This window comes from Scyliorhinus torazame, chromosome 22 (genome assembly GCF_047496885.1).
Source record: "Scyliorhinus torazame isolate Kashiwa2021f chromosome 22, sScyTor2.1, whole genome shotgun sequence".
Classification (NCBI taxonomy): Eukaryota; Metazoa; Chordata; class Chondrichthyes; order Carcharhiniformes; family Scyliorhinidae; genus Scyliorhinus; species Scyliorhinus torazame.
In genome coordinates, this window is record NC_092728.1 from 85,198,206 (window position 1) to 85,342,384 (window position 144,179).

The 144,179-nt window shown below is 49.0% G+C and overlaps 1 long non-coding RNA gene across 1 annotated transcript; it reads right to left on the reverse strand.

Moving 5' to 3' along the window:
* Positions 1–19,804: 19,804 nt before the first annotated feature.
* LOC140398842 (uncharacterized) lies at positions 19,805–99,052 on the reverse strand. The gene is made up of 3 exons (XR_011937590.1): positions 98,999–99,052; positions 20,139–20,270; positions 19,805–20,046 (listed from the first exon to the last, which is right to left on the reverse strand). It is a non-coding gene; the product is annotated as an uncharacterized lncRNA (long non-coding RNA).
* Between the last annotated feature and the right edge of the window lie 45,127 nt (positions 99,053–144,179).

The window sequence follows — 144,179 nt, forward strand, 5'->3', positions numbered from 1 at the left end:
CCTGCCCTGCACCCTCCACCATTAGGGAACCCGCCTTGGTGGGGTGGGGGGGAACTACATTGGCGGGACCTAAAGATCCGATGACGTGAAGGGCAATAAGATTTAGCCGACAGTATCTCCTGGGAAAAGATAATGGCCAGAATTCTTCCCTGCCCCCATTGGCAGGTTCACTGGTGGGGGGAGAGAAAAGGGGAGCGGGATTTGGTGGTGGTCCAAAAATTGGTTTCATGCTGGCGTGAAATGGCAGCGAGATCTTTCAGTCCTGCCTGCCATGGCGACTCTCAAATCCCACCAGAGACTGGCGGGAAACTGATTTGCAGATGAAGACCCAACCGGAATTGCATCCCTCACAGCGCCTGATTGAATGACACACCAGCATGAAAATAATATGCCGGTCCGGAATATGCCGGGACCAATGCGGCATGTTAAAGTCAGGATTTACTTTAAGAAGAACTTGGGCAGCTCCCACAGATCAGAAGAGAAGATGGAGGCCTCCAGTGACCAAACCCTGGATTAGCCAGTGCAGCACCAGCTGGGTCGATCCTCAACCACGTGGATCGTCTCCCCGAACCTGCATTTAGAAAGTTCCTGGAGCAGAACATCGCCCAGAGTGCTGACCTTCACCTAGCGGCTTTATCAAAGGATCAGATCCTCATCCAGGGACTTCACCAAAGGATGGGATCGTCATCCAGAAACTTCAAGGATCAAACGATGTGTCCGGAGGAGGTGTGAATGGCAGGCCGATGGGCAGCCATCACCCGAAAGCAAAAAGAGGAGAACAGAGTAAAATAAAAATCAGCAAAGAAAAGGGAAGCTGACTGAAGGCAGGGGTTATGGTCTGGAACTACTGCACTCAGTGCTGGGTCCGCGAGGCAGGAAGGAGCCTAATCGCAAGGGAAGGTGCTGCTCCTTGACCTCAGGGGGCAGGGACAGACAGTGCAGGGGGGCAGGGACAGACAGGTGGGGACGGCAGCAAGGTGGGAAATTCAAATGACAGGCTTGAGGTCGAACAAAGTGGTTATCCAGTCTCTGTTTGGTCTCCCCAAGGTGGGGGAAAGCACACCATGAACAACAAATACCATATACTTGCTTGAAAGAAGTACACCTAAATCAGTTGGAAGGAGTGTTTGGGTCCTTGACAGTGAGAAGGGAGGTGGTAAATGCATCACCTGCGCTTGCATGGGAAGGTGTTGTGGGAAGGGTAGGGGTAATTTAGGAGTGGTTCATAAGTTCAGAAGATATAGGAGCAGTATTAGGCCATTCTCCCATTCTCCCCCATTCTATCGTGGCTGATATGTTCCCCATCTGCTTCTGACAATGTTACAGGCCAAGAGCTGGATTGCAAAATCAGCCAGAGCATCTCTTCCCTAGAACACATGACCTCGGAGCGGGAATAGGCAAGTTAGCCTCCCGAGCCTAACACCCTCAATGTGATAATGGCTGATCCCATCCTAGCCTCAACTCCACCGTCCTGCCCGTTCTCCACAACCCTTCAACCCATTTCCAATTAAAACTCTGTCTAACTCCTCCTTAAATTTACTCACTGTCCCAGCATCCACCACACTCTGGGGTAGCGAATTCCACAGGTTCACAACCATTTGGGAGAAGTAGTTTCCCCTCAGATCTGTATTAAATTTGCGACCTCTTATTCTAAGATTATGCCCCACAAGAGGATGCATCAGCTCCACATCTACTTTATCCAGACCTTTTATCACCTTGTGTACCTCAATTAGTTCTCCCCTCATTTTTCTAAACTCTAGAGATTATAGGCCTAAACTGTTCAATCTCTCCTCGTCCAACAGTGGGCCAGGGTGTCAGTGAGGATCACCATCAGCCCTTCAGAATATCATAAGGGGAAGATGTGTTTGTTTGTGGCGGTGGTGGAAATGGAGGAGAACGACCCACCGCACACGGAAGCTGATGGGGTGGAATGCAAAAAAGATGGGAACCCATCAGAATATTGGGAGGGAGGGGGAAGTGCAAGAGCAGGAGTCCATGGACCGGAATGGACAAGATTGAGGATCCTGTCAATCACAGTGGAGGGAGTAATTCCTCAGTTGAGCAAAAATGAAAGCATATCGGAAGCACTAGTATGGGAATTTGCATGATCAGAACAGATGCAAAGGAGATAGCGATACTGGGAGAATGGAACAAAATTCTTAAAGGAAGCAAGGTTGACGAAGTGTAGTCAAGGTAACTGTGGGAGTCAATGGACATTTTGGTGGACAACCAATCTCCTGAAATGGAGGTAGAGAAGTCGAGGGAGGGAAAGGAAGTGTCATCCCATTGCTTGCGGGACCTTACTGGCTACACGCTGGCTACATAGCCACAGTGAATGCACCACAAACATAATTAATTGGCTTTGAATTTATGTGGGACATTCTGGAGATGCAGAAGAGGCTTTATAAATTCAAGTCTTCCTTCAGATATTTAGGGTGCTTATTTTGTCCTACATGTGTGCTTCCTGGGCTGTAACACACTTTAGGAAGTTCTGAGGTTAGGAAGGCTACTGGGATAAATGCAAACAAGTCTTTCTTTTTGCAGCATCTAAAAGGATCTCAGTAATTTAGGGGAGAAAATGCTCAAATATGTAGCACTCCGGAGTTTGGACACTGACTTTCCAGGTGGAATCTGATTGTCAGTGACCAATGCAGCGATGCTAGGAACTGGAATCACAGCACTCTGCCTCTGACTGTGTGGCCCTGAAATCAATGGTCAAACCAGTATTTAAATATTTCAAGATCCAGGGAACTTTGAAACACATCAGCCATGATCTGATTGAATGGCGGAACAGGCTCGAAGGGTTGCATTGCCTCCTTCTGCCCCTAACTCCTATGGTCCTATTGACGATGAAATGCTGAACAGTGCGCCAAAGTTTGAATCTCTCTCCCAAGTTAACTTCTCCAGCTCCAGAAAATGTTTCACTCTGCCAGGGTTTTAAGGTGTGTGTAAATTCACAAAGCCTATTGTTTCTGTGACATTGATGGATCAGTTCAATGTGTAAAAGCTCTTGCATGACCTGCTGCTGCATCTGGGACCTGGAGAGCAGAAATAGGCTGCCCTCCTGGCCGATGCAAGAGTAACCTGCCTGACATGGAGACTGGCACTTTGCAGACTCTGTACATTACCGGTTAGTTTCTGAAGAGCGGCAGAATGGTAAAATAGGAGTGCAACAATTAGTTTGACTTCTATACCGGCTCCGGGCTCTCTTCCCGCACGCAAGTTGCCTATTGTCTGCTCGTTAAGCCGGTATTCAGGCAAACGGTATTCAGTCTTGCGCTGCTCTTGTTACTCTCTGGTGATGAATCTTGTCCTCAGGGTATTCCTTTCTGCTCTTTTCTATTATTCTAACAAATTATAGACTGGCAGGCAGTCTGTGCAGAAACTGTCCTCTGTACAGTTTGTACTTTCCACTACAGATGTGGATGATTCAGGAGATTGAAACAGTTGTAAAGCATTTCACTTTTAGTTTGTGACCTGCGCGATAATGAACTTCTGAAAATAGCAGAAGGTGGAGGAGATGGTGACAAAATACCTTTCATCTTGCCAAGGAGGTTGCATATGTATTTCTTAATGTTTTTGGAGGATTCATTTCCATGAGCTGTTCTGAAATTTACAAGTAATATAAGAGGGAAAAGATAGGATTAATCTGCCATGGTACTTGTTACATAGAATCATAGAATTTGCAGTGCAGAAGGAGGCCATTCGGCCCATCGAGTCTGCACCGGCCCTTAAAAAGAGCATCCTACTGAAGCCCACGTATCTACCCTATCCCCGTAACCCAGTAACCCCCACTTAATATTTTCTGGACACTAAGGGCAATTTAGCATGGCCAATCCACCTAACCCGCACATCTTTGGACTGTGGGAGGAAAGCGGAGCACCCGGAGGAAACCCACACACACACGGGGAGAACGTGCAGACCCCGCACAGACAGTGACCCAAGCCGGGAATCGAACCTGGGACCCTGGAGGTGTGAAGCAACGGTGCTAACCACTGTGCTACTGTGCTGCCCCGCAACTTCCACTTAATCTTTAGAATTTAAAATGGATGCAATCGATAACATAACACTAAAGTAGTGGATAAAAGCAGGTTTTTCCAATGGGATTGCAAGTTGTGATTACAATGGGATACCGAGAAGATTTTTTTTTCCATCAGGAATATTGGCCGGGACACTGCTTCTACTTTACAACTAGTACAACGGATTGGTTGTCATCTGCGAGGTTAATCAGACAAAAGCTCAGCTTTTATTTTTGGTCTGATTTCCAGTATCTCAACAACATGGATAATTCATGTTGGGGAATTGGGAGAAGACAGTCGCAGCATTCAGTTATTACTTCAGCTGGAGCGTTGGCCCAAGCAATGGACTAAAATATATCATTGATCAGAAAGAGCAGTAATTGGTGTTTCAGTATGTTGCCATCATTTAAAGGAATGTCTTTCCTCAACTTCAATTGCATTTTATCATTGTTTACATGGAAATTTAAATTCGCGAATCATTTCATAATGTATCACCTATGTATTTAATACTGACAATTACCAAAGTGTGATCTGGCTACCTACTGCACTTTCAATAAAGGATTTAAAATTGTTTTCTCAATTTATAACAATAGGAGAAGCCATGGGCGAAATTCCCTGTCTGGGGACGAGGTGTTGACCCCACGACTGAATTGTGTACGGATTGTGTTCCCGTTAGGGGCGCTATTTGTGGAGCAATCCAGGACATGCTAATGGACCAGCACTCTGCTGGCGCGAATCCTGAGGAATTCCCGACCCAATGGGTGTTCTAACCGCTGGGTTTGGAGTTGGCGCCAAAGAGCCTGGCGGTTGGAGCTGTTTTAAAGCGCTCCACACACTCCACCAAGATGGCTCAGAGAAGACCTGCCTCCGAAGTCGGGGGTCCGAGGTGGACCCACAGCTCCATGCCAGAGAGCAGTGGAGGGACACCGTCTTCCCCAGCGTGGGCTACAGACTCAAGCCTGCCCTCCTGAACAATGCCTAGGGGGTGGTGGCAGAGGCAGTCAGTGCTGCCAGCCTCACCAGGAGGAGATAGCTGGTGATCCAGAGGGGTGGGAGTCACTGATGAGGCCTCTGCCCTGAGAGGGGAGAGAACCAGGGAGGGTTCCGTAGGCCGTGGTGCAGGTGTCCTCTGGTTGGGGTCGGCTCTGCTGATCCCCTCCTTTCTCTGCAATGGGGCAGCGCTTCTGAGGAATGTCAACACCTGATGGGCTCCTGATTGAGTTTGGCCCTTGATGATACAGCTGGGTATGAGAGTGTCCAGAGGGGAGACCTGGGTGGGCTCCTAGATGGCCAGAGGCCTTCTGAGCATTTAAAGGCAGCACTCAGCAGTGTTAGCAGGCCGGAGCCTGTAAGTAGCACCTAAGGCGTGCGTTTAAAAGACAGACTGCAGCAATGGCGGTCTGAGTCAGACCACCCTGATCCCGAGGAGGACACCCCAAGTCTATGGGCTTGGCACCAAGTCACTACCCGCTACTGCCCCCTCGCCAGAGCGCCATTTAGTCCACACAAATGTGGACCAGGTGTAACAGCACCTGGGGGGCATCTCCCAGGCCATTGGAAGCCCCCAGGTGGTTGGGGACAGGGCAGGCTGGCACCCTGGCTCTCCATCTGCACCCAGGCACCTTGGCACTGCCACCTGGCACCCTGACAGTGCCACGTAGGCATTGCCAAGCAGCCAGGTGGCACTTCCTAGCTGCCATAGTGCCAGACTGACAGTGTTGAGATGCCCAGGTGCTAGGTTGGCGCTGCCAGGGATTGGACCCGGGGGGCCTTACCAGGTAAAGGGGGGGGGGGATGAGGGAGGGTTCCCAGGGGCCTTCCCAAGATTAGGGGTTGAGGGCGGGGTAAACAAGGAGGGAGAGCCACTGAAAGGAGTGGGGAAGGATTGGGGGAGCCTTCCAAAGTGGCACCCCGATCTGCAAAGAACCTTTGGAAATTGTGGCCTCGGTGGAAAAAATCTCCCTCAGGTAAGAAAAAAAGCGAAATGCTGTTGAATAGCAAGATGTTTCTCGGTGCTGCCCCCAAAAGTAGACATCGCGATTTTCTGGGTGAATTGCGCCCAGTGAGTTTAGAGGGCAGCTTTTGGGTGTCTCAGGGAGAGATACACGTTGGGTGAAAAGCAGCCAGTGAATGCTCAAGAACCCACCAAATTTGCAACTGTGCCAGTCCCAAATGTGAAACCTGTGTGTGAAGCTAGTGGTAGCTTCACACTGGTTCATGTGGCTGTAAAGATATTGCTGGGGTAAAGGAATAATGGGAATTTGAATTGTCTCAACTGTATTGAGATCTTTCCAACCTTTCTGTCTGGTGTAACATAGTACCGTTTCTTGTTTTAATCAATATTTTATTCTTCATATTAAAAGTTTGGCAGCAGACTCCTGTGGATTTGTTCAGTAACCTTCCTCCATGGATTCCAAAATAAAAATTTAAGGTCCATCAAGCCAGTTTTCACTCTGGGATCTGACTTGTCCAGTATTAACATCAGCTGGGATCCGAACACTATGTCCTGCCCAAAGAAGGCATGGTTTATTCGTAGCTTCAAACATGTTCTTGTGGAAGCCTCGGGAATTGTCTTTTGTATTTCAAAATGAACGCTCTCAAGCTTGCTAAGATGGCCGCCAAGGGGTTCAGGTGTCCTTTACTTATTCAAAGAGGAGTATCTCAAGCTTCCGGAATAACCTGGTTGGGGACCTACCCCTTGAATGGATATGTTTGACAGCACCCCTTTGTGGAATTCACACCTACCATTTTTGGAAGTTCAGTCCAAATGAAGTACCAATGGACTTCTGGACTCGAATTCTTCAAGATTACAATTTAACAAAAGAGATCAGGGGTGGGATTCTCCGAGCCCCCGCCGGGCCGGAGAATCGCCGGGGGGCTGGGTGAATCCCGCCCCGCCCCCGGCTGCCGGATTCTCCGGCGACCTTTTTTTGGCGGGTGATGGTTTCGTGGCGGTCTGGGGCCGTTGGCAGCAGCGCCACCGGCGATTCTCCAGCCTGTGATGGGCCGAGTAGCCACCCGTTTTCGGCGGGTCCCGCCGGTGTATGTTACACCAGGTCCGTATCGGCAGGACCTGGTTCTGCCGGCAGCCTGAGGAGTCCTCGGGAGGGCGTGGGGAGATCTGGCCCTGGTGGGAGGGGGGGGGGCCTCGGTGGTCTGGCCCGCGATCGGGGCCCAGCGATGCGCGGGCGGGCCTGTGCCATGGGGGCACTCTTTCCCTCCGCGCCGGCCGGTATAATGGTCCGCCATGGCCGGCTAGGAGAAGAACCCCCCTGCGCATGCGCTGGGATGACGCCTGCACATGCTGGCGCTCCCGCGCATGCGCCAACTCGGCTGGCCAGCGGAGGCCCCTTGGCGCCAGTTGGTGCGGCGCCAACCCCTCCGCCACTGGCCTAGCCCCTGAAGGTGCGGAGGATTCCACACCTTCCGGGCGGCCCGACGCTGCAGTGGTTCACTCCTCGCACCGGGACAGCCCGCCCCGCCGGTTAGCGGAGAATCCCGCTGCAGTTATCCACAAGTTTAGTGTGAAAGATCACCATCAATCTTCTATTATGTATTGCTCCCTATGCACTTCCAAACTATTCAGGTGCGACAATTCCAGTATTGGTCATGTGAACAACACAGCTGGAGATAGCAAGTTTTGATCTGTCAACCTAAAAAAGACATGGGCTGCCTACAAAAAAAACTCTGCAAGCCACAGCAACTGCAGAACGTTCAGTGTCAACTTTGCCTTATAAGAACTGGGAGGCTGCAGGTCTTTAAAAAGACTCCCAGCCGGATTCCAAAACTCCATGACCACCTCAAAAGAAATTTGACCTGATACGAAAGCGACAAATGTCCAGCTCTGCGACCTGCTGAACATTCAACACTTCAAGGGAAAATCCTGCAACAATCTGGATGTGTGCCCTCAGCTATTTTCACCCATCTCAACTACAATTCAATGGTGGAGAAAGACTCCTTTCTGTATTGGTCCCACAATGACTGATCGCCGACAACAAGCCAAATACATGGGGCGGGATTCTCCCCTACCCGGCGGGGCGGGGGGTCCCGGCGGGATGGAGTGGGGCGTGAACCACTCCGGCGTCAGGCCGCCCCAAAGGTGCAGATTTCTCCGCACCTTTAGGGGCCAAGCACTCACCTTTAGGGGCTAGGCCCGGCGCCGGAGTGGTTGCCGTCCCGCCGGCTGGCATGGAAGGCCTTTGGCATCATGCCAGCGGGGATCGAAGGGCCTCCGCCAGCCGGCGGAAGTCCACGCATGCGCAGGGGGGGTCACCTCCGCGTCGGCCATCGCAGAGGCTATGGCAGATGCGGAGAGGAAAGAGTGCCCCCACGGCACAGGCCCGCCCGCGGATCGGTGGGCCCCGATCACGGGCCAGGCCACCGTGGGGGCACCCCCCGGGACCAGATCGCCCCGCGCCCCCCCAGGACCCCGGAGCCTGCCCGTGCCGCCTGGTCCCGCCGGTAAGGGAGGCGGGACCGGCATTACAGCAGCGGGACTTTGGCCCATCGCAGGCTGGAGAATCGCCGGGGGGGGGGGGGGGGGGGGGCACCGACCGGCGCGGTGCGATTCCCGCTCTCGGCGAATCTCCGGTGCCAGAGAATTCGGCGGCCGGCGGGGGCGGGATTCACGCCGCCCCCCAGCGATTCTCCGACCGGCGGGGGGGTCAAAGAATCCCGCCCATGGAGTTGAATTTTCCAGCCCCGTCGTGGTGGGGATGGGGCTATAAAATGCGGCGAGCCATTCAAAAGTCCATTGGCTTCAGCAGTACCGAAAATCCAGCCAACGTCAAATGTGGCCCATGCACTGTTTACTAAGCTTTTCGTTCAACATTTGTAGAAGTGGGTGGTGTTTAACAGACATAACATTTGCACGTTTGGGGTGAGAGTGCAAATAAATTATCTTCTTTATTTAAACCCACAAAAGCCTGCCACTGGTTTTTGTATTGACTGCACGCCAAAGGGGCTTTGAAACGCACATTCAGTTTCCCCCCCAAAAAAACACACTGATTACGGCTGTAAGGGAAGGGAATCAGGTGCTTCAATTTAACTCTCCTCCCCTGTCTGTGACACCTGAAACATTTATTTGGTATTCATCTTCACAGATGCTGACTAATCTGGTGTGTAAATCTGACAAGTTCATTTTTTAAATACGCATATACACACGCGCACAAATATTGACAAGCATACATTGAGTCATAGAGTTACAGATGTTTACAGCATGGAAACAGGCCCTTCGGCCCAGCTTGTCCATGTCGCCCAGTTTCTATCACTAAGCTAGTCCCACTTGCCCACATTTGGCCCATATCCCTCTATACCCACCCTGCCCATGTAATTCTCTTACTGCTTTTTAAAGGACAAATTTGTACCCACCTCTTCCACTGCCTCTGGCAGCCCGCTCCAGATGCTCACCTCTGTGTGAAGGAATTTCCCCTCTGTTCTCTTTTGTATCTCTCCCTCTCACCTTAATCCTATGCCCTTTAGTTCTAGGCTCCTCTGCCTTTGAGAAAAGATGTCGACTCTCTATCTTATCGATGCTCCTCATTATTTTATAGACCTCTATAAGATCACCCCTCAGCCTCCTATGCTTCAGGGAAAAAAGTCCCAGCCTATCCAGCCTCTCCTTATAACTCAGGCCATCAAGTCCTGGTAGCATCCTCGTAAATCTCTCCTGCACTCTTTCTAGTAAATTGCTGTCTTTGAAAGCAGACCAAGGCAGGCCAGCAGCACGGTTCTTGGCCCGGGATGGCCATCGCAAAAAACCCGAGTCCTGCCGCCGTTCTAACCTGCTCTCAGCCGGCGTGGAAGGGTCTGGGGCCGGCCTGAGAGGGAGGAGGGGGGGATCGACCCCTCCGTTGTGGTCTGTCCCGCGACCGTGGCCCACCGACCGGCGGGCCGGCCTCTCGGGCTGGGGGCCTCCTTTCTTCCGCACCGGCTCCTTTAGCCCTACGCCATGTTGCGTCGGGGCCGACGCGGAGAAGGGAGCCACTGCGCATGCACGCGTTGGCGCCGGTGCCACTGCGCATGCGTGGACCCCGCGACGCCCAGTTGACGCCTGGATCAGCAGCTGGTGTGGCTTGGTCTGTAGGGGCCAGAATTGCTGATCCTGAGGCCATGTTGACGCCGTCGAGAAACGCAACGGCGTTTCCGACGGCGTCAACACTAAGCCTCAGGATCAGAGAATCCCGCAGAATGTGCAATTGTAGGCTTTTTCCTGACAAAGATATCTCAAATTCTGTACTGCTGCAGTACTGAGGCAACAAAGACCATTGAACAGATATCTGATTATACCGGTAATACTGCGAGGCAAGAAAATAAATAGACCGAGGATGTTGAGTTCAGATAACTTTAGTGATGATTAAGGAAGAGGGGGGCAAGGCAGAGAATGTCATCTAGTCCTCACTGCAGGCAGAAATCGAGCCGAAGATGTGAAAACTCACAAAGCCAACCTGCACCAGACTAGCAATTTGGAATGTAATTAAGTAGCAAAGATTGCAGCGATGCATGAACAAAACATATCAGTTTTATCTGTTTTAATTTGCAAAGGATCTCAGCGCAGAGCCTTCCATTTCTAAGGGAAATACGATCCAAGAAGGTGTTGTCTGTGGTTATACACAGAAAATGCTGCTTATGCATCTGGAACTTGATGTTATGTGAAATGTTTTCGCTGATGCTAATGTCTTCTCCACTTCTAAAGTTTGCAATTTCATATTGAAACGTTTCAACTGCCGAGCAAATTTAAAGAAGCTGAACAAGTGCTTTTTTTCCCAGAGACCTTTCACAATCGGACAGTTGTAAATATTTTATTCAGCCACTTTTATCTCCATATGTTGTGGTGACATTTCACTATTTCCGTTATTCTGTGCTCCACCTCTGTTTCAAGTTTCAAGGGTCATTATGATTATCAATCACAAGTGAGACCCCACTGTAAAATGGCCATTAATAAGTTAAATTAAGATATTGCACTGTTATGTCTTGCAAAGAACAAAGAACAAAGAAAAGTACAGCACAGGAACAGGCCCTTCGGCCCTCCAAGCCCGTGCCGACCATGCTGCCCGTCTAAACTAAAATCTTCTACACTTCCGGGGTCCGTATCCCTCTCATCCTATTCATGTATTTGTCAAGATGCCCCTTAAACGTCCCTGCTTCCGCCACCTCCTCCGTCAGCGAGTTCCAGGCACCCACTACCCTCTGTGTAAAACACTTGCCTCGTACATCTCCTCTAAACCTTGCCCCTCGCGCCTTAAACCTATGCCCCCTAGTAATTGACCCCTCTACCCTGGAAAAGCCTCTGACTATCCACTCTATCTATGCCCCTCATAATTTTGTAGACCTCTATCAGGTCGCCCCTCAACCTCCGTCGTTCCAGTGAGAACAAACCGAGTTTATTCAATCGCTCCTCATAGCTAATGCCCTCCATACCAGGCAACATCCTGGTAAATCTCTTCTGCACCCTCTGTAAAGCCTCCACATCCTTCTGGTAGTGTGGCGACCAGAATTGAACACTATACGCCAAGTGTGGCCTAAGTAAGGTTCTATACAGCTGCAACATGACTTGCCAATTCTTATACTCAAATGCAGCATTGTGTAGTCATAAAATCATAGAATTCCTGCAGTGCAGAAGGAGGCCATTTGGTCCATTGAGTCTGCACCATCCCTCCAAAAGAGCACCCTACCCAGGTCCATTCCCCCACCCTTCCCTGTAACCCCGTAACCACACCTAACCGCTGGACACTGAGGGGCAATTTAGCATGGGCAATCCACCTAATCTGTGCATCTTTGGACTTGGGAGAAAAACGGAGCACCCGGAGGAAACCCACAAAGACACAGGTAGAACATGCAAACTCCACGCAGTCACCCAAGGCCGGAATTGAACTTAGGGTCTCTTGGACTGGGAGGCAGCCATGCTAATTGCTGCATCACCGTGTCACATGATCACATGGGGACATAATCAGAGGCATTCGGGGGACTTTGCCCCCCCCCTCTCAAAAAGCCTGACGATCTGGTTAAGTAACTTACGGTGTGGCAACCTTTACATCCTTTGTTTCCACTGCAAAGAAACAGAGAACAACTAAAACATGTAGATATTAAATATGAAAAATAAATTTCACTCAACTTAGCTGCAAGCATTTGTAGAATGACCTCTTACAAGTGGGAAAATAGAGATTTGTATTTTAGACCAATAATTTTACATGTTCCTTTTTAAAGCTGTAACGAAGAATATGAGATAAATTAAAAACAGAAAATGCTGCAAATGCTCAGCGGATCAGGCAGGATCTGTGGAGAGAGAACAGGAGTATTCAGCCGGGATTCTCCTACCTCCCTCGTGGCTGGGATTCTGAGGTCCCGCTGAAAGTGAATGGAATTTTGACTGGGATGCCAAATTTTCCATAATCATTCCCAGCGGTGCAGGGGCGGGCAAAATCAGAGAATCCCGTCGTAGGTTTCAGATCGATGCGCTTTCTTCAATAGTCTGAAAAAGTTTGAAACAAATCTTAGCCACTTACCTTAGTTACAGGGAGGTAGCCACACCCAAGAAGCAGGACAAGGATGGCTGGGTTACAGTCAGGGGAAAGAAAACGAATGGGCAGACAGTGCAGGGATCCCTCGTGGCCGTTCCCCTTCAAAACAAGTATACGATTTGGATGCTATTGGGGGGGATGACCTGCCGGGGGAAGGCCCTAGCGGCCAGGTCTCTGGCACTGAGTCTGACTCTGTGGCTCAGGAGGGAAGGGGGGAGAATAGAAAAGCAAAAGTGATAGGAGACTCAATGGTTAGGGGAATAGATAGGAGATTCTGTGGTCGAGACTCCCGGAAGGCATGTTGCCAGTGCCAGGGATGTCTCGGATTGAGTCTACAGGATTCTTAAGGGGGAGGCACCAACGACATAGCTAAGAAAAGGGATGAGGATCTAAAAAGTGATTTTAAGTTTTTAGGTTGGGAGCTAAAGAGCAGGACCAGCAGAGTAGTGATCTCAGGATTGCTACCGGTGCCACGTGCAAGTCAGGCAAGGAACAGAGAGCGAGTGCAGCTGAGCACGTGGCTACAGGGCTGGTGCAGGAGGGAAGGCTTCAGATATGTGGATCATTTGGATATCTTCTGGGGAAGGTGGGACCTGTACATGAAAGACGGATTGCACCTAAACTGGAAGGGCACCAATACCCTGGGTGGGAGGTTTGCTAGAGCTCTTCGGGAGGGTTTAAACTAGTTTGGCAGGGTGATGGGAACCAGAGCTATGGATCAGAGGATTGGGTAGCTGTTGAACAGGCAGAAATAGTATGCAGCAAGTCTTTGAGGAAGGATAGACAGTTGATAGGGCAAAGTTGCACTCAGTGGAATGGGTTAAAGTGTGTCTGTTTCAATGCAAGGAGTGTCAGGAATAAGGGAGGTGAACTTAGAGCATGGGTCAGTACTTGGAACTACAATGTTGTGGCCATTACGGAGACATGGATTTCACAGGGGCAGGAATGGTTGTTAGATGTTCCGGGGTTTAGATGTTGTCAGAAGAATAGGGAGTGAGGTAAAAGAGGAGGGGGAGTGGCACTGTTAATACAGCCACAGCTGCAGAAAAGGAGGTAGTTGAGGAGGGTTTGTCTACTGAGTCAATATGGGTGGAAGTCAGAAACAAGAAAGGAGCAGTCACTTTATTGGGAGTTTTCTATAGACCCCCCCAATAGCAGCAGAGAGATAGAGGAACAGATTGGGCGGCAATCTTGGAAAAGTGTAGAAGTAATATAGTTGTTGTCATGGGTGATTTCAACTTCCCTAATATTGACTGGAACCTCCTTAGTGCAAATGGTTTGGATGGAGCAGATTTTGTCAGGTGTGTACTGGAAGGATTCCTGACTCAATATGTAGATAGGCCGACGAGGGGGGAGGCCATATTGGACTTGGTGCTCGGCAACGAACCAGGCCAGGTGTCAGATGTCTCGGTGGGAGAGCATTTCGGTGACAGTGACCACAACTCCTTGACCTTTACCAGAGTCATGGAGAGGGATAGGAACAGACAGTATGGGAAGGTATTTAATTGGGGGAGGGGAAATTATACTGCTATTAGACAGGAGCTGAGGAGCATAAAGTGGGAACAATTGTTCTTGGGGAAATGCACAACAGTAATGTGGGGGTTGTTTGAGGAGCACTTGCTGCGAGTGCTAGATAGTTTTGTCCCACTGAGACGAGGAAGGAATGGTAAGGTGAAGGAGCCTTGGATGACAAGAGAAGTGGAGCTTCTCGTCAAGAGGAAGAAGGAAGCTTACGTAAGGTTGAGGAAGCAAGGATCTGACTCGGCTCTAGGGGGTTACAAGGTAGCCAAGAAGGAACTCAAAAATGGACTGAGGAGAACTAGAAGGGAGCATGAAAAAGCCCTGGCGGGAAGGATCAGGGAATACCCCAAGGCATTCTACACTTATGTGAGAAATAAGAGGATGAACAGAATGAGAGTAGGGCAATCAGGGATAGTGAAGGGAACTTGTGCCTAGAGTCTGAGGAGATGGGGGAGGCCCTAAATGAATACTTTGCTTCAGTATTCACTAGAGAGAGGGACCTTGTTGCTCATGAGAACAGTGTGAACCAGGTTAATAGACTCGAATAGGTTGATATTAAGAAGGAGAATGTGCTGGAAATTTTGAAAAGCATCAGGATAGATAAGTCCCCTGAGCGTTACGGGATATACCCAAGGTTACTACTGGTGGCGAGGGAGGAGATTGCTGCGCCATTGGTCTTTGCATCCTCACTCTCCATTGGAGTAGTACTGGATGATTGGAGGGAGGCGAATGTGGTTCCCCTGTTCAAGAAAGGGAATAGGGAAATCCCTGGGAATTACAGACCAGTCAGTCTTACGTCTGTGGTGAGAAAATTATTGGAAAGGATTCTGAAAGATAGGATTTATGATTATTTAGAAAAATATAGTTTGATTAAAGATAGTCAGCATGGCTTTATGAGGGGCAGGTCATGCCTCACAAGCCTCATTGAAGTCTTTGAGGATGTGAAGAGTCACATTGATGAAGGTCGGGCAGTGGATGTGGTGTATATGGATTTCAGTAAGGCATTTGATAAGGTTCCCCATGGTAGGCTCATTCATAAAGTTAGGGGGCATGGGATACAGGGAAATTTGGCTGTCTGGATACAGAATTGGCTGGCCGAAAGAAGACAGCGAGTGGTAGTGGATGGAAAGTATTCCACCTGGAGGTCGGTGACCAGTGGTGTCCTGCAGGGATCTGTTCTGAGCCGTCTGCTCTTTGTGATTTTTTATAAATGACTTGGATGAGGAAGTGGAAGGGTGGGTGAGTAAGTTTGCCGATGACACGAAGGTTGGTGGAGTTGAGGGTTGTTGCAGGTTACAACAGGACATTGACAGGAGCTGGTCTGAGAAGTGGCAGATGGAGTTCAACCTTGATAAATATGAAGTGATTCATTTTGGAAGGTCGAATTTGAATGCTGAATACAGGATTAAAGCAGGATACTTGGAAGTCTGGAGGAACAGAGGGATCTTGGGGTCAACTTACATAGATCCGTCAATGTTGCCACCCAGGTTGATAGGGTTGTTAAGAAGGAAAATGGTGTGTTGGCTTTCAGTAACAGGGGGATTGAGTTTAAGAGCCTCGAGGTTTTGCTGCAGCTTTATAAAACTCTAGTTAGACCACACTTGGAATATTGTGTCCAGTTCTGGTCGCCTCACTGGGGCTGGTTTAGCACACTGGGCTAAATCGCTGGCTTTTAAAGCAGACCAAGGTAGGCCAGCAGCACGGTTCAATTCCCGTACCAGCCTCCCCGAACAGGCGCCAGAATGTGGCGACTCCGGGCTTTTCACAGTAACTTCATTTGAAGCCTACTTGTGACAATAAGCGATTTTCATTTCATTTCATTATAGGAAGGATGTGGATGCTTTGGAGAGGGTGCAGAGGAGATTTACCAGGAATGCTGCCTGGACTGGAGGGCATGTCTTATGAAGAACGGTTGAGGAAGCTTGGGCTTTTCTCTCTGGAGCGAAGAAGGAAGAGGTGACTTGATAGAGGTGTACAAGGTGATGTGAGGCATGGATAGAGTGGATAGCCAGAGACTTTTCCCCAGGGTGGAAATGGCTGTCACGAGGGGACATAATTTTAAGGTGATTGGAGGAAGGTATAGGGGAGATGTCAGAGGTAGGGTCTTTACACAGAGAGTGGTGGGTGTGTGGAATGCACTGCCAGCAGAGGTGGTGGAGTCAGAGTCATTAGGGACATTTAAGCGACTCTTGGACAGGCACATGGACAGCAATAAATTGAAGGGGTGTAGGTTAGGTTGATCTTAGATTAGGATAAATGGTCGGCACAACATTGTGGGCTGAAGGGTCTGTACCGTGCTGTACTGTTCTATGTTCTATGTTCTTACCTCTCTCTCAAGCAGTTCAGATATTGTCCAGTGAAATTGGTTTAGTCTTTGGAATAATGAAGGCCTCGTCCATTTTCAATATAATTCCATTTTCAATATCCTCGCTTGTTCGTGGCTTCTGGAAGGAGTTGGGGTGGGTCCCTGTCTTTAGTGTTCCAGTTGTTATTGGGCGATCTCCTGCCCTGATGGTGGGGTGTGCATCGATAGATGATGGCTGCCCACGAAGATGCTGTTCTGCCATTACCCCCCTCCCCACTTCATCCGGCTGGGACGTAGGTTGTTAACCGCCTGGGTTCTGGTGAGACGGCATGGTGGAAATAATAATGGCGTCTCGTGCTTTGTTCGTCGAAATCCTTGAGAGATTCTGAAGAGTGTTTATTGACCCTGATCCTGGCTTATCCTTGATTTGACCTTCTTCATGCGCCATTCGCGAAGTCTTTCGCCTAAGGTCGGCCTTGCATTTCAGCATCCCGATTATCCTGGACTTTGCTCCCTGTTGATCATGTTGTTGTCTGCTTGATGTTGTCATTTCTTTTTCCATTTGCGGGGCAGTGAAGAATGTGGGGGTTATGGCCTGTACAGTTGATTATTCTCACTTAACAAGTTCACATCATTTTCAGCCGAATCTCAGATACAGGATTTGTGCAATCTTTTTTTTTAATCCCAAATGTATTTGGGACTCATATGGTCTGACAATTCTTATGGCTGGGGGAGAGGGGTTATTTTTTGTGACTTCTCCCATCCTGGCTTGCCGGGAAGGAAGGTGAGTAGAGCAAGAGTGGGGTGAGGGCAGGTGGGTGGGAGTTGGTTTGGTTAATTTGTCCTCGCTAAGTTCGAGGAAGATCTCCCTCAGTTAGAGCTAACCAGGTTCGGGTTGCTTTCCTTATTCTCTTTGTTCTAACTCCAACCCAAAGCATTTGCATTTTTGGGTGGGGCTCTCAGGCATCTCCGCAGCTTCTTTCTCGTGGCAGGGGGTGGCGCACCGTTCGCCGGTGGTGTGGTCTTCTGGTCCTGTCACTGAGGTTTCCCTTTGGCTGCACTGTTGTGCCATCGGCGGAGGTGGGGATCCGCCGGCATGGGCGGCCAGGAATTCTCTGGCTGTTCACATCAGCGGGGTTTTCCCGATCCCACTGGTGGCCTGGCCCTGCCGTGGGTTTCCCAGCAACGTGGGGTGTGGTTGGTGGAGGATCCCATTGGCGGCAGGGCCGGGGTGTTTCGCCCACTAGCGGGCGGCGGGCTGCCTCCAGCCACGAGGAGAATCCCGGCCTTTATCTTTCCAGACCCGGGTGGATTTTTTGTTATTGCTGTGTGATCTGCCCTAGACCTGGAAGGGAGTTTGATTGCATTGTAGATGCCAGTGTAATCCCCTCAGAGGTCTCTGCTGTTCTCCGGGTGGCAGAGGGGAGGGGAGGGGTTCCTCTATTATTTATATTTTAAAGCTGTTTGTGTGATGGAATCCTATGTTGTTTCCTACTTGGTGGGGACGAATCCGTGGGAGAAACGCGCTGCGGATGTTCTCCCCAACTCACCCAATCTGATGTGTTCCTATGTTTGCAATGACTTCTGTTACGTGCTGTACCTATTCTGCATTGATACCTATTATCTTCCTTTCCTTTCTTTTGATGCCACTACTGTAGAAAAAAACAAGAAAACTTCAATAAAAATACATTAAAAAAAAGAACAAGTATGGATTTCGCCATCACCAGAACAGCCTTCGCAACTCTTAGTTCACATTTCCTCTGTCCGCGTCTCACAAACGCAGCTGGACTCACAACCTGCATATCCATTGTATGCAAGAGTTAACACTGAGGCAAGCACCGTAGCTGCAAAGTACCACACATACCTGCACATGGGTGAATGGTTAATAGTTGCTCATTGTGTCGAGTATGTGCTGCCTCGTGTGCGGCTGTCACGCTCATCCTTTATCTCTCTGTCATTAATACAGTAATTTGTTACCCACCTGCTTTCTAATGGTGCATCCCAAGCCAGACATTTCTGCTGTGCGTTAACTCTTTGCTATTGCGCACAAGAGAATGTGAGAGATCCGTTTCAGTTCCACAATGTTATCCCAATGCCAACAAAGATTGCCTGGGAAACAGTGACACAGCAAGGGAGTCGATGAGTAGATAACCGACTTCGCAGGTGGCCCACTGCACCTCCTGACGGGTTGTAATTCTGCGGTCAAAAAGGGCACATCAATGGTGCTTAGAGGTTACAGGGCAGAGTGGACCGGGTTATAAGAATGCGAGCAACATTGAGCTCATGTGACTCTGAACTCAGGATTGTATGTGCTATCATTTTCTGGTGGAGCAACTGAAACAATTATGCACTAAGAGCTCATGCGATCTAAACAGATGCATCCATTCTGCTTATGCCTATCACGACATTACCTAGTTGGCTTACAGCGATCTCCATACTGATAACTGAGTGCCACTTTTGACTGGGGTGTTTGTTATTGCGTTTGTTTCATGGTTTTGCGTCTCAATTTTGTGTTTGACCATTTGCATCCTGGGTGGGTGCAAACATACAATTGAATGAAAGGCCACATTGGTATCAGATATCCTAACTGAATCTATCAGCTTCAGCCGCAACTAATGAACTGTAACTGTCACATTGAATCAGCACGTCCACTGATGTCAAGTGGTTATTACAGAATCATAGAATCGTATAGCCATTGTACCCATCGTGACTGCGGCAGCTCTCTGACAGAGATATCCAGTTAGCTCCACGCCCCTTCTCTCTCCCCTACAGCTCTTCAATCTTTTTTTCCCCCTTTTCAGGTATTTATTCAATTCTCTTTTCAAAGCTACTATTAAATCTACTTCCACCGCCCTTTGAGGCAGTGCATTTTCAGACCATAACAAATTGCTGTGTCTTAAAAAAAAAAAATCACCCTACCACCAGTTCTTTATGCCACTTATTCAAAATCTGCGTCCTCAAATTGTGGACTCTCCTTCCAATCGAAACAGCTCCTCCCCAATATACCCTTACCGAAACCCCTTCGAATTTTACGTACTTTCGTTAAATCGGTAAATTGCTGTCCCTGTTTTGGAAACACGTTTTAAATATTGCACATGTGCATGACAGCATTGTTAGGTGGAGGAAAGCTCTCGCTTTGTCCCCATTCTCACCAGAAATATTATGTTCTAATAGCTTTAGCGAAGGATTAAATATGATTAGAGACCGTGTTTGCACCCTCACCTCCACTGACATTTACACTCCTCTGGAGGGGAGTACCACCCCTGGCTGGTTGACCAGGCACAGCACCAAGCACAGGCAAACGTGCCCATTTCTTAAGTGCATGCTAATTTATTTAATGTCCCCCTAATTTAGAGATTGAAAGCCGTGTCTTGTTAAAAAAAAACACTGCGGCAGCGGCCTGAAAAAAAACTCATTAAAAATGGTTTGTTTTCCACATTTATTCCAGTGCTGCAGTTCTGTCATTTTTTTCATACAGTTTTAAGGATTTTTATGTTTTGCTTTGAAACATCGCAGCCACAAAACCCATATTATTTATAATTTAAGGATGCCCCATATATGGATTATTTATTTCGATGTTAACATGATCCATGTTAAATCAAGGAACTCAGAATACTGCGAGGGGAAATCTCCAGGCAGATATTGCCATTCTGCACGGCCTTGTTTTTATTCCTAGCAGCTCCTGTAAATCAAAACAAAAATTAATAATAAATAACACAGACTCATATTCCTAATATCATTCTCATCTCTTATTAAACTAATATTTCAACAAACCTTTGCCTTTAGTCGTAGGTCACCAACAAAAATCCTGACTCTCAAAACAGCAGCCCAAAGACTCGCTCTAGATGCTATCATGAATGATTATTCTAATTGCCTGTGGATGCCTTTGGAGAGAGCTTTTCTCTGCTGTGGAATAATTAAACAGTGTAAGTGATTGAGACTTCCCCTGACTTACTACCCGCAAGGTAGGCACAAAAAAACATAGATTTCTCTACAGCAACAATATCTTCACGCAACGAGGTGCAATATTTTCTGGAGAATTTTCTGTTTATTGCTCTTCAAAAAATGTGTTAAATTGTGACAATGGTGCAAAGAAACATTGCGGACTCGTTTTTTTTTGTTAAATTTGATTATGCTGCGATTTTATGTGTCAGTTTGTTAAAGCAGCAAGGTATTTTCAGGTTGCCTCCTCAGACAGATGATAGTTCTTCTCTTTGTTTATTTTCTAAAACTCATTTTCCCCTTTCTACATTGCCTCCATTTCATGTAGCTCACATTCATATCGCACATCTTCAGCCAGGACCACGGGGTAAAACTGGTAGTTGGGCCCATTCATTGAGCTGAATGTGTTCTATTCCCCCTTCCCCCATTCTTATCCCGGACGCGGTGCTAAATGACAACTGCCAATGCAGTTGCAACGCCAGTACTGGCGCACGGTTAAAAGTGCCGTCCTCTTTGAGACTGAAACCTGCAATCTGGGAGAATGAACCAAGTGCCTTTGGGGGTACTCAATTAAATGGTTTTCAAAGCTTTCCCTAGTCTACAGGATGTGCTGGAAGTCCAGGGCAACTCCACCTGTCTGGGAATGTCAGGTAAATAAAAGCTCCTGCAGCATTCGTTGTAAATGTCAGAAAGCCGTGTCATAAAAATTGAACAGCAATATCTGTGCGATGATTGGAACCTACGTGGCCTTTTTGCAGCCTTTCTACAAGGGATTTTAATCAGCATTACTCCGACGTGTGATTGCGATGTAAAAAAAGCAAAGCCTTCCTTTAGCTTCTGAACAGTTCACAGGTTTTCTATCAGCCAATGCTTCACAAATGGCATTCTGAGAGGAAAGATCTGAATATTAGCGAACATAGCGAACAGAGCCTGTGATGTGAAACACATTGCTATTTATAGGACACTTTGAAGACAACGAAAGTTCTGATTCTATATTATTTGTGAGATGTAGTGAAAAGTACCACTGCTGTCAGTCAAGATGCACCATTAGAAAGTGTATAAAACGTTAAAAGCCAACAGCTGTAATATAGGCATCAAAATAAAATACACTTGAAATGAGAGGAAATGATTCTATAAGAAGAAAGTTTTAAAATAAAAGGAGCAAAGCGCATTTTCTTTTTCTTGTTTTACATTAAAGTATGGGAAAGAACACGAAGAGAGAGGGAGAAATAGAACAGAAGCAATGAAGGGAGCGATCACAATATAGTGAGAAAGGACAAATAAGAGTGTATTGCGAAACAGCTATATTCCAGGAGAACAATTGAAGAGATTACCGATGTACGTCCTTTTCAATTTTGGAACAAATATAAAGAACTGAAAAATCAATGTTTCCAAAAGATTGTCACGTAACATTAAGACAAAATGCAATAATTTTACAGTTTGTTACTAGCGGTTCAGTGTAGCATCAATTAGCTAAAAGATTTGTAATCAGTCAATAAATCTTTGCGTGATTGCGGCCTATACTTCATCTCTTTAAGTGCAGGTGTAGAGTTAATTCAGTTCCACATCATAAATTCAAGATGTGACTTCATTTGTCACACGATGCTTTAGTAAGGACCTTTTATTACAGTTAGACAACAGAGAAAGTATAACCTTTCAAATGGCCTTAGCAACATGTCTGAGCCACATTGCCAAATTCAGAGTGACAGCATTAGTTTATTACAAAGTTAGCACTGTGGCATATTGAGTTTGTGATACATTTCTTGTTTAACATCGGTTGGAGTTTAACGCGCCCCTACTATATTCCCATTCAACATCAGCTCTGTATTGCAGATGCGGAAATATAAATGTTTGCGGAGTTATAATTTTATTTCAAATGGGCCACCTGAAGAAAAGGACAATATTGTATCATTTCCCTTTCACTGTGCACACAATCTTTCTAAACAATGAGGACGGAAGGGTGATGTTAGCACTGTGAATGCTTAATGTGCACATCTCCTCTTTACTGTGTTAAAGCCATTCATCCCTGGGTTTTAAACAAGTTACTGTGCCTTCAGCTACTTGGGAACTGAACTCAAGAATTCCTTCTCAAAACCTCTTTTCCTCTCCACTCCTCTCTCTCTCCTCATTTAAGACTCTGCTTAAAATGTATTCCATTGACCATATGAATTCTCACCTAGAATCCAGGGAATTTCTACAGTGCAGAAGGAGGCCATTCAGCCCATCGAGTCTGCCCCAACCCTTGGAAAGAGCTCCTTACCTAGGCCCACGCCCCAACCCTATCCCCATAACTCAGTAACCCCACCTGCCCTTTTTGGACACGAAGCGGTAATTTATCATGGCCAATCCACCTAACCCGCACATCTTTGGACAGTGGGAGGAAACCGGAGCACCCGGAGGAAACCCACGCAGACACGGGAAGAAAGTGAAGACTCTGCACAAACAGTGACCCAGCAGGGAATCGAAGCTGGGACCCTGGAGCTGTGAAGCCACTTGTGCTACCATGCTGCCCACTATCCTGATGTTATAAAGAGCACAACAGAAGTGTAACTCTTCCTTTATGCAGCACCTGCGGATGTTATACTTGTATAATTGCAAATTGTTGTTAACACTTTCATTAAAGTTGCATAGAGATGAATTTGGCATGATTGTGCGAAATATTTATTCAAAACCAAAACAAACAGTAACTTTACCTTTGCCAACCCACCCCACTGTGTCCCCCGAATTCCCTCCACCGATTTTGGTGGTCGTCTGTGTCATGTTAGAAAACTAAAACAGGGACAGAAGTTTAATTTATGCTGAGCCGTGAAAGAGAAAAATCTTCATGATTACTTGAAATATGCCGGGGGAGGAAATTATTGTACACACTGTGGGAGGAAGTAACACAAATACTTGGAAGGAGCAGGTTTATGATTTTGTAACATTGGGGGCGATTTCCAGCCGTGTTTGGCGTCAGGGAGAACAGCGACGCGGGCGGAAAATGCGACATGAATCGGGAAACGTGATGCTCGCCCAGCGAGATCGCATTTCCCGATTTTCCACGCCCCTCGCCTGTGATGTCACGAGGTTAACGCCCACAAAGGGCAGGAACGACATGTTTATGTCATTAGCTGGCCCCCCCCCCCCCACCAAATATTACAATTTTTGCCAACATGATGATACATCTGCAAGGTGTACAACAGCAATTTAAAAATGTGATGCAGTCGAGAGGATCACCCCCCCTCCCCCAGACCCCCCCTCGCTCTCCCCCCCCCCCCCCTCCCCGGAAGTGCCCCAATATTGACATTGAGATGGAGGGGGGGGGGGCAGTGGGAGGAGAGCCACGTTGCTTGTGCCTTGATGGAGGGGGAAGAGGACTCTGATGCTTGTGAGGGAGGGTCCTAATGTCTATGTAGCGGGGTGAGGGGGTGGTTGGGGGGGTGCGGGGGGGGGGGGGGGGTGCAGGGGGCCGTTCAGTTTCTGTGATGATCGGGCTACTTTTATTAAAGGGCAGCTCGATCTCGATGATGCCGGCCTTCCCAGTTGTCTCAGGCCCCACCCCGCCCAGTCAGGGAGGCTGAAACCAGTCTGCACCACTGGAGAGCTACTCACCAGTTTTCAGCCAGAGCCCGGCACTGTGTAAAAATATGGTAAGGTTCCGCCCATCGTATAAACAGGGAATTTACACTATTAATAAAAATAATTTAAGTTCACACTAAATTTTTTAGATACAATGCAATTAGTGCAAAAAAATTATGTAGAAGCACTTATTGAGCAGTTGGAGTTTTAAATAATGTTAAATAGTTTTGCCAGTTACATAAGCCATTAGAATGGTTTACCATGTTTGAAATATGTCAAAAACTACTTTGAATAATGTAAGGAAGCTGGGTTATGTTTAGAGAAAGGATTTTTTTTTCTTTGATAGTTTTGAATTAGATCTACTTAGGGCAACAAAAAAAAAGATAATACCAGCATTAAATGTAAATACTTCGATCTATCCGCAAAGCACTTGGGAGAATCACTCCTATGTACATTGATGAATATGTATATATATGAATATTATTACAGAAAAACTGAGCGTTTCAGATTCTCATTGCTAGCATTAGCAATATTTAACTATTTAACTGTTTTGTCGCAGTTTGCTCCCACACATAAGCCACTGCACTTTATAAAACTAATTCATTGAGTAAAGCACTTTGAGACACTTCATACGGGAAAAGGAACCACATAAATCTAAGGATTATTAATAATTATTATTAGCTTGTTGAATAATGGGATATTTAAACATTCTGTCTTTCCCCTTCATTGGCTAGCAGAATAATCCAGCTGCTATGATCTGCCTTTATGACCAAGCACACACTCACACGCACACACACATACACACATGATCACGCACATACACATTCACACAAAGCAAACATATGCATGCGTACACTCACATGTGCACACACACATGCACATGCACACACACACACATGTGCACACACATGCGTGCACACATTCGCACATACACATTCACATGCATGCACACAAATGCACGAGCACATACGCGTGCACACACACATGCACACACACATATGCGCACACACACACGGGTAGCAAGGTGGTTAGCACGACTGCCTTACGGCATTGAGGACCCGGTTTCGATCCCGGCCCCGGGTCACTGTCTGTGTGGATTTTGCACATTCTCCTGCACTACCCCACAACCGAAAAAGATGTGCATGTATGTGGATTGGCCATGCTAAATTTCCCCTTAAATGGAAAAAAAATAATTTGGTACTCTAAATTTATGTTACAAAACACACACGCACGTGCACTCACCCGCACACAGATGCACACAGACATGCACAAGCACACACGCACACAGACACACATATGCACAGAAGCACACGTGCACACACATGCTACATGCACACACACTTTCACACAAGCGCACACACATGTACACACACGTACATATGCATTGCATTTTTTTAAAAAAGTAAGTGGGATTTTGTAGTTGGAGTACAGATAGGGGCTCTGATGATAATGAGAAACAAGTCTGAATGGTTTATGCAGCGACGAGATGCTCAAGATGGTGTTACATCTCTCAAATTCAGTCACCTTTAAATTCAAAATCAGTTGAATTGAGTATCGCTGCTATGTTGTTACTTACTGAAGGTATGCCTAATGCTTCAGTGAGCTGTGTGAGTAACCTTTCGTGACATTTTCATTGCAAATTTGTGAGACCATATTTTAAAATTCTTGGAATTAAAAATACAGATTAACTTGCTGATGGAAACCTACATTAATATAACATCCTAATTCACACTTTTTGGTTTTACTATAGTCCTACTTCATCTTGTGCCAAATGAACACAGTGTTGCACAGAATATTGGTGCCAAGTATCAGCAACAAGTTAACATAACATCAGCAGCATTCCACGGTACCTAAGATCAGCAATCTTTAGGTATCAGCATTGGCTCAGGAATAACACGATTACTTCCTAGCCTGAAGACTGAAGCTCACTCCAGGATTTGAGGCATAATCTTGGTTGACCCTGACGAGTGAGGTTCTACTGCACTCAGAGAGGTGCTGCTGTTCAGATTAAATGATAATCTGAGGTTCTGGACAAAATTCTCTGTTTGGGAGAATAAGGGCTGGATTCTTCAGCCGCACCCGTCGCAAGACCACCACGGACGGGACGGGGACCATGTAAAGGTTTTGACCTCAGGCGCAAATTTCCGGTTGCCGGGTGGGCACTGCCGAAGAATCCCGCCCTAAGTGTTGACACCGGGACTGAATTGCATACAGTTTCTGATCCTGTTGGGGATGCTATTTCCGGAGCACATCAGGACATGCCAATGGGTTGGTACTCTGCTGGCGCGAATTCCGAGCAATTTCCAGCCCAGCGGACATTCCAACCACTGGGGCCAGAGTTAGCACCAAAGAGCCTGGAAACTGGAGCTTTTTTTAAGCGCTCCACTTCGCACAAGCTCACTGCAGCCACCAAGATGGCTCAGAGAAGACCTGTCCCCCCGAGGTCGGGAGTGCAAGTGGGACCCAGAGCTCCTTGCCCGTGGGGAGCGGAGGGATATCCTCTTCATCAGCCTGGGCCGCAGATTCAAGCCCGCTCTCCTGAACACTGCCTTTGAGATGGTGGCAGAGGCAGTCAGTGCTGCCAGCCTCACCAGGTGGAGACAGCTGGTGATCCGGAGGGGTGAGGGGGTTACTGGTGAGTCCTCTGCCCTGAGTGGGGCAGAGAGCCAGGGAGAGTTCCAAAAGCTGTAGTGCAGGTGTCCTCCAGTTGGGGTGAGCTCCGATAGTCCCCTGCTTTCTCTGTAATGGGGCAGTGCTTCAGAGGAGTGCCAACACCTGGTGGGCTCCTGATTGAACTTGGCCCTTGATGATACAGCTGGGGTAAGTAGCAGTGAAGGGGTGCGTTTAAAAGACAGACTGCAGTAACGGTGATCTGAGCCAGGTCACCCCGATCCCGAGAGGGGCACCCCAAATCCATGGACCTGGCATCAGGTGACTACCTGCTAATACCCCGAGCCCAGGCAATCATTCCCCAGCAAGCCCAACAATTTTTAACTTTTTCAGTTTTGCGCCTCCTGGCAGGTCTGCAGCCATGGTGCCCAGTCAACGTTTATAAACACTTGTAGTAATTCACACCTGCCAGACCTCCACCTAAGAGGAGCGGAGGGAGCATCGCGGAGGGGAGGAGCACACCGTGCCCAACCCGCTAATCACATTTAAATGCATGTAGATGGCGGTTTTGCATGCCGCCTGTGCAGGGCAAGCCTCATTATCGCCACCAGCGAGGGACCAGAGCATGGCGCCCGGATTTTGGCCGGATGCCCAATTCTCCGCCTGACTGCGCGGGTTCACGTTTTCAGCGTCGCGAGGCGAAGAATTTCGCAACCCCCCCCCCCCAATTCCATCTGCCTTCTCAGGCAAACATATTTGAGGAAGAGCAGGGCAGGTGAGTTCTCCTGGTGTCCAGGTCAACATTTATCCCTCAGTCAACACCACTAAAACTGTTACGTCACACAACATTAAGACAAAATGCAATCATTTTACAGTTTGTTACGAGCGGTTCAGTGTAGCATCAATTAGCTAAAAGATTCGTAATCAGCCAATAAATCTTTGTGAGATTGCGGCCTATACTTCATCTCTTTAAGTGCAGGTGTAGAGTTAATTCAGTTCCACATCATAAATTCAAGATGTGACTTCATTTGTCACACGACGCTTTAGTAAGGACCTTTTATTACGGTTATTTTAATGCTGTTCGTGGGGCTTTGCTGCTCGCAAATGGGTTGCTGTGTTTCCCTCTTTATGACAGTGATCTCGCTTCAAAAGCAATTAGTTGGCTGTGAAGCACTTTGAGATGTTCTGAGGTCATAAACTGCTGAATAATTGTAACCTGTCTCTTCCTTACACTGTTTGCTCGATCTCAAAGTACCTATTTTGTTTCTGAGGCCCAAGACTTATTTATCTTTAAAAAAAAAACAAGTTGCAGACATCACTGAGTTCTTTCCTTTCCTTTTTATTTCTGCCATCTTACCCTGATGTGGTTAGAACAATGGAATACATGGAGGAGAAGGACGCATGTGGTTCATATAGATAGCAAGGAGCAAATACCGGGCTGTAACTCAATCGAGAGATTTCATTAACTGCAATAGCCAGGGCTGTAAGTTAATTGAGAGGCTCAGGATCCCATCTATCTTCTATTACTAGTAAATATGGATGTATGAATTTAATGTTTTGTTAAATGGAAATCACATAACAGCTGAGATGTTTTGCAACCTGTAATTATCAGCAAACTCCACTGCTCGCTAAATACTGATTTTGTTTTTCTCAGCTTGTTTTTTTTTTGGGAGACGTTGAATGTTTCATGCCTCTAAGGTTCCTCAGGCCACACCAAATGGAACGTTGGGGGGTTCCTTTCATGTTGGCAGTCCGTGGCTTTTTTTTCCCAATCGTTCTGAATTTGTCCCGTCTCCGCTCCTGTGGATGGTGACCCATTCAGGGGTTTGGCTTCACTCTCAGCAGTACCTCTTCCACCACCTCATCCCAAATTTTGAATTCAACGTGAATCAGGAGTGTTTGATCCGAGCGTGCCTGAGTTTGAGCAACTTATGTAGGAGAAAACGTTCCTCCTTGTCAGCTACAGGGATAAAAGGAAAGGACATCTCAGGTAATTCTGTCGTTCACCTACAGTTTGAGATATTGCTACAGCCACCGGCCCCTTGTGTGCTTCTGTGTTAAACTAACGGCTGAGAGTGGGGCAGGAGGATGTTCACAGAAGGGTATTTGAGGACATTACTGCTGAAAGTTTTCGCAAATACAACCACAGCTGATTGCAAGGGACTTGTTCATTGAATGAATGGTTGTAATTAAATAAAAGGAAATTTATTCAATGTGTTTCTTCAACTGTTCGCTGTATATTATCTCTCTCTTTCACCCTCACTCTTTCCTTCCCTCGTACTCTGATTAATTCATGTAAGGGAATGCCCCATGTTTTTCAGCTGACATTTGGCTTTTCCTGCTGCAGCCTGTATTTCGGGCTGCGACGGGGTGATTGGTTGTAAATACTTCACTTTGTTTGCAACCATGCAAAGCTGCTTCTGCAAATTCAACATGCCTTTGTGAGGACAGCAGCTGGGTAAAGGACAAAAACGAGAACCAACTCAGGATTCTTTTCCTCACCCCTTTGTGCAGTCGTTCGTGCTCATTCCAGGAAGGGAGGGATGATCTAGCGGAAATGGGATCCACTGGAGTGACTGTCAGCAGTGCTCAGAACCTTCTTTGATCTCCTATCCCATCATATGAATCGTAGAGTGACACAGCAAGGGGGGAGGCCATTCTGCCCATTCTGCCTGATGATGGCACTTTAAAGGAGCCATCCAATTAGGCTCATTCCACACTCTTTCCTCATAGCCCAGAAAATGTTTCTCCTTCAGACATTCATCCAGTTTTCTCTCAAAAGCTAACATTGAATCTGCCTCCACCTCCTGATTAGGCCATGGGTTTCAGATCGTAGCAACCCGCTGTAATAATTTTTTTTTTGCTGTCACATTAGGCCCTTCTGTCGATTGCCTGAAATGTGTGTCTTCTGGTTACTGACCTTTCTGCTGCCAGTAAGTGTTCCTCTTATTCATTTCTATCAAAATATTTTGTGACTTCGAAAACCTTCATCAAGTCTTCCCTGAACCTTATTCCACTCTTTGGAGAACCATCCAGTCTCCCCACACTACTGTACCCCAGGTACTATTCTAATATAGCTCCAAAACCTTGACGTCAGCCCTAAAGCGGCGCCCAAAATTGGCTGCAGAACCGTAGCTGCGGTCTAACCAGCCATTCACACAGGTTTGGAAAATAGGAGCAGGAGGAAGCCATTCAGCCCTTCGAGCCTGCTCTGCAATTTTAACAAAGAGTTACATGTCAGTCTCACCCTTCACAACCTCAGGATGTTCCAAAGTGCCAATGTAGCATTTTTGATGTGTAATCACAGGTTGTAATGTAGGAAACACAGCAGCTAATTTGTACATAGCAGGATCCCACAATCGGGAATGTGATAATGATCAGATGATATGTTCTTTATGGGGAATGTTGATTGAGGGATTAAATATTATTAATAATAATAATAATCGCTTATTGTCACTAGTAGGCTTCAATGAAGTTACTGTGAAACGCCCCTAGCCCAAATATTGGGGACGATTTTGCAGCCGCATTGCGCTCGATTCAAATCCCGATATAGAATATAGAACATAATAAGAACATAAGAACGAGGAGCAGGAGTAGGCCATCTGTCCCCTCGAGCCTGCTCCGCCATTCAATGAGATCATGGCTGATCTTTTGTGGACTCAGCTCCACTTTCCGGCCCGAACACCATAACCCTTAATCCCTTTATTCTTCAAAAAACTATATCTTTATATTAAAAACATTTAATGAAGGAGCCTCAACTGCTTCACTGGGCAAGGAATTCGATAAATTCACAACCCTTTGGGTGAAGAAGTTCCTCCTAAGCTCAGTCCTAAATCTACTTCCCCTTATTTTAAGGCTATGCCCCCTAGTTCTGCTTTCACCCGCCAGTGGAAACAATCTGCCCGCATCTATCCTGTCTATTCCCTTCATAATTTTATAAGTTTCTATAAGATCCCCTCGCATCCTTCTAAATTCTAACGAGTACAGTCCCAGTCTACTCAACCTCTACTCACAATCCAACCCCCTCAGCTCTGGGATTAACCTAGTGAATCTCCTCTGCACACCCTCCAGGACCAGTACGTCCTTTCTCAGGTAAGGAGGCCAAAATCCAGGTGTGGCCTCACTAACACCTTATACAATTGCAGCATAACCTCACTAGTCTTAAACTACATCCCTCTAGCAATGAAGGACAAAACTCCATTTGCCTTCTTAATCACCTGTTGCACCTGTAAACCAACTTTTTGCGACTCCTGCACTAGCACACCCAGGTCTCTGCACAGCAGCATGTTTTAATATTTTATCATTTAAATAATAATCCCTTTTACTGTTATTCCGACCAAAATGGATAACCTCACATTTGTCAACATTGTATTCCGTCTGCCAGACCCTAGCCCATTCGCTTAACCTATCTAAATCCCTCTGCAGACTTCCGGTATCCTCTGCACTTTTTGCTTTACCACTCATCTTAGTGTCGTCTGCAAACTTGGACACATTGCACATGGTCCCCAACTCCAAATCATCTATGTAAATTGTGAACAATTGTGGGCCCAACACTGATCCCTGAGGGACACCACTAGCTACTGATTGCCAACCAGAGAAACATAGAACAGTACAGCACAGTACAGGCCCTTCAGCCCACAACGTTGTGCCCACCATTTATCCTAATCTAAGATCAACCTAACCTACACCCCTTCAATTTACTGCTGTCCATGTGCCTGTCTAAGAGTCGCTTAAATGTCCCTAAAGACTCTGACTCCACCACCTCTGCTGACAGTGCATTCCACATACCCACCGCTCTACCCTTGACATCTTCCCTATACCTTCCTCCAATCCCCTCATGACAGCCATTTCCACCCTGGGGAAAAGCCTCTGGCTATCCACTCTATCCATGCCTCTCATCACCTTGTACACCTCTATCAAGTCACCTCTCTGCCTTCTTCACTCCAGTGATAAAAGCTCTAGCTCCCTCAACCTTTCTTCATAAGACATGCCCTCCAATCCTGGCAGCATCCTGGTAAATCTCCTCTGTACCCTCTCCAAAGCATCCACATCTTTCCTATAATGAGGCGACCACAACTGGACACAATATTCCAAGTGTGACCTAACTAGAGTTTTATAAAGCTGCAGCAAAACCTCGCGGCTCTTAAACTCAATCCCCCTGTTAATGAAAGCCAACACATCATACGCCTTATTAACAACCCTATCAACCTGGGTGGCAACTTTGAGGGATCTATGTACGTGGACCCCACGATCCCTCTGTTCCTCCACACTTCCAAGAATCCTGCCTTTAACCCTGTATTCAGCATTCAAATTCGACCTTCCAAAATGAATCACTTCACATTTACCAAGGTTGATCTCCATCTGCCACTTCTCAGCCCAGCTCTGCATCCTGTCAATGTCCTGTTGTAACCTGCAGCAACCCTCCACACTATCTACAACTCCCCCAACCTTCATGCCATCGGCAAACTTACGAACCCACCCTTCCACTTCCTCATCCAAGTCATTTATAAAAACCACAAAGGGCAGAGGTCCCAGAACAGATCCTTGCGGGGCACACTGGTGACTGACCTCCAGGCGGAATATTTTCCATCCACTACCACTCGCTGTCTTCGTCGGCCAGCCAATTCTGTATCCAGACAGCCAGATTTCCCTGTATTCCATGCCCCCTAACTTTTTGAATAAGCCTACCATGGGGAACCTTATCAAATGTCTTACTGAAATCCATATACACCACATCCACTGCCTGACCTTCATCAATGTGTCTCGTCACATTCTCAAAGAATTCAATGAGGCTTGTGAGGCATGACCTGCCCCTCACAAAGCCATGCTGACTATATCGTTAATCAAACTATGTTTTTCTAAATAATCATGAATCCTATGTCTCAGAATCCTTTCCAATATTTTGCTCACCACAGACGTAAGACTGATGGGTCTGTAATTCCCAGGGATTTCCCTATTCCCTTTCTTGAACAGGGAACAACATTCGCCTCCCTCCAATCATCCGGTGCTACTCCAGTGGAGAGTGAGGATGCAAAGATCATCGCCAACGGCACAGCAATCTCTTCTCTTGCTTCCCGTATTAACCTTGGATATATCCTATCAGGCCCAAGGGACTTATCTATCCTGATACTTTTCACAATTTCCAGCACATCCTTCTTCTTAATATCAACCTGTTTGAGTCGATTAACCTGGTTCACACTGTTCTCATGAGCAACAAGGTCCCTCTCTCTAGTGAATACTGGAGCAAAGTATTCATTTAGGGCCTCCCCCATCTCTTCAGACTTTGGCACATGTTCCCTCCACTATCCCTGATCGGCCCTACTCTCACTCTCCATCCTCTTATTTCTCACATGTGTAGAACGCCTTGGGGTTTTCCCTGATCCTTCCCGCCAGGGCTTTTTCATGCCATCTTCTAGCTCTCCTCAGTCCATTTTTGAGTTCCTTCCTGGCTACCTTGTAACCCTATAGAGCTGAGTCAGATCCTTGCTTCCTCAACCTTACGTAAGCTTCCTTCTTCCTCTTGACGAGAAGCTCCACTTCTCTTGTCATCCAAGGCTCCTTCACCTTACCATTCCTTCCTCGTCTCAGTGGACAAAACTATCTAGCACTCGCAGCAAGTGCTCCTTAAACAATCCCCACATTACTGTTGTGCATTTCCCCAAGAACAATTGTTCCCACTTTATGTTCCTCAGATTCTGTCTAAAAACAGTATAATTTCCCCGCCCCCAATTAAATACCTTCCCATACTGTGTGTTCCTATCCCTCTCCATGACTATGGTAAAGGTCAAGGAGTTGTGGTCACTGTCACCGAAATGCTCTCCCAGCGAGACATCTGACACCTGGCCTGGTTCGTTGCCAAACTCCAAGAGACTGCGGTGTGCAGCCCGGGAGAAAAATCAGCGAAATATTTAAAAAATTTGGGCTGGACTCTCCGATTTACAGGTTATGTCCCCATGTTGGCGTGGGAACGGTGGTGTTTTAGGACCGTAAAATGGCCGACTTTGAAAATGCCTGATTTATCACTCAGCCAACACCACCTCTTTACTGTTTCTGGGACCGTCCTGTGTGCGAATTGAGTGCCATCGTTCCTTCCAATTACCCTTCAAAGGTACTTCATAAGCTGTGAAGCAATTGGAACAAAATTGCGTTATGAAATAGGCTGTAATAATGCAAATTCTTCATTCTTTATCTTTTCTTTTCAAACTTGGTAGTTCTCTGTACTTCGGATCTTCGCCTAGAAGTGGAAACCGAACCAAAAACATTCCTTGGCCATTTAGCACCGAAACCTTAATACAATGAAACTTACGTTGCCCTTTAATACTACGAGTTGGAGCAGATTCTGAAATTGGAGCAGGAGAGACACTTGAAGCCACAAATCTTTAAAGCAGAGTTGCGCAAAGATTGGAACTCGTTTAAAAATAGCGAACAATACTTGAAAATGGCAGCAGTGCCTTTATTGCACATTTGCCCTTGGGAACTGAACAGGAAGATCTCAAATCCTGTCTCAGGATAAAAATGCGGGAAGCTTGCTTTGAAAGGGTTAAACGGCAGCCCCTTTCCCTCTCGTGCCGTTGTTTCGTGCTTGAGATGTTGATGAAACAAGGCTCTTGGTTTCTACAGTCAGTGGGAATTTTCATGAGTGGCAGGAAACAAGTGCAGCATACTGAGCAGCACACTGATTTGACAAACGGTTACTAGGAAATAATAAACTGGCAAAATAATTCTGCATTGGACACACTTACCAGAGCATAAAGAGCTTGAAAAGAAGACAACATCTTGTATCATTTATCTTCCTTAAATACCCAAGCTGCACAAAAGTGTAAAGAAAAATTTTGATAAATGACCTTACATTTTTAGACTCTACCTGCGTCCTTCTGCAGTCTCACTCAAACAGGCACTAATAGAAAGAAGAAAAAAAATCCAAACAAGAAGTTTATTGACTGACAGTCTTCATTACAAATTGCCTCGTAATTTTCATAAATCATTCAGTCCGAAGGTGGAAGCTGTAATATAATTCAAAACCAGGTAACTGATAGGTCAGCAACACAGGCTTTCTGTGCAGACGGTCGAAGCAATGAACCCTCGCACACAGTGATTGCAGCCCATTTGGTGCGCTCCTGGGCTTTGTCCCCCTCCCCAAAAAATAGGTTGTTTTCATATCGTACAAGGGTGCAGGTTTGTTTTGTTCGCAAAGCAATGTGAAGCACACACATCATCATTTATTTTACTGCCTCATTTGAATATGATGAATACCACAGCCCTTTATTTGCTCACAACATCCAAATAATTGCAGAAACCGAGAGATTCGCAGCAATTAATCACTGTATTTCCCATAATCCACTCTAAACACAACATTGAACAATAAAGTGAATTAACCTTTGTTAACGAGATTTTTTTTCCTTGTTTGTGCGACAATAAGTGCATTTCTAAATGTGTTGGTGCGACTTATTTCACGTTGCACTTTGAAGAAGTCTTTAATTTAGTTGGCATTGTTTGAAATGAAGCCCAAACAAACAACGTTTGATAGAAAACAGTAGGTTTACTAATGCCGAACCCTGTTCTAAGGTTACTATTCATCTTACACAACCAAAGTTGGCACTCGCATCTGGTGCTAGGTACTTAGTGCAATTATTTATGATTTCCACCAAGATTTAGAAGCTCATCCCCGGCCTTGTAATGCAATAACTGATTGCACTGCTAATGTAATTAAGAAAAGATTATGATGTCCACGTGGCACAACAGATGGTGGCATTCACAGCACAACTGGCAAACAACTGCACAAGGGCAGCATTGCAAGGCAGCTGGAGCACAGCACCTACATTCTAGTGCATTAACTCTCAAAGTGTTTCACACGTTTCAGGCCTTTTGCTTTTGTGAGCTTTTTTTTTCTCTCTCTCTCCCGGTTTTGTTGCAAGTAATTAAGATTCATGAATCGGAGCGAGTTGCTAAAAATAAGCACTTTAATTTTCCTTGCCTATATGTTTACAAATTCTTGGCTTCTGAAGAGCACTAACTAAATGTGTTTGGAATAATAAACAGGTGAGCTCCATATGCAGCAATTGTTTTTTGCATCAAAGCAGAAGATAAGAATTTAATTACGTGCCCGTGTATCTTTTATGTTAATGGCCTGGAAAATTATTAAACTTTTCAAATAACGGAGAGTTTTGTACCTTTGTGACACGGTGCCAAAGAGAATTATTGCGATCATTTTCTCTGAACTCTTTTAGACATGAAAATGAGAGAAGCTTTCCTTACATCCGCAATATATCCCTGTTCCTTCATCGACGCTGGGTCAAAACCCTGGAATCCCCCCGCCACCCCCCCCTCCCTACCTGACAACACCGTGGGACTACCTTCACCACCTGGACTGCTGCAGTTCCAGAAGACAACTCACTCCCACCCTGGCAAGGGGAATTAGTGATGGACAATGAATCCCAGTGACACCTATGAATGAATAAAAATAGTGGCCTGGTGACATGGTCATAGAGTGTCTGCCTTCAGTACTTGAGGCCATTGCCATGATTTAGCCTATCCCTAATGGGCAAGTTGGAAAAGTAATGACAAAGTCACATGTCTAGCTACAGAAATAGTCAGAGGCTGCTTGGCGACATGATGGTGCCTCGCGTAGACTTCCAGTGTAGAATTTGTGGTTGTCTGCCTGCAAAGTCTCAGGCAAGCGACCATTCGGAAGCAATGTCTGTAGCAAAAGATTTGTTTTATTCATGTTATAATACACTCCTCCTACCCTCCGAGGGCCTCGAACTCGTGGGCCTCACCTGGGCCGGGGCATTTATATCCCAGCAGTACCTGCAACAGAGTGGTTGGCCCCACCCCCTCATCTCGGTAGATCATATTCAGCTGTAGGGTTATAACAGCACCATCCCCCCCAAAGTCTGAAACATCGTCCATGAAAATAGAACGGGGGGGTGGGGAAATCCTTTGCCTTCTTCGCTAAAGGCTGATTATCCGGCACCCACTGTTCCCCGCCCTGAGGGGTAGAACAGCCCAGGGAGCAGCATTTCCTGATTGATCGCCTGGGAGGTTCTGTTTCCATCACTAGGAGGTTCTGCTGCCTGTCATTAGACGGTCATCCCTGGACCTGCATCGATGTCCATCGGCACAAAACTCCATGTCCGACTCCTGGTCGGATTGGTTGATCTCCCGTTTTTCCGAGTCACCGGGCCCAGCCTCCTCACTGGGTACCACTGGCAACTGTTCCACCAATCTTGGGATCCATGGACGGTCCTCGGGTACCTGTTCCTCCCGGCTCCGAAGATGGTCCACGTGTCGATTTAAGACCTTCCCTTGCACCCGTACCATATACGAGACCAGCCCGGTGCATTGCATGACTGTTCCCGGAACCCAGAATGCCCCATCAGCAAAATTCCAGACGTAAAGGGAGTGGCCAGCGGTGAATTCTCTCATGGGCTTGGGTCGCTGTGCTCAGGTCCGTTGCTGCTGGTCACGGACTTTATCACCGATGGCTGGCAAAATGAGGCTCAACCGCGTGTGCACACAACGACCCACCGAGAGCTCCGCTGGCATCACCCCTGTGGTAGTGTGTGCCGCGGTCCTATAGTGGAATAGAAAACGGGCGAGACGGGTTTCTGGTGAGTCCGTGGCCTGTTTCCTCATCCCCAGTTTGAACATTTGCACGGCACGCTCTGCCAACCCATTTGAGGATGGGTGATAGGGCACGATGCGGACATGATAAACTCCATTTTTCTTCACTAATGAAGGCCATGCCATTGTCCGACATGAGGACCTCTGGGAGTCCGTGAACACTAAAGGTCTGTCGGAGTCATTCAGTGGTGGCACCTGACACGGTCGTCGTCATTCTGTGCACATCCATCCATTTAGAGGGTGCGTCCATTTTCAGGAGGTACATTGCCCCCTAGAAGGGGCCCGCATAATCCACATGGAGGCTGGACTGTGGCCGGCCCGGCCATTCCCATGGGTGAAGTGGAGCTGCCGGTGAGAGCTCCTGGTGCTCCTGGCAACGAGTACACTGTTTGGCAAACTTATCAATTGCCATGTCGATGCGGGGTCACCACACGTGGCTCAAGGCCAACATCTTCATTTTGGAGACATCTGGGTGTCCACAGTGGAGTTCCTGCAAAATGGCCGCATTCAGGGATGACCAGCTGGGAACCCCACAGGAGGATGCCATACACCAGACTGAGTTCCGCCACCTTCATGGTAGAAACCCGCAGGTCCTGTGGGAGGGCACGGTGCTGGGCCCCATATAGCACGATGTGTGCAGATCCTGGCCAACAGGTCCAAGCCTTTAGATGGGCCGCCGATACTGGCAGCGAGTCCATAAAATGCCAGGCTGCGAACTCCTCATCCGATGCCGCTGGCAGTGGGAGGCGGCCGAGAGCGTCCACGTGGGGAATCTTTGTTCCTGCGCGATGCTCCAACACATACTCGAACGCCGTCAGGAGGAGAGCCCAATGCTGAATGCGGGCGGGTGTCACCGGAGGAATTGTCTTGCTCTTTGAATAAACCAAAAAGTGGTTTATGGTTGTTATAAACCGTAGACTTATTGATGGAATCGCCGAACAATGAACACCAATGCCAACCCTTCCTTTTCTATTTGGACATAATTTCGCTCTGCCGCCGCCAATGTTCATGAAGCGAACGCAATGGGACACCCGGTACCATCATCGCCTGTGTGCCAAAACGGCCCCGATCCTGTAGGGCGAGGCGTCACAGGTGGGCAGCAAGGGCTTCGCCGGATCGAAGTGCGTCAGCAAGTGGGAAGACGACAACCGCTGCTTTACTTCGGCAAATGCTCCCCTGCTGCGGAGGATCACCAATCCACCGCTGGCCGTTCTTAGCAACAGGTGCAGCGGGACCAAAACCGTCGCCACGTTCGGGATGAACTTCCTGTAATAGTTGACCAGAACCAAAAATGAACAGAGCTCCGTGGGGTCCTGTGGTACGGGCGCCTGTCGGATGGCCCGAATGTTATACTCCACCAGGTGCAGTCCGTGCCTGTCAACCCTGTAGCCCAGATAGACCACTTCAGTTGCATGGAACACACATTTTTCGCAACACAGACGGACTCCGGCCTCCTCGAAATGGAGCAGAACGTCCTCTGGTTTTTTAGATGCTCTTATTCGGAGGAACGGGTGATTAGCACAGATGTCACTGCCCCATTGGAAATTTCACACAACCAGCAAATCAGGTTCAGTTCAGTTATGTTAACAAATTATGTTATCTCTAAAACCTCTGTATTTGGGTATAACATTCTTTTTTGATATCTATCTGTCAAAATGAATAAGTTGTCCTACACTCCTGATGGGTCCTGCGACATGACACACGTTCACTCATAACAAACGCTATCTGACAGATACCGTAATGACTTCGGCCAAGCCTTTGAGATTGGCCAATTAGAATACGAGTTCCCTGATTAGTGGCCCAATCAGGGAACTCCTTTCTCTGTATATAACAGGGAGTGTCAGATCCACTGCACTCCCAGCGAAGACAGCAAGCTGAATGCACCTGGTTGTCCTGTTTTGTAAATAAAAGGAATTCTGGAAAAGGGACTTCTACTTCCGTGGACTTATTACAGACACATAACTGGTATGCACCATGGTCGCAATTCTCCCATCGGGAGTCTAAGTGCCGACGCCGGAGTGAAAACCAGAGTGTTTCACTCCGACGTCGGAGCCCGCTCCCAGCCCCCTATTCTCCCGCCACCGGGGGGGGGGGGGGGCTAGGAGCGGCATCGTGTCATTTACGTGCGCCGGGCATTGGCGCCGTGTAAAAGCGGCGCTGCGTAAATGACGCAGCCGGCGCCGCGAAACTGGCGTCACCTGCGCATGCGCGGGTTGGCCGGCACCAACCCGCGCATGCGTGGTTGCCATCCTCCCCGAGACAGCCCCGCAAGAAGATGTCGGATGGATCTTGCGGGGCGGCGGAACAAATGAGGTCCTCCTTCAGAGAGGCCGGCCCGCCGATCGGTGGGCACCGATCACGGGCCAGACCCCATTTGAGGCCCCCCCCGGTGCAGGAAGCCCCCCACCCTCCCACAGGCTGCACCCCCCCACAGCGTTCCCGCGCTGTTCCCGCCGGCAGCGACCAGGTGTGCACGGCGCCGGCGGGAACCCGTCGTATTGGGCAGGCCGCTCAGCCCATCCGGGCTGGAAAATCGCCGCTTGCCCATTACAAACGGCGAACGGCGATTCTCCCAGCGGCCAGCCGTGATTCTTGCTGCACCGGGTTGGGGGGGGGGGGAAGAATCGCGTGTGGGCGTCGGGGCGGCGTGGCGGGACACGCGCGCGTCAGGGCGATTCTCCCACTCGGCGTAGGGCGGGGGGGGGGAGAATTCCGCCCCATGTACTCCCTCTTTAGCAAAGAAGCCAGATATTAAGCCATGCACAAGCCCCCCTTATCAAAATGGGAGCCTGCACAATTCCCTAAGTGTGCGCTCAAAGCTAGGACATTATTTTTGAGTCTGAGTTGGCTGTGTAGTGGCACGGTAGCATAATGGGCAGCATGGTAGCATAGTGGTTAGCACAATTGCTTCACAGCTCCAGGGTCCCAGGTTCGATTCCCAGTTTGGGTCACTGTCTGTGTGGAGTCTGCACGTTCTCCCCGTGTCTACACGTTCTCCTCCGGGTGCTCCGGTTTCCTCCCACAGTCAAAGATGTGCAGGTTAGGTGGATTGGCCATGATAAATTGCTCTTAGTGTCCAAAAAGGGTAGATAGAGTTACTGGGTTACGAGGATAGGATGGAGGACTGGGCTTAAGTAGGGTGCCCTATCCAAGTGCCGGTGCAGACTCGATGGGCCGAATGGCCTCCTTCTGCACTGTAAATTCTACGATTCAAATTATGGTGCTACTGCCCTAATTCAGCATTTTCTACATTACAACATAATTTGGGTTAGGCATGTGAATGTGCCAGGCTGATTTCAACCAGTTGCGCTCCTAGTTTCCGGAACCACAATATCACAGAACCTTATTGCGGTGACCAGCAGAATCACAAAATCCCAACTGCTGCCTACTTTTGTCATGTCGACCAAATCTGACCAGTGTTTCATTTTCTATTGGCTGTGAACCACAGCAGAATACTTTTATATTTTTGATCCAGTCATTCTATTCGAGAAAAATAAATCAGAATAGGTTAAGAGGAAGCATTCTAATCTTAATGACCTTCCCCTGAACAGACATTGAAGAAGACTTGCAAATGGCCCTCACACCGTCTCCCAACAGTGGCACAAGATGGTTTCCAGCAGTCACACTGGTTTTATTTTCTCATTTTATAACCAATTACAGGTACTTAGGATTTTGAACTGTACATCATTGTTAAGTACAGCTTTGCTGCCAGTTATTAAAATTAGCCATTTGGGGGGATTTTATTGACTGGATGTTGGCAGCGATCTGGTGCTCCACTAAGCTCATTGTGTATTGAAACAGGGAGTTTGTGCTGGATATTTGATAGGCAGAGGAGGGTTAATCAGCACTAACCACATCAGAGGAATGCCCTTCATTACCAGCTCGGCTGTGTCAGTAAAGGGAAGACAAGTTCCAGATAAAGAATATAGACCTGAATTTCCACATGGACAAAGAGGCTCACCAGCCCAGCAAAAATGGTGAATAGAGGCATTAATCCGGTAGTCCGGCTCCAAACTAGGGAATGCTTCATTTTCACGGAGGGTTGGCTGGGGGCAGGGTGTGTGTGAGTGGAGCAGGCTTTAAGTTGCACGTGTGCTTCATGGAGACAGCTGCGCATGTTAAAATGCAGCTGCCTCAGTCAGATCTGATTTTGGATAGTGGGATGTCCAAAATGCAGCTTGTGCAATTCAGACCTGGTAGGAGAAGGTCAAAAACCTCTGCAGTTCTTTGGTGAGGTGGGGGACCCATTTGATATGACCTAGGGGCACCTTTGGGAGAGGTCAGATACCTTTAGGGAGAGGTAAGGTGCCCTTTGGGATTGTTAAAATTAGACGTGAACGTGCATTAAAAATGCATAAACTCATTGGAACTGTCAAGCTCATTGGAACTGTCAAGAGTGCTGTTGAGAGAGTTGACTGTCAAGCTGTCATGGGGTTTACATCTCCCGCCCATTAAATATTTGTCGGAAGAAACTTACATGTGCAAAAATCGTGCTTGCTATTTCACTCTGTCTTTTGCCATTTGTCTGAGTGTTATCATTACAGAATAAGTGCTGTAGGACTGAGTTCACAACCTTTCATTGTCACAGTGGGTGCCTGTCAATTCACAATCTGATTGAGGGCTGCAAGTGATTATAAACTCTTTGAAGCAGGACGATAAATACAAGTACTTGTTTTCATAAAGGATTAGAAAAAGCTAAGTGCAGTGGTTGAAAGAGATTTTTCGTTAAGTTCGCCTTGAGAGGTTCACTGTTAGGGTTCACCCGGAGGTGGCAACCGTTCGTCGATTTCTTTGCAGGAAATTAATCGTCAGCAGATTGTGGGGGAGGGGGAGTGGGAGTAGTTTAGGTTAGAGTAAGGGGGGGTAATAAGGGTGGGACCTGTTCGAAAAGTGAACGGCTTTTGCGCTATGTTTATGGTTTCATGTATATTGTTTATTTTGTTGTTGTTACTGTACCAAAAATACCTCAATAAAAGTTAATTTAAAAAAAAGAAAGAGATTTTTTGTATTAAACAATAGCTGCGGGGGGGGGGGGTTCTCCGTCAGCGGGATCTTCCGCCCCACTGGCAGCACACCCACGCCCGCGCGTTTCCCAACAGCGTGGGGTAGCCCACAATCGGTAATCCCATTGGACACTGCAGGACCGGAAAACCCACTGCCAGCGTCGGCATGCTGTGCCAGAAAACAGGGCTGGCGGGACAGAGTGTCCCGCCCTAGATACTTTAATCTCTGCATGGGTCCTGGGGTCTGCCCATGGTGGATACTGGATGAATTGGCATGGTAGGTGTAAAGGCTGATGGGTGGGGAGCATGGGTTGGCAAATGGGCCATAAAGGCCCATGGGGTGGATGGGGGTATGAGGTTGCATGAAAGTAAAAGGGCTAATGGTGGAATCAGTGGAGAGTGTGAGGTGGCATATGTTGGCATGGATCAAGCCTAGGGAACATGTGGGGTTATGAGGGTGTGGGGGGGGAAGGCTGGAGGGCTGTTTGTTGTTTTATTCATTTTCTTTCACATCCTTGACAAAGTGTCGGGGGCAGCATGGTGGCGCAGTGGTTAGCACTGATGCCTCATGGCGCCGAGGTCCCAGGTTCCATCCCGGCTCTGGGTCACTGTCTGTGTGGAGTTTGCACATTCTCCCCGTGTCTGCGTGGGTTTCGCCCCCACAACCCAAAGATGTGCAGGGTAGGTGGATTGGCCACGCTAAATTGCCCCTTAATTGAAAAAAAAAAGGAATTGGGTACACTAATCAGGAGTATTGCACTCCATTCGGCAGCTGCTGCCTTAGGCAGAGAAAGTGTCCGCTGTACATTCCTAGCTCCAGGGTTTCAACCCCTCAGATCTTTGATCTTAACGGTTTCAGTTCACATTAATGGGAAATTGCTTAAACCAGGCTGTGATTGACCACATGCACGCAGCCAGCTGTCTGGATAGTTTAATGTTATTTCCCTTCAAGCTTGAATGGATATCAAGTACTCTGTTGTGGAACTAACTGCATAACTATGATTGACAGCCCTGTGACCACATCAAAAGCAGTTTGGTGCTCTTGCTCCTTTTCTCTGCAGCAAGCACTCTTGTGGTGGTCTGTGCAGAGGGGGGTCGGGTCACCATTATACTGTGGGCTGGTGACCCAACAAATCCAAGGGTGGCGGGTGAAATTGCATTGCAGGGAGGGGAGTGGGGCCAGCCACCGGACCATGTTATTGGGGCGCCCGCTCGGAGTTGCGGGATTCGCAACGGAATCTCCCGCTATCCCTGCAGTGCATGAATTTGTTGGTAAGGGACAATGAATCGCCTGTGACCTGCGGTGCCTGCAGGAGTGCAAATCACAGGTACCCCATCTCCGGGGGGAGGGGGAAGAACATAGGGCTGAATTCTCCACCCGCGGGATTCTCCACTGCGCCGGCAGCGCACCCACACCGCAGTCACGCACACCGTAATCACCCACACCGCAGTCACCACACCGCAGGCACCCACACCGAAGCACACCCACACTGCATTCACCCACACAGAAGTAACCCACACCGCAATCACCCACACCGCAGTCACCCACACCGCAGTCACCCACACCGCAGCGCACACACACCGCAGTCAACCACACCGCAGTCACCCACACCGCAGTCACCCACACCGCAGTCACCCACATCGCAGTCACCCACACCGTAGCGCACCCACACCGCAGGCACCCACACCGCAGTCACCCACACCGCAGCGCACCCACACCGCAATCACCCACACCGCAGTCACCCACACCGCAGTCACCCACTGCAGCGCACCCACACTTCAGTCACCCACACCGCAGTCACCCACACCGCAGCGCACCCACACCGCAGTCACCCACACCGCAGTCACCCACACCACAGTCACCCACACCGCAGTCACCCACACCGCAGTGCATCACCACCGCAGTCACCCACACCGCAGTCACCCACACCGCAGCGCACCTACACCGCAGTCACCCACACTGCAGCGCACCAACACAGCAGCGCACCCACACCGCAGTCACCCACACCGCAATCACCCACACCGCAGTCACCCACACCGCAGTCACCCACACCGCAGCGCACACACACCGCAGTCACCCACACCGCAGTCACCCACACCGCAGTCACCCACATCGCAGTCACCCACACCGCAGTCACCCACACCGCAGTCACCCACACCGCAGCGCACCCACACTGCAGCGCACCCACACCACAGCACACCCACACCGCAGTCACCCACACTGCAGTCACCCACACCGCAGCGCACCCACACCGCAGTTACCCACACCGCAGCGCACCAACACCGCAGTCACCCACACCGCAGTCAACCACACCGCAGCGCATCACCACCGCATTCACCCACACTGCAGCGCACCCACACCGCAGTCACCCACACCGCAGCGCACCCACACCGCAGTCACCCACACCGCAGCGCACCTACACCGCAGTCACCCACACCGCAGTGCACCCACACCGCAGCGCTCCCACACCGCAGTGCACCCACACCGCAGTCACCCACAACGCAGCGCACCCACACCGCAGCGCACCCACACCACAGCGCATCCACAGCGCAGTCACCCAAACCGCAGTGCACCCACACCGCAGCGCTCCCACACCGCAGTGCACCCACACCGCAGTCACCCACACTGCAGCGCACCCACACCGCAGTCACCCACACCTCAGCCACCCACACCACAGCACACCCACACCGCAGTCACCCGCACCGCAGTCACCCACACCGCAGTCACCCACACCGCAGTCACCCACACCGCAGTCACCCGCACCGCAGTCACCCACACCACAGTCACTCACACCGCAGTCACCCACACCGCAGTCACCCACACTGCAGTTACCCACACCGCAGTCACCCACACCGCAGTCACCCACACCGCAGTCACCCACACTGCAGTTACACACACCGCAGTCACCCACACCGCTGTCACCCGCACCAGTCACCCACACCACAGCGCACCCACACCGCAGTCACCCACACCGCAGTCACCCACACCGCAGTCACCCACACCACAGCGCTCCCACACCACAGCGCACCCACAGCGCAGTCACCCAAACGGCAGCGCTCCCACACCGAAGCGTACCCACACCGCAGTCACCCACACCGCAGCGCTCCCTCACTGCAGCGCACCCACACCGCAGCGCACCCACACCGCAGTCACCCACACAGCAGCGCACCCACACCGCAGCACACCCACACCGCAGTCACCCACACCGCAGCGCACCCACACCGCATTCACCCACACCACAATCACCCACACTGCAGTCACCCACACCGCAGTTACCTACACCGCAGTTACCCACAGCGCAGTCACCCACACCGCAGCGCACCCACACCGCAGTCACCCACACCGCAGTCACCCACACCGCAGTCACCCACATCGCAGCACACCCACACCGCAGTCACTCACACTGCAGTCACCCACACCGCAGTCACCAACACAGCAGCGCACCCACACCGCAGTCACCCACACCGCAATCACCCACACCGCAGTCACCCACACCCCAGTCACCCACACCGCAGCGCACACACACCGCAGTCACCCACACCGCAGTCACCCACACCGCAGTCACCCACACCGCAGTCACCCACATCGCAGTCACCCACACCGTAGCGCACGAACACCGCAGTCACCCACACCGCAGTCACCCACACCGCAGCGCACCCACACTGCAGCGCACCCACACCACAGCACACCCACACCGCAGTCACCCACACCGCAGTCACCCACACCGCAGCGCACCCACACCGCAGTCACCCACACCGCAGCGCACCAACACCGCAGTCACCCACACCGCAGTCAACCACACCGCAGCGCATCACCACCGCAGTCACCCACACTGAAGCGCACCCACACCGCAGTCACCCACACCGCAGCGCACCCACACCGCAGTCACCCACACCGCAGCGCACCTACACCGCAGTCACCCACACTGCAGTGCACCCACACCGCAGCGCTCCAACACCGCAGTGCACCCACACTGCAGTCACCCACAACGCAGCGCGCTCACACCGCAGCGCACCCACACCACAGCGCATCCACAGCGCAGTCACCCAAACCGCAGCGCTCCCTCACCGCAGCGCACCCACACCGCAGTCACCCACACTGCAGCGCACCCACACCGCAGTCACCCACACCTCAGCCACCCACACCACAGCACACCCACACCGCAGTCACCCGCACCGCAGTCACCCACACCGCAGTCACCCACACCTCAGTCACCCACACCGCAGTCACCCGCACCGCAGTCACCCACACCGCAGTCACTCACACCGCAGTCACCCACACCGCAGTGACCCACACTGCAGTTACCCACACCGCAGTCACCCACACTGCAGTTACACACACCGCAGTCACCCACACCGCTGTCACCCGCACCAGTCACCCACACCGCAGCGCACCCACACCGCAGTCACCCACACCGCAGTCACCCACACCGCAGTCACCCACACCACAGCGCTCCCACACCACAGCGCACCCACAGCGCAGTCACCCAAACCGCAGCGCTCCCACACCGAAGCGTACCCACACCGCAGTCACCCACACCGCAGCGCTCCCTCACCGCAGCGCACCCACACCGCAGTCACTCACACCGCAGTCACCCACACCGCAGCGCACCCACACCGCAGTCACCCACACCGCAGCGCACCGACACCGCAGTCACCCACACCGCAGTCAACCACACCGCAGCGCATCACCACCGCATTCACCCACACTGCAGCGCACCCACACCGCAGTCACCCACACCGCAGCGCACCCACACCGCAGTCACCCACACCGCAGCGCACCTACACCGCAGTCACCCACACCGCAGTGCACCCACACCGCAGCGCGCCGACACCGCAGTGCACCCACACCGCAGTCACCCACAACGCAGCGCACCCACACCGCAGCGCACCCACACCACAGCGCATCCACAGCGCAGTCACCCAAACCGCAGTGAACCCACACCGCAGCGCTCCCACACCGCAGTTCACCCACACCGCAGTCACCCACACTGCAGCGCACCCACACCGCAGTCACCCACACCTCAGCCACCCACACCACAGCACACCAACACCGCAGTCACCCGCACTGCAGTCACCCACACCGCAGTCACCCACACCGCAGTCACCCACACCGCAGTCACCCGCACCGCAGTCACCCACACCGCAGTCACTCACACCGCAGTCACTCACACCACAGTCACCCACACCGCAGTCACCCACACTGCAGTTACACACACCGCAGTCACCCACACCGCTGTCACCCGCACCAGTCACCCACACCGCAGCGCACCCACACCGCAGTCACCCACACCGCAGTCACCCACACCGCAGTCACCCACACCACAGCGCTCCCACACCACAGCGCACCCACACCGAAGCGTACCCACACCGCAGTCACCCAAACCGCAGCGCTCCCACACCGAAGCGTACCCACACCGCAGTCACCCACACCGCAGCGCTCCCTCACTGCAGCGCACCCACACCGCAGCACACCCACACCGCAGTCACCCACACTGCAGCGCTCCCTCACTGCAGCGCACCCACACCGCAGCACACCCACACAGCAGTCACCCACACTGCAGCGCTCCCTCACTGCAGCGCACCCACACCGCAGCACACCCACACCGCAGTCACCCACACAGCAGCGCACCCACACCGCAGCACACCCACACCGCAGTCACCCACACCGCAGCGCACCCACACCGCATTCACCCACACCACAATCACCCACACTGCAGTCACCCACACCGCAGTTACCCACACCGCAGTTACCCACAGCGCAGTCACCCACACCGCAGCGCACCCACACCGCAGTCACCCACACCGCAGTCACCCACACCGCAGTCACCCACACCGCAGCACACCCACACCGCAGTCACCCACACCGCAGTCACCCACACCGCAGTCACCAACACAGCAGCGCACCCACACCGCAGTCACCCACACCGCAATCACCCACACCGCAGTCACCCACACCGCAGTCACCCACACCGCAGCGCACACACACCGCAGTCACCCACACCGCAGTCACCCACACCACAGTCACCCACACCGCAGTCACCCACATCGCAGTCACCCACACCGTAGCGCACCCACACCGAAGTCACCCACACCGCAGTCACCCACACCGCAGCGCACCCACACTGCAGCGCACCCACACCACAGCACACCCACACCGCAGTCACCCACACCGCAGTCACCCACACCGCAGCGCACCCACACCGCAGTCACCCACACCGCAGCGCACCAACACCGCAGTCACCCACACCGCAGTCAACCACACCGCAGCGCATCACCACCGCAGTCACCCACACTGCAGCGCACCCACACCGCAGTCACCCACACCGCAGCGCACCCACACCGCAGTCACCCACACCGCAGCGCACCTACACCGCAGTCACCCACACTGCAGTGCACCCACACCGCAGCGCTCCCACACCGCAGTGCATTAACACTGCAGTCACCCACAACGCAGCGCACTCACACCGCAGCGCACCCACACCACAGCGCATCCACAGCGCAGTCACCCAAACCGCAGCGCTCCCTCACCGCAGCGCACCCACACCGCAGTCACCCACACTGCAGCGCACCCACACCGCAGTCACCCACACCTCAGCCACCCACACCACAGCACACCCACACCGCAGTCACCCGCACCGCAGTCACCCACACCGCAGTCACCCGCACCGCAGTCACCCACACCGCAGTCACCCACACCGCAGTCACTCACACTGCAGTCACCCACACCGCAGTCACCCACACCGCAGTCACCCACACTGCAGTTACACACACCGCAGTCACCCACACCGCTGTCACCCGCACCAGTCACCCACACCGCAGCGCACCCACACCGCAGTCACCCACACCGCAGTCACCCACACCGCAGTCATCCACAGCACAGCGCTCCCACACCACTGCGCACCCACAGCGCAGTCACCCAAACCGCAGCGCTCCCACACCGAAGCGTACCCACACCGCAGTCACCCACACCGCAGCGCTCCCTCACCGCAGCGCACCCACACCGCGGTCACCAACACCGCAGCGCTCCCTCACTGCAGCGCACCCGCACCGCAGCACACCCACACAGCAGTCACCCACACTGCAGCGCTCCCTCACTGCAGCGCACCCACACCGCAGCGCACCCACACCGCAGCACACCCACACCACAGCGCTCCCACACCACAGCGCACCCACAGTGCAGTCACCCACACCGCAGCGCTCCCTCACCGCAGCGCACCCACACCGCAGTCACCCACACCGCAGTCACCCACACCGCAGCGCACCCACACCGCAGTCACCCACACCGCAGCGCACCAACACCGCAGTCACCCACACCGCAGTCAACCACACCGCAGCGCATCACCACCGCATTCACCCACACTGCAGCGCACCCACACCGCAGTCACCCACACCGCAGCGCACCCACACCGCAGTCACCCACACCGCAGCGCACCTACACCGCAGTCACCCACACCGCAGTGCACCCACACCGCAGCGCTCCCACACCGCAGTGCACCCACACCGCAGTCACCCACAACGCAGCGCACCCACACCGCAGCGCACCCACACCACAGCGCATCCACAGCGCAGTCACCCAAACCGCAGTGCACCCACACCGCAGCGCTCCCACACCGCAGTGCACCCACACCGCAGCGCTCCCACACCGCAGTGCACCCACACCGCAGTCACCCACACTGCAGCGCACCCACACCGCAGTCACCCACACCTCAGCCACCCACACCACAGCACACCCACACCGCAGTCACCTGCACCGCAGTCACCCACACCGCAGTCACCCACACCACAGCACACCCACACCGCAGTCACCCACACCACAGCACACCCACACCGCAGTCACCCGCACCGCAGTCACCCACACCGCAGTCACCCACACCACAGTCACCCACACCGCAGTCACCCACACCACAGCACACCCACACCGCAGTCACCCGCACCGCAGTCACCCACACCGCAGCACACCCACACCGCAGTCACCCACACAGCAGCGCACCCACACCGCAGCACACCTACACCGCAGTCACCCACACCGCAGCGCACCCACACCGCATTCACCCACACCACAATCACCCACACTGCAGTCACCCACACCGCAGTTACCCACACCGCAGTTACCCATAGCGCAGTCACCCACACCGCAGCGCACCCACACCGCAGTCACCCACACCGCAGTCACCCACACCGCAGTCACCCACACCGCAGCACACCCACACCGCAGTCACCCACACCGCAGTCACCAACACAGCAGCGCACCCACACCGCAGTCACCCACACCGCAATCACCCACACCGCAGTCACCCACACCGCAGTCACCCACACCGCAGCGCTCACACACCGCAGTCACCCACACCGCAGTCACCCACACCGCAGTCACCCACATCGCAGTCACCCACACCGTAGCGCACCCACACCGCAGTCACCCACACCGCAGTCACCCACACCGCAGCGCACCCACACTGCAGCGCACCCACACCACAGCACACCCACACCGCAGTCACCCACACCGCAGCGCACCCACACCGCAGCGCACCCACACCGCAGTCACCCACACCGCAGCGCACCAACACCGCAGTCACCCACACCGCAGTCAACCACACCGCAGTGCATCACCACCGCAGTCACCCACACTGCAGCGCACCCACACCGCAGTCACCCACACCGCAGCGCACCCACACCGCAGTCACCCACACCGCAGCGCATCTACACCGCAGTCACCCACACTGCAGTGCACCCACACCGCAGCGCTCCCACACTGCAGTGCATCCACACTGCAGTCAGCCACAACGCAGCGCACTCACACCGCAGCGCACCCACACCACAGCGCATCCACAGCGCAGTCACCCAAACCGCAGCGCTCCCTCACTGCAGCGCACCCACACCGCAGTCACCCACACCGCAGTCACCCACACTGCAGCGCACCCACACCGCAGTCACCCACACCTCAGCCACCCACACCACAGCACACCCACACTGCAGTCACCCACACCGCAGTCAGCCACACCGCAGTCACCCACACCGCAGTCACCCACACCGCAGTCACCGGCACCGCAGTCACCCGCACCGCAGTCACCCACACCGCAGTCACCCACACCGCAGTCACCCACACCGCAGTCACCGGCACACAAATTACCTTTTTCATCTTCTAATTGACCCTCCTCTTTCCTGAGTCACCCACTTGTTTTTTTGAAACACTTTGGGTTTTCCCTGATTTTATTGTCCAATATTTCTTCATGCATTTTTTTGCTTTCTGAATTTCCCCCTGGGCTTTCTACCCTCCTCTCGGTTTTCTGCAGCATTGCGCTCCCCCCTCGGGCTGGTAACCCACCCCTTACTACCGCAGATCTGACAATACTTCCAATGAGCTCTGTCTGAGGTAGGGCTGTAGTTCGGGAAGATGGAAGGATCAGGGGCTGTTTTTTTAGGAAACGTGTGACGATTTCTTTGCTGTAAATTCTGAGGCAAAATGTAAAATGACTCCATGATGTGACTTAGACGGCCAAGACTAATTGGTGGCACGGATACCTTGGAGTTCAAAAAAGCGAAATACCTCATGATTCACATTCACAGAGGAGCTAACAATCTCAACGCCTCCTCGCCTTAGGGAAGTTTTGGGGATTCCATACAGGCGGAGGACATTGCCTGGACTGTTATTTGAGCACATTTAAAGAGACAATGACACGATCTCCGGTGGCGGCCATGGAGTGAGCGGTCACACATTTGGTAGCTCCCGCTCAAGGTGTTTTTTTTTTTACCTTTCCCCGTTCGTAGGGTGGAAGTTCGGATGGAAAAAGCTGCAGGACCTCCGGGAGAAAGTGAGAATTCACTGGTGTGGCTGGTGAATGGATACATGGACCAGAAGTGGGTCGAGAAGAAGGGAGCTGGTGGAGCAGGAGAATCTTTGTGTGCCACAGGTCAAGATGGTGGAGGGTAAAGGGCCTGCCCTGCCTGCCCAGTGATCAACAGAGCAGCTGGTGTACTTCTTAAATGATTTCAGCCAGCAGAGAAGGTCAGCCCAGGAGGACCTAGCCAGGGTGGCAGAGTCCTTTAAAGCGGGGATTGATCATGTGGAGCAGAGGCTGGAATCCCAGGGCCAAGCGATCCAGAAAGTGAAGACGACGGTGGGGAAGTAATGGGAGCAGCTCGCCTCATTAGCGGCCGAGATGGGAGTGATGCGAGAAACCCAAAGAAGCTGAAGGAGAAGGTGGAGGATCTGAAGAATTATATCTTTCCTCAGTGTTATAACCTGCCTACTTACGATTGGCTGGCTTGGGACTAATGACTATCCCACAATCCTGTGGGAGTATGAACTTCCCCAATGAGGGGGGCGGAGAAACTCATAGTATAAATAAGCTGGCCAGTTCAGGAACCAGCAGGAAGGAGAAGTTAGCAAGGGAAGTTACTGCTACTGTTATGTATATATTGTTATAGTAAATAAACGTTATTATTTTGTATCCTTAAAACTCGTGCTGGATTCTTCGGGGCCCTTACAAAACTGGCGACGAAGGTAAAAGTGAATAGCTGTCTACACTGCTGAAGCCACCTCCCTGGATTTTTGTTGGATACAGGTTGGAAGTTGTTTTCTATTATACCATGCCTCCGTATGGACGTTTGGATGTTTTTGATGCTGCGCTGGAAAGCTGGAACCAGTACACGCAACGGATGCGTTACTATTTCCGGGCAAACAATATCACTGAAAACGAGCGCCAGGTGGTCATATTGCTCACCGCCTGCGGGCCGCATACGTTTGGGGTGATTAGGAGCCTTACGTACCCAGCTGCGCCGGACACCAAAATGTTTGACGAACTTGTGAATATAGTGGGGCAACATTTTAACCCAACCCCGTCCACGATAGTCCAGCGTTACCGGTTTAATACCGCTGAGAGGACCCCTGGAGAATCCCTTGCCGATTTTTTATCCAGGCTACGCGGGATTGCGGAATACTGTGACTATGGTGAGACCTTGTCAGAAATGTTACGCGACCGTTTGGTTTGCGGTATTAACAATGCAGCAACCCAGAGAAAGTTGTTAGCGGAGCCAACATTGACTTTTCAACAGGCAATACAAATAGTCTTGTCCCGAGAGAGCGCAGAACGAGGAGCGCAGGAGCTACAGGGAATGGAAGTGCATGCCTTGGGGCGCAACCCTTTCCGCCCAAAAAACGTCCCCCCGCACTCCTGCGGTATCTTGGGCGAGGCAACGTCCGGACCGACGCCAGTGGCCATCGGACATTCCTCCCCGAAGGGAGCCTTCTCCAGAGCCAATGGATGAGGAGCCATGTCCGTGTCAGACTTGTAGGCGCTGACCCCGTCGCGGACGGCGGTCCTGGGGGCGCCAGAGGCGCCGTCGTTCCGACCGAAACTGGGACCAGCCCAGGGGCCGTAACTGGGACCAGCCCAGAGGCCGTATCTTCCATGTGGATGAACTTGCGGCGACCACTCCTGAGGACGTGGAGACGGAGGATGACTGCCTGCAACTGCATTGTGTGGCAGCTCCCCGTGTGGCCCCCATTAAAGTGACAGTACGGGTCAATGGCCACCCGCTGGAGATGGAGTTGGATACTGGCGCAGCGGTCTCCATGATCGCCCAGAGGACATTCGACCGCATCAAGCAGGGTATACAGACCCTTACATTAACTGACTCACAGGCCAGGTTGGCCACCTACACGGGGGAACCACTGGACATTGCAGGAACGACAATGACCCCTGTTGTCTATGGACGCCAGGAGGTGCGTTTCCCACTTATCGTAGTGCGTGGCCATGGGCCCAGCCTGTTGGGTCGAGGCTGGTTGCGCCATTTGCGGTTGCAATGGCAGCACATCCTCCAAACAGTTTCTGGAGGGTTGACTGAGGTGCTAGGACGATACCCAGAGGTATTCCAGCCCGGTTTGGGGAAAATAAAAGGGGCCGTAGCCCATATCCAAGTTGAACCAGGAGCCACGCCGCGCTATTTCCGGGCGCGCCCAGTGCCTTACGCCTTGCTCGAGAAGGTAGAAGGGGAGCTCACTCGTTTGGAGAGTTTGGGTATTATCAGGCCCGTCCGTTTTGCTGACTGGGCAGCACCAATTGTACCTGTAATGAAGCCAGATGCCACAGTTCGCTTCTGTGGCGACTATAAACTTACAGTGAATACAGTTTCCCGACTCGACCGATATCCAATGCCTCGCATAGAGGATCTCTACGCGAAACTTGCAGGTGGACTCTCATTCACAAAATTAGTTATGAGTCACGCCTACCTGCAGTTGGAGCTGGACCCTGCCTCCCGACCATATGTAACAATTAATACACACCGGGGCCTGTATGAATATACACGGTTGCCCTTTGGAGTATCCTCTGCCTGCGCAATTTTTCAACGTGTTATGGAGGGCATTTTGAGAGGCTTACCACGTGTGGCTGTCTACCTAGATGACGTGTTGATTACAGGGACGTCGGAGCAAGAGCATTTGGAAAATCTAGGCTGGAGTCCGTTTACGTCGCACAAAGTGCGTATTTCAGGCAAAAGAAGTAGTCTACCTAGGTTATCGGGTGGACCGCGAGGGTCTGCACCCCGTCGCAGAGAAGGTGCGTGCAATTCAACATGCCCCCACCCCGACTGACACTTCGCATCTTCGTTCTTTTCTCGGTCTCGTAAACTATTACGGGAAGTTCCTCGCCAATCTGGCAAATACGCTGGCCCCTTTGCACCTGCTGCTAAAGAAAAATCACACCTGGGTTTGGGGTCAGCCGCAAGAAACCGCTTTCCGGCGGGTAAAGCAACAATTGTCGTCGTCTGGGTTACTAACCCACTATGATCCGGGAAAGCCTTTGCTCGTCACATGTGATGCATCCCCGTATGGTATTGGGGCCGTCCTGTCCCACAAGATGGAGAACGGGGCCGAGCGACCGATAGCACATTGACTGCAGCGGAGAAAAAGTACGCGCAGATCGAGAAGGAGGGCCTGGCAGTGGTTTTCGTGGTGAAACGCTTCCACCAGTATGTGTACGGCCGCCATTTCACTATCGTGACTGATCATAAGCCCCTGCTGGGACTCTTCAGAGAGGATAAGCCAATACCGCCCATTGCTTCTGCACGGATCCAGCGCTGGGCTTTGTTGCTTGCTGCATATGAGTATTCTCTGGAGCACAAAACAGGACCACCCCCCATGCGGTGACTGGGGTAGCTCCCGCAGAACTCCTAATGGGCCGGAGACTCCGCACCCGCCTTAGTATGGTTTTCCCGGACATTGGCGCAAAAGTACGCCGCACACAAGAACGGCAGGGACAGGGATTGTCTCGGCATCGTCCGATTCGGCAGTTTGCACCCGGTGACCCAGTATTCGTGCGGAATTTTGCTGGTGGTGCCCAATGGGTTCCTGGTGTAATCTTTCGCTAGACGGGCCCTATATCTTACCAAGTGCAAGCCCAGGGTCGTCTCCAGCGAAAACATGTAGACCACGTCCGGTCCAGAAGATCATCCCCTCAAAAGATTCCCCTCCCCCTGAGCTCATTTCAACAGCCGCAAAGACCAGAGACAAGGGAAGGTAGTCCTCACAATCTTCCACTGGTGCCTCACTCGAAGCCTGCGCAGGTCGTTACGGGACCGAATGGAGATAGAGACGCTGACATGACGGAGGCAGCAGACTCTGACTCTGAGATGGAGACACAGGATGCATCAGAGGGGGAATCCTCGGGTCCACGGGCCGTGGATGCACAACCGCGCCGTTCATCACGGAAGCGCCGGTCTCCGTCTCGTTACACGCCGCCTGATCCAGCGCCGCGTGCAAATGGCGTCCGGCCTGCGGCCAAACGAGTCCTTTGTCTTCGGTGGATTCCTTGGACTTTGGGGGGGGAGGGATGTTATAACCTGCCTACATACTCCTGTGGGAGTTTGAACTTCCCCAATGAGGGGGGCGGAGAAACTCCTAGTATAAATAAGCTGGCCAGTTCAGGAACCAGCAGGAAGGAGAAGGTAGCAAGGGAAGTTACTGCTACTGTTATGTATATATTGTTATAGTAAATAAATGTTATTATTTTGTATCCTTAAAACTCGTGCTGGATTCTTCGTGGCCCTTACAAAACTCAGTCTCTGTCCTCAGATGTCTAAGAGGCATCAACTTCCACCGTTTCAAAGGATACCCCTCGTCATCAAGCGGCACGGTGGCACAGTAGTTAGCACTGCTGCCTTACAGCTCCAGGAACCCGGGTTCAATTCCGGATTTGGGTGGCTGTCTGTGTGGAGTTTGCACTTCCTGCCCATGTCTGCGTGGGTTTCCTCCGGGTGCTCCGGTTTCCTCCCACAGTCCGAAGATGTGCAGGTTAGCATTTGGCATATAGTTATGACGGCTTCCCTTGAAAGCTGGAGCCTCCTGCAGCACAGGACCTCTGTCAAGGTAATTGGACCACTGCCTGTGCACCCTGGCAGCTGGGTAGTCGTGTCTTCTGCAGGGAAGTCCTCCTTGTGCATCTTGCTGGCCTTGAACATCCTGTGTCTGCACCTCTCCTCTGCGATCACCTGGTCTCCTCTCTCTTTGGCCCGCGACTTCCTCCTCAGAGGAGGTGCTCCCTGCTGAATAGACAAGACCCTTCTTTCTATTTTAAATTTAGAGTACCCAATTATTTTTTTCCAATTAAGGGGCAATTTAGCGTGGCCAATCCACCTACCCTGCACATCTTTGGGTTGTGGGGGGTGAAACACATGCAGACACGGGGAGAATGGATCGGGACCCAGGGGCGGCCCCCACGATGGCCTGGGGCGCAATTGGGGCCCACCGGTCTGCGGGCGGGCCTGTGCCGTGGGGGCACTCCTTCCTACCGCGCCGGCCCCTGAAGGGGCCGCCATAGCCGTCGCGGAGAAGACACCCTCTACGCATGCGCCAGAATACGCCGGTTGGTCTGCACATGCGCTAAACCACGCTGGCGGTTCTGCGCATGCGCTAATCCGTGCAGTCCCTCCTGCGCCGGCCTCACCCGCGGAAATGCGGAGAATTCTGCAACTTCCGGTTGGCCCGACGCTGGAGTGGTTTGCGCCGTTCTTGGCGCCGGCATCGGGCTAATTCGCCGATTGCGGTGAATCCCGCCCCCTAGCTTTCGGAGCGCAGCTCCTTCATCAGGTGAGTGGGTAGACGTCCGATTGATGCTCACCCGAGAGCACAATGACATTGGGATACGTGCCCGCCATCTTCTTGCAAGATTTCTGCCTCTTCCGGGTCGGATGGGCACCCACCCGAGAAGTGTAAAATTCTGCCCATACGTTACTCCCTGGGAATTAAATATGTCTGGAGATGTTCCAAAACCACAGGTATTTTTCTCCTGTTTACTCCCCCATTAGGCTGATCTGGGAGAAATCAAAATCAGCAAAAGGCACTTTCAGGCTGGAATATGAATTGAGGGAAGAAATGGATACTGAGTCGGGAGGCGACAGTGGAAATGCGAATGCATTGTGATGATATATCACTTGACCTGTTGGTAACATTTGTAATCATCCAAATGAAAATAGGAGGAGACAGGGAAATAAATTTAAGACCAGGGTCCCCTGATTCAAATCTTTTCGAAAATTGCCCTGTTGCTTTTAATTACTTCATATTCACAAATGAAAATGTTTTTTAAAATATCCATTTCAAACACATTAACACCATACATTTGGAATATTGGGCCAACCACTTCTCATTGAACAAGTGGCATGAGCAGCATGAATTCCACTCTCATTAGGTATTACAGATGCGTACTGATAAATAGTTAATAGCTTGGAGTAATATTCTCTCTCAGGACTAAAGTACTTAATCATGGCGGAATAAAGCTTCAGATGAAGGTTGAGCTGATATTAACTGTTGTCAATATGTGTTGCATCTGTTGTTTTGAACGTGTGTTTTGAACTGTCAGCCTTTTTGATCTTTGAGTACTTTTTGATGAATACATCTGGCTGCAGGTTTGGTCTATTTATTGGTAAAGTGGAATGTAAGTTCATTGAATCTGGTGGAGGGAAACACTTACAGAAAAATTATTTTTGGTCCTACTCCAAGGGGTTACGGGCCCCTTGTCAGCCTGAGGGGCCAACACACTCTCTTAAATTAACAGCTCACAGCGGCAAAAGATACTCATTTCACACAATGTTACAATCGGAGGTGTCAATGCAAATATACGAAGCTGGCAACATCTTCACAATCGAACTTGTAAGTATATATTTTCGAGGAACCACTTCGTTTCTTTAAAAACGATGCTATAAACTGAGCGAGGTAAATTTACAGTTGGAACTTAGCGACATATACGCCAGTCTAATTGAAAGCATGTCTCAAGTCTTTTTGATCAGGACAAGGAACTGATAAATAACGTTTGTTCACAATTAGTGACAGATATCTGTAGATAAAGGTAAGGAAGAACTCATGGATATTTTGTAGTTAGGGTTAGCAATTAAATAATACTTTGTGATAAAAATTGGAAATTTGTGGATGTATTTTGACCTTACTTTATTTTCTTCCCATTTGCCTTCCGTACCCAGAATCTGCTGTGGCATCAGCTACTGTTTGGGTTGAGGAATGGACATTATTTCTATGGGGTTTTTTTGCTCAATTTAGGCCAAAGACTCATTCAATCTTCAGTGGGTAAAGGTTAACAAGTCTTCAAGAGACTAAGGGCGGGATTCTCCTGCTCCCCCCCGCCACGTGTTTCTTGGTGACATGCCATTCACTGATGGCAGAGTTCTCTCTTCCCGCCGCTTCCAATGGGAATTCCCATTGAAGCCACCTCGCGCCACTGGGAAACCCGCGGGCAGGGATGCATCACCAGCGGGACCAGAGAATTCGGCCGCCAGCAAACGGCTGGAGAACTCCGGCCTAAAATTTTTTCCAATGGGGTGTCAGGGTGGCAGAGTGGTTAGCACTGCTGCCTCACAACCCAGTGATCCAGGTTTAATTCAGGCCTCGGGTGACCGTATGTGCGGAGTCTGCATGTTCTCCCCGTGTCTGCGTGGGTTTCCTCCGGGTGCTCCGGTTTCCTCCCTCAGTCCAAAGATGTGCAGGTTAGGTGGATTGGCCATGCTAAAATTATGCCTTAGTGTGCAGGGAGGGATGTGCAGGTTGGATGGAGTTGCGGGGATGAGGCGGAGAGATGGGCCTAGGTCGAGTGCTCTTTTTCAGAGGGGTGGTGCAGGCCTGACGGCCCGAATGGCCTCCTTCTGCACTGTAGGGATTCGATGTCCTGTGGTGTTTTGCCAGCGAATTCACTTACAGGCTAAAAATTGTTGGTCTTTTGTTCTTGGGCACCTTTTTCCAGTTTGAAACTGTCTCCCTACCTCTACTGCTGCTGTTTAATTGAAAGTAATATTTTGGGTTAACTTGTTCTTAACAATCCTATATAGCTCTAAGAGATCACCCCTCAGACACCAGGCTGAAAAGCCCAAGTTGCTCCAGTCATTTCTCATAATTCGTTGCCGTGACACAGGGGATTAGTCTCTTATCTGTGTTGCCTTTAGTGCTTGAACATTTCTCTTGTTTCTTGGCAACCAGAACTGGATGCAGTATTCAAGGTGCAGTTTGACTAAAGCACTGCAAAGTTTGATCATTAACTCCTCTGACTTGTATTCTTTTGTTTTTTGCCTATGGAAAAATCGAGCTTACATGTTGCCAGCCGTGTCTTGAGCTGCCTGGGCCCAAAGGCCTGGAACACTCTCCTTAAATATCTCCACCTCTCTCATCATTTATGTTGCCCTTTAAACTCCATCTCTGTGACCAAGCCTTTGGTTACTTTACGTGCCTCGGTGTCAAATTTTAATTCCTAATTTGCCTGCTGTGAGGCGACTTGGGATGATTAACTAAGTTAAAGGTGCTGCAGAAAACCAGTCGATGGGCAGGTTTTAATGGGTGGCAGGTTATTTGCCTGTCGCCAAAAAGGTCACCTTAGAACTCACCCCGCTCCATTGGTTCGCCCTGGAACCATGTAACCCTCCACCGAGGGCAGGGAAAAAGGGGCCTCCAATCGGAAAAGGCCATTTTCCTGCCTGAGGCCCAGGAAGGCTTAACTGCCAGGTTTCCCACCTATCACGAAACTCCTCCATTCAACTGAAAAATCGTGGCTGGGCAGGAAGCCATTAAGTGGCTATTTAAGGTTTTTATTTAATTTTATGCCCAGGTTTTTTTTCTAATTAAGAGGCAATTTAGGATGGCCAATCTATCTGCCCTGCACATCTTTGGGCTATGGGGGTGAGGCCCACATAGACACAGAGAGAATGTGTAAACTCCACACAGATAGTGACCCGGGGCCAGGATCGAACCCGGGTCCTCGGCGCCGTGAGGCAGCAGTGCGAACTGTAGTGATCTGTACATACATCCGCCTCTTTCAGAAGCACAGGGCTAGTGAGCAGCAGCAGACAGAGACAGCTCAGCATAGGCAGTTTACCTTAGCTTCACTGGTCATACCTCTTGACTGTATTATATCTAGTTAAGCTCTGGAAACAGAACAAACCTACTGAATAAAGTATTTGTGTTAACTGGAAGTCTACAATCTTTATTCAGACTTAGAGAATAACATATGATACCAGGAGTGATTTCAGAAAGCTAGCTAGACACCAGCAAGAGAAGAAAAATCTAAACCGGATATTCGACTGTGCAAGACTTCGCAGCAAATGGATCCTCGACGACTAACTGATTCGATGGAACTTGTTGGAACACCATGGCAGCTGGAAACAACCGGTGATTTAAGTTATAACTGGAAAATGTTTGAACAGCTGTTCCAAATATTTATCATAGCTAATGATTTAAGCAATGCCTCTGATGCAACAAAAATAGCCCTACTACTCTCAACAGGAGGGCCTGAAGCTAGAGAAATCTTAATTGCTTTAATTACTTAGAAGGTGAGGACAACACCAAAGTAAATGTTATACTCAAAAAATTTGATGAACGCTGTAACAGCCAGGCTGGTGAGATGCTGGAAAGATTTAACTCTTGTCATAGAAACGGAGGGCCCACCTCTGATTTTATTACAAATCTCAAGTTAATACCACAAGGCTGTGATTATGCTGATTTCAGAGACACTGTGATAATGCATCAATTAATTTCTGGACTATCTGATAAAAATTTGAGGGAAAAACTTTCACAAAATAAGTATCTAACTCTAGAAATCGCTATACAAAAATGCCTTGCTTCTGAACAAAAACAAAATCAGTACTTTTGAGTCTCTACAAATACAGAATCATCATTTAGAAAACAAAATCGGTAAAAATGGCGCGAACACTCACCACGAGGCGGAGGCAGGGTTGAATCGGAGGAAGACGGAGGTTCTGAGTGGCAGCCATCTTGAGAAAGGAGCCGCACATGCTCAGTTGCGAAAAGAGCGTACGGTACAGGAAACTCGGTGTGCGCATGAGCAATCGATTCCTACGCATGACGTCACGAGCGTCATGACATCAGAGGACCAGGACCACATCCACTTAAAAGGGAAATGCACGAAAATGAACAAAAAGAAATCTAAAGCTGCAAAACCCAATTTTCTTGCCTCAAAAGACAGAACAATGCCCGAACTTACACCAGCAGTTGAAAATAACTGTCACAACACCCTGGAACAAGCAGTTAGCACCACCGTAGAAGATGATATGGTCCTTGTAGACTACGACTCAGACGAAGATTTCATCTTGGGAGATGGCTACCCCAGTACCAAATCCGAACCGCAACTAGAGGTGTTGTACCGTGAGGACCCCGACGATGAGTTCTTCGGTTTGGGGAACCTTCAGCCCAGCATATATGACATCCCAACTCATGAGTGCAGGATTATGCTGCGGCCTGACGCCAAGAAACAGAGAGTGGTCCACGCACCACAAAGGGTCCCAGCCGCCACACAAGAGGATGATTTGTTCATTGAACATGAAGAGAACGATCATGACTCCGAAACAAAAAGCAATGATTTGTCTATCGAACAATACACACAATGCTACTCAGACATGGCTGAGTTATTCGGATATGCTGATCACAGCATCAGCAACACGGTTAAAAAGCTCAATACGACTCTTCTCATGGTAGATGAATCCAATACCATGGTGCCATGGCAGATCGTCGATACATTGGATGACAGCAATACCCAAGACGAAGATGACGCCACACAGAGAGCACAGAACAACTCCGTTGAGAGAGCACAGGTCGACTCTACAGCGAGACCACTGCACGACTACACAAAGAGAGCGATGACAGACTCCACAGAGAGAACGATGACAAACTCCACAGAGAGAGCGATGAAGGACTCCACAGAGAGAGCGATGAAGGATTCCACAAAGAGAGCGACACAAGCCTCCACAAAGAGAGCGACGCAAGCCTCCACAAAGAGAGTGACGCAAGCCTCTACAGACAGCTCGGTGACAGACTCAAAAATGGAAGCAAGCAAACACTCCCTAGCGAACGCCATGCGTGTACAAGACCATGAAGATCTATCAAGCTTATTTGAGCCACCAGAAAAAGACACTGAATGTCTACCCATTGTATGTGAGACAAGTGACGAAGAAATCACAATTCCCACACAGGATGTGCAGGATCACAGCAAAACTGACATATCTCAGCTATTCTGCACAGAAGCACTCAATAATCAGAGGACGGCCACCCAAGAGTCCAGAGAGACCACATCAATAGAAATCTTGAAGATTTTTACTCCAGAAAAGGAGCACCACGACCCACAACAAAATGAAATCGTGAAGATTTTGATTCTAGAAAAGGAGCACAAAGAGATCACAGATGATTCAAATGAATCTAAAATGACTCCAAAAGAGGAGCACCAAGAAATCAATGATAATTCAAGTGAACGAGAAATGACTCTAGAAGAGGAGTACCAAGTAAGCAAAGAAGAGGAATCAAATCCACCACAAATGACTGATGTCACCAACATCAATGCAACATCAGGTCATTCTCACAATTCTCAAGAAGAAACGCTCAATGTAGCAGATACCACAAAGGACACTGACACCAATAACTGTGACAATGAATCAAATCATCCACATGGCACACTCATTGAGCGCAACAAGAGCAACAAAAACCGCAAGAAGCACAGCAGAAACAAGAACAGCAACAGCAACAACAAAAACATGCAGCGCAACAATAAAGATAAAAGCAACAAGAAGCATCCCAGAAACAACAAGCACGACAAGAAAAAGAACAAGAATAGAAGCGAAAACAACGGAAACAGAGTCAACAAGCGTGACAAAAAGAACAACAAGAACACCAACGAAAACAGCAAAGACAGAAACGACAGAAACAACAACAATGAAACAACGACCTGTACAACATGGCACAACTCTGCACGTGAAGGACAATTCCACAGCACACTGCGAAACAATGACAAGACTCCAAACATGCCATGGCATCATAAAGAATCTGACGAATTCACATCTGCTCCAGAACAAACGAGCAAAACAGCTTTCACGAATTATGACATACAGAATCAATACCACAAACACAGGAAAAAGTCGAGGTCAGACAACGGTGCGACACAGAATCGCTACCCGCAATCAAATGGAACAGGGGAAAAAGGTGTCCACATCATTAAACGACTCATCAGCAAAGCAGCCGAGTCTCGTTCCGACATCAACCTAGCTCTGTCATCGTACCGAGCAACCCCATTGAGCTCAGGACTGTCGCCAGCGTAAATGCTCTTCGGCAGGGACATCCGGACAACCCTACCGGCAAAGCAATTCCGAGACCCCGGCAACGCACCTATGCTCCAAACAAAAACTATACTCCGATCAACATGCAATCCCACTCAAGCCACTGACAATAGGTGACACCATCAGAATCAGGGACCCAGAAGGCGGAAGGTCTGAGTCAGCCACGGTGATCAGGCAGGAGGCAACGCGGTCCTACATTGTCAAATCGTCTGCGGGAGTACTTTTTTGCCATAACCGCCGGGATCTGTTAGAGATTCGACCTACAATGCCAGTATTTCCCACACTGGACTTGACCGAGTCCATTTGTCCACAGGACGTTCCTCACCACACAACGCCAGACAGTACTCTTGATGACATCAAACCATCATCCCTACTACCACCTTTAAGACGCTCCAGCAGAAGCCGTAAGGCACCCGACCGGCTAGATTTGTAACGACACTTCAACACACGCACAAGACGAATATGGACATTTCTCACGATGGACTCACAACACAGTTAATTGTTTCTGTATTACTTTTATCATTGTCACAGTGGGCAGATTTACCTATTCTCACCACTTGTACAGTACAGTTTTCTTGAGGCCAGTCTAGAAAACATGTCAAATAAAAGGGGGGATGTAGTGATCTGTACATCTGTACATACATCTGCACATACACCAGGGACTACAGACAGATGTAACAGCCACAGCATCACTAGAGGGCAGCATCAGAGACGGATATAAAGGGTCCAGCCCAAGGGAGGATCCGCCTCTTTCAGAAGCACAGGGCTAGTGAGCAGCAGCAGACAGACAGCTCAGCATAGGCAGCTTACCTGAGCTTCACTGGTCATACCTCTTGACTGTATTACATCTAGCTCTGGAAACAGAACAAACCCACTGAATAAAGTATTTGTGTTAACTGGAAGTCTACAATCTTTATTCAGACTTAGAGAATAACATACTAACCACGGCTAGTTGGGGATTTAAGAACCTCAATTAGTGCAAGAGCTGGTGAGCCACTTGAGGCCTCGCCCGCCTGCCTCTAAATCGGAGGCAGTTCAGGAGCAGATGGGCAGGCAGCGGGAAAGACACCCAGGAACTTTATAGCATCCTCCCCACCCCAGCCTGCCTGCCCACTGGGGGGGACCATAAAACTCTTCCTGTATTATTGAACATCAACAAATTTTGGTGATTGCTGTACTGCCTTCGTGGATATGTTCAACACCAAGGCTGCTAAAACTTCTGAACCTAACTCTGCTTTATCCATGACTTATTTCGACAGTACCTGATTTTTCCCCTCTATGTAGCCTGTCACATTTGGCTGCATTAACCTTTGTTTGCCATTGCTCCTGCCCAACTCATTGTGTAATCTATAAGTTGCCTCCACCAATTCCACTGTCTTCTGCAAATCTGATGACTTTGCACTGATTTTCTGAAATTAGGATATTTGCAATAATGAAGAGCACTGCTAACTACTGGAAGAGCCCAATAGTCAAGATGGCTGCCATCCAGGTGTGCATTGGAGTCTGCAGGTATTGAGAGTGAATCTCCGAGAAGCCGTCGCAAGGAAAATCGATAAGGCCATGAGAAAATGTGTGCACTTCTTCCCTCCATTGTCTTGGAAAACCCTTCTTTAGTCGTTACGGAAATATCGGAGCTGAGAAAAATGTCAAGAATCATCCAATCGGATAACGGTTAGTCTGCTTTCCACATGGCTGGGGAAGGTGGGAACGGCACATAAATGGATACACTGGAAGATGCTCTATATCGGGGGTGGGGGGGGGGGGGTCGGGGTGGTGGGTGCAGGGCAGCTGGAGGCAGGAGGTCATGAGGTGAAACCTCCAGGAATAGGTCCAAGCAGACTTGGCAATCCAAGTTCTGAACCACCCATTCAATACACGCTCCATTTTTACACAGCTTCAATGTTGTTGCCCACTTTTATTTGTAATAAAATTAACATGAATTGCAGTTTGTTAATCAGCTGGATGATGCCCGTTTTTCCGGCATATAAGTTTGACAAAGAAAAGGTTGTGTTGGCAAAGTCTCAAGTTGAAGCTTAGTTGTGAGGTTTTTTTTATCACCACGAGTATGTTAATTATTTGAATATTTTCAGCAGACTTCACACTTTTTCAGAAGCTCAGACACCTCACATTTAATGGTAATGACAGAAGCGAGTCACGAGAGCAGAAAAACTGCCGACGTATTTATCAGCTCTGGCTTCACCATGTTCCCTGTGTTATTAAAATGCTAGAAGTAGCACAAAAAAAGTTCATTTCAATATGTCTGTAAAAGGCAGACAAAGCACTTTGGGTGTCAGCTGGTGGCTACAGTGAAGCTATCTCTAGCAGATTTTAAAAACACGATGAGGCCTATCTCTTCATACGTTGTGACGTTTAAGCCTCGGAGGTTGCTGACGGTTGAGAAAGGGGACCGGCTGGCTCTTCAGATTTGTTCGTATGTCAGTAATGTAGCCACCTGAGTTGGCCGCTTCCCGACTTAAAATGGAGAACCGCAAAGGCTGAAGGGAAATTCAGCCAACACAGGCAAAGACTAGCAAATACAGAAATCATGTGTATTAAGACCTGTAAGGAACCAGACAGCACTGAAACCAGCAGCCATCTGCATAGTAATGTAGCAGCCATCTACATATTAATGAGCGATCCCCGGGAACAATCGAAACATTTTAAGGTAAACAAAGCCAAGCCAGACTCCTCGGCGCCAGCAGGAGCCAACACAAAAGAGGTGAACGGACACTTAAAGAGCGCCCAACGATCAGGGAACCGCTCCAGCATTGGAGAAATCGAACCAAGTGATTGGAACAAAGTCCAATCTCTTGAAACCAGGTACGGGGTCCGCCCCGAAGGGCGGGAAGCCCCTGGGGACTATAAAGCAAAGCCCCCAAGTTCAAATCGTCCTTCTTGGCAGGGTCACTCAGCAGCGAATCAACCCTTGAGAGTGAACTGCCCACGCTGCCTCCAAGCAAGTAAGTCTCAAGTCAACGCTCGCTACGAGATAGGCGCTCCTGGCTACCAGTCCATACCAGCTTTTGAATCCCGTAGACTCAGGACCTGAACGAAAGGCCATTTGTTCCCCTGACCTGGTGGGCCAGTCCAAAGCTAAGTATAGGCCTGTCAGTTATAGAGATAGTTTATTAAGTAGAATTTATGCATGAGTAGCGATTGACTGTGTATAATAAATGTGTGTTGATTTGAATCTTACTAATTGGTGTGTTGAGTTATTGATCATTACTTGAACTTGAACCTCGTGGCGGTATCATAAAGATACCTGGCGACTCTAGAGCAAAGGTTATAAAACAGAGCCAATTGAACCAACCAAAAGTTAGCAACAATAAGTAAAATGGACTTTGTCCTCAGTGACTCGATCACGAATGAAAACATCTTAACTACTGCAAACTGCTGAAACTAGGCCACGGGTGAGATGCCTGTTGAAATAATGGAAGCCACTTCTCCCAACTAATCCCACTTCCTTCCTGATGTTCCCACACTCCCCGGCTACAACCCCCTGCCACATATAAGGCTGATGAGAGGTCATTGACTTGAAATGTTACCCCTACGCTTATTTCTCTGCAGATGTGGATCTGTTGAGTGTTTCCAGCTTTTTCTGGTTTTCTATTCTTGGATGATGCAGATTTTTCTTAACGGGAGCATTGTGCACATTGCCAGCAGTGTATTTTTCCCATAATTTATTTTTTTGCGGACATTTTTCCCTCTCGCCCCATCCTTCTTCAGCCAACAGGGCTCTTCCACGAGTGCTATTGTCAATTCTGGTCTTGATTCAATTGCCAGGAGATGTACTTTGCTCAAAGGAATGTGCCAGTCTATCCCTTGAGCAATATCCAACAATAAGGGAATGCTTGAGTCTCAGGGGAGGCAGGCCAACTGGTGTTTCCTCTGAGAACTGATTAAACCCTGACAATGTGTGGCTGGTGGAATCAAGTGCCAAGAGAGTTTGCAACACCAGAGATGAAAGTGCCTTAACTACTCACATACTGGGCTCCTTCCTACAATTATTATTTGGATCTGCCTCTAAAGTGCGGCCACAGGTGGTAATAATTCGGAATAAAACTGAGCTTCAGCACAAAATACCAGGTCAGGAACCCAGCAAATAGGAGAAATGTGAGGGACTGCCTGTCAAAAATCTTTACGTATGAGGTGCAAGCAAATATTTTTTTAGAACAACATTGAATTTTATAGTTTGAGTTTTAAAATGACTGGGGAAATTTGATTCAACCTTTAAAGCAAATGTTTGAGGTTCAGATTGGTTCCATTCGTCATCAATTGAGTTGGAGGAAACCCATGGAAAATGACCCCCAAAGGAGCCCCCAAAGGAGCTTTATTTTCTAATGGTTAAACTCGCCAGGACTAGTCGCAAATGCTTTGTCCTGTATGTCTATATGTATACCTGTCTCTTCAGGCACGAGACTCATTGAAATGGAGGACAGTAAGCAATATTGAGACACTTTAACAGAGGGGTTACAAATAAGAGCTGAAGGCTGACTTGTACAGAGTGGGTTACATTTCCCTTCAAACTGTGGGCAGCTCTTCAATGGTTCGCCAATGCCATTTGAGTCTGTATGATCAATATGTTGCTGCAGAGGCAGCTTCAGGTCGAGGGAACATTATACAAGCTGGTCAAATGCCGTCCACCATTTTGCGCCAAGATAATTATATGCGTTTGAATCTACAATGACTGTTGTCTCCCAAACGAGGGTTTAAGAATAATTTAAGTGTAAACACATTAGGGGGGAGAAATGGAATTGCCTCATAGTCAGTAGCCAAGTGGTTAAGTACGGAACATATACATGAATCCATTTTGCTTGGAGCTGTAATGGTATAAAAGTTACCACAATAATCATTTTGAGTGTCACTTTTTGATATATCATGATACGACAGCATGTTTTAAGACGATCATTTGTTAAAAGAATAGTCCTGCAATTTTAATATTTAAAGAGTCTCTAGATACATTGTAAGTGGAGTATTTCAGTTATTCTACAGAATGCAAGCACTCAGACTGTCAGCAAGTTATGTGTGGGGAATTGAAGATGACTTGAGATAAGGTGTGACAGGTGCATCTTTGTGCTGCTGAAAGCTGAGACTTAGACAGATTTCCCAGATTGACATAAATATTGGCAGATCTGATGATCATCATGGCAAATGGAATTATTATGATTGTTAGGGTAGTCAATATTGTGGTTCACTGCAGTTCAAAAATTTGGATAAAATCAGACCCAGCAATGCTCTGATTAAGACAAATGCTTCGCAATGCTTTGGGTGTAGGGTCCACACCCAGAGGCAGCCAACACTTCAATTTCCTTAATGCATATTTGGAAAGAAATGCCATCACTCCTCGTCAGGAATCCAAGAAGATCACACTTCAGAGGAGCTGAAAGTTGTTTATACTTTTTGACAGTAATTGTAACCTCTGTCACCAAAGCTCTTGGTTGACCTCATCAATGGGACCATGCAGAGATCTGTCACTCACCTGGGGAAAAAAATAATAAAACAGCCAAGCGAGTGAGTGGCCCGAGGGATGGAAGCTTGTGAAAACCCACGTGGTCAAAATGTTCAGAAAATAAAACAGTTCTGCTCCCGACTTCTGATCATTGACCATTGCCAGTGCTGGAAAGGGGGCTTGAGTGAAAATCGGTCCGAGGCAGGACAGGATCGAATTAAGCTCACTTATGATCCCCCAGAATTATGTAACCTGCGGGCAACATCACAGTTGATATTAATACACGAGGAATGCCTACTTCAAGTGAGGTGCTGGAGCGCTGTTGAGGTCTGTGGGACTGTGCCCCAATGTACACCGCAATCATCACTGGAGAAGGGTAGACAATTGGGAAAAGTAGCAAAACACAATAACCAGTATCCTCTAATATTTCCATGATCTGTTCTGCTCCTTGTTATTAATATTACACTTCCAACATTATTAAATTTCAAACTTGTGACTTCTTCCCAAATTTCCCGGACTTGCGTACTCCAGTGTTGTATAATAAAGACCTTCAGTGACTGCATTTAGTTAGTAATCTCTGCACAAGTTGGACTCTAAAACCCAAACAAAAGCAGCATGCGACAGGTTTTCATTAACTGTGGTGATGTAAAAAGAAAATCAAAGCCAATATTAAAAGCATAATCTGTTAGGATTGAACAGGTTCACAAAGTTAAAATCTGCACCACAGCTGGGACCCACCTGTCACCTGGGAAAGCAGTGTCTGGCGTTATTGCGTTCTACCGCTGTACCAACCCCCTCAGAACATCATAGAGGATCCATGGAGGATATGTTTATACTCACTCCATCACTCCAGTGGCTGAAGGAGAGGAAATGTCTGACCTGTGCCTTGCTGCAATTGTATTGCTGAGTGCAGCACATTACACGGAACAAACTCCTTTACTCTAAGGCTTGGCTCCTTCAAGTGTATCTTCAGGATTGGAAGCCCTATCTGAAATCACAGTTACTAATGTGGGCGAGACATTTTCATTGATTTCCTGCATTGAGAAAAAACATATTAGTTATTATTTTATCCCTTTACAACTATTAGAAAAAAACCTCAATGAACTACCCATTTGAAGCACTGGGTTATGGATTGATGATGCAACTTATATTTCTGCAACTATACTCAGTCCTGAGGATTGCTCACACTTATTCAATCTGAAGTTGTACTGCAGAATCAGCGACTTAATAATGATGGTAAGTATGGTGTACGTTGGTTCGTGCTCATTCTGGTTTGGCAAGAATGTCCAAAGTAACCACATGGCAGCCGAAGCTTTTTAAATGAGATTTCCCAGCTGTTATCAGGCAATAATTCCCTTTCTTTGTGGCGCACAAAATATGTTGCATTTTAACAGTCTATGTCAGGTAGCGCTTTTGTTGAAGGATGTCTGTAAAACATTCAAAATGACAGTTTGAAGTTGGCCAATGAACACAATAATGTACTCACCATAGTATGCAGACTGGGTTTAATTGAACAGGTATGGCAGCGTTACAAACCCACGAGCTTACAGAATCCTAGGATTGTTACAGCACAGGGAGAGGCCATTTGGCCTGGCACGTCTGTGCCGGCTCCCCGAATGAGCAGTGCAACTTGTGCCATGTCTCTTCCCCCCCCGCCTTTTCACCATTGCTCTGCACATTCTTCCTGTTTAGTTAATAATCCAATTGCGTCTTGAATGCCTCGATTGAACATGCCTCCAAAACGCTCTGAGGCACTGCCTTTCGCACCTTAGCCACTCGCTGTGTGAAAAAACCTTTGCCCATGTCTCCGTTGCATAATTATAGATCAACATCATACTGTACCAATGAAGAATCCTTCAACCATTCCCTTATTTGATTTGATTTCCGTGAAACGTGCATTGTCCACAACAGTGGCTCTCTTCACAGAGTATAATAATAATCTCGGAGATTGTTTGGCTGGGCGGAGTTTTACGACACTTTCGCATCAGGCCTGGGGTTGAAAAATATGGCGGGCCATCCAAATCTTCATTGACATCGGCAGGACCAGATAGATGACCATGCCAGCGACAGGGACAGATATTTCCATAGACGGATCGCGCTGTTGAGTCTGATCTTCAAAACAGTGGCAGTCCCGAGGGAGACCCCAGACAGGCAGGTGGCTCCAGGTTAACTGTGGGCCCACGAGGCGCACTCCTGCCCATTTGCACCTTAAACTTGGAATCAGTATCTTATGTATGGCTATGGCCTCCTACTTGAAATAGGTGAGTACTCTGCCTGCACACTTGCCAAGACTGCAGAATCTAGAGCACCAACATAATCAGGAGGGTAAGTGATTTGTGCCACTTTTGGGTTGCTACAGAATGCTGGGCAGAGGGAATGAAGCTCTCATACTCCAATTTAGCATAAGCAACTCTACTGGTGATTTATGGCACTTCAGAAAATTACAAATACCATTAACCAAACTAGCCTGAATGTGGGGAACCAGAAGAGTAGTTCATCAGTCCCATTTGAAGGCGCCACAGTGGTTAGCATTGCTGTCTCATGCCACCCAGGACCCGGGTTCGTTCCCGGCCCCAGGTCACTGTCCGTGTGGAGTTTGCATATTCTCCCCGTGTCTGCATGGGTCTCAACCCCACAACCCAAAGATGTGTAGGGTCGGTGGATTGGCCACGCTAAATTTCCCCTTAATTGTAAAAATATAATAATTGGGTACGCTTCAGAAAAAAAACAGTCCCATTTGAAACCTCAAACCGAACTAGACTCCAGTTCCTATTGATCATCTCTGTAAACTCTCACCTCGCGCATTTTCATTAGCAATCAGAGATTAAGGAGGGCATTTTAGTGGCAATTGAGGTGGGTGAGTGCGGAGCTTTGTACCTCTAGTCCGTGTGCCAGTTCCTTGCATCCCGCCCCAGTGGCGGGTAGCCTGTTAAGCCATGGATGGGCCTATTTTGTAGTTTTGAGCCAACTACCAGGTCCCTGCATGCAGCGGGGACAGTTCAGCGGCCTGGAAGCGGCTGCTTGGTAACTCAAGGTAGGCTTAGAGGCCCTCACTGCCTGTCTGATGTAGCAGTAGCCACGTAAGTTGCTCTGTGCTGGCCCAGCTGCAAATATAGAGTAATGGGTTAATGGTTATGTTAATATCATAATGATATTAATGGCGTGAGTGCGACATCAAGGCTCAGATGACCAGCAGGCTCCAAGAGAGCGATGCCCAGAACAGTCTGTGTCCCAAAAACCATGGCCGGCATTTCGCATTCGTCAAAACCAAGAACCTTGCCGGTCAGATCAGGGGGCGCAATTGTCCACGCCACCCCTGCCATTGACGTAATGAGGTTCCCACCCAGGGAGATGGGGGACCACAATTAAATACATTTCTAGATCATTAGCCGACTTCCCTGCTGTATCGTCCCCCACATTGAGACCTCCCCGCCTCACCGACGTGAAAACGAGAGCCAGGCGAAGAGAATCCACCAGGGGTGCACAGGTAACTACAGCCTCCGGGGCCAGTCAGGGCAGTACCCTGCAGGGGTGCACAGGTAACTACAGCCTCCGGGGCCAGTCAGGGCAGTACCCTGCAGGGGTGCACAGGTAACTACAGCCTCTGGGGCCAGTCAGGGCAGTACCCTGCAGGGGTGCACAGGTAACTACAGCCTCCGGGGCCAGTCAGGGCAGTACCCTGCAGGGGTGCACAGGTAACTACAGCCTCCGGGGCCAGTCAGGGCAGTACCCTGCAGGGGTGCACAGGTAACTACAGCCTCTGGGGCCAGTCAGGGCAGTACCCTGCAGGGGTGCACAGGTAACTACAGCCTCTGGGGCCAGTCAGGGCAGTACCTGCACAATACAATGAGAACAGTGAGCGGTGCAGGCAGCGTGCTGCTTACTGTTTTTCTCACCTGGTCCTGCACTTTAGAAGAAAAATTGGAAAATTCTGCTGCAAGAACTTACTACATAGTCTTGTAAATAGTGTAAATAAATAGTTTAAGTGAAAAAATGAAAATCACTTATTGTCACAAGTAGGCTTCAAATGAAGTTACTGTGAAAAGCCCCTAGTCGCCACATTCCGGCGCCTGTTCGGGGAGGCTGTTACGGGAATCGAACCGTGCTGCTGGCCTGCCTTGGTCTGCTTTCAAAGCCAGCGATTTAGCCCTGTGCTAAACAGCCCCATATAAGTGGCGGCAGGGTGGACCAGTGGTTAGCACTGCTGCTTCACAGTGCCGAGGACCCATGTTCGATCCCGGCCACGGGTCTCTGTCCGTGTGGCGTTTGAAAATGAAAAATAAAATGAAAATTGCTTATTGTCACAAGTAGGTTTCAAATGAAGTTACTGTGAAAAGCCCCTAGTCGCCACATTCTGGTACCTGATCGGGGAGGCTGGTACGGGAATTGAACCGTGCTGCTGGCCTGCCTTAGTCTGCTTTAAAAGCCAGCGATTTAGCCCTGTGCTAAACCAGCCCCTATGTTTGCACATTCTCCTCGTGTCTGTGTAGGTCTCACCCCCACAACCCAAAGAAGGGCAGAGGAGTTGGACAGGCCATGCTAAATTGCCCCTTAATTGGACAGAAAAATAGAATCTGGTTCTCTAAATTTATTTTAAAAAGATCGTTTTTAGTAAAACTCTATGTCAGTCACGTGTAGACTAAGACTAACTTCTCTGAAACGTGGTGGCAGTGGTGGAGCCCACAGTTTAAGAAACTGAGGCCATAGATCGGTGACCCACGAGTGAAGACCAGGAACTGAGAGCTTTCACAGCACCAGAGATCAAAACCGAAATGCACCGTAGCGAGGAGTGAGGCGCACAATGTCAATAGCTAGTCAGCAGCCTCTACCTCTTCCACAGCCTTTCCAACACATCGAGCATTCCGCAACAGAGACAATGAGACGAGCTAGTTTACCTAGGAAAACTCAGATACACAGGACTGAATCCTGAGAGCAATTCCCCATAAACCCCTCACTGGTCACTCGGGCATTGCCAAATGTAGAGCATAGGCACAACGATCGGTATGGTGGCCGGGAATTTCAATATCTAGCGAAACATTTATTTTGGCATGCCATACTTACACCATCAACAGCCAAAAACCAACTGAACCATCGTTACCTTCACCATCCCCCTACAGGCTCTGGCAAAGGATTGACATGGATCTAGAAATATAGAGAATAGCAGCAGTGGGGGACCATTCGGCCCTTCGAGCCAGCTCTGCCATTCATTATGATCATGGCTGATCACCCAACTCAGTAGCCTAATCCCGCTTTCCCCCCATATCCTTTGATCCCCTTTGCCCTAAGTGCTCTATCTAACTGCTTCTTGAAAAGTTACAGGGCTGGATTCTCCGTTCCTGCGTCTAAGTGTGAGATTAACGGAGGATCCGTGGTGTTCCACGTTGGAAAAATCGGCTCCACAGCCGCACCGATTCTGCTGCCGGTGAGGGACTAGCCCTGGTACCGCGTGAAACACCCGTGGAACGCACGGAAAGTGGTGGGAGAATCGTCATATCCATTCTGGGCACGCACAGGGCTGACAAGCTGCAGTCGCGCATACGTTTACACCCCCCACACACGCACCGATCACACCCGAAAAGATGGCACCGGTTGTGCTGGACCTTGTACCCCTCCACCCCGACCCCACAGCCCACCTCCCGGTCATCACCCAACACTCCCCCCAGCCCTGGCAGAAGTCCCCCGGCCAGCGCCTACCATAAATGGTCTACCGATGGACAGAGATGAGGAGAAATGTCTTCATCCAGACAGTGGTCAGCCAGTGGAAACGGTTACCACAGGAAGCAGTTGAGGCCAAAACATTGTGCGCGGGATTCTCCATTACCCGACGCTGAAATCGGGAACGGCGATTGGGCGGAGAATGGCTCGCGACGCCGAAATCGCGGCAGGCACCAGTTTGACGCCGAGTCGCGATGCTCTGCCGTCTCCAATCGGCATCATCGAGATGCGCGCCACACAGTCACAACTCATTTGCATATCGTTAGCGGGCCCACCTCCGATGCTCCGCCTCCGATGGGCCGAGTTCCTGGCGGCGCGCGCCACATGTGTTCTGAACAGTCATAAACTCTACCCCGTATCCTCAGACTGTGAGCCCCTGATTCTGGACAAAACCACCATCAGGAACATCCTTCATGCATCTACCCGGTCTGGACCTATTAGAATTTTATAGGTTTCTATGAGGTCCCCCCTCATTCTTCTGAACTCCAGCGAATACACTCCTAACCGATTCAATCTCTCCTCATACGTCAGTCCCGTCATCCCAGGAATCAGTCTGGTAAATCTTCACTGCACTCCCTCGAGAGCAAGAACATTCTTCCTCAGATAAGGAGACCAAAACTGCACACAATACTCCAGGTATGGCCTCACCAACGCCCTGTAGAATTGCAGCAAGACATTCCTGCTGCTGTACTCGAATCCTCTCGCTATGAAGACCAACATACCAATTGCCTTCTTTACCGTCTGCTGTACCTGCATGCTGACCTTCAGTGACTGGTGTACGAGGACACCCAGGTCTCGTTGCACATTCCCCTCTCCTAATTTATGGCCATTCAGAAAAAAGTCTGCCGCCTTGTTTTTGCTACTTGTCGGTTTTGGAGGAAAAACCTGTCCTTAATCATTGACGATTATTCTCGCCGGGTGGAAATCAGCAGCCTCCATGGCATAACAGTAGAAGCAGTGGTAAAAGGTCTGAAACACATCTGCTCTACCCATAGCATCCCAATGAGGTTGTGTTGGACAATGGCCACCGTTGGCGAACGAACATTTCCGACCATTCGCCGCAGAATGCAGGTTCTACCAATGTTACCATTTTGCCACACGCAGGCAAATGGTGAAGCAGGACGCGAGGTCAAAAACATCAAACGGTTGATGGAAAACAACAACGGCACAGAGATAGCCTTGCTCAACAACATTGACGAATGGCTTTTCATCCGCCTAATTATTGATGGGCAGAAGGTTGGAAACCCAACTTTGGCACTCCAACATTAACTCAGACCCAACGTTGCTGAGATCGTGACCGAGTAAGGTGCCACGAGCAAACACCCAAAGAGAGATGGGCCAACTGGTATAACCACGACCCAGGGTGAAAGGTCCAAATCAGTGACCGTCAGGTGCAAGGTACACCAAAGCCAGCAGCCACGGTCATACCTTGTTAGCACACCACTCAGGATTTTAAGACTGAACAGAACAACCCTGATTGCCCTGGATGGTCGAGGAGCCAATCCTTCCAGTTCTATTATGATGAGACAGATAACACAGGCTTTATTGCAAACACCCCCAGAAATAGCATCATCGAGTTGTGCGCCGTTCACAGTCATCTCAACTCCCAAGTATTTAAGACGAGATCAGGGAGAAGCAGCAAAACACTTTACAGCTCATACTATGATGGTATGACTTTTGGGGCGGATTTGTCAGGAACTTAAATAGTTTTTAGTAAATAGTTTAACAAAAGAATTTAACAGTTTTGAGATTACATATGGGGGGGGGGGGTGGAATGTAGAGTCATGGGTTAATGGTTACATTAGCAACAGTGGTTAGCACTGTTGTGCTAGCACTGCAGGGTCCCAGGTTCGATTCCCGGCTTGGGTCACTGTCTGCGGAGTCTGCACGTTCTCCTCGTGTCTGCGTGAGTTTCCTCCGGGTGCTCCAGTTTCCTCCCACAAGTCCCGAAAGACGTTCTGTTAGGTGAACTGGACTTTCTGAATTCTCCCTCAGTATACCCGAACAGGCGCCGGAATGTGGCGACTAGGGGTTTTTCACAGTAACTTCATTGCAGTGTTAATGTAAGCCTACTTGTGACAATAAAGATTATTTTAAAAATTATGATTAAATTAATGAGACCATGATAATATTAATGATGTAAGTGTGACATCAACGGTCAGAAGACCAGGAGACACCAAGAGGACTTGTCACAGAACAGCCTGTGGCCCAGAAACTAAAAGCTTTGCACAAAGCCTTGTAAATAGTTCAGGTAAATAATTTTTAGCAAACTCTACTGCCTACCTCATGTCACTCGTAGATTGAAATAGCAAAAGTAATAAGGGGATGAATCAAGGAGCCAGAAGCCGAGTGGGTGCGCGCGGAAGAGGCCTCCTGTGTGGGGACCTCCCTCCCGGGCCCTCGCCACGGCGGCACTCCCATCCCCACCAAAAAAACACTCCAGCAGCCTGGTGGTGATAGCCACCCTCCAGTCCTGGAGCCAACTACGGCAGCAATTTGGCCTGACCAAAAAGTCGGACAAAGCTCTCACCTGCAACAACCATAGGTTCGCACCAGCGCTGACTGACGCCACCTTCAAAAAATGGGGATAGGACGGAGGTACACTGACAGTCAGGGACCTATACACGGACGGCAGGATCGCACCAATGGACTAACTGACCGAGAAATTCTAGCTAGCCAGGGGGAACGAGCTAAGGTACCTGTAACTCAGAAACTTCCTACGAAAGGAGACAAGGACGTACCCACATCCGCCACGACAGACATTACTGGAAGAGTTATTGGACGCAAGAATCCTAGATAAAGGGAACTGTACCGACATGTATGACCGACTGGTAGAAGGGGCCGACACCGTACTGGACGGAACAAGAAAGAAATGGGAGGAAGACCTGGGGATTGAAATAGGGTGGGGACTCTGGAGCGAAGCACTGCTCCACATCCACGTGCGCAAGGCTCAGCCTGACGCAACTAAAAGTGGTACATAGAGCCCACTTAACAAGAACCCATATGAGTAGGTTCTTCCCGGAGGTGGAGGATAGATGTGAACGGTGCCAAGGAGGCCCGGCCAACCATGCCCACATGTTCTGGTCTTGCCCCAGACTTGCTGGGTACTGGACAGCCTTCTTCGAGGCAATGTCCAAAGTGGTGGGGATGAGGGTGAAGCCATGCCCGAAAGTGGCAGTCTTCGGGGTATCAGACCAGCCAGATCTATTCGTGGGGAGGAGGGCGGACACCCTTGCCTTTGCCTCCCTGATCGCCCGCCGTAGAATCCTGTTCGGCTGGCGGTCAGCAGTACCACCCAAAGCTGCAGACTGGCTGTCCGACCTCTCGGAGTCTCTCCAAATGGAGAAAATCAAATTCGCCATCCAAGGGTCAGACGACGGCTTCCACAGAACGTGGGAGCCATTCACCCAATTGTTCCGGGACCTGTTTGTGGCCAACGAACAAGCAGAAGAATATCCAGGTAGCCAAGAATCAGGGGAAAGTAGCCAAGGCAGGGGAGGAAGGGATAGACGGGGGGGAGGGAGGGGCAGCTCAACCTAAGAGAAAAGAAAGGCGAACCACAGGAGAAGGGGGGAGGGAGGAAGGTAGAAGAAAGGGGGGAGGGAAGGGAAGAGTGAGGAGACAGGGAACAATAGAGGGGAACCAGAGAGGTGGGGGGGGAGGCAGGGGAATAATAGCCAGAAGGAGGGCACGGGAAACGATAACAACTTGGTATCTACAGGAACAGAGAGCAAGGAAAAGCTGGGCGAAAGACGGGACGAACGGCTGAAGCGGAGGTGAGCGCGAGACGACAACGGCAGCGAAATCCGTCTGGAAGAAGCAAGTGACAACACAACACCAGATCTATTCACATATTGCCCTCTGTAATTGTTTCTCCGGCACCCAAATGTATATCTACCTCCCCAGTTTCCCCCCACCACCCCCCAACAAACAGATGCCAACTTATGTGTTGTAAATAATATTGCCAGTTGTACAGAGTTGCTGCTGTTGAGCTGGTGCACAATACCCTACCAGTTATCCTATTTTATTTGTTTGGTATGTTGGTGGGTGCTCTTCTCTTCTATATATTATCCTGTGTACATAACAGTAAATATACTTTCTTCAAAAACCCAATAAAAAACATTTATTAAAAAAAAGAAACAGCAAAAGTAATTTTTAATTTTAAATTAGGGCAGTGAAGAGCCATCCAGATTGTTGTTGGTTTGGAATCACAGAGGCTATCCGGCAACACAAGCAGATTCGCTTCTCTAAAGGACAGTAGCGAACCAGTTGGGTTTTTAATGATAATCCAATAGTTTCATGGTCGCTGTGATTGATACTAATGTTTTATTGCAGGTTTATTTAATTAACTTAATTTAAATTCCTTAACTGCTGTAGTGGGATTTGAATTAATTTCTTTGGATTAGTCCTTCAGCCTTTGGATTACTCGTACAGTAAAACACCGACTATCCTTCCATTCTCAAGCAATTAGAGGGCATCGTCTGAATACAGGCCAACGTCCTGTAAGGTCTTCCTTGCGGAATGATTATAAGTTGCCCATTCCCCTCCCCGACTGATGAAAACTCCAACTTAAGGTTTGCGAAAATTGATTATTTCAATCATCCCAGCAAATAACAGCAATTCAGTCAGCTGTTTTCCCTTCCACTTTCCAAACAGCGGATTGCGCTGGAAGGGGTGGTCTGATATAAAATGTAACGTGTTTACTGATTCCTAATAGTTCCTTTAACGGATCATTACCTTCAAACCCCATAGCTCCCAGTAGGATTGCCAAAACCGTGATTCTGCCACCAACAATGTGCAAAATACACATTTTAGAATTAATTTCAAGCAAGCTGCCGCTGAGGAATCAATCTCGATATTGGGGGAGGTCTGCAGGCTTCTCCTGCCCACCAGCAGCCTGCCTATGCTCCGTGGGCAATAATCAACGCGATGGGCTCACTATTATGCCAGCTGCCACAACTAATCTCCAGCAAAGTGAAACCAACTGAGTCACAGATGACTTTGCTCTAATTCATTCATGGGATGTGGGCATTACAGGGAAGGCCGATATTTAGTTCCTATCCCTAATTGCCCCACACATCTCCTTCTTGAACCACTGCAGCCAACGCAGTTAGGCAGAGAGTTCCAGCTTTTGGCACAGCAATAATGAAGGAACAGGTGTAATACATTTCCAAGTCATGATGGTGTGTGACTAGTAGGGGGAACTTGCAGGTAGTGGTGTTCCCATGCATCTGCTGCCTTTGTTCTAGGTTGTAGATGTGATGCGCTTGGAAGATTCTGTTAAATCATAGAATTTACAGTGCAGAAGGAGGCCATTCGGCCCATCGAGTCTGCACCGGCTCTTGGAAAGAGCACCCTACCCAAGGTCACCACCTCCACCTTATCCCCATAACCCAGTTAAAGGAGCCTCAGTGAGTGGCTGCTGTGCATCATTCAGATGCACTGCTGCTGCTGCTACACATTAATGACAAGAGGGAGTAAATGTTTAAGGGGGTGAACCCCCTTGGTGGGCCACATTGCCCATATGCTCAACACAAGATCCTAAAGCAGGTGCTCTACTCCGAGCAACTTACTGGCAAGTGATCATTAGGAGGGCAGAGGAAATGCTACAAGGACACTCGAAAAGCCTCTCTAAATAAACGCAACATCCCCACCGACAGATGGGAATCGCTTGCCTCAGAACGCACAAACTGGAGAAAAAGCATCCGCGAAGGCAGCAATCACCTTGAGCGTCGTAGGGCGGAACACGGGAGGCTGAGGGTAAACAGCGGAAAGAGAGCGCGGATCCCAGAGAGTCCCACCCACCCACCACATCGAGCACCACCTGCCAAACCTGTGGCAGAGTCTGCAGAGCGAGGATTGGACTGTTCAGCTACCGTAGAGCCCACCTCCCCGGAGTGGAAGCAAGTCATCCTCAACACTGAGGGACTGCCCAAGGATAGGGTGCCAATCAAGCCAGCTGCTTTTCCCTGGATGGTGCTGAATTTGTTAAGCATTGTTGGACCTGCACTCATGCAGGGAAGTGGAGATTATACCATGGCTCTCCTAACCTAGGTGGGCCACTTGCAGAGTAATCCTCTCAGAGCCAGAGTATTGTATGTGGCTAGTCCAGTTAGGTTTTTGGTTAATGGCAACCCCCAGAATATTGATGGCGATGGAAAGTCATTGACCATCAAGAGAAAGTGGTCAGTGTCTCTCATTTTGGAGCTGGTCTTTGCTTCACGCTTGTCCGTCACTGGGGCGGCACGGTGGCACAATGGTTAGCACTGCTGCCTCACAGCGCCAGGGACCCGGGTTCAATTCCAGCCTTGGGTGACTGTCTGTGTGGAGTTTGCACTTTCTCCCTATGTCTGTGGGGCTTTCCTCCGGGTGCTCCGGTTTTCCCTCACAGTCCAAAGATCTGCGTGTTAGGTGGATTGACCATGCTAAATTGCCCCTCAGTGTGCAAAGGTAAGGTGGGGTTACGGAGATAGGATGGGCCTAGGTGGGCTGTTCTTTCAGAGGGTCAGTGCAGACTCAATGGGTGAATGGCCTCCTTCTACACAGTAGGAATTCCATGATTCTATGAAATGTTACTTGCCACTTAGCAGCCCAAACCTGAGTGTTATTCATGTTTTGCTGCTTGTTAGCACAGGTTGCTTGTAGCAAATTCGCTAAACAAAGAGGGTACAATGCGTAATGATGATAATAGCTCAGCAAACCTCCTTCAAGAGGCAGGAATGTGGTTTGATGATTTGTCCAGTAAGAAGTCTTACAACACCAGGTTAAAGTCCAACAGGTTTGTTTCAAATCACTAGCTTTTGGAGCACTGCTCCTTCCTCAGGTGAATGAAGAGGTATGTTCCAGAAACATATATATAGACAAAGTCAAAGATGCAAGACAATTCTTTGAATGTGAGCAGTTTCAGGTAATTAAGTCTTTACAGATCCAGAGATAGGGGTAACCCCAGGTTAAAGAGATGTGAATTGTCTCAAGCCAGGACAGTTGTTAGGATTTCGCAAGCCCAGGCCAGGTGGTGGGGGATGAATGTAATGCGACATGAATCCAAGGTCCCGGTTCATGTGTGCAGAACTTGGCTATAAGTTTCTGCTCGGCAATTTTGCGTTGTCGTGCGTCCTGAAGGCCGCCTTGGAGAACGCTTACCCAGAGATCAGAGGCTGAATGCCCTTGACTGCTGAAGTGTTCCCCAACAGGAAGAGAACATTCCTGCCGTGCGATTCTTGCGCGATGTCCGTTCATCCGTTGTCGCAGCGTCTGCATGGTCTCGCCAATGTACCACGCTTCAGGACATCCTTTCCTGCAGCAGTTTGTCAGTTCTCGGCTTGACCACTAGGTGGACCTGCTTACAGCAAAGCTCCAGTGTGCATATGGAAAAAAATCTCTGCTTCCAACAAGCAGATCTCTGTGGGCCAGTCTTATTTTCAGATTCGAATGGTTGTGGACTAAACTGATGCCTGTGGCACATTCACTGCGCAGTACTTGGTGCAAACCCCAAAATCACTTTGCACCAAGGCGAAACCCGGAGTGCTGATCGGGTGTCACAACCCAAAGTGGTTCTCAAGCAAAGGGAAGTGGGGTGACCTTCTGACTGCACCTCCTCAAGGTGCCAAGTTGGGTCCTGACATGGAATTCAAGCTGGATCTTTAATTCCTAGGTTTATCGTCAGTGTGACCCCCCCCCCCCCAACCTCCCTGAATGCTTTACTGGGGCGAAAAATGGCAAAAAGTTTAAAAAGGAGCTAATAAACATAATACTTATTTTTTTTAAAAGCAATGCTTGAAAACCAATTGCAATTATTTTGGAAGATCTTGAGGTCACATCTAATTGTTACTTCATCAGCAGAAACATAACTCTAATAAAGGGCCCAAGCTATGAACTATAGACATAGCAATTACTCACTAATTATACTAACCAGGGAACTCTATCCATTCCTATAAATACCAATGATTGCTATCCACTCCTGCCGCAACAGAATAAAACTTCATCCGGCTCTTTGAGAGCCTATTATTAACCAACAGCAACTTCTAAAGCACTCACTGAGGGATTCTGAAACGTCCCCCCCCCGTCCCCCCGTCCCCATTGCCGCTGAGTCACAGTTACAAGTCGACAGCTGTTAACTTAAAACAAGAGAGATCAAGAGAAACATCCCCTCATCGGTAAATCAAACTCAGAAGCAAAATTCACGCAACAATGAACCAGATGCTTGAGTATGGACCAGGAAAAGACATTCGCAAAAAATCTGGGGCACCCTCTTCAATATTGGAAAATATAAATGTTCTGTCTGAGTTGGATTTTCAACTTTACCAGTCAGCAAAACATAATCTAACTTTGTGGAATAAAACTCAGGTAAATGTGGAATTCAGTATGGATGCCTGTTGTTAGTGCCGACAGACAGTAGACGAGAGAAACTATCTCGAAGTACACACAAAAAGTCTTCTATTCCATTGAGTTATCCAACTGTCATGTTAGGCATGAATAAAGAAAGAAATGGCACGTTTGGGGGGGCAGGCTGCATGTGGAGGAAGCGCTCAATAAATATCCACAGGGGCAGGTTGTTATAACCTGCCTGCTTACCATTGGCTGGGGACTAATGACAACCCCACAATCCTGTGGGAGTATGAGCTTCCCCAATGAGGGGGGTGGAGAAATCATTAGCAGACTCCCTGTACCAATAAAGCTGGCTAGTTTGGAACCAGCAGGAAGGAGTGAGCAGCAAGTGAAGTTGCTGCTGCTGTTGTATATATATGTGTTATTGTAAATAAATGTTATTTCTTTGTATCCTTAAAACTCGTGCCAGATTATTCGTGGCCCTCACAAAACAGGTCATGTGCAGGCAGCTGAAGAGTGGTTGCAGAAGAAGTCACCAGGCTGGTGGAAATGGGAAGAGAATTATCGCTGAATACAGTTACATAATAATAATAATCTTTATTATTGTCACAAGTAGGCTTACATTAACACTGCAATGAAGTTACTGTGAAAATCGCCTAGTCGCCACACTCCGGCGCCTGTTTAGGTACTGAAGCACGATCAATTGGGCAAAAGACGATAGTTGAATCCAACTGAGGCTTTATTGCTATCAGATGTGTGGCCTCCCACAGCAGCTGGCGAAATGGCTGCTGACTGGAGGACATGCATATTTATACCCCGCCTCCTGGGGTATAAAGCAGACAGGGACTACCGGCGAACCTGTAGTACAGGTCCTACGGTACATCACCTAATGCAGGTGCAACAGTGGTTTACCACAGGTACACAGGGAGATTTCAGAGTGGCCAATTCACCTAACAGCATGTCTTTCGGGACTTGTGGGAGGAAACTGGAGCACCCGGAGGAGACCCACGCAGACACGGGAAGAATGTGCAGCCTCAGCATAGACAGTGACCCAAGTCGGGTATTGAACCGGGAACCCTGGCGCTGTGAAACAATGGTGTTAACCACTGTGCTACCGTGCCGCCTAGTTATACGCTGGTTATCATTCGTATCCCATGTCTGATTAGTGCAAGCCAATCCATAGAGCATGTTAATGACTGTTTGCACTTTTAAAGAAGAAATCTTCTAAAATACAGGAACAAAGGCATTTGTAGAGGGCAACATTTTACAGCCCAAGAAAACAATGGATTGAAATATGAATCTGAAAGGAAGGAAATAAACAGTCTGTCCATCAGCAACTGACAGCAGGAAGATGGGTTTGATTTTCAAACAGAAACCTTTGCTCAGTTCACACTCTGCTTGGTTCTGACATTTTGGGGTGAATTAAGTGTGGAACCAGCTGCATAAATTTAAGAATCTTGTGTGCATGAGCAATCAAGGATGTCACGTCTGAAAGTGTGATCTCAGGGTCGCTTCACCTGCATTTCAAGGCACCAAACATCACTTTCCCATCTCAAAATGCGGCATGTATATTGGATAAAGAATTAACGAGTTGCGTAAAAAGCATACTCATAGAAACGTAGAAAATAGAAGCACGGGAGGCCATTCGGCCCCTCGAGCCTACTCCGCCATTCATTACGATCATGGCTGATCATCAAGTTCAATATCCTGATTTCCCTTCCTCCCCCATATCCCTTGATCCCTTTAGCCCCAAGAGCTATATCTAAACTTCTTTAAATTACACAACATTTTGGCCTCAACTACTTTCAGTGGTAGCAAATTCCACAGATTCACCACTTTCTGGGTGATGAAATTCCTCCTCACCTCAATCCTAAAAGGTTTACCCCTTACCCTCAAAACTATGACCCTTAGTTCTGTACTACCCGATCATCGGGAATATTCTTTCTGAATCTACCCTGTCTAATCCTGTTAGAATTTTGTACATTTCTATGCAATCCCCTCTCACTCTTGTAATGAATATAATCCTAACCAATTTAGTTTCTACTCATATGACAGTCCTGCCATCCCAGGAATCAGCCTTATAATAATAATCTTTATTGTCGCAAGTAGGCTTACCGTAACACTGCAATGAAGTTACCGTGAAAAGTCCCCAGTCGCCACGTGCCGGAGGAGGGAGAATTTAGAATGTCCAAATTACCTAACAGCACATCGTTCAGGATTTGTGGAAGGAAACCGGAACACCCGGAGGAAACCCACGCAGACAGGGGGAGAACATGCAGACTCCGCACCGACAGTGACCCAAGCCAGGAATCGAACCTGGGACCCTGGCGCTGTGCTACCGTGCCGCCCACAGCTGGTAAACCTTCGCTGCACTCCTTCCATAGCAAGAACATCCTTTCTCAGATAAGGACACCAAAACTGCCCACAATACTCCATGTGTGGCCTCACCAATGCCCTGTACAATTGCAGTAAAACATCCCTATTCCTATACTCACCTCTTAAGTCATCAAATAAGTATTGATTAAATATGACAAAAAGCAAACAAATTCAATTCAGTTGCTGAGGAATAAGTCGGCAGTAGAGAAGTGACCAATCAAACTCCTGAATTTCAACTTTATCAGTCCCAAGCTGGTAAATTACAGGGCCTGACCTGCCAAATGGTGCAAATAATTTTGGGAACCACCATCTTGACTTTTTCCACTTTCAGCCAATTTGGAGGGTAAGACATAAAGCAAGAAGCTCATAAGGAAATGTAACACTTTCAGAAGAAAATTATTATTCTGACTGAAAGAGTTGTCTGTACAGAGTTGTAAATCCTAGGAAAACATTTTACTGCAGTAGCCTAGTCCACTGTCAGATCCTGGTCCTCAATCAGGAGTGTTTTCTTGTGTTACCATTACTGAGTTGGGCTATGTTGACACTTCCTTGCTGCTACTCACTGATTGATTGATTGTGCTTCATGAATGTGCAGTTTTTGTGTGAAAGAGTGCGTTGTGCTCGTGGTTGTAATCAATAATGTCCTGGGCTCTAGGAACCCTGCTACTTGCAAAAAAAAAAGTCATTGCCTTTCTCTGCTGTTGCTAGTTTTCGCTGGCAAAACAAACGCAGGTGCTTGCTTTGGAAAACATTGCCCGAGCCTCCTGCATGATACGTTTGAGCACAATGGATTGTCTCAACATGCTGATATCCATCGTGCCAATGACCTTGACAGTCACTCAGAGTTCTATAAGTACCGCGCGCTAACTGATTGCACCACTGGAGCACCACTCAGAGTTCTGACTGTCCTGGAGATAGTTTGGCTGCAGTTTGGAGGGAATGAGTCAACAGGCGGTGCAAACTAGCTTGCCAGACATTCCTTCCGTCCTGGACAGCACGGTAGCACAAGTGGATAGCACTGTGGCTTCACAACGCCAGGGTCCCAGGTTCGATTCCACGCTGTGTCACTGTCTGTGCGAAGTCTGCATGTTCTCCCCGTGTCTGGGTGGGTTTCCTCCGGGTGCTCCCGTTTCCTTCCACAGTCCAAAGACATGCAGGTTAGGTGGATTGGCCATGATAAATTGCCCTTAGTGACTAAAAATGTAAGGAGGGGTTATGGGGATAGGGTGGAAGTGAGGACTTAAGTGGGTCAGTGCAGACTCAATGGGCCGAATGGCCTCCTTCATCTCAGATTTCCAACATCTACAGTACTATCAGTTGCTCCATTCCTCCCCATCCACCTCCTTCTCTAAATGGATCAAATACATTGAAAGGCCCACTGTCCCAATTTATCAAACAGAAGTTGGATGGGTCAAAACCCATGCCAGAAATCATCTCCATCTTCTGAATTGGCAAAAAAGGAAAATGATTTTTTAAATAAAAGGGCTCTAATGATCAATTCCAAAGCATGCATTAAACTCGAAGATTCTGAAACAAAATAAATTTAAAGGCACAGCGACCCTAGATGCCAAATTGTTACGGGTGGAGTGAAGAAACTGTATAACCATGGGGCAGGCTTGATGGGACAGCAGGTCTTTCCCTCTTCTGAATAGATGTGCGTTTTTCCAATGTAAAAGGCAGCAAATAACACTGACATTTAAATAACATTATTTTCCCTTCCATTAACATGCTATTTCTGATGGCAGCTTTCTTCACCTGAACTGAACTGAAGTGCATCTCATGTACATTATGGATGGAAATTGAGTCTAACTCGTCTCCACCCAAATTCACACTCCATTACCTTCTGATTGCACTCATTTATCGGCATAACCGAGCCATAAATTGGGATTGTGAAATGTTGACATGGAAGATTTACTAAATTTAAACAGTAAAATGCAGGACTGATTAAATCTAAAATTTAATGCCGCAAATTAATACACCTACAGGCGGAAAGTAAATCACTCATTAAATCAATGTTCTCTTTCAGTGTTTTCCAAACCTCTGCTGGAAGCACTGTCTCATCTGGCATACCTCACCTAAGTGACCATTCTTTATATGTGATCTTGGATGATGAAAATTATCAGGCTTTTTGAGGCATTTCATGGCTGCAGAGTCCATTATCTACAGGGCGCACTCCAGCAACTTGCCACGGTTTCTTCAGCAGGACCTCTCAAACCCTTGATCCTTGCCAGGCAGAGGGCCAGCGACATTTTGTGTTTACATGGTGCCTTGAATGTAATGAAACATTTCAAGGTGCTTTGCATAGATGGTATAAAGTAAATTGTTACACCAGGGCAATATTAGGACAGTTAGCCAATAGCTTGGACAACATACGTAGAACATACAGTGCAGAAGGAGGCCATTCGGCCCATTGGGTCTGCACTGACCCACTTAAGCCCTCACTTCCACCCTATCCCCGTCACCCAATAACCCCTCCTAACCTTTTTGGTCACTAAGGGAAATTGATCATGGCCAATCCACCTAACCTGCATGTCTTTGGACTGTGGGAAGAAACCGGAGCATCCGGAGGAAACCCACGCAGACACAGAGAGAACGTGCAGACTCCGCACAGACAGTGACCCAGCAGGGAATCGAACCTGGGACCCTGAAGCCACAGTGCTATCCACTTGTGCTACCGTGCTGCCCACGGTACAAGGAGGTAGGTTTTAAGTTGTGCCTTATATCAGAAGACCATAAGGCATAGGAGCAGAATTAGGCCATTCAGCCCATCGAGTCTGCTCCGCTATTCAATCATGGCTGATATGTTTCTCATTCCTATTCTCCTGCGTTCACCCCATAACCTCTGACCCCATTAATCAAGAACCTATCTATCTCTATCTTAAAGACACTCAGTGACTTGTCCTCCATAGCCTTCTGCGGCAATGAGTTCCACAGAATCACCACCAGCTGGCTGAAGAAATTTCCCCCCCATCTCTGTTTTAAAGGATCATCCCTCAGGTTATGTCCTCAGGTTCTACTTTCTTCTACTAATGGAAACATCCTCTCCACGTCCACTCTATCCAGACCACCCAGTATTCTGTCATTTTCAATGAGATCTCCCCTCATCCTTCTAAACTCCATCGAGTACAGACCCAGAGTCCTCAACCGCTCCTCATATGACAAGTTCTTCATTCCGGGGATCATTCTTGTGAACCTCCTCTGGACCCTTTCCAAGGGCAAGCACACATTTCCTTAGATGTGGGGCCGAAAACTGCTCACAATATTCCAAATGGGGTCTGACCAGAGCCTTATACTGCCTCAACAGTACATCCCTGCTCTTGTATTCTAGCCCTCTTGACATGAATGTTAACATTGCAGTTGCCTTCCTAACTGCCGACTGAACCTGCACCTTAACCGTAAGAGAATTCTGAACTCGGACTTTGTGCTTCTGATTCCAGAAGCCTTTTGCGTTTAGAAAATGGTCTATGATCTATTTTTCCTACCAAAGTGCATAACCTCACACTTTTCTACATGGGCGGCATGATAGCACAGTGGTCAGCGCTATTGCCTCACAGCGCCAAGGACCCAGCTTCAATTCCCCGCTTTAGTCACTGTCTGTGCAGAGTCTGCATGTTTGCCCTGTGACTGCGTTGATTTCCTCCGGGCCCTCCGGTTTTCTCCCACAAGTTCCGAAAGATGTACTTGTTAGGTGAAGTGAATTTTCCCTCAGTGTACCCGAATAGGTGCACTAGAGTGTGGCGGCTAGGGGATTTTCATTGCAGTGTTAATGTCAGCCTACTTGTGACACTAATAAAGTTTATTATTATTGTATTCTATCTGCCACTTCTTTGCCCACTCTCCTAGCCTTCCAGATCCTTCTGCAGCCTCTCTGCTTCCTCAAAACAACCTGTCCCTCTTCATATCTTTGTATCATCTGCAAACGTAGCAAGAATGCCCTCAGTTCCTTCTTGCAGATCATTAATATATATCGTGGATAGCTATGGTCCCAATACTGACCCCTGCGGAATATCACTAGTCACCGGCTGCCATCCTGAAAAGGACCCCTTTATCACCACTCTCTGCCTTCTGCCAATCAGCCAGTCCTCTATCCATGCCAGTACCTTGCCCCTAACACCATGGGCTCCTGTACACCAGCAGCCTCCTGTACGTCACCTTGTCAAAGGCCTTCTGGAAATCCAAATAGATTAAGTCCACTGGTTCTCATTTGTTTAACTTCCTCGTTACCTCCTCAAAGAATGAGGCATGACCTCCCCTTGACGAATCTGTGCTGACTCAGTCCTATTTTACCTTGCACATGAAAATGAAAAATGAAAATCGCTTATTGTCACAAGTAGGCTTCAAATGAAGTTACTGTGAAAAGCCCCTAGTCGCCACATTCCGGCACCTGTTTGGGGAGGCTGTTACGGGAATTGAACCGTGCTGCTGGCCTGCCTTGGTTTGCTTTCAAAGCCAGTGATTTAGCCCTGTGCTAAACAGCCCCTCGATCAAATTGGAGAATGTGGGCACATCTAAGTACTCCACAATCTCATCCTTAATAATAGAAGCTAAATTCTTACCAACCACCGTGCTTGCGTGGGTTTAGCCCCCACAACCCAAAGATGTGCAGGCTAGGTGGATTGGCCATGCTAAATTGCCCCTTAATTGGAAAAAATGAATTGGGTACACTAAATTTTTTTTAAAAGAGAGATAGATAGGTTTTTGATTAATAAGGGGATCAGGGGTTATGGGGAGAAGGCAGGAGAATGGGGATGAGAAAAATATCAGCCATGATTCAGACCAACCGTCCTATAATTTCTTGTCTTCTGCCTCCCTTCCTTCTTAAACAGGGGTGTTACATTCGTCATTTTCCAATCCTCTGGGACATTCCAGTGATTCCTGAAAGATCACCGCCAATGCCTCCACAATCTCCTCAGCTATCTCTTTTAGAACCCTGGGGTGTAGTTCCTCAAGTCCAGGTGATTTATCCACCGTCAGACCTTTGTTTCCCCAGCACCTTTTCCATCGTAATGCCACTTCACTCACCTCTGCCCTGACTCAAAGTTCTGGTGTCTTAAAGCAGCAAAGAGAGGTGGAGAGGGAACTCCAGAACTTGGGTTCTGGGCAGCTTAAGAAACAGTTACCAATGGTGGGGGAATTAAAATCAGGAATCCTCAGGAAGCCAGAATGACATGGATCCATATCAGAGGATTGTCGGGCTGGAAGAGATTGCAGTGTAAGAGAGGGGCACTTACAGGATACTGCGAGGCCTGGATAGAGTGGATGAGGAGAGGATGTTTCCACTTAAATAAATAACCTTTACTGTTACAAGTAGGCTTACATTGACACTGCAATGTCGTTACTGTGAAAAGCCCCTAGTCGCCTCATTCCGGCGCCTGTTCAGGTACACTGAGGGAGAATTCAGAATTCTCAGCTGGTACAGGAATTGAACCTGCGCTGCTGGTCTTGTTCTACATCACAAACCAGCTGTCTAGCCCACTGAGCTAAACCAGCCCTTGTAGGAGAAACTAGAAGCAGAGGACACAATCTCAGACTAAAGGGGCAATCCATAAAACAGAGATGAGGAGGAATTTCTTCAGCCAGAGGGTGGTGAATCTGAGAAACTCTTTGCCGCAGAAGACTCTGGAGGCCAAATCACTGAGTGTCTTTAAGACAGAGCTAGATAAGGCAGCATGGCGGCGCAGTGGGTTAGCCCTGTTGCCTCACGGTGCCGAGGTCCCAGGTTCGATCCCAGCTCTGGGTCACTGTCCGTGTGGAGTTTGCACATTCTCCCCGTGCTTGCGTGGGTTTAGCCCCCACAACCCAAAGATGTGCAGGCTAGGTGGATTGGCCATGCTAAATTGCCCCTTAATTGGAAAAAATGAATTGGGTACACTAAATTTTTTTTAAAAGAGAGATAGATAGGTTTTTGATTAATAAGGGGATCAGGGGTTATGGGGAGAAGGCAGGAGAATGGGGATGAGAAAAATATCAGCCATGATTGAATGGCGGAGCAGACTCGATGGGCCAAGTGGCCTAAATCTGTTTCTTTGTCTTATAGTCTTATGGGCAAGGCCAGGGAAGGATTTGAAAACAAGGATCAAGATTTTATATTTGGTTAAGCCGGAGCCAGTGGTGGTGGGATTTACTGTGAGAAAGGACTCAAGAACCAGAGTCTCCATGACCTCAGTTTTACGAAAGGTTGAATGTAGGTGGCCGGCCAGAATTGTATTGGAATAATCAGGTTGAGAAGTGGGTGTGAATGAAAGTTTCCGTATCAAGTGAGCTGAGGCAGGGGAAGAGTTGGGCGATGTTACGGAGGTGGAAATGAATAGTCTCAGTGATTATGTGGACATGTATTATGAAAATAATCTCAGGGTGTTATATGATACCATGATTGTATTTTTTTTTAAATTTAGAGTGCCCAAATATTTCTTTTTCGAATTAAAGGGCAACTTAACGTGGCCAATCCACCTAACCTGCACATAGAACAGTACAGCACAGAACAGGCCCTTCGGCCCTCGATGTTGTGCCAAGCATGGTCCAAAACCAAGATCAAGCTATCCCACTCCATGTCATTCTGGTGTGCTCCATATGCCTATCCAATAACCGCTTGAAAGTTCCTAAAGTGTCTGACTCCACTATCACAGCAGGCAGTCCATTCCACACCCTAACCACTCTCTGAGTAAAGAACCTACCTCGGACATTCCTCCTATATCTCCCACCCTGAACCTTATAGTTATGCCCCCTTGTAACAGCTACATCCACCCGAGTAAATAGTCTCTGAACGTCCACTCTATCTATCTCCTCTATCTATTAAGTTGCCTCTCATCCTCCTCCGCTCCAAAGAGAAAAGCCATAGCTTTCCTCAATCTTTCCTCATAAGACCTATCCTGCAAACCAGGCAGCATCCTGGTAAATCTCCCTTGCACCCTTTCCAATGCTTCCACATCCTTCCTATAGTGAGGTGACCAGAACTGCACACAATACTCCAAAAGTGGTCTCACCAGGGTCATATACAGTTGCAGCATAACCCCACGGCTCTTAAATTCAAGCCCCCTGTTAATAAACGCTAACACACTATAGGCCTTCTTCACGGCTCTATCCACTTGAGTGGCAACCTTCAGAGATCTGTGGACATGAACCCCAAGATCTCTCTGTTCCTCCACATTCCTCAGGACCCTGCCGTTGACCCTGTAATCCGCATTCAAATTTTTTCAACCAAAATTAATCACCTCGCACTTATCAGGGTTAAACTCCATCTGCCATTTTTCGGCCCAGCTCTGCATCCTATCAATGTCTCTTTGCAGTCTACAACAGCCCTCCAACCCATCCACTACTCCACCAATCTTGGTGTCATCAGAAAATTTACTGACCCACCCTTCAGCCCCTCCTCCAAGTCATTGATAAAAATCACAAATAGCAGAGGACCCAGCACTGATCCCTGTGGTACACCGCTGGTAACTGGTCTCCAGTCTGAAAATTTTCCATCCACCACTGTCTTCTATGTGATAGCCAGTTACTTATCCAATTGGCCAAATTTCCCTCTATCCGACACCTCCTTACTTTCTTCATAAGCCGACCATGGGGAACCTTATCAAACGCCTTACCAAAATCCATGTATACGACATCAACTGCTCTACCTTCATCTACACACTTAGTTACCTCCTCAAAGAATTCAATCAAATTTGTGAGGCAAGACTTATCCTTCACGAATCCGTGTTGACTATCCTGGATTAAGCTGCATCTTTCCAAATGGTCATAAATCCTATCCTTCAGGACCTTTTCCATTAACTTACCGACCACCGAAGTAAGACTAACCGGCCTATAATTACCAGGGTCATTCCTATTCCCTTTCTTGAACAGAGGAACAACATTCGCCACTCTCCAGTCCTCTGGCACTATCCCCGTGGACAGTGAGGACCCAAAGATCAAAGCCAAAGGCTCTGCAATCTCATCCCTTGCCTCCCAAAAAATCCTTGGATATATCCCATCTGGCCCAGGGGACTTGTCGACCCTAAGGTTTGCTAATACATCCTTCCTCAGAACATCTACCTCCTCCAGCCTACCCGCCTGTATCACACTCTCATCCTCAAAAACATGGCCCCTCTCCTTTGTGAACACTGAAGAAAAGTATTCATTCAACACCTCTCCTATTTCTTCTGACTCCATGCACAAGTTCCCACTACTGTCCTTGACCGGCCCTAACCTCACCCTGGTCATTCTTTTATTTCTCACATAAGAGTAACAAGCCTTGGGGTTTTCCTTGATCCGACCCGCCAAGGACTTCTCATGCCCCCTCCTAGCTCTCCTAAGCCCTTTTTTCAGCTCATTCCTTGCTACCTTGTAACCCTCAAGTGACCCAACTGAACCTTGTTTTCTCATCCTTACTAATGCTTCTTTTTTCCTCTTGACAAGACATTCAACCTCTTTTGTGAACCATGGTTCCCTCACACGGCCATTTCCTCCCTGCCAGACAGGGACATGCCTATCAAGGACACACAGTTTTTGTTCCTTGAAAAAGCTCCACTCTTCATTTGTGCCTTTCCCTGACAATTTCTGTTCCCATCTTATGCTCCCTAATTCTTGCCTAATCGCATCATAATTACCCCTCCCCCAATTATAAACCTTGCCCTGCCGTATGGCCTTATCCCTCTCCATTGCAATAGTGAAAGACACCGAATTGTGGTCACTATCTCCAAAGTGCTCTCCCACAAACAAATCTAACACTTGGCCCGGTTCATTACCCAGTACCAAATCCAATGTGGCCCCCCCCTCTTGTCGGCCTATCCACATATTCTTTCAGGAAACCCTCCTGCACAGACTGTACAAAAACTGCCCCATCCGAACTGTTCGACCTATAGAGGTTCCAATCAATATTTGGAAAGTTAAAGTCACCCATGACAACTACCCTGAGACCTCCACACCTATCCATAATCTGTTTTGCAATTTCTTCCTCCACATCTCTATTACTATTTGGGGCCTATAGAAAACTCCTAACAACGTGACCGCTCCTTTCCTATTTCTAACTTCGGCCCATATTACCTCAGTAGGCAGATCCCCTTCGAACTGCCTTTCTGCAGCCGTTAGACTATCCTTGATTAACAATGCTACTCCTCCATCTCTTTTACCACCTTCCCCACTCTTACTGAAACATCTATACCCTGGAACTTCCAACAACCATTCCTGTCCCATTCCGCACCTTTGGGGCGGCGCGATGCCGGATTGATTCGCGCCGTTTTTGGCGCCAGGCGGCGGACATCGCGCCAATTGTGGAGAATCCCGCCCCATGTCTCCGTAATGACCACAACATCGTAGTCCCAAGTACCAATCCACGCTCCAAGTTCACCTACCTTATTCCGGATGCTACTTGCATTGAAGTAGACACACTTCAACCCACCTTTCTGTCTGCCAGTACATCTTTTGGGTTGTGGGGGTGAAACCGACGCAGACACGGGGAGAGGATACCATGATTGTAAACAGTCTGGTTGACCTTGGACAGTTACCTGGGAGAAGGATACAGTCGGTAGCTAGAGAGCGAAGTCAATGGCTTCAGTCTTCCCCATATTTAATTGGAGGGAATTTCTACTCATCCAGCGTTGGATTAGCAGTCTGACAATTTGGTGACAGTGGAAGAGTTGGGAGGTAATAATAATAATATTCTTCATTAGTGTCACAAGGAAGCTTACGTACACTGCAGTGCGGTTACTGTGAAAATCCCTGGTCGCCACACTCTGGCACCTATTCGGGTACACACAGGGAGAATTCCGAATGTTCAATTCACCCAACAAGCACGTCTTTTTTTAATTTGTGGGAGGAAACCGGAGCACCCGGAGGAAACCCACGCACACACGGGGAGAACGTGCAGACTCCGCACAGACAGTGACCCAAGCGAGAATCGAACCCGGGACCCTGGCGCTGTGAAGCAACAATGCTAACCACTGTGCTACAATAGAGGTGAGGTAGAGCTGGGTGTCGGAATGTTGTACTTCCACATGATGTTGCCGAGGGGCAGCATGCAGATGAGAAATGGATGGGTTGAGGGGTGGGCGGGGGAGGGGCATAAGTATAGATCCATTGGGAACACTGAAGGTAACCGTGAGTTAACCGGAAGATAAACCATTGCAGGTGATTCTTTGGCTACAATTGGATAGATTAAAAATGGATCTAGGTGAGTGCAGCCTCTCCCAGCTGGAGAACAATGGGGAGGCATTGGAGGAAAATGGCAGCAGATGGATGGGGACACCAGCACTGTCAAGTCACACACCATTTGACTTTGACAGATATCATTCCCTGTTGCTTCACGATCGCTGGGACAAAACCCTGGAACTTCCTACCTAACATCAACCGCACGAGCAACATCACCATTCAACTGCATCAGGTCAAAACGAAGGCCCACCATCACCTTCTCAGGATCGTGAGCGAGGGCCAATAAACCACATCCACAGAACATAGAACATAGAAAATACAGCACAGAACAGGCCCTTCGGCCCACGATGTTGTGCCGAACCTTTGTCCTAGATTAATCATAGATTATCATTGAATTTACAGTGCAGAAGGAGGCCATTCGGCCCTTTGAGTCTGCACCAGCTCTTGGAAAGAGCACCCTACCCAAACTCAACACCTCCACCCAACACCAAGGGCAATTTGGACATTAAGGGCAATTTATCATTGGCCAATTCACCTAACCCGCACATCTTTGGACTGTGGGAGGAAACCGGAGCACCCGGAGGAAATCCACGCAGACACGGGGAGGACGTGCAGACTCCGCACAGACAATGACCCAAGCCGGAATCGAACCTGGGACCATGGAGCTGTGAAGCAATTGTGCTATCCACAATGCTACCGTGCTGCCCTTAAGAACAAATAAATCTACACTATATCATTTTACCGTAATCCATGTACCTATCCAATAGCTGCTTGAAGGTCCCTAATGTTTCCGACTCAACTACTTCCACAGGCAGTGCATTCCATGCCCCCACTACTCTCTGGGTAAAGAACCTACCTCTGATATCCCTCCTATATCTTCCACCTTTCACCTTAAATTTATGTCCCTTTGTAATGGTTTGTTCCACCCGGGGAAAAAGTCTCTGACTGTCTACTCTATCTATTCCCCTGATCATCTTATAAACCTCTATGAAGTCGCCCCTCATCCTTCTCCGCTCTAATGAGAAAAGGCCTGGCACCCTCAACCTTTCCTCGTAAGACCTACTCTCCATTCCAGGCAACATCCTGGTAAATCTTCTTTGCACCTTTTCCAGAGCTTCCACATCCTTCCTAAAATGAGGCGACCAGAACTGTACACAGTACTCCAAATGTGGCCTTACCAAAGTTTTGTACAGCTGCATCATCACCTCACGGCTCTTAAATTCAATCCCTCTGTTAATGAACGCGAGCACACCATAGGCCTTCTTCACAGCTCTATCCACTTGAGTGGCAACTTTCAAAGATGTATGAACATAGACCCCAAGATCTCTCTGCTCCTCCACATTGCCAAGAACTCTACCGTTAACCCTGTATTCCGCATTCATATTTGTCCTTCCAAAATGGACAACCTCACACTTTTCAGGGTTAAACTCCATCTGCCACTTCTCAGCCCAGCTCTGCATCCTATCTATGTCTCTTTGCAGCTGACAACAGCCCTCCTTACTATCCACAACTCCACCAATCTTCGTATCGTCTGCAAATTTACTGACCCACCCTTCAACTCCCTCATCCAAGTCATTAATGAAAATCACAAACAGCAGAGGACCCAGAACTGATCCCTGCGGTACGCCACTGGTAACTGGGATCCAGGCTGAATATTTGCCATCCACCACCATTCTCTGACTTCTATCGGTTAGCCAGTTCGTTATCCAACTGGCCAAATTTCCCACTATCCCATGCCTCCTTACTTTCTGCATAAGCCTACCATGGGGAACTTTATCAAATGCAATGATAAAGTTGCATTCCCCCATTCTCCGGCGCCGATTCCCGGGCACACCCGGGATTCCCGCCACGCCGGTCGGGGGCCGTTGATAGCGATTCTCCGGGCACCGATGGGCCGAGTGGCCGACGAGTTTGGCCAAGTCCCGCCAGAGTGGGTTAACTTCAATTAAATATCGGAAGCCATGAAGCTATTGTTTTCAGTCCCTGTTCCAAGCTCCATTTCCTGGCTGTCAACTCCGTCCGTCTCCCTGGCAACTGAATCTGAGATTCCCAACTTGGGTGTCACGTTCAATCCCTAGAGAGCTTTGGAGCTCATATTCATGCCATCACTAAGACTGCCTATTTCCATTTCCACAACATCTATTTGCCCCATCTCAGTTCAGCGGCTACTGAAACCCTCATTCATGCCTTTGTTACCTCTGGACTTGACTACTCCAACACACTCCAGGTTGGTCTCCCACATTCGCCCCCTTGGCAGCTTTGAGGTCATCCAAGAATCTGCTGCTTGAGTCTTAACTTGCACCAAATCCTGTTCATCTATCAATCCCATGCTCGCTGATCTTCATTGGTGCCCAGTATACCAACACCTTGATTTTAAAATTCTTGTCCATGTTTTCAAATTCCATCCCAGCATTGCCTTCCCTAGCTTGTAATCGCGTCCAGTCTGACAATGTTCTGGGATATGTGTGCTCCTCTATTTCGGGCCTCTAGGATATCCTGAATTTAATCACATCACCTTTGGTAGCTGTATCTTCGGTTGCCTCGGTCCCAAATACTGAAATACCCTCCCAACACCTCTCCACCTCTTGACATCACTTTTGTCCTTTAAAACAGATCTTAAAATCTACCATTTTGTCCAAGCTTTTGGTCATCTGACCAAATATCTCCTAATGGGGCGTGGTGTCATATGCTTTAGCCTGCTCCGTTGAAGTGTCTTGGAATGTTTTATTGTATTAAAGGTGCTACATAAACCTCAGTTGTTGTTGATTAAGGAACATGCTGTGAGTTATTCATTTCTAGAACTTGCTGTTTGATTTACACCACTTTGGAGTTTGCCCTTCCTTAGCCTCCTAGTTATTCTGAAACACTAACTGTATGTGCACTTTAATTACCCATTAAACTCACCACAGAAACGCTGGTCTCTTAGTTAACAGCTTAAGAACCTATTATCAGTGTGCTAATAGTTAATGCAATGCCAATCAACCTCTCCTGCCCAGAAAGCCAGCAATTTAATCTGCTGAATCTCAGTCGCAGAGCCTCCTCCCGAGGTCCTCAGCATCATAGATTGTCAGTCTTCAGCCAATTCGATTCACTCCACATGATATCAAGAAACAGATGAAAGCACTGGATACTGTAACGACCCTGGGCCCTGACAACATTTCAGCAACAGTACTGAAGACCTCTGAACTAGGTACAGAACTAGCTGCGCCCCTGCCAATCGGTCCCGGTACAGCCACAACACTGGCATCTATCCGACAGTGTGGATGAGTCCCTCATTTCATTCTAATTCACCTTACCTCCCTCTCACTTTGTTTGTCGATCCTTATATCATGTTGTATGAGGAGATACACTGCTGGCTCAGCCTTGACTGAGATCCAGACGCCCTGTGGCTTTTGTCATACCATTGTCAGCATGCACTTGCAGCAAGTTACAGCACAGCAAGTAAATGCAAGCTGAACAGTGCAGGAAAAGGTCGTAACAATACACCACAGGCCGCAAAATGCTCCACTCCAGCAGGATTCGGACCGTTATTTCACATTCTGTACATTAGTGAGGTTGTTTTTGGCTCCCTTCTTTAATTAGACATGGACTAGACATAGAATCGCTCCAGTGCAGAAGGGGTTATTCGGCCCATCGAGTCTGCACTGACCCTCTGAAAGAGCACCCTACCTAGGCTCACTCCCCCACCCTATCCCCGTAACCCCACCAAATCTGCACATGGTTGGACTGTGGGAGGGAACCGGAGCACCTGGAGGAAACCCACGCAGACAGCATGTAATTAAAAAAGGCAAATGGAATGTTGGTATTTAATGCAAAAGGACTGGAGTATAAAAGTAGAGAAGTGTTGTTGTATTGTATATGGGTGTTTGTGAGATCACATCTGAAGTATTGTGTCCAGTTTTGGTCTCCTTATTTGAGGAAGGATGTGGTGGCATTGGAGGCAGTTCAGAGGAGGATCGGCAGATTGATTCCGGGGATGAAAGGGTTAACGTACGAGGAGAGATTAAACAGTTTGGGCTTATACTTGCTGGAGTTTCGCAGGATGAGAGGGGATCTGATCGAGGTGTATAAAATACTAAATGGGATTGATAAAGTAAACGTAGACCAAATGTTCCCCCTTGTGGGGCAGTCTAGAACGAGAAATCATGGATATAGATTGAGAGGCGGTAGATTTAGATGTGAGATGAGGAGGAACTACTTCTCGCAGAAGGTGGTGAATTTGTGGAACTCGCTGACCCATAGTGCAGTGGAGTCTGAGTCATTAAATGGTTTCAATAAGGAGATAGATAATTTTTTGATCGAAAACGGGTTGAATGGATATGGGGAACAAGTGGAGAGGTGGATTTGAGACCAGGAAGAGATCAGCCAGGATCTGATTGAATGGCGGAGCAGGCTCAAGGGGCTGAATTGCCGACTTCTGCTCCTAATTCCTATATTCCTATGACACGGGGAGAAAGTGCAAACTCCACACAGACAGTCACCCAAGGCCGGAATCGAACCCGGGTCACTGGCGCTGGGAGGCAGCAGTGCTAACCACTGTGACCGTGCCGCCCATTAAAGAGTATTAAAATCAGTTTTTATATTGATGATTTAAAATCTCAGTTTTTCAAAGTTTTTAAAATTTTAGCAACAAAAAAACCCAAAGAAACAAAATCAAAGCCAGAAAAGGATGAACTCAAGGACAATCCCGTTTAGATCTTGACTTGTCAATAAACCTCAAGAAAATGTGAAAGACACCAACCAAAACAGTTAAGTAAAGGAGAAGCAACAATTATTTACACAGCTCACAGTCTCCGCTTTTATGGGCTGCAGTGACACTTCCAAAAGTAATGTAATATACCATAAAATACCATCAAGATACTTGAGCAATAAAATACATTGACAGTACTTGGATGCACTTTGCACTGCAAAATGCTGCCTGCTAAAATGTGTGTATAAAATAGCATGTCATCACTGTGGCATTCTGAAGGACAAATATTTAAGTCTATCTGTTAAGCAGCTGACGCTGAAATGTATTTTTTCTCTGTATTGCGGGCATTTCTATAGTGTATCCATTCTGTTAATGGCATCACCATGGTCATTTACAAGGTCCTTCAACATGTCTTCATCTTACATACACAATGTGGTTGCAAGTTCAAAGTAACTTTTGGTAAGTAGACATTGGAATGTGTGTTTATTTCCCCTTAAATTCAGGAGAAAATCGCTTTTATTGATTCACCACCCCCACAAAATCTGAGTATTTGTTGACGGGAATTGGTTAAAAACTGATTTTAAAGGTTCTCTAAATTTTTAAACAAATACTGGATTGTTTCGCCCACTTTTGCTGAGGACACAGTCGAAAAAATGTAGCTGCAAGTTTCCCAAAATTGTGTTGGACCAGGTGAGAAAAAAGCTGTGTAAAACTGGCCTTCCACAGTCACCTTTTCTCACCAGACTTCACCTGTAATGTCAAAGTGCTGGTGGGGATCACACAGCTTGCTGGAGGGAGTGCCCCCTCATTACTGGCACCACCCCGACCCCCATCACAGGCTCTGTCCCAACCCACACCCAACAAGCATCAGGGTGAGCCCTCCCCCTCTTAGGATCAGGGTGCCGCACTCCCCTTCACAGGCACCGCCCCTCCGACCCCAATGCAGGCACCACCGCCTACCTAACAAGCATTGGGCCACCCCCTCCCCCCACATATAAGGGAATCTCCCCAATGGGTCTCCCCAGAGGGCCACCCTTGGCACTGCCACCTTAATGCTGCCAGGTTGGCATTGCCAGGGGGCAGTACCAGGATGCCTTGGGCGCTGCCTGGCTTTGTCCGGCGCCAGCATGGCACACCTTACTGTGAGTCCCTGGCTGGTTTTGAAAACCAGTAGTGATTTGCACTGCCGTGACGTCATGCCAGCTGGGGGGACAATGCAGTGAGGGCAGAAGTAGTGGCATTAAGCCAGCTAATCATAGTTAAAGTTATTATCATCTATGCTATCAGGTTTGTGCCCTTCATGGGTGTGTACCTGATCATGGCAACGGCGGGCGAGGGGTGGGTTGCACTCGGGACTATCGCCTGCGCAAATTCTGATTTTCCCCTCTTGTGTTATTTAGCGGCCATAATGGGATTTGTGGCACGTGACTAGCGCTGCCACTAATAATAATCTTTATTAGTGTCACAAGTAGATTAACACTGCAATAAAGTTACTGTGAAAATCCTCTAGTCGCCACATTCTGGTGCCTGTTCGGGTACACAGAGGGACAATTCAGAATGTCTAATTCGCCGCACAAGCACATCTTTCGGGACTTGTGGGAGGAAGCCGGAGCACCCGGAGGAAACCCACGCAGACACGGGGAGAACATGCAGACTCTGCACAGACAGTGACCCAAGAGGGAATTGAACCCAGGACCCTGGTGCTGTGAAGCAACAGTGCTAACCACTGTGCTACCATGTCGCCCAAATCGTGGGCTAGTGTAATTATTTAACGAATGTCAAATTTCGTACTGCAAACTTTGAGATATGTTTTCCTCTGCTTGCTAACTATAGTTTGGCTTTATACTCGCGTCCATTCATTTATCAATATTGGTGGATAATGAAAAATATACCCCTGAATATGCAGGTCATAAAATTAATTACAAATGCGAATATTGTTGACTGACATTTATTTTTAATGGATTAACATCACGGCTAAAATGTAACTCCCGATGAAATTGTTTAGTGCTTGTATTCTGGTGTCTTAGGAAATAATTAATAGGCTCTGGAGTTTGAATTCACAATGCTTCAAGGTTTTAAACATTATTTTTAAAATGTATATTATAAATTCAATGGGTCATGAACAGTGGTGAAATTTGACAAATAAATACGTAACGTCACCAGCCAGGAATTACCTGGTCACATGCACAAGTGACAATCAGATTATGTTAGTGACACTAACATGTCCTCGAAGCATGAGGTTTAAACCTATCGATGATAGATATAATGATAAAGGTTTGAACAAATTTGTGGAATTTGCTCAGTCCAATCTAATCAAGTTTAGAACCATAGAATCCCTACAGTCCAGAAGGAGGCCATTCGACCCATCGAGTCTGCACTGACCCTCTGAAAGAGCGCCATTAGGCCCACTCCCCTGCCCTATCCCCACAACCCTGTAAAACCACCTAACCTGCACATCTTTGGACTGTGGGAGGAAACTGGAGTGCCCGGAGGAAACCCACGCAGACACGGGGAGAACGTGCGAACTCCACACAGTCAGTCACCCAAGGCCGGAATTGAACCCGGGTCCCTGGCACTGTGAGGCAGCGGTGCTAACCACTGTGCCACCGTGTCACCCTTGGACTGAAGAAATGAAAGTACTTGTCTTTGCAACAATTAAGAAAGTATTGTCAAGATCCTTGAACAAGGACTGGTGTAAATGTTTTATCATCCTTGCGTTGACTATCCTGAGGCTCAGAAAGTATATTAGCTTTTTGCAATCATGGATTTTATTCCGAGTTAATGGCTGAAGAGAACTTCATCCCTCTCCAAAAGAAAACCCAATGTAGGAAAATTATAAAGGGTGGACTTCACGGGAACAGGATAAAGCAAATTACTTTCTGGAAGCAGTGGGTCGAAACAGCTGATTTTAATTGCTGGACCCCATTGATGATGACGCTTGCTGACATGCTGGCTGGGAAGTCAGTGGGAAGCGTCAGCCCAACCAGTAAAACCAGGCAGTAGCAGACTGCCACTTGGGACCCAAAGGTACAATTCCCAGCATGAGGTAAAACCCCATAACCTGCACATCTTTGGACAATAAGGGACAATTGTTCATGGCCAATCCACCGAATCTGCACATCCTTTGGACTGTGGGAGGAAATCGCAGCATCTAGAGCAAACTCACACAGACACTGGGAGAATGTGCAAACTCCACACAGACAGTCATCCATGGCCGAAATCAAACCCGGATCCCTGGCACTGTGAGGGAAGAGGAAGGGGATATAATTGGGCTCTACGCCCAAGGATTCCTCCAAAAAACTTCCACTTCCTCTTCCTGCCCACAAAGGAAGTCAGAACAAACATGCAAAACTATCTTTTCTGGGCTTCTCCTGGTCACTGCCCCTATTCCTGGTAAAGAACAAAGAAAAATTACAGCACAGGAACAGGCCCTCCAAGCCTGCGCCGATCCAGATCCTCTATCTAAAACTGTCGCCTATTTTCTAAGGATCTGTATCCCTCTGCTCCCTGCCCATTCATGTATCTGTCTGGATACATCTTAACTGACGCTATCATGCCCGCCTCTACCACCTCTGCCGGCAATGCGTTCCAGGCACCCACCACCCTCTGCGTAAAGAACTTTCCGCGCATATCACCCTTCAACCTTTCCCCTCTCACCTTGAACTCGTGACCCCTAGTAATTGAGTCCCCCACTCTGGGAAAAGGCTTCTTGCTATCCACCCTGTCTATACCTCTCATGATTTTGTAGACCTCAATGAGGTCCCCCCTCAACCTCCGTCTTTCTAATGAAAATAATCCTAATCTACTCAACCTCTCTTCATATCTAGCGCCCTCCATACCAGACAACATCCTGGTGAACCTCCTCTGCACCTTCTCCAAAGCATCCACATTCTTTTGGTAATGTGGCGACCAGAACTGTATGCAGTATTCCAAATGTGGCCGAATCAAAGTCTTATACAACTGTAACATGGCCTGCCAACTCTTGTACTCAATACCCCTTCCGATGAAGGAAACCATGCCGCATGCCTTCTTGACCACTTTATCGACCTGCGCAGCCACCTTCAGGGTACAATGAACTCCCAGATCTCTCTGTACATCAATTTTCCCCAGGGCTTTTTCATTTACCGTATAGTTCGCTCTTGAATTGGAACTTCCAAAATGCATCACCTCGCATTTGCCCGGATTGAACTCCATCTGCCATTTCTCTGCCTAACTCTCCAAGCTATCTATATTCTGCTGTATTCCCTGACAGTCCCCTTCACTATCTGCTACTCCACCAATCTTAGTGTCATCTGCAAACTTGCTAATCAGTCCACCTATACCTTCCTCCAGATCATTTACGTATATCACAAACAACAGTGGTCCCAGCACGGATCCCTGTGGAACACCACTGGTCACAGTTCTCCATTTTGAGAGACTCCCTTCCACTACTACTCTCTGCCTCCTGTTGCCCAGCCAGTTCTTTATCCATCTAGCTAGTACACCCTGGACCCCATGAGACTTCACTTTCTCCATCATCCTACCATGGGGAACCTTATCAAATGCCTTATTGAAGTCCATGTATATGACATCTACAGCCCTTCCCTCATCAATCCACTTTGTCACTTCCTCAAAGAATTCTATTAAGTTGGTAAGACATGACCTTCCCTGCACAAAACCATGTTGCCTATCACCGATAAGCCCATTTTCTTCCAAATGGGAATAGATCCTATCCCTCAGTATCTTCTCCAGCAGCTTCCCTACCACTGATGTCAGGCTCACCGGTCTATAATTATCTGAATTATCCCTGCTACCCTTCTTAAACAAGGGGACATTAGCAATTCTCCAGTCCTCCGGTACTTCACCCGTGTTCAAGGATGCTGCAAAGATATCTGTTAAGGCCCCAGCTATTTCCTCTCTCACTTCCCTCAGTAACCTGGGATAGATCCCATCCGGACCTGGGGACTTGTCCACCTTAATGCCTTTTAGAATACCCAACACATCCTCCCTCCTTATGTCGACTTGACCTACAGTAATCAAACATATATCCTTAACCTCAACATCCATCATGTCCCTCTCCTCGGTGAATACCGATGCAAAGTACTCGTTAAGAATCTCGCCCATTTTCTCTGACTCCACGCATAACTTTCCTCCTTTGTCCTTGAGTGGGTCAACCCTTTCTCTAGTTACCCTCTTGCTTCTTATATATGAATAAAAGGCTTTGGGATTTTTCTTAACACTGTTTGCCAAAGATATTTCATGACCCCTTTTAGCCTTCTTGATTCCTCGTTTCAGATTGGTCCTACATTCCTGATATTCTTCCAAAGCTTTGTCTGTCTTCAGTCGCCTACACCTTATGTATGCTTCCTTTTTCCTCTTAGCTAGTCTCACAATTTCACCTGCCATCCATGGTTCCCTAATCTTGCCATATCTATCCCTCATTTTCACAGGGACATGTCTGTCCTACACTCTAGTCAACCTCTCTTTAAAAGCCTCCCACATATCAAATGTGGATTTACCTTCAAACAGCTGCTCCCAATCCACATCCCCCAGCTCCTGCCGAATTTTAGTATAGTTGGCCTTCCCCCAATTTAGCACTCTTCCTTTAGGACCACTCTCGCCTTTGTCCATGAGTATTCTAAAACTTACGGAATTGTGATCGCTATTCCCAAAGTAATCCCCGACAGAAACTTCAACCACCTGGCCGGGCTCATTCCCCAACACCAGGTCCAGTATGGCCCCTTCCCGAGTTGGACTATTTACATACTGCTCTAGAAAACCCTCCTGGATGCTCCTTACAAATTCTGCTCCATCTAGACCTCTGACACTAAGTGTATCCCAGTCAATGTTGGGAAAATTAAAATCTCCTATCACCACCACCATGTTGCTCCTACATCTTTCCTTAATCTGTTTACATATTTGTACCTCTATCTCACGCTCGCTGTTGCGAAGTCTGTAGTACAGCCCCAACATTGTTACCGCACCATTCCTATTTCTGAGCTCTGCCCATATCGCCTCACTGCTCGAGTCCTCCACAGTGCCCTCCTTCAGCACAGCTGTGATATCCTCTCTGACCAGTAATGCTACTCCTCCACCCCTTTTACCTCCCTCTCTATCCCGCCTGAAGCATCGATATCCTGGGATATTTAGTTGCCAATCATGCCCTTCCCTCAACCAAGTCTTAGTAATAGCAATAACATCATACTCCCAGGTACTAATCCAAGCCCTAAGTTCATCTGCCTTACCTACTACCCTTCTTGCATTAAAACAAATGCACCTCAGACCACCAGTCCCTTTGCGTTCATCATCTGCTCCCTGCCTACTCTTCCCCTTAGTCACGCTGACTTCATGATCTAATTCCTTACAGGCTTTAGTTACTACCTCCTTACTGTCCACTAACCTCCTCATTTGGTTCCCACCCCCCTGCCACATTAGTTTAAACCCTCCCCAACAGCGTTAGCAAAAGCACCCCCAAGGACATTGGTTCCAGTCCAGCCCAGGTGTAGACAGTCCAATTTGTAGTAGTCCCACCTCCCCCAGAACCAGTCCCAATGTCCCAAACATCTGAACCCCTCCCTCCTGCACCATCTCTCAAGCCACGCATTCATCCTGCCTATTCTTTCATTTCTACTCTGACTACCACGGGTCACTGGTAGCAATCCTGAGATTACTACCTTTGAGGTCCGACGTTTTAACTTGGCTCCTAACTCCCTAAATTCTGCTTGTAGGGCCTCATCCCATTTTTTTACCGATATCATTGGTGCTACATGCACCACGACAACTGGCTGTTCACCCTCCCCCTTCAGAATGTTCTGCAGCCGACACTTCTGGTTGCAGCTATGCCTAGGTAGGTCGCACGTTCAGCAGCTCCCGCCGGGAACGGACTTTTGGCCTCTTCAGAGGGGCCCCAACGGCAAATGTTCGATGACTTCCAGTGTGGGAAGGTGACAGCAAGGTCCCCCCGACAGTATATGGATTGGACCAGGAGTGGAGCGGTTAAAAAAGTGATCTTGGTGCAGCGAAAGTGCGAGGGAGGAAAAGCAAGATGGCGGCGGGTGGAGACCAAGCAGCGTGGGCGCAGTTGTCGCAGGAGCAGCAGGAGTTTTTTAAACGCTGCTTCGAGGAGTTGAGGACAGAAATGTTGGCGCCAATGAAGGCGGCGATTGAGAAGCTTGTGGAGACCCAGAAGGTCCAAGGGGCGGCGATCCGGGAGGTGCGGCAAAAAGCCTCGGAGAATGAGGACAAGATCTTGGGCCTGGCAGTGAAGGTGGAGGTGCATGAGGCGCTGCACAAGAGGTGGGCGGAAAAATTTGAGGACCTGGAGAATAGGTCGAGGAGGAGGAATCTTCGGATTCTGGGTCTCCCTGAAGGAGTGGAAGGGCCAGATGCCGGGGCATATATGAGCACGATGCTCAATTCGCTGATGGGCGCGGGAGCTTTCCCGAGGCCCCTGGAGCTGGATGGGGCTCATCGGGTCCTGGCAAGGAGACCCAAAGCCAACGAGCCGCCAAGGGCTGTAGTGGCGAGGTTCCACCGCTTTATGGACAGAGAGTGTGTCCTGAGATGGGCCAAAAAAAAACGGAGCAGCAGGTGGGAGAACACGGAGATCTGAATTTACCAGGACTGGAGTGCGGAGGTGGCTAAGAAGAGGGCTGGTTTTAACCGGGCTAAGGCGGTTCAAAATCGGAAGGGGGTGAAGTTCGGGATGCTGCAGCCAGCACGATTGTGGGTCACGTTCCAAGATCGGCACCACTATTTTGAAACGCCTGATGAGACATGGAACTTTATACAGTCTGAAAAGTTGGACTCAAACTGAGGGTTTGTCGTGGGGGGATGTTTACTGTGTTTACTGCGTTTGGGGAATGTTCTTTTTGTTTTGGTGCTGGATGGGGGATGGGTGGATGGATTTGAGGTGGGGGCTGTGGGAGAGTGTGGGCGTCGGTGTTGGAGGGGCAGGGCCCCACGGAGGAAGAGAGGGGGTGGAGGCCCGGGGATGGGGAGTTGGGGTAAGGCCGCAAAAAGGAGCTGCGCCAGAGGGTACGGGGCCGGCTCAGTGTTCGCGCACTTAAAGGGACTGAAGGCAGACGTGGTTATGCTCCAGGAGACACATCTGAAGGTGGCGGATCAGGTTAGGCTGAGAAAGGGATGGTTAGGGCAGGACTTTCATTCAGGGCTGGATGCGAAGAACAGAGGGGTTGCAATACTGGTGGGGAAGGGGGTGTCGTTTGAGGCAATGAATATTGTAGTGGATAATGGAGGTTGATATGTGATGGTGAGTGGTAGGTTGCAGGGGGTGCGGGTGGTACTGGTTAACATATATGCCCCGAATTGGGATGATGCGGGATTTATGAAATGCATGCTGGGTCGGATTCCGGATCTGGAGGTAGGAAGCTTGATAATGGGGGGGGGGGGGGGGCGGCTTCAACACGGTGCTGGACCCAGCACTGGACCGTTCTAGGTCCAGGACGGGTAAGAGGCCGGCTGCGGCCAAGGTGCTTAGGGGGTTTATGGACCAGATGGGGGGAGTGGATCCATGGAGGTTTGCCAGGCCGCAGGCCAGGGAATTTTTCTTCTTTTCCCACGTCCATAGAGCCTACTCCCGGATAGACTTTTTCATTTTGAGTAGGGCGCTAATCCCGAAAGTGGAGGGAACGGAATATTTGGCATAGCCATCTCGGACCACGCCCCGCATTGGGTGGAGCTGGAGTTGGGGGAGGAGAGGGACCAGCGCCCGCTGTGGCGCCTCGATGTGGGACTGTTAGCGGATGAGGGGGTGTGCGGGCGGGTGCGGGGGTGTATTGAAAGATACTTGGAGGCCAACGACAATGGGGAGGTGCAGGTGGGGGTAGTCTGGGAGGCGTTGAAGGCGGTGGTCAGGGGAGAGCTAATCTCCATTAGGGCCCACAGGGAGAAGAGAGAGAGGAGGGAGAGGGAGCGGTTGGTGGGGGAGATTTTAAGGGTGGACAGGAGGTATGCAGAGGCTCCCGAGGAGGGGCTACTTAGGGAGCGACGGAACCTCCAGACGGAATTCGACCTGTTGACCACAGGGAAAGCAGAGGCACAGTGGAGGAAAGCGCAGGGGGCGATGTATGAGTATGGGGAGAAGGCGAGTCGGATGCTGGCACATCAGCTTCGTAAGAGGCAGGCAGCGAGGGAGATAGGTGGAGTCAAGGATAGAGGGGGAAATACGGTGCGGAGTGCGGTGAGAATAAACAAGGTTTTTAGGGACTTCTATGGGGATCTGTACAGGTCTGAGCCCCCAGCGGGGGAGGAGGGGATGCGACAATTCCTAGATCAGCTGAGGTTCCCGAGGGTGGAGGAGGAGGAGGTGGCTGGTTTGGGGGGGCGCCAATTGGGCTGAAGGAGCTGGTTAAAGGATTGGGGAACATGCAGGCGGGGAAGGCCCCGGGGCCAGATGGGTTCCCGGTTGAATTTTACAGGAAATACGTGGACCTGCTGGGCCCGTTGCTAGTGAGGACTTTTACTAAGGCGAGGGAAGGGGGGAACTTGCCCCCGACAATGTCCAGGGCGCCGATTTCTTTGATCTTGAAGCGGGACAAGGATCCATTGCAATGTGGATCGTATAGACCGATCTCGCTCCTCAATGTTGACGCTAAGTTGCTGGCGAAGGTGCTGGCTACGAGAATCCCGGGGGTGATTCATGAGGAGCAGACGGGATTTGTGAAGGGTAGGCAGCTAAATACAAATGTGTGGAGGCTCCTCAATGTGATTATGATGCCCTCGGTGGAGGGGGAAGCGGAGGTAGTGGCAGCTATGGACGCGGAGAAGGCCTTTGATCGGGTGGAGTGGGAGTATCTTTGGGAAGTGTTGCGGAGGTTTTGTAGCCACCTGGGTTGGCCAACTCCCGATGTAAAATGGAGAACAGCAAAGGCTGCAGGGAAATTCAGCCAACACAGGCAGAAACCAGCAGGTGCAGGTTTACTGTGTATTAAACTCTGCAAAAGCCCAGACAACATCGATACAAGCAGCCATCTGCATAATAATGTAGCAGCCATCTACATACTAATGCGCGATCCCCGGGAACAATCGCAACATTTGGGACAAACAAAGCTAAGCCAGACTCCCCGACGCCAGCAGGAGCCAACACAAAAGAGGTTAATGGACACCTCAAGACCGCCCATCGATCAGGGAACCGCTCCAGTATTGGAGAAATCGAACCAAGCGATTGGAACAAAGTCCAATCACCTGGAACCAAGTACAGGGTCCGCCCCGAAAGGTGGGAAGCACCTGGGGACTATAAAGTTAAGCCCCCAAGTTCAAATCGTTCTTCTTGACCGGGTCACCCAGCAACGCGAACCAACCTTGACCGTGACCGGTTCAAATGACGCCGATATCCAGTAAGTCTTAAGCCAACGCTCGCTACGAGATAGGCGCTCCTAGCTACCAATCCATACCAACTTCGAATCCTGCAGACTCAGAACCCGAACGAAAGGCCATTTGTTCCCCTGACCTGGTGGGCCAGTCCGAAGCTAAGTATAGGCCTGTTAGAACATAGAACATGTGTATAATAAATGTGCTTTGATTTTAATCTTACTAATCGGTGCATTGCGTTATTGATCATTACTTGGACTTGAACCTCGTGGCGGTATCATAAAGATACCTGGCGACTCGAGAGCAACGGTTATAAAACAGAGCCAATTGAACCAACCAAAAGTTAGCAACAGTTTGGGTTCGGGGAGGGGTTCATCAGTTGGGTCAGGCTGCTATATAAAGCCCCGGTGGCGAGTGTGGCTACGAACGGCGGAGATCGGAGTACTTTCGGCTGTACCGGGGGATGAGGCAGGGGTGCCCCCTATCCCCCTTGTTGTTTGGACTGGCAATTGAGCCACTGGCCATGGCACTGAGGGAGTCCAGGAAATGGAGGGGATTGGTCCGGGGGGGAGAGGAACACCGGGTGTCGTTGTATGCCGATGATCTGTTGTTGTATGTTGTGGATCCAGTGGAGGGGATGGCGGAGGTCATGCGGATCCTTAGGGAGTGTGGGGACCTTTCGGGGTATAAACTCAACGTAGGGAAGAGTGAGCTCTTTGTGGTGCATTCAGGGGACCAGGGAAGGGGGATAGACGAGCTACCGCTGAAGAGGGCGGAAAGGAGCTTTCGGTACCTGGGGATCCAAGTAGCTAGGAGTTGGGGGGCCCTGCACAAGCCAATTTGACACGGTTGGTGGAGCAGATGGAGGAGGATTTTAAAAGATGGGATATGCTGCCACTCTCACTAGCGGGTAGGGTGCAGTCGGTCAAAATGACGGTCCTCCCGAGGTTCCTCTTTGTGTTCCAGTGCCTTCCCATTTTGATACCCAAGGACTTTTTCAAATGGGTAAGGAGGAGCATCATGGGATTTGTGTGGGCGAATAAGACCCCGAGGGTGAAGAGAGTGTTTCTGGAGCGTAGCAGGGACAGGGGGGGGGGGGGGGGGGCGCTGGCGCTGCCGAAATTGTGTGGCTATTATTGGGCTGCCAATGTGGCGATGAACCGTAAGTGGGTAATGGAGGGAGAGGGGGCGGCATGGAAGAGGCTGGAGATGGCATCCTGTGTGGGCACGAGCCTGAGAGCTCTGGTGACGGCACTGCTGCCGCTCCCGCCGACAAGGTACACCACGAGTCCGGTGGTGGTGGCGACGCTGAAGATCTGGGGGCAGTGGAGGCGACACAAGGGCGAGGTGGGAGCCTCGGTTTAGTCACTGATTCGGGAGAATCATCGGTTCGTCCCGGGAAGGATGGATGGGGGGTTTCGGAGCTGGCATCAGGCAAGGATTTCTTTTGGGGTGGCGTTTGGGTGAAGGTGGTTCTTTTCCCCTATTTTGTGCTTTTAAATGTTATATGGGGGGTTATTGTATATGGGGGAAATCCAATGTATAATTTCTGATTGTTGTGTTTTTGCTTCTTTTTTCTTGTTGGGGGCGGGTTTTGTTGAAAATTTGTTGGAAAATTTGAATAAATATTTTTTTTTTTTTAAAAGAATATTCTGCAGCCCATGTGAGACATCCCTGACCCTTGCACCTGGGAGACAACATACCATTCTGGAGTCTCGTTTTCGACCACAGAACCGCCTATCTACTTCCCTTACAATTGAATCCCCTATGACTATAGCCCTTCCACTCTTTATCCCGCCCTTCTGTACAGCAGAGCCAGCCATGGTGCCATGAACCTGGCTACTGCTGCCTTCCCCTGGTGGGTCATCTCCCCCAACACTATCCAAACCTGTATACCTGTTTTGGAGGGAGATGACTGCAGGGTACACCTGCACTGCCTTCCTGCTTTTTCTCTGCCTTTTGGTCACCCATTCCCTTTCTCCCTCAGCAATCCTAATCTGTGGTGTGACCAATTCGCTAAACGTGCAATCCACAACCTCCTCAGCATCGCGGATGCTCCAAAGTGAGTCCATCCGCAGCTCCAGAGCCGTCATGCGGTCTAACAAGAGCTGCAGCTGGACACACGTCCCGCACGTGAAGGAGCCAGGGACATCAGCCACGTCCCTGAGCTCCCACATTGAGCAAGAGGAGCATAACATGGGTCTGAGATCTCCTGCCATTTGAAATTAAATGAAAATCGCTTATTGTCACAAGTAGGCTTCAAATGAAGTTACTGTGAAAAGCCCCTAGTTGCCACATTCCGGCACCTGTTCGGGGAGGCTGTTACAGGAATCTTAAGATTAGGCTGTTACTGAATCTTAAGCTTAACTTAGTTCAACTATAATATCAAATAAAAGATAAATGAAAAAGGAAAATAAATTGTTACCAATCACACGATTAAAAAAAAAGAAATAGAAAAACCTAACCTTATCAACACACCTCAGGGAAAAGAAAAACTACTTACCAGTCACCAGCCAATCACTTACCTGCTGGTGCTGCTAAGTTAGGCCTGGGAAGGAACCCCCCCCCCCCCCCCCCCCCCCCCCCCCGCCTCCCCCCACTCAGACCGCAACTTAAAATGGCCTGGGCTTCATGTGCAAATTGGTTGATTGAAGAGCCCACAAGGCTTAAGGTGGGTATGCTTACCACACGTAATGCTAAATTACCATCAGTCAGATCCGGACAGGGCTGCAGTGGGTAAATTTCCCACTCCATTTTAAGCATCTGGTTCAGAACGCGCAGAGGCGAGGGTGTTACACTTGTGCACAGATCTGGTGAAGTCTTTGTATTTTGCAATAACTTTTATTTTCGCACTTCAAAAATGACATGAAAATTTTCTACCCATAAAGCTCCAAGCTAAGTCTTGAGGGAGAGTACATTAAATTGAGATAAATAGAAAGGACAGCTTTCAAATTCTGTCACTTCCTCACCCCACAGACTGTGTTATGACAGTATTTTGGAAGGTAACGATTCTGATTGGCCCAAAGGATGCATGTACCTCAACACAGGATTTAAAATGGATGAAAAGTGGCAGGAATGATCAAATTAGTCCCTGTGAAACATCAAATTAATTAATTGTTTCTCCATTAATTAAATTGCTTAACTTATCCATTCAGTTTTAGGAAATGAAGATTTTGTAACCATTGTCAATCTCGAGAACCCTATAAATCATTCAATATGAGGACATTTCAGATTTGTAAAAGTGCTTTTTGATGCTCTCTTGCTCTCGATTATGATAATGTTTTATGTTCTTGACTCACATCCCAGAGATAAGGAAAAGCCATGTACAGAGCCAATTTAATGAAGGGTTTTGTCTGGTCAATCATATTGTAGACTATTTTAATTGTTCTCAAATAAATCAAAGTCTCTGCCAGATTTAATTGAAATCTGTATGATTTATTTATCTTTTCTATTTCATCTTCTCTTATTAGAAGCTATTTTCCCCATCTTTTAACTTCAGTTTCACATTCCTGCTGCAGACTCTGACAACCAAGATTCAAAAGCGCTTTTCCTCCAGTAATGTCCCACCAACAGGAACCAGCTATTGTCCAGATAATTTGTTTTAGTGCTGTTGATTGAGAGATAAATACCCACCAGGATGCTAGGGAGTCCTACTCTCCAATATAATGCCCCTTGGGGATCTTTTACACCCACCTGAGAGGGCAGATGAGGCTGGGGTTTAGAATCTAATCTGAAATACGGCACTCCCCCAATGATTCCCTCAGATCTCAGTCCTGATTTTGGAGCTCAAGTGCCGAGAGTGGGAGTTGAGCCCATTTCTATCGGAGAGTTAGAAAGCGCTCCTGCTGGGTTTCCATGTGGAGAGCCTGCACGAAGTGAGTGTTGACTGACGTTGTATCGTACCATGGCAGTGGTTGGCACATTAAAGAAGTGCAGGTTAGGTGGATTGGCCATGCTAAATTGCCCCTTAGTGTCCAAAAGGTTAGGTGGGGTTATGGGGATAGGGTGGAGGCGAGGGCTTAAGTAGGATGCTCTTTCCAACGGCTGGTGCAGACTCGATGGGTCGAATAGCCTCCTTCTGCTGTAAATTCTATGATTACACGAGGACAGGTGTGCAGCGTGAAGGCGGAGAGATTAAGTTATATCATTGCATGGCACGGCGTTAGAACGCTAGATGAAGAACCAATTGCAATCAGGTTATATCAGTCATGACATAACTGACATACTTACATTTAGGATATCCTCTTTTGTGAAGTTTAGTGGCAGTTAAAAAATGCTGCATCGTGCTTCATATGTAATTCCTCAGATATTCAGGAACACTTTGTGTGTGGCAGTGAAAGTTGGTTGAAAACAATGCACAAGGGTTTTTTACACGTTTGGTTGACAATAACTATTAAATCAGGCCTAGACTGTGGAGCCTGTCACTTACAGATTATTTTTATTGAAAGAGATAGCATCAATATTTGTAGCTTTATGGAGCTTGTAAATCAGTGTCACATTGCTCCAGAATCAGCTGACAGGATGTGCCCATCTGACAGAGGAAACTAGTTTTCCGAGTTGTATTGTGGAAATTTCTTGCCTTGTAGCAATTCGACTATGTCACTGGATGAATGAAATAATGATGCTGTTGTAAAGAAATAAGCTCACTCTTCTCATGAAAATCAATGTCCTATTCTTTTATTGTTTTGTTCCATAAGAAGCAATAGAATGTTGCTCACCGATCGATAAAAAGTGATATTGCTCCAGCCGTAGCCTCTTTCGTCTTTGTCATTGCAGTGACTGAATTGCTTAGTCATATTTCTTAACGGGGTCTTCATTTCAATTCATATAATTCTGTCTGTCCCAGTGGAAACCAGAACTGGGTGGCCAATTAAAATCACCCGAGGGACCTTATCCACCTGGGTCATGCTCTTGAAAGACGTACTGTTCCGGTAATTTGGACATTCTGTGTACTCAAACAGGCGCTGGAATGTGGCAACTAGGGGATTTTCACGGTAACTTCATTGCAGTGGTAATGTAAGCCTACTTGTGACAATAAAGATTATTCTTATTATTATTTTCTGCAGCTTCCTCTTTGCAATTCTGAGCAAAAGGGAAGGCTCGGTCCTTCTTTGAATTTGGAGATCGAGCTTCAAAACTATTTTAACTTGAGTGAGTGGAGAAGCTGCTGTTGGGGGGGGGGCCTATCGAAACAATGTGGGTCTCCCCTGCTCCAGGTTGCCTTTCTGTCATCCTGCACCATCCCTGCACCCAAGCACAAAGGTCTCCAGAACGGTCTTCTCACCTGAGTGTCAGGAACTGCTATTTAAGCCCCTAGTAAATATTTTGCCGTTTCCCACCCCTCTTGTTCACCCCAGGTTTTGGGCTGCCCCTACAGGGATGAGGCCTGGGATATAAGATCTCCCAGGTCTTACAATGCCAAGATTGGGACAAGATGCCAACAGCCTCAGACTACATGGCTTTCAAAAAAACATACTAGGAAAATAGTTAAAACCTTCTTAGAGGCCTGGTTCGAGAAGATGAGCAGTTAATCTCTGCCAAGGCAGTTGCAAAGCGCACGAAAGTCTCCAACTAGTTCTCCTTCCCTGCAGAAATGTACCTCCACGTCAATCCAGCAGAGGATCCTGAATACATCCTGCACACAATTGCAGTTGATGAACATGAAGTACTTCTCACCATTTAGCAGCATTTCATATTGGTGCACCAGGTTGCCAGGAATTGTAATGTTCACGTTAAAGTAAGCAATTCATTTTTAGACCAGGTCCTCAACCTGACCAGGGCGAAGACTATGGTAATTTCAAATCCCAACCCCAGTTCATAAATTATTTTGTGGGCTTTATTTAACTGAACGTAAACATCAGCATTATAGAGATGATTTCAGCGACTGAAACCTGGTGCCCTTTCTGTTTTATCAAATTGTCAGTGAAGCTCAATTAATCGGCTTCTCATGGAGAGAAACTACAATGTCACTTTTTGTCATGACAAAGTATCACTGCACAAGAATTCGATTCATTTGCGTTTAGCTTTTTATCCTTTAATTCTTTTTTTTTACGTGAACCCTATATTTCTCACAAACAATTTATTTACAAAATAGATAAAGACCTGAAACCTAAGAGCGATTCTTCAGATTTAGGAGCTGATTTGGAGGTCTGAAATCAGAGGATTCAAAACATCGAATCTCCAAATCCAAATCGATTTTAAAATAGGCTGTCATGTGAGTGAGGGAACTAGAAACTGGACTGGCTGTGGACTGGCTGTTAGGCTGCCGCCGCCATCGCCCCTTTTTCAACTTTGGTTCATTTGGAGGACGCTTGCCTCTGAGTTAGAAGATTAACTTGAGCAAATAATCTAAGGTGACACTTCGGTGTTGGAGGAGAACTGCGTTGCTGGGAACGCTGTCCTTAAGATGAAATGTTGAACTGCGAAAAAGTGTCTGTTCAGGTGGATGAAGAAGAGAAAAGAGGGTTCTCCTGGTGTACTCAACAATATTTATCCTTCAGCCAATGGTACCTTAACAAAGTCATTGTGGATCCTTTCTGTGGGGAGCCAGGTTGCCTTGTTTCCCTCCAAAACACAGACTCCATTTAAAAATAATTGATTAGAGGCAAGCATTTGGAATGCTATGATGACATCAAAAGCGATCTTTCTTTTTTACTATGACAACCATGTACCAGAGAACTGAAAAGTTGCTAAGTCTCAGAGTCCCAGACTACTAATTTGTGTAGCCTTGTAACACCTGAAGTCAAAATTTAAAAATTAATAACTTTAATAAAAGTAGAGCGGACAGTGGTGAGCACTGCTGCCTACGGCGCTGAGGACCCGGGTTCGATCCTGGCCCCAGGTCACTGTCTGTGTAGAGTTTGCATGTTCTCCCCGTGTCTGCGTGGGCTTCACTCCCACAACCCAAAGATGTGCAGGTTAGGTGGATTGGGCACCATAAATTGCCCCTTAATTGGAAAAAAATAATTGGGTACTCTAAATTTATTTGAAACAAAAGGGGAAAAAAAGAATTTTAATAAAAATATTTTTCCAGAGGGTATCCTCCTCCATACCTGACCACGCTCAGGGAAGCTGAGAGATGGAGGGGCATTATCTGCAAACCAATGATTTTACTCCAATTTGTTTACATACCGAATGACTGACCCGATGAAGGAACTGCGCCCTGAAAGCTAGTGATTCCAGACAAACCTGTTGAACTTTAACCTGGTGTTGTAAGACCTCTTACTATATTGAATGACAGCAGAGATCCATATGTACACAGCTGACTGGTAGAAGAAACCAATAAGGCCAGGGGAATTTCCCACCAAGTCGTTCGCCTTGTCATTTACTTGTGTACAGAGCTGAGAGAAAGGGCGTGCGGCATGATGGGAAAGTTAGCTCATGTCTTTAACTGCCATCATCCACATTCAAGCAGAATTTTAAAAACAGTGCATTATTAATTGTTCTTTTTCATATTTTCTCATTACGACTTGTGGTAGTCACCACGAGCAGTATTATATGTATTACGGTAAGCCCGTATAGTAGAGGTACATGGGTAAATCCCTGCCTGCTGGTTCCGCCCAGTAGGCGGGGTATAAATGTGTGTGCTCGCCGGTGCTGCAGCCATTCTGGTTCCAGCTACAGGAGGCACAACATCTTTGCTCAATAAAGCCTCGATTATTCCACTACTCTCGCCTTTGTGGTAATCGATAGTGCATCACGACTTATCATCTTGGACCTTTTGTGGGGCAGAGAGCATCACAGCCAATAGTAAACATTCCTGATCATTATTGTATGTAGCCTCAGTATATGCTGTGTGTTCATTTTCTTAAGGAGCCATCTTCTTTGAACATAAATTTACGGTTTACATTGGAAAAAAGACTAATGTAGGAGTTGTTATGTTCTTTGTTGTAGCCGGAAAGAGAAAGAATCAGAGGTAGCGCAAGTCGAGTTGTATCACATAGTGCAAGGGGTTTGTTTACAAGATGTTGCTCAAAAAGGGTCCAATGGTGAACGGCACAAAAGCCCGCAAAATGTTCCGGTGATGTCATTGCGCAGCATGTGACATTACACCAGCCAATGGTGTTTCTCTGATGCATAACAGGAATGTATAACACACCTCAGAAGCTTGAGGTTGATGCAAAGATGCTCTGCATGATCTATTTAGAGCCTAGTTGAGTCCGAATAGCAGCAGATTGAGACTCCCTCCTCCAAGGAGACCCTCTAAGATCCTTTTCAGTGTAAGTTGGGCCCTGGTGCCAGGATCGAGCTGGACTCAGAGTCAAAGGTCACTGGAGTAGGTGCTTTCCCCCTCCACTTGTCCTGTCTGCCAACACTGCCGCCAGTTATGTGCGGTGTAAAAAGGAACATCTGAGATTGAAGAGACTGAAGATGCAAACTCCCGTCCTCCAACAATTGAAGGACAAGATCTAGCCATGTTGCCTCTCCAACTATCTTACAATTATCTGCAAAGTGGAATTTCCATTGGAGGGGTTGATCTGTGAAGAGAAAATGTCACCTTGTCAAAGTTGTTATTATTCGGTGGAGACATTAAACCAAGCCCCTGCTTGTTTGTTGTGGATGTTAAAAGTGTAAGACATAAGGTCCATCAAGTCTGATCAGGCATTTTGTCAGCTATGACAGCTCTACGTTTTAAATCCCAATTTCCTGCCTTTTATCGATGTAGCGAGGTACTTTCTGTTCCCAAGTAAAAGTGTCAACCTGGGCTCCATGGTCGCACTCTTAAATCTGAGCCCCAAGGTCATGGGTTCAAGCCCACTCAAGAGGGAGCACATCATCTAAACTGATGCTTCAGTGTTGCACTGAGATATATACTGTCAGTTTGAGACTGTCTGCCTGCTCAATTGGACATAAAAGATCCCATGGCACTATTCAAGGTTCTCCTGATTTCCTGGCCTGTATTTATCCTTTAACCAACATCACCGAACAACATGCATGGAGGAGATTTCCGGGGATGGGGATGTGCTGAGCGGACAGATGAAAGGTGGTTCTCCTCCTGGAAGCTTCAAATTAGGAGGCGGGATTCTCCACTCCTGCGCCGAAGTGCCCACGTCGTCGTGAACGCCGTCGAAGTTCACGACGGCGCGAAACGGCCCCTATCCCGACTGATTCAGGCCCCGACAATGGGCTAGGATCGGGGCCGCGTCATCTACACGCGCCAGGCCTTGTCGCCCCGTAAAGGCGGCGCCGCATAGATGACATGGCCGGCGTCGCATAACTGGCGTCACTCGCGCATGCGCGGTTGCCGTCCTCTCTGAGTCCGCCCCGCAAGAAGATGGCAGACGGATCTTGTGGGGCCGCGGAAGGAAGGCGGTCCTCCTTCAGAGAGAACGGCCCGACGATCGGTGGGCACCGATCGCGGGCCATGCCACATTTGAGGTACCCCCCGGTGCAGGATCCCCCCCCCCCCGCAGGCCGCCCCCCCCCCCCCGCCAGCGTTCCCGCGCTGTTCCCGACGGCAGCGACCAGGTGTGGACGGCGCCGGGGGAACCCGCCGTTTTGGCCCGGCCGCTAGACCCATCCGGGCCTGAGAATAGCAGGGGTGCCGGAGAATCGCCATTTTGGGTGTCTCCGGCGATTCTCCGGCCCGCGGAACTCGATGGGGCCGTTCCCGCCGCTTGGGAGAATCGCGGGAGGGCGTCGGACCGGCGTCCCGGGAAATCTTGGCGGCCCAGGCGATTCTTCCAACCGGCGCAGGAGTGGAGAATCTCGCCCAGGATCTTTTAACACCCAAAATAGACCGCGAAACCCGGGGTAAAAAGCCCACTCTCCTCCAACATCACCATAAGGAACGAGGCATTCCAGGCAACAATCTGAGGAGGCGAAAGGACGGCAGAATCTCCAAAAGCCTGGAGAGGAAAATTGAGGCGATGGGGAACACACAGGGCGAGAATACAGCCACACCCGAACGGGTTGGGCTGCCAGGATATATGCCAGGCTACCCCTCCAATAAATGAATGAAGGAACCTCCTAACACAGGAGCTCCAAGTGCTCAGAGATGGCATCAAGCTGGAAATGATGGCGATGGTGAAAGCGGCGGTAGCAGAGGCACTGGTTCCCCTTCAAGCAGCGTTGGAAAAGATCGAGCAGCACTGGAGACACAGGAGGCGACAATCAGAGAGCTGGAGAAGGCTGTGACCGACCTGAGCGTCCGGATCGCCTCACTTGAGACAGAGATGACAAGGTTCATGACAACACAAGAGGCACTAAGGGGAACGTCGACGACCAAGAGAATCGGTCGTGCTGCCAAAATCTCCGTAATCGTAATCTCTGACTACGCTCCACACTACGTTCGTGTGAGGTTGGAGGCAAGCTGGGCACAACGCCACCCCCCCCCTGCCTCCCCCCTCCCCCGGAGGCTGGACACAGCCCTCCTGGCCAATAAGGCATTCTGTGAATGGCTATCACAGGACATAGACGGGTACATTACCAACAACCAGAATGGGGAAGTCTCACGCTCCATACTCTGGGAGACACTGAAGGCAGTGATAAGAGGGGAAATTATTGCATCCAAGGCGCGCAAAGATAGGAAGGGGAAAGTGGCCGGTGAAGAGCTGGCCAGCTCCATGCTGGGGGTGGGTCGGCAGTATTCCTCAACCCTGACCGTGAAACTACTGGCGGAGAGAAAAAATGCTACAAATGAACTTTGTCCTGCTCTCCATGTGAAAGCAGTGCACCAGCTCCGCGAGACACAGGGGACCTTTTACGAACATGGAGACAAAGCCAGCCCCCTGCGTGCTCACCAGCTGAGAAAGCAGGCAGCCATGAGCGAAATAGCTCAGGTTAAGGACAGAAGCGGTAGGCATGTCAATACGCCAGGAAGGATCAATGAACAATTTTTAAAAAAATCATATTCAGAAAAGATCAATGAGGTCTTTGCAACTTTGTACCGAGGACTCTGAGCCCCGGAGGGGGACTCGAAGATGAAGCAGTTCCTCGATGGACTTGACATGTAAGTTGTAGGGGAAGAAAAGAGACAGGGCCTGGAAGCACCACTAGAGCTGGGAGATGTCACAGAGAGTATCAACTCTATGCAGGCGGGGAATGCGTCGGGGCCAGATGGATTCCAGGCAGACTTCTATGAAACATTTGCGCCAGCATTGGCTGCCCACCTGCGGGAGATGTTCGCAGACTCGCTAGGTAGGGACCTCCTGCCACCGACACAGGCACAAGCCTCAATATTGCTGGGATTTACTCTATTCTGGGATCCATTGCTCTTCTTACCAAGGCCTACTTGCAGTCCCAGTAGTGTCCACTACTGTGTACTGGTGCTGCTGGTCAGCCAGAGCTGCCCGCCAATCAGATGAGGGCTAGATGTTGGCTGGGGCTGTTTAGCACAGGGCTAAATCGCTGGCTTTGAAAGCAGACCACGGCAGGCCAGCAGCATGGTTCAATTCCCGTAACAGCCTCGTGCCGGAATGTGGCGACTAGGGGCTTTTCACTGTAACTTCATTGAAGCCTACTTATGACAATAAGCGATTTTCATTTCATTTCATTTCATGTCCCACTCTCAGTTCATTAAGGGACAAGCAATGTGCCATGGCCCCCTATTCCCCCCCCCCCACCCCCCCCCTCCCCCACCCCCCCACCCCTGCGAACCTATCTGCTTTATTATTTTGGCCCCTAGAGGTTGAAATGGCAGGGTCTCTGGCTGTTATAGGATTCTGCTCAGGAACAGCTGGACTTTTATCTAGCACTCCCTCTACCTCAGCATTTCCCAAACTGGGTTCCACAGAACCCTGGGGTCCCATGAGAGTCATCCAGGGTGTGAGGATCATGAGGAATCACTTATTGATATTCCTATGGGGCTCGTGGAGTATGTTCCCATGGTAATGGGTGGAGGCCCGTCCAGCTGGGATTCGTTATCGAGCCATTTAAATACCGTCGCAGACCTGGACTGTTAGTCCCGGATTGGGACACTCGCGTTGTATGCAGCGGGTGTGGCTTTACTTTTGAATTAAAATGAATTTGATTTAATCTTCATTTTTGTGTCACCTGGATTACTACATTGGCGACAAGGAGCAAAAATTAGATTCTGGCCAGCCCCTCTTAAAAGAAAATCGCATCTGGTAAGTGTATGAAGGGAACCCAGAAATGTCATTATTTGGGAAACATGAGCCATATGATGTGGGTGTGGAGGATTGGCCCCAATAGGCTGAAACAGTGCGCTATTTCTTTTATGCAATGGCATACAGGGGGATGACTAACAGAAGATAATCCTGTTGACTGCCTGTGGAGCCCAGACATTTGACATCATTAAGAGCCTGACTTACCCTGCAGTCCCGGACTCAAAAATTCTTACTGAGTTGGTGAACTTAGTGGCAGACGACTATGCCCCAAGGCCATTAGTCAATCTCCAGCACTACAGGTTTAACACAGACGGAAGACACCCTGTGAGCCTCGAACAGAGTTCCTTACCAGGCTCAGGAAATTGGCCATGTACTATGAGCATGGGCCATCCCTGCTGGAGATGCCACGGGGCCAGCTGATCTGTAGGATAAACCATGTTGCGACTCAGAGAAAACAGCATGCAGAACCCTCCCTGGATCTTAAAGAGTCATAAAACTGGAGAAGTCCTTGAGATAATGCTGAAAAAGAGGCCCAGGAGCTCCAGGACTGCTGTGTGCTCAGTTTCGGATGTCCCCCGACACTGGGACAAAGAATCCTACACAAAAAACAATTGGACTGGCATAGATCTTCAGGATGCAAACCTGCGGCCTACATGAAGTCATTGGAAAATATCCTGAGGCATTTCAAGGGGGCCTTGGCAATGTCAAAGGAGCAAGGGCAAAGATCTATGTGGACCCAGAAGCGCAGCCAGGCCCCTTATGCTTTGCTCACCAAGATAGAGGCCAAACTTAGGTGTCTGGGGCGCCATGCATAATATTCCCGGTCCAGTTTGCGGAATGGGCTGCGCCAGTGGTTCCAGTACTAAAGCCCGACAAGTGGGTCCGCTTTGGTGCAGACTATAAATTTACTGTCAACCGAGCCTCCCTCATTGACTGGTATCCCATCTCGTGTATCGAAGATCTCTACAGAAAGCTGGCTGGAGGCCACATATTTATCAGGCTGGACATGAGCCATGCGTACTTCCAGCTGGAGCTCGATATGGCATCCAGGAGGTTTGTCACCATCAACACCCATGAGTGGTTGTATGAATACACCCACCTTCCCTGTGTCTGCATGGGTCTCACCCCCACAACCCAAAAAAGATGTGAAGGTTAGGAGGATTGGCCACGCTAAATTGCCCTTAATTGGAAAAAAAATAATTGGATACTCTAAATTTATTTTTTAAAAAGAATATGCCCACCTGCCTTTTCGGGTGTATTGGCATGTGCCATTTTTCAGCACTTCATGGAAAATACGCTTCAAGGACTGCCTAGGGTGACAGTGTACCAAGATGATGTGTTAATCGCAGGCCACCGACAAAGAACATACTTGGAGGAAGTCCTGCGGTGATTCTCAGATGCAGGCGTCAGCCTCAAGTGGGAAAAGCACTTATTTCAGCCAGGCGAGATAACATACCTCAGTTACCATGCCGACAAGGACAGCCTGTATCCTGTAGAGGACAGACTGACTGCCATAAAAGGGATGCCAACCCTGAGAAACACGGTGGAATTGAATTTATTTGTAGGCCTCATCAATTATTATGGGGAACTTAACCCAACCTGGCCACCTTACTGCCACACACGTTGCGAAAGGAAAACCAGAAGTGATCGTGGCAGGCTCCACAGGATGAAGCATTCACAAAAGTGAAGCAACAGCTGCTGTTGTCCAATATCTTTGTGCACTATGATCCCACAAGTCCGCGGATACGAACGTGCGACGCCTCTTCCTACGGAGTAGGGGCAGTCCACTCCCATCGTTGGGACGATGGCACCGAGCGACCGATTGCATATGCCCTGGCGAATGCAGAGTGATCCTCTGCACAATTCGGAAACGAGAGTCTGGCTGAAGGGCAGCGCAGTGGCGCAGTGGTTAGCACTGCTGCCCCACGGCGCCGAGGACCCGGGTTCAATCACGGCCCTGGTCACTGTCTGTGTGGAGTTTGCACATTCTCCCCGGGTCTGCGTGGGTCTCACCCCCACAACCCAAAAATGTGCAGGGTAGGTGGATTGGCCACGCTAAATTGCCCCTTCTTTGGAGAAAAAAATTATTTTAAAGAAATTCTATCCATATGTCTACGGCTGACACATTATGATCATCACGGACCATAAATCTCTGTTGGGCCTTTTTAAGGAGGACAAGGCGATCCCATTCATCACCTTGGCTCGGATTCACCACTAGGCACTCCTGTTGGCAGCACATGAATAGGCAGCACATGACCACACCTTCGGGCACCGCCCGGGGACACACATAACCAATGCTGACTCCCTGAGTTGTCTACCGTTATCCACAAGCTCCGCCCCCCCCCCGCCCCCCCCACCGCCCCATTACCTGACCCCCCAACAGGCAAGTGGGTGTATTATTTATTTTTCTAAATTTAGAATGGGTGAGGTCATCATGACTTTGAATTTCATGGACACCCTGCCTGTGTCCGCCGGGCAGATCCAGATATGGACCCAGAAAGACCGCACGTTGGTGAAACTACACCATGCGACCCTAAGCAAAATAATCCAAGAACTTCCTACGGAGGACCTGAAGCCCTATCTAAATGGACGATAGCATCATCCTGTGGGGAGCCCGAGTATTTGTCCCCCGGGCCTGCGCCCAATCATAAAGGTCACAGTGGTCACCCAAGAGTCTCCAAGGTGAAGATGCTCGCAAGGAGCTACATGTGGTGGCTTGGGCTTGATTCTGACCTTGAAACTTTGGTGAAACAGTGCCCGTCATGTCAGATGCTCCCGCTGTTGGCCTCACGACACTAATGGGAATAGCAGGACCTCCTTGGTACGGGTTTGTACGGACTTCGCCGGGCCATGTATGGGGTCAATGTTTCTGATCTTGGTCAACACCCATTCTAAATGGATGGACATACATCAGATCTCCTCCATGACATCCAGCGCCACTATAGAAAAAATCCAGCAATTATTTTGCACTCATAAGATAGCAGACGTCCTCGTGTCTGACAACAGGACCCCTTTCACCAGCAGAGAATTCCAGGGGTTCGCCAAGATCAATGGGATGAAGCACATTCGAACGGTTCCCTGCCACCCATCTTCTAATGACTTGGCCGAGCGGGTGGTCCAAACGTTTAAAAACAGTATGAAGAAACAGAGCACCGGCCTGCTCGACATCAAACTGGCTTGGTTCCTTCTCAACCACAGGCCCAAAGCCATATGTGGCGAGGGGGGTTACGCCAGTGAAATTGCTGATGGGCCAATGTCTCTGGACCAGACTCAGTCTATTGTTTCTTAACCTAAGTGGGAAAGTGGAGTCAAAACAGGAGGCTCAAAAGAAAATTATGTCACCCGACAGGACTTTCAGACCGGGAGATATCGTCAATATTTGCAATTTCGGAAACGGGTCCCCTTGGATGCTGGGAGTGTAGTTGAGAAGACTGGCCTTGTGTCATACAAGATTAGGGAAAGGACCATAAAAAAGCACGTGGACCATCTTCAAAGCAGGGAACCCTCGACTGCAGAGACTACTCCAGGCGGGGTTATGCCGTCAATGTCTTTGGAACCAGGCAAGGGACTAAACCCATGGTGAATCCAAGAGTCGTTTCCCAGGATGATGAAGACTCAGGCTCTGGCTTGGAAACTGAGGTGATGCACCGGCAGCCAGAAATTGACGTTGAGGTAGAACCCCCATCAGTGACCCTTCGACACTCAGACAGGAAGTGACGATACCCTGTCCACTCTATGCCTCCAGGTCCAACTCCAGTGACAATGGTCCAAATGCTATTTGTGAAGTGGCGCAGGAAGCCTCATGGCCGCGAGAGCGAGGGGAAGGATCTGGACTTGTGGGGTGAACAGATGTGATGACCCTCATGAGGATCATGAGGAATCACTCATTAATCTCTCTGTGGGGCTCATTGGGTATGAGTTCCCATTGTATCCGGCGGAGGTCCAGCTGGCATTCGTTATCGAGCCTTTTAAATACTGTCCCAGATCTGGGGTTCCTGTTAGACCCGTGCTGACTAGTGTTGTTTGTGCTTTACTTATGAGTTAAAATAAATGTGATATAACCTGTGTCTTCGTGCCTCCTGGATTACTATACAGGGCTTCCGCGGTAGGCCTAGCCATTGTCAATTTCAAAACAGTTGTCCTTCCAGCTTGTCCAATCAAAGGCAGTTTTCACACAGCACCGGTTACTGATAGGCACACTGGTCGGCCTATCAGCCAATGCACTCAGAAGCAGGCCTCGGATTGGATAAGCTGGAAATAATGGCTGAGTGAGTATTTTCTAAAATATAAATTTTGAGTACCCAATTCATTTTTTCCTATTAAGGGGCAATTTAGCGTGTTCAATCCACCTACCTTGCACATCTTTGGGGTGTGGGGGTGAAACCCACAAACACGGGCTGAGTGAGTATTTAAAGCCCTAGGTGTGAGAGAGAGATGAATGTGTGTGAGAGAGAGAGGTGAGTCTGCATGTGCTTGTGTGAGAGAGAGGTGAGTATGTATGTGCTTGCGTGAGACAGAGGTGGGTGTCTGTATATGCGAGAGAGAGAGGCGAGTGTGTGTGTGAGAGGTGAGTGTGTGTGTGAGAGATGTGAATGTGTGAGAGAGGGGCGAGTGTGTGAGAGGGATGAGTGTGTGTGAGAGGGGTGAGTGTGTGTGAGAGGGATGAGTGAGTGCGAGAGGTGAGTTGGTGTGGGAGAGAGAGGTGAGTGTGTGTGTGAGAGAGAGAGGTGAGTGTGTGTGTGAGAGAGAGAGGTGAGTGTGTGTGTTTGTGTGAGAGAGAGAGGTGAGTGTGTGTGTTTGTGTGAGAGAGAGAGAGGTGAGTGTGTGTGTGAGAGAGAGAGAGGTGAGTATGTGTGTGAGAGAGAGGTGAGTATGTGTGTGTGAGAGAGGTGAGTGTGTGTGTGAGAGAGAGGTGAGAGTATGTTAGTAAGTGAGGTGAGTGTGTGTGAGAGAGAGGTGAGTGTGTGTTTGTGTGAGAGAGAGAGGTGAGTGTGTGGTGTGAGAGAGAGAGGTGAGTATGTGTGTGTGAGAGAGGTGAGTGTGTGTGTGAGAGAGAGGTGAGAGTATGTTAGTAAGCGAGGTGAGTGTGTGTGAGAGAGAGGTGAGTGTGTGTGTTTGTGTGAGAGAGAGAGGTGAGTGTGTGTGTGAGAGAGAGAGGTGAGTATGTGTGTGTGAGAGAGGTGAGTGTGTGTGTGAGAGAGAGGTGAGAGTATGTTAGTAAGCGAGGTGAGTGTGTGTGAGAGAGAGGTGAGTATGTGTGCGTGAGAGAGAGGTGAGTGTGTGTGCGAGAGAGAGAGAGGTGAGTATGTGTGAGAGAGAGAGGTGAGTATGTGTGTGTGAGAGAGGTGAGTGTGTGTGTGAGAGAGAGGTGAGAGTATGTTAGTAAGCGAGGTGAGTGTGTGTGAGAGAGAGGTGAGTGTGTGTGAGAGAGAGGTGAGTGTGTGTGCGAGAGAGAGAGAGGTGAGTATGTGTGAGAGAGAGGTGAGTGTGTGTGTTTGTGTGAGAGAGAGAGGTGAGTGTGTGTGTGAGAGAGAGAGGTGGGTGTGTGTGCGTGAGAGAGAGGTGAGTGTGTGTGCGAGAGAGAGAGAGGTGAGTATGTGTGAGAGAGAGGTGAGTGTGTGTGTTTGTGTGAGAGAGAGAGGTGAGTGTGTGTGTGAGAGAGAGAGGTGGGTGTGTGTGTGAGAGAGAGGTGTGTGTGTGTGTGTGTGAGAGAGAGGTGAGAGTATGTTAGTAAGCGAGGTGAGTGTGTGTGAGAGAGAGGTGAGTGTGTGTGTGAGAGAGAGGTGAGTGTGTGTGAGAGAGGGGTGAGTGTATGTGAGAGGGATGAGTGTGTGAGAGAGAGATGAGTGAGAGCAAGAGGAGAGTTGGTGTATGTGAGAGAGAGAGGTTAGTGTGTGTGTGTGTGAGAGAGAGAGAGGTGAGTGTGTGTGCGGAGAGAGAGGTGAGTGTGTGTGCGAGAGAGAGAGAGGTGAGTGTGTGTGAGAGAGAGAGGTGAGTGTGTGTGTGAGAGAGAGGTGAGTGTGTGTGTGAGAGAGAGGTGTGTGTGTGTGCGAGAGAGAGAGGTGAGTATGTGAGAGGGAGAGGTGAATGTGTGATTTTGTGTGTGTGTGTGAGAGAGAGAGGTGAGTGAGTCTGTGCGTGTGAGAGAGGTGAGTCTGTGTGTGTGAGAGAGAGAGCTGAATGTGTGTGAGAGAGAGAGGGGTGAGGTTGTGTGTGTGAGAGAGAGAGAGGTGAGTGGGTGTGTGTAAGAGAGAGGTGAGTGTGTGTGTGAGAGAGAGGTGCGTGTGTATGTATGAAAGAGAGGGGTGAGTGTGTGTGTTTGTGTGAGAGAGAGAGGTGAGTGTGTGTGTTTGTGTGAGAGAGAGAGAGGTGAGTGTGTGTGTTTGTGTGAGAGAGAGAGGTGAGTGTGTGCGTGAGAGAGAGGTGAGTGTGTGTGAGAGAGAGAGGTGAGTGTTTGTGTGAGAGAGAGAGAGGTGAGTGTGTGTGTTTGTGTGAGAGAGAGAGGCGAGTGTGTGCGTGAGAGAGAGGTGAGTGTGTGTTTGTGTGAGAGAGGTGAGTGTGTGTGTGAGAGAGAGAGGTGAGTGTGTTGTGAGAGAGAGAGGTGAGTGTGTGTTTGTGTGAGAGAGGTGAGTGTGTGTGTGAGAGAGAGAGAGGTGAGTGTGTGTGTTTGTGTGAGAGAGAGAGGTGAGTGTGTGTGTTTGTGAGAGAGAGAGGTGAGTATGTGTGTGAGAGAGAGGTGAGTGTGTGTGTGAGAGGTGAGAGTATGTTAGTAAGCGAGGTGAGTGTGTGTTTGTGTGTGAGTGAGAGAGGTGAGTATGTGTGTGTGAGAGAGAGGTGAGTGTGTGAGAGGTGAGAGTATGTTAGTAAGCGAGGTGAGTGTGTGTTTGTGTGTGAGAGAGAGGTGAATGTGTGTGAGAGAGAGGTGAGAGTATGTTAGTAAGCGAGGTGAGTGTGTGTGAGAGAGAGAGAGAGAGGTGAGTGAGTCTGTGCATGTGTGAGAGAGAGGTGAGTGTGTGTGTGAGAGAGAGGTGAGTGTGTGTGTGAGAGCGAGGTGAGTGTGTGTGTGAGAGAGAGGTGAGTGTGTGTGCGTGAGAGAGAGGTGAGTGTGTGTGCAAGAGAGAGAGGCGAGTGTGTGTGCGAGAGAGAGAGAGGTGAATGTGTGTGTGAGAGAGTGAGGTGTGTGTGAGAGAGAGGTGAGTGTGTGTGTGCGTGTGTGTGAGAGAGAGGTGAGTGAGTCTGTGCGTGTGAGAGAGGTGAGTCTGTGTGTGTGAGAGAGAGAGCTGAATGTGTGTGAGAGAGAGAGGGGTGAGGTTGTGTGTGTGTGAGAGAGAGAGGTGAGTGGGTGGGTGTGAGAGAGAGGTGAGTGTGTGTGTGAGAGAGAGAGGTGCGTGTATATGTATGAGAGAGAGGGGTGAGTGTGTGTGTGTGTGAGAGAGAGAGAGGTGAGTGTGTGTGTTTGTGTGTGAGAGAGAGAGGTGAGTGTGTGTGTTTGTGTGAGAGAGAGAGGTGAGTGTGTGTGTGTGAGAGAGAGGTGAGTGTGTGTGTGAGAGAGAGGTGAGTATGTGTTTCTGAGAGAGAGGTGAGTGTGGGTGTGTGAGAGAGAGAGGTGAGTATGTGTGTGTGAGAGAGAGGTGAGTGTGTGTGTGAGAGAGAGGGGTGAGTGTGTGTTTGTGTGAGAGAGGTGAGTGTCTGTGTGTGAGAGAGAGGTGAGTGTGTCTCTGTGTGAGAGAGAGGTGAGTGTCTGTGTGTGAGAGAGAGGTGAGAGTATGTTAGTAAGCGAGGTGAGTGTGTCTGTGTGTGTGAGAGAGAGTGGTGAGTGTGTGTGAGAGAGAGGTGAGTGTGTGTGTGTGAGAGAGAGGTGAGTATGTGTGTGTGAGAGAGAGGTGAGTGTGTGAGAGAGAGGTGAGTGTGTGAGAGAGAGGTGAGTGTGTGAGAGAGAGGTGAGTGTGTGTGTGTGAGAGAGAGGTGAGTGTGTGTGTGTGTAAGAGAGAGAGGTGAGTGTGTGTCTGTGAGAGGTGAGTGTGTGTCTGTGTGAGAGAGGTGAGTGTGTGTTTGTGTGAGAGAGGTGAGTGTGTGTGTTTGTGTGAGAAAGAGAGGTGATTGTGTGTGTGAGAGAGAGAGGTGGGACATGTGAGTGAGCGAGGTGAGTGTGTGTGAGAGAGAGGTGAGTGTGTGTGTGTGAGAGAGGTGAGTGTGTGTGAGAGAGAGGTGAGTGTGTGTGAGAGAGAGGTGAGTGTGTGTGTGTGAGAGAGGTGAGTGTGTGTGTGTGAGAGAGGTGAGTGTGTGTGAGAGAGGTGAGTGTGTGAGAGAGAGGTGAGTGTGTGTGAGAGAGAGGTGAGTGTGTGTGAGAGAGAGGTGAGTGTGTGTGAGAGAGAGGTGAGTGTGTGTGAGAGAGAGGTGAGTGTGTGAGAGAGAGATGTGAGTGTGTGTGTGAGAGAGAGGTGAGTGTGTGTGAGAGAGGTGAGTGTGTGTGAGAGAGGTGTGTGTGTGTGTGAGAGAGGTGTGTGTGTGTGAGAGAGAGGTGAGTGTGTGTGAGAGAGAGGTGAGTGTGTGTGAGAGAGAGGTGAGTGTGTGTGAGAGAGAGGTGAGTGTGTGTGAGAGAGAGGTGAGTGTGTGTGAGAGAGAGGTGAGTGTGTGTGTGAGAGAGAGAGGTGAGTGTGTGTGAGAGAGAGGTGAGTGTGTGTGAGAGAGAGGTGAGTGTGTGTGTGAGAGAGAGAGGTGAGTGTGTGTGTGAGAGAGAGAGGTGAGTGTGTGTGTGAGAGAGAGGTGAGTGTGTGTGAGAGAGAGGTGAGTGTGTGTGAGAGAGGGGTGAGTGTGTGTGTGAGAGAGAGGTGAGTGTGTGTGAGAGAGAGGTGAGTGTGTGTGAGAGAGAGGTGAGTATGTGTGTGTGAGAGAGAGGTGAGTGTGTGTGAGAGAGATCTGAGTGTGTGTGAGAGAGGTGAGTGTGTGTGTGAGAGAGGTGAGTGTGTGTGAGAGAGAGGTGAGTGTGTGTGGTAGAGAGAGGTGAGTGTGTGTGAGAGAGAGGTGATTGTGTGTGAGAGAGAGGTGAGTGTGTGTGAGAGAGAGGTGAGTGTGTGTGAGAGAGAGGTGAGTGTGTATGTGTGATGAGTGGGTGTGTTTTGTGCATGTGTATAAGAAAGAGATGCATGTCTGCTATGAGAATCCAGCTCTCCAGGAACAATTCCTAATAATAAACTAATTTGTGAGCAAAGAAATAACTTCATTAGGAATTCTTCCCATTAAAAATGATAAAATGAGGGTAAGAATAAGGAAACTCTTTAACTATAATAAATGTATATCTGTAAGAAATAGACAAAACTTTTCTTAATTGTTGGATGTTTATACCTATTTTGCAAAAGCAATCAATTTTTTGTGTTTTAACGTTTCAACATAATCAGAGGATTCGCCGATTGCCGACGCCAAAATCACATTCGGTGATTGGGCGGAGGATCCCTTTTGACACCAGAATTGGGGGCGGCGCCTGTTTTTGGATGCTCCGTCCCTTCCAGAACGCGTCATCGGTGAGTACGCAGGACGCTATTGAGACGGCCTCAGGACGTCACCCGCTGGCCAGGGGGCTTTGATGGGGGGTGGTCCGGGGGTGGCAAGGGGGGTTACAGGGGGACACTATCTGGCTGGCCGGGTCTGCGTGGCCGGCGCAATGTCGTACAGCGTGACCGCTGCAGGTCGCTGCCGTGCGCGTGCGCAGCCACGGACCCGGCAATTCTCCGGCCATTTCTGTCGGGAACACCGCGGGGTTTACGTGGCGCGGCTGCTAGCCCCCCAACGGGCAGAGCATCGTAGCGGGCGCGTCATCGGCTTTTTCAGCGTAAGACTAGACACATGCTCCCGACATAGCCTCAAAATCGGAGAATCCAGCCCAAAATGTTCCTCAGGGGTTCCATCAGTACTCTTGGGAAGACAAAAGAATCCCTTGGCTGGAAAAGTTTGAGAAACCTTGCTCTGCCTCTTCAGCATCCAGATGAGTGTTTCCTCCTGAATATGAGCCGTTGTCAGCCTCATGTTTTACTGGTGGTGTGGGCAGCAATGTTGAGACTTTGATGTCCCTGGGGATTGACGTCTTCTGGTTTCCTTTGGAATGACAGGATGGTATACGATAAGTGCACGATTATGCAGGTTATTGTTAGATGAACAAGTACATGCTATTTTTCATTTGCGTTGCAGCTGCTGAACATCAGATTTTTTTGGTACAATTGTGGTCAACATGTGAGATTGTATAAACCAATTCAGCCACTTTCATTTCTTGCAGCTAGTATGTCACCCAAGCCTTCAAAAGAGCATCAGCCTACAGTTTTCATGGAATCTCCTCAAAGTGGGTAAGCAGTTTTTGCTTGTGTGAGATTGTGTTTCATTAAAGGCCAATTTTCGTTACTACAGGCCAAACAATAATAATAATCTTTTTTAAAAATAATAATCTTTAATGTCACAAGGAGGCTTACATTAACACTGCAATGAATTTACTGTGAAAATCCCCGAGTCACCACATTCCGGCGCCTGTTCAGGTACACAGAGGGAGAATTCAGGATGTCCAAATTACCTAACAACGTGTCTTTCAGGACTTGTGGGAGGAAACCGGAGCACCCGGAGGAAACCCACGCAGACACGGGGAGAACGTGCAGTCTCCGCACAGACAGTGACCCAAGCGGGAATCGAACCTGGGAACCTGGCACTGTGAAGCAACAGCGCTAACCACTGCTACCGTACCTCTTCCCGATGCATGGAGTTGAATTCAACATCTGCAGAATTGTCTCAAATACCAGCTAAACTTGTTACTGAGATGACCTTTCACTTGCCTGGACCTGACTCCATCCCGTATAAGGTGTGTGGTTTCTATTGTGAGACTAAGTTTCCACGTTTACTGCTCAGCTTCCATTTCTGGAAAAATAAAACTGGCAGGTTTCGTGGTTGGATTGGGTCAGTTTTCACCATTTGTGCAATTCCAGCCGGTTATTAGATTATTTCCGATTAACCGTACTGTTTTGTAAATGTACTTGAGCAAACAGAGTTAAGTGGATGCTCAGCCAGTCACCATCAAAACCGTGGGGAGTTCTCAATTACTCTGCACATCCGAGTGCTATTTGTAAGGCACTCAATTTGGCTGAAAGCATGCAAAGTGCTTGAGTGGGCTCAAATAGGAAGGGAAGAAAACCCCATTTAATGGACACCCAAGTGTATTTCTATCTGCACAGAGTATTTTACACCTGCCAGTTCAGATTTGGGATGATTTCAGATTCAACACTTCCAGCAATGGTCTGTTGCTCTGTGAGTCAGCTCACACATTGCAGGCAGACTGCTCTAGGTTTTATGTCACGGGATAGGAACCTTCCAGCATAGGTTCCCAAAAGGATTACACACGGGCATCATATAAACAATTGTACCAAGCTAATAGGCCCCGCGAGAAGCAATTAAACTCAGGAAGTTATTGGTTATTCTTATGGATGATCAGACTACAATTAACTTTAACATTCTGCGACTGAATGAAATGGCTAATACATATATAAAAGAATGATGCCCCTTCACCTGCCAGTATTTTTAGGAAAATCACGAAAATTCCATCACCAGTTATCTGCCAAATAGGAAAGTATGTTATGAGTGTATTCACGTACCTGTTCTGTATATTTGTCAGGATAGTTGCACTATTATTGCCGGGTTGAGTTACTGCGAGGTTTTCCTCCTTCACACATGTTCCAAAGTCCGGGGGCGCGATTCTCCACTCCCGCGCCGGTTGGGAGAATCGCCTGGGCCGCCAAAATTTCCTGGGACGCCGGTCCGACGCCCTCCCGCGATTCTCCCAAGTGGCGGGAACGGCCCCGTCGAGTTTCGCAGGCCGGAGAATCGCCCGAGACACCCAAAATGGCGATTCTCCGGCACCTCCGCTATTCTCAGGCCCGGATGGGCCGAGCAGCCAGGCCAAAACGGCGGGTTCCCCCCGGCGCCGTCCACACCTGGTCGCTGCCGTCGTGAGCAGTGCGTGAATGCTGGGGGGGGGGCGGCCTGCGGGGGGGGGGGGGGGGGGGGGGCAAGGGGGGATCCTGCACCGAGGGGTACCTCAAATGTGGGGTGGCCCGCGATCGGTGCCCACCGATCGTCGGGCCGTCCTCTCTGAAGGAGGACCTCCTTCCTTCCGCGGCCCCGCAAGATCCGTCAGACATCTTCTTGCGGGGCGGACTTAGAGAGGACGGCAACCACGCATGCGCGGATGCCGCCCGATATACGGCGTCGGCCGTGTCATCTATGCGGCGCCGCCTTTACGCGGCGACAAGGCCTGGCGCATGTAGATGACGCGGCCCCGATCCTAGCCCATTGTCAGGGCCTGAATCGGTCGGGAAAGGGGCCGTTTCGCGCCGTCGTGAACCTCGACGGCGTTCAGGACGGCGCGGCCACTTTGGCGCGGGAGTGGAGAATCGCGCCCCAAGTCTCTTCACCTTTCTTGCCTTCATAGGCACCTGTAATGAGAGTTTCCACTTTTCACATTCTGTAAGCGAACCATCGTTATTTGAGATTTTCAAAATGCTAAATGTTTCAGAGTGGTTATAGAATTAAAATCGTCATTTGAAAGAATGAGGGGGAAGCTCGATCTTCTTCTTCACAGCGGGTGTTTATGGAACTAGGAATATCTTATCTCGAGGAGTAACAGAGGCAAAAAGTAAGGGCGTGATTTAACGGGGAAATCTTGGGGGCGATTCTCCGAGCCCCGCGCCGGGCTGGAAAATCGCCGCAATCGCGCCACAACGCCCCGACACCGCCGCGCAATTCTCCGACGTGCAGAGAATTGGCGCCATTTGCGCCGCCGTGTTTGGCGCGGCGCTGACCGCGGGCGGCTGGAATCGGCAGGGCCGCCGATTCTCCGGCCCGAATGGACCACGCGGCCGCGCCGATACGACAGAGTCCCGCCGGCGCCGTTCACCCCTGGTCGCTGCCGGCGGGAACTCTGCAGGAACGGTCGGGGGGCTGCCTACGGGGGGGGCGGGTGGGGGGGGGCTCCTTCACCGGGGGGGCCTCCGATGGGGTCTGGCCCGCGATCGGAGCCCACTGATCGGCGGGCCAGCCTCCCCCCCCCGGGCCTACTTCCTGGCGCGGCCGGCCCCCGAACACCGACCCCATGCTTGCCCCATGCGCCTGCGAGGGTTGGCGCAGCGCCCATTTGGCACCGCGGAAGGAGGCTGGAGCGGCGTGAACCGCTCCACCGCCGTGCTGGTCCCCTGTGGGGGCCAGGATCATATGTGACCGGGCCCGGTTTGCACCGTCATGAAACGCGACGGCGTTCACGACGGCATGAACTCTTGGGCCTAATATTGGGGAATCGCCCCCAAGGAGTCCCGTCTTGGGCGTGAATAATGGGATGGGTGCCGAGAACAACCCCGCTATCAAACGGGGCTCTGGGTTTTTTTGGCCTTGGCGAGGAACGCCCCACCGAGGTCGCACAACCATTTTTAAAAGACGCTCTGAACTCTTAAACCCCACAATATCCCAACATGTTAAGGGATCCTTGAGCTCCCCTTAACCTACCTCATAAGGGCAGGGCACCTCAGGTCCAATCCCTGGCATGGGCAACCAGGCACCTGGGCACCTTGGCACTGCCAGCCTGGCAACCTGGCAGTGCCCCTTCCAGCCTGTCAGTACCAACCAGGTGGCCTGGCAATGCCAGAGTGGCACTAGCAGGGTGTCCAAGTGGTAGTGCCAAGGGGCCCGGGTGGCAGCAGGCGTGCCAGGGTACCACACTGCCCAGAGTCCGACCACCCGGGGGCTTCCGATGGCCTGGGATATCACCCTAAGCGCCGTTCCGCATGGTCCACATTTGTGTGGACCAGTGCTAAACAGCGCCATGGCGAGGTATCCAGGCACGGGCTTCAGTTCCTGTCCCTGGGGAGAATCCGGCGCAGACATATTTTAAGTGAGCCTAACTGCTCAATTAAGTATGTAATCTGGATCCCGCTCAGCGAAGGCGGCGTCTCACGAGATCTCCTTAGATCTCGCAAAGCTTTCCAAGCGTCACAAATCTCACGAGAAATCTCTCGCGAGATTTTTTTTAAAAAATTCTTTATTCTCCTCCTTTTTCACATTTTCTCCCAAATGTACACCCACCAATAGTAACCAATAATCAGTAACAAATATGTCAATCCCCATATCAATAATAATGATCCATTCCTCCCACCAAACCCCAAACAGTAGCCCGCATGTTCACATAAACAAATAACAATCAGGAATCACCCATAGTCACCATCAATGCACACCCCCCCTCCCCCCCACCCCCCCCATCAACGCACACCGCCCCCCTCCCCCAACCCACCCACCCACCCCCCCAACTAACGTTCGATGTTATCCAGTTCTTGAAAGTGCATAATGAATAAGGCCCATGAATTGTAGAACCCCTCCATCCTTCCCCTCAGTTCAAACTTAACCTTCTCAAGAGTCAAGAATTCCAACAGGTCCCCCGCCACGCCAGGACACCGGGTACAGAGGTTGCTCTCCATCACATCAGGATCCGCCTTCGGGTGATCAAGGAGGCGAAGGCTACAACATCTGCCTCCGCACCAGTTTCCAACCCTGGCTGGTCCGACACTCCGAATATGGCCACCCGGGGCCCGGGTCCAGTTTCACGTGCACCACTTTAGAAATTACCCTAAAAACCTCCTTCCAGTAATCCTCTACCTTTGGACAGGACCAAAACATATGAACGTGATATGAACTTCTCCTCTTCCAAAATAGCCCCGTAAACCGCTGACACTACCCCCTTCTCCAGTCCCCCTGTCGTCAGCACCTCCTCCAGCAATGTGGAGGCCGGCTCCTCCGGGAAGTTCTGTATCTCCTTTCTGGCAAAATCTCGAACCTGTATGTATCTAAACATTTCCCCCTGCTCCAGCCCATACTTTGCTTCAATCCTGCGAACCGACCTTTTAGTGTCTTAATCCCCTTCTCCTCCCATTTCCGAAAATTTCCATCCCACCTCCCTGGCTCAAATCTGTGGTTCCCCCGAATCGGCATTTCCCTTGACCCTGCCCCCAACCCGAAGTGTTGGCGAAACTGCCTCCAAATTCTCAATGAAGCTATTATTACCGGACTCCCTGAGTACTTCCCCGGGGCTATCGGGAGCGGCGCCGTTGCTAGTGCTTTCAATCCTGACCCCTTGCACAAACTCTCCTCCATTCTGACCCACTGGGAATCAACCCCTCTTACCCAGCTCCACACCTTCTCCACATTCGCAGCCCAGTAGTAATACATCAGGTTCGGAAGACCCAAACCCCCTGCCGGCCTTCCCCTCTGTCGTAGCACCTTTCTAACTCTGGCCACCTTCCCTCCCCATATGACCGACGTAATCCTTCCCTCAATCTCTCTGAAAAAAGCCTTTGGCAGGAAAATCGGCAGGCATTGAAAAATAAACAGAAATCGTGACATGTTCATTTTAACCGCCTGTACCTGACCCGCCAGTGACAGAGAGCCTCTCGTGATGTTTAACAGCCTTGTTGCATCACCGGGTTGGGCATGATGAGGCAGTTCAATCACGCCCAAGAACAACACTCAAAAGGAAACTCAATAAGTGACTAAACTTGTGAAAAAACTACAGGAAAAGATCTGGGGAGTGGAAACAGAGTAGACAATTGACCCTGAATCAATTAGCTTCTTTGGAAGTCTATTTCACATATCCACTACAGTAAGTAAAGTCGCCATAGTCCCAGATGACCATAGGCTGCTTTCCCCTTTGAGGGTGGGAGCTGACTGGTGGTGATTTAATCTGAGGATCACCACACCTCAGGCAAGGGGCAAGGTTGAGAAGGCGGGGCCTTCATAAATAACTTCAGCCGGTACGGGAATTGAACCCGCGCTGCTGGTCTTGCTCTTCATCATGAACCAGCTGTCTAGCCAAGTGAGATAAACTAACCCCCGCTTTGCTACTGGGGTAAAGAGATTATTTTCTAATCTGTAATCTAGCAGGATTGGGCAGAGTAGAAGCCTATTCTTGTACTGTTCAGTTTTTAAAGGACGGCATGGTGGCATAGTGGTTTAGCACTGCTGCCTCTCAGCACCAGGGACCCGGCTTCAATTCCGGCCTCAGGTCACTGTGTGGAGTTTGCACTTTCTCCTTGTGCCTGCATGGGTTTCATCCGGGTGCTCCGGTTTCCTCCCACAGTCCTCCGGGTGCTCTGGTTTCCTCCCACAGTCCAAAGATGTGCAGGTTATGTGGATTGGCCATGATAAATTGCCCCTTAGTTTAGCCGGAGTTACTGGGTTACGGGGATAGGGTGGATGCGTGGGCTTAAGTAGGGTGTTCTTTCCAAGGGCCGGTGCAGACTTGATGGGCCAAATGGCCTCTTTCTGCACTGTAAATTCGATGATCTATAATAAAAACCGCATTATCGGTAATTTTTCAACATAGCAAAGGAATATGCCGCATCACAATTTTTCAAACTGAAATTCCCTGCCCCTAAGATGGCTATGACAGGACGAATGGTGATCAGAGAATCTGCAATGTTGTCAAATCTTTGTCATCGAAGATTTACACTTTCTAAACTGATGGCCATAACGGCGTGATATTTTATGGTACTGTACTAATACAATCATGTTTCTACAATCATAACTTAACTTAACTTTTGGCTCGCCATCTTTGGCAGGTCTCCACCAGCCTGTTCAGATGTATTCTTTGCAAGATGCTAGGGCACATTTAGAAGAGCCATGGTGAGGTTCTGCTGATATCCTGGCCAACGTTCATCCTTCAAGCAGCATCAACAAAGCAGGTTCACCGACCATTTACCTTAGTGCTGTTTTGGCATTAAGCTGTGCACAAACCAACACTTTAAAATGTACTGAGGCCGGTGGCGGCTATGAAGGAGTAAGTCGCACATTTGGTGGCTCCCGCTCGGGTCGGACTTTTGGACCTTTCCCCCCGATTTTTTACCGGACTTGAACTGTAAAACTGAAGACAGAGGCAATTGTGTCCTGAATTCCCACATCGGTGCATGGAAAGAAGGACTAGAAGTGCTCGTAAAGGCAGAAATAGAAAGACAGAGAAGGCTTGGGCTGTAGCTGCAGCAGGAGACAGCATGGCGGAGGACCGGACCTCTGGTTTGTCGACCCAGCGGCCAACGGAGCAGCTGATGAAAGTCATTCAGGAAGGTTTTGCTGAGCAGAAACGGGACTGCTTGGACCCAATAGAAGAGTTGATTGAGCGGCTGGAGCTTAGATAGGACGCCCAAGATTGGGCGATCCAGAAGGGGGAGAAGGCACTGGCTGAGCAAGAGGAACATCAAACTGCGGTGGAGTTGGAGGTGGGGTTGCTGAGAGACCAGCAGAAGAAACTCCTGGAGAAGGTGGAGGACCTGGAGAATAGGTCCCGCCGGCAGAACTTGAGAATCGTTGGGCTCCCGTAGATGTCCGAAGAAGCGGACACTGTGGTTTACATCGCAGATATGTTTGAGAAGCTGCTGGGGGATGGGCTGTTCTCCCGACCCTTGGAGGTGGACAGGGCTCACAGAGCACTCGCGAGGAAGCCGCGAACGGGAGACCCCCCCGAGGGCAATGGTGGTGACATTCCACAGGTACTCAGATAAGGAACGCATTCTACAGTGGGCCAAGCAGACACGGAGCTGTAAATGGGACAATCGTATCCTGCGGGTTTACCAGGACCCGAGTATAGAGGTGGCCAGGAGAAGCGCAAGCTTCAACCAGATTTGGTCGATCATTTTTAAGAAAAAGGTGAAGTTCAGACTGTGGTATCCGGCCCGTCTCTGGGTCACGTACGAGGAACAGCACTTTTATTTTGAGTCAGCTGAGGACGCGCTGGACTTCGTGAAAAGGAAAGGACTGGTGATGGACTGAGAACTTTTGAACCTTTGCTGCAACGTTCATGGGGGTTTTTTGTCTTCTTTTGTTTCTTTGTTCTTTTTTTAAAAAGTTTTTGTTTTTCGTTTTGTGGAAGCTGTTTGTCATGCCTTCTGTATTGGTTTGGGACCGGATGGAGGTTTAGATTTTGGTGTTTTTCTGTTGGGCAATTATGTGGGGATTGTTTGATGCTGGAGTATGTTTGTATGAGCGGGGAGTGGAGGGTGGAGAGGGAACAATAGGTGGGAGACTATCCGGTGCCAGGGATGGGGGCCACCAAGCTAGCTGGGTGGTCTAGCTCATGGAAGCGTAGTGGGGGGGGGGGGGGTGCATATGTTCGATTTATCAAAGAGGTTGGGTTACAGAGTGTTGTTGCTCGGGGGGGGGGGGGGGGGAATGTTCTGCTGACGAGGGAGGGGCTAGTAGACCAAATGAAGGATGATTTTCGGAGATGGGACGCGCTCCCGTTGTCATTAGCTGCAAGGGTGCAGACGGTGAAGATGACGGTCCTCCCGAGATTCCAGTTCGTATTTCAATGTCTCCCCATCTTTATTCCACGGTCCTTTTTTAAATGGGTCAACAAAGTGATCTCTGGCTTTGTTTAGGCGGGTAAGGAAGGTAATGCTTGAGCGCAGTTGGGGAGAGGGCAGGCTGACGCTGCCAAATTTTAGTAACTATTACTGGGCGGCGGATATAGTCATGATCAGGAAGTGGGTGGTGGGGGTGGGTCGGCATGGGAGTGTATGGAGACGGCTTCATGCAAGGGCACCAGTCTGGGGGCGTTGGTAACTGCACCTCTGCCATTCCCGCCAGCACGGTATTCCACCAGCCCCATACTGGTGGCAGCCCTGAGAGTCTGGGGGCAATGGAGGAGACAAGTGGGAGCAGAGAGAGCCTCGGTCTGGTCCCCAATGTGTAATTATCACCGGTTTGCCCCGGGAAGTATGGATGAGGGGTTCCGGCTATGGCGGAGAGCAGGGATTGAGAGGATGGTGGATATGTTTATAGAGGGGAGCTTTCTGTGTATGAGGGCGCTGGAGGAGAAGTTTGGGTTGGTGAGGGGAAACAAATTCAGGTATCTGCAGGTGTGATACTTCCTATGTAAACAGGTGTCAACCTTCCCACTCCTACTGCTAAGGGGGATTCAGGGCAGGGTAGTTTCCAGAGGTTGGGTCGGAGAAGGGAGCGTCTCGGACATTTACAAGGAACTTATGGGGTCAGAGAAGATGCAGACCGAGGAGCTGAAGCGCAAGTGGGAGGAGGAGCTGGGTGGAGAGATAGAGGATGGTCTACGGGCGGACACGTTGAGTAGAGTCAACGCGTCCGCAACCTGTGCCAGGCTCAGCTTGATACAATTTAAGGTCATTCACCGGGCTCACATGACAGTGGCCCGGATGAGCAGATTCTTTGGGGTGGAAGACAGGTGTGCAAAATGTGCGAGAGGACCAGCGAACCATGTCCACATGTTCTGGGCATGTCCGAAGCTTAGGGGATTTTGGCAGGGGTTTGCAGATGTCATGTCCACGGTGTTAAAAACAAGGGTGGCGCTGAGTCCAGAGGTGGCGATTTTTGGGGTGTAGGAAGACCCGGGAATCCAGGAGGAGAAAGAGGCAGACGTTCTGGTCTTTGCTTTCCTTGTAGCCCGGAGACGTATACTATTAGCTTGGAGGGACTCAAAGCCCCCGAAGTCGGAGACCTGGCTATCGGACATGGCTAGCTTTTTCTGTTTGGAGAAAATCAAGTTCGCCTTGAGAGGGTCACTGTTAGGGTTCGCCCGGAGGTGGCAACCGTTCATCGACTTCTTCACGGAAAATTAATCGTTTCGCTTAGAGTAGGGGGTTAATAAAGGTGGAACCTGTAAGGAAGGGAGATGGCTTTTGCACTATGTTTATAGTTTCATGTACATTGTTTATTGTGTTGTTGTCATAATACCAAAATATACCTCAATAAAATGTTTATTAAAAAAAAATGCACTGAGGATATGGAAAAGCCCAGTACAAATTAAAGATTGGTTCACTCCTTGTTGGCAGGGCTTTTGAGAAGTTAGCATCGGTGGTTGACACTTGCAGTGAGCCGCCCCGTGATTAACGTTTGCAACTCAAAACTTGAGAGTAAGCTCCAATGTTCTGGATAGCCTGTTCTTGTTCTTGATTTTTCTTTTTTCGCAACAATGGATAATTGCCAAATTGATTTCTTATAACATGAATACAAATACTTTAGAGAGGCACTCCCATTATTGAAAAGAGCTTTTCAAACCCTTTATTCCTGTGTTTGCAAAACAGTAACATGATGCCACCTCTCAAGCCAAAGAATCATTGTGCTTGCCGCACATTATTTCATCAATGTAAAAATAGCACCAGGTGCACTGACTGCTTTTTCTCCAGAGATCAAGACATTGCTTCAACTGTTTCCCTAAATGCAGTAAACAGTGCCCCACAGTTCACCATGGTTCCCAGGTATAATGATGCGAGTGCAATTATTACTAGAAAAGAAACTTGGAGGCACCTCAAAAGCAGTGCGCTGAAAAATGTTAGTGGCTTTGACTGCAAAAGCTATTTTCTTCTGCTTTTGATATTTATACGCTCTTCTGAAAGTCTTTAATGAAAAATATTAAGGTATTGATTTACTTGTATATTAAATTCATATTTCACATGAAATTGTCCACCCTTTGAACAAATTAAATCAACACATTTTTGGATTTGTTCTGGATACTTTGTCACCAAAGGAGAGGTATGCAGATCTGCAGGATTTCTTGTTCAAGGACATTCATATGATCGAAGGTAAATGTGTATTTCTAATGCCCAGTTTAGTGAGTTTATTTACCTTGGTACAATGCTTTTTGGTTGTTACTGTTGAGTTCTTTGCAAACTCTGTACATCATGAGAATAAAAGTGTTAACAGTTGGACTTTTTCCTACATGTTTGATGTTTCTTTTGCAAGTGTAACTTGCCCTTAGTGTTGGGAGGGGTTACTGGGTTATGGGGATAGGGTGGAGGTGTTGACCTTGGGTAGGGTGCTCTTTCCAAGAGCCGGTGCAGACTCGATGGGCCGAATGGCCTCCTCCTGCACTGTAAATTCTATGATAATCTATTGTAAACTATATTTATGTATCTCCATGTATTTCATACTGATTGTTATTTCACTTAATGTACAGATTTTATGTCATAAACAATGACCCATTTTGGAAACCATTGTATATCAGCTACAATCATAATTTTGGTTTACACAATATAGCAAACATCATTTAGGACTTCACACAGGAGTAGTGGAGACTGAGCAACTATAAACTCGTTGTAAAGATGACAGAAAGCATGGTTGAAAGAAACGCTTTTGAGTAAACTGGAAAAGGTTGAGCAAGAAGTAGAAGGAAGGAGAGAGCTGCAAAGGTTGGGGATGATTTAACTAAAGGCTCTTCCAATGTTTGTGCACATGCGTCAGAGTCCAGAGCTGGAAGGCACACCCTGGATACCATTATTCCAATGGGCAAACAGAACTTGCGGACAGCACAATTAGGGCACAATTTTGGTTAGATTAGAGTTTGAGGGGGCGGCACAGTGGCGCAGTGGTTAG